Source organism: Thermobia domestica, chromosome 4 (assembly GCF_964235325.1).
Source record: "Thermobia domestica chromosome 4, izTheDome1.hap1.1, whole genome shotgun sequence".
Lineage (NCBI taxonomy): Eukaryota > Metazoa > Arthropoda > Insecta > Zygentoma > Lepismatidae > Thermobia > Thermobia domestica.
This window is the reverse complement of record NC_137457.1, coordinates 284,678,981-284,814,263: the sequence shown is the minus strand read 5'-3', so window position 1 is coordinate 284,814,263 and position 135,283 is coordinate 284,678,981. Positions and strand designations below refer to the sequence as shown.

Sequence of the window (135,283 nt, the reverse complement as noted above, 5' to 3'; positions counted from 1 at the left end):
GCGTATACACAACACATTTCTGCTATTCATATACCAACTGATGGGAAACTAACCCTTACGCAGCGTAAAGAGCTTTGACTGAATTCACTAAAGTAGCGTACTCCTTGTTTCGTCTTGTTATCAGCGGAGGGAGGGAAAGGCCAGTAAAGCAAGCCATGGAAGGAGTAAGAATCGAGTCCGGCAGAAACAGTAAGATAAGAAGTATGGAAGCAACAAATGTGGCACAGCGAATTGCAACATGCTTCTGTGCATATGATGCGCATTTTTTTTTTTAATATAGCGTAGGCCTAGAATGTTTGTTTATTCACATTGGAGAGCCATGATTTATTACCCAAGTTTGTCCGATTCAATTGAAGAGAATTTTAATCGAGGAAGGAAATATTTCATAACAGAATAAAGGAAGATTTTAGCAAAATATAAATAATATCTTTCTGATTGAGGTAAATGACAACGTTCGTCATATTTCTTTAACATCTCTGTGACCAATTACGCATTCACCCAGCCGAAACGCCCCGTACCTAACAAGATGTTATTAGCTTAGAAATATTTTTACATAGGATAACAATACGCCTCTCCCCAGCAGATAAGTGTAATGTCATTACAATAAGTGAAAATGCTATGCCTGTAACTCGCATAAATTTGTATCCTACTTTAAACAATGATTTCCATATCAGCTTGGGTTGCGAAAAAGCGCATTAAAATTAAACCAATCGATCAATCAATGAATATCGGGAAGAATGAAGTAATTACCTATAGGCCTACACGAAAAATAGAATCGAATTAAATTACGATATCAGCTCAGTTTCCCTGTAACGTATTGCAATGTAGACAATTTAATTATAACTAATCATTCTTACATTTAACCAACACAGAATAAACTATGATTCATAAATGAACTCTACTCGTAATCGATTATTATTATTATTATTATTATTATTATTATTATTATTATTATTATTATTATTATTATTATTATTATTATTATTAAGTTTAACATTCTGCGAGCATGAACCGAGGCTAAGATACGGTAATAATGAGATGGATAATAATAAAATAATAATGGTTGAATGACAAAAGTGGGTGGAAACAAGAGAACCCCAATAAAAACCCCACACAGTGTTTATCCACCACAAAGCCCACTTCTTCTTTTAGCACACAAGTGCAATTTTGATCGCAGCTGTAGTTATTTCTAGTTCCCTGCATCTTTCTTTATAATTATAGGCAACTGTATAGCAATCTGATAGCATTTGTGGCAGTTTCGGATCTAGAAGGTAAAAACGGGGGGTGGGGGCTACTAGGTCTCAGACTATGATAGGTATGCTATGAGTTTACTATAAACTTTCAATGTATATAAATAATAGCTTAAATTATTTTTGTCACTTAGAAAACTGGGGGGCTAGGCTCCCCGACCCCAGACTAGATCCACCACTGATTTGTGGTAGGATTTGCAGTACCTACCACAAATGCTGCATGCGTAATTCAACTCTGGATTTACTACATATCTCATAATTCCTATGGTTCATTATTATTATTGTGAGTGTATTGTAACTAGTGAATTGTAAGTAATGAGTCCAGAGGCTTTTCTAGAAATTAAAAACTTGTGGGGGGCCAGCCAGACTTCAGACTATGATATGTATATCATGAGTTTACTATACACTTTCAAAAATACATAAAAAATAGCTTAAATTATTTTTGTCACTCAAAAACTGGGGGACCGAGGGCCCTGGCCTCGGGCTACAACCGCCACTGAATTTGTCGAAAAACAAGAAACGACACTGAATCGTTGTACTGACTAGCGACGTATATAGGAATTTATTTTGAGGGGGTCCAAAGTTTTTCCGGGTGCATTCAAATTCAATATGAGAATAAATTATATTAAAATTTGTAAAATTACCCCTAAAATTATATTAAATTTACAGACAGATCGAGATTTCGGGGAGGGGAACCGAACCCCAAGAACCCACCCTGCGTACGTCCTTGGTACTGACCACATATCATTCTGTTGAACGTTATTATCTGGCGGGATAAAAACATTCATAGGATGAAGGCTATAATAATTATAGCAAATGTATGTGTTAAAATACGCGTATGGAACACCTGTAATTTAGAAATTGTAATTATCTTGTATATTGGTGCCATTGATGGTGTTAATGTTGTCCCTTTATTCAAGTCTGACTGAGCAGTAACGAACAAATAGGCTGATAAAGCATCTGCTTTCCTGTACTTCCACTCCGAGCACAGCTGGTCTCGATTCTGCTTGTGCTCACTTTTCACAAACCGAGTCCAGGACATCTGAATCCAGAATCGATTCTGTTTGTGCTCGGAATTGTTTTCTCATAAATGAGTTCTGAGCTCCGTACTCGATTCCCTACGCTTGCTCTGATTGGCTGGAATTGATTCCGAATTCCTTTGAACAGCATGCACCGTAGAGTGAACAGCCTGCACCAGAACTCCACCCACTCGCTTGACGACATTTGGCTTATGGTAAAGAGTGAGAGTGAACTTCAGTTAGCCTCATGTGCTTGCGGGTTACAAAGTGTGGGATTCAGTGTACAGAAACAACGGGAATGCAAATAAATGTGAAAAGGAGGGTAAACAATGAAATATATAGGTATGCATAAAATAGAGGGTGAGCAATATAAAAAGATTCTTCTAATTCGTGTTGCTAATCGTGATGTACTTTATTAACTAAAATCCTACCAAATATATATATATAGATATAGATAGATAGATAGATAGATAGATAGATAGATAGATAGATAGATAGATAGATAGATATAGATATATTACAATGCCAACTACTTAAAATTGTTATTACTTAACGTTAAATATAAATTGTTTGCCACTTAAGTACCGTTAGATCGCAAGAGCGCGCTGGGGGGGGGGATAGAAATGAAGAAAACCGATTCCGATCCGAGTCCAGAATCGATTCTCTCCCTGCAGAATCGAGTACGTACTCGATTCTCAAAAGTACTCGATTCTGCCCATCTCTAACGTGAACAGGGAGACCAATTATAATTGTTATATACTTGTAGTCTTGTTCCCAGACACTATACATTAAAAAAAAAACTTGATTACATTCTTATTTTACTTCCTTCTCTTCGGAAAGGGCAATAAAGCTGAATGCCAAGTGCCAACTGCTGCGTGATAGCTATGCAATTTTTGCAATCGATCTGCAACAAACGTTGTTAACATTTTTTTTTATTGTTTAATGGCATGAGTCGTAAGATTTTGCGATCTTGAAGCAAAATTTGCTGTCGTATTGAAGGTTTGAATCCGAATTTTAGAACAAAATTTATGAATATAAAATGTCATCTGCCTTGTGATAATTGTTTACAGCGGGAATGCAGGTTCATCGCACAGTGGTCGGAAACTGGAAAAAAGTGGACAAAAATAGTTTATTCCGAAACAATGGAAATTGATGAATGTCTGTCTATCGTTCTATACGTTATTATCCTTTCTAAATCGATTTCAACTACTGTGATAGTGATTTGATGAATCCCTGATTCAATACGTGCAGTTATATGTACAGGGTGATCCAAAATGTGAAAAACCTCGCATAAATATCAAGTACTGCAAAGTATAACCAAAATAAGAATGTAGGGGAGAATAGAGGTGAGGAGAAATTGGGGAGGACAGAGAACAATGAAAGCCGCTATCTTGACCACCATCGTGAATCATATATACAGTTTATAAATTGAAAACATAATATGTTGACGCCTTATGTGAATTAAACATCGCTAGGCAGTACGAAATTATGACAGGTGATAGTATGCATCCAAGAAGCGCTGACAGATTCAATATACTCTCCCTCTAATTGTATATGCAGCTAATAAAAAGACGTTGTAAAACAAATTTGTGTTTGGCCTTAGGATACAAAATGAAAGTTTGCGGTTTTGCACTCACACTAATATCATCTTCGAAGAAACACTAATACTTATTGGAATGTAATTTAGTTTAAGATTACGTTGTTTCACTAAGATTAAAAGATTCAGTATAGAATCGTCTTTGCACTGACTTGTAATGATGGGCGGCGATTAGGGGGGGCAAGAGGGGGCAGTTGCCCCCCCACTTTTTTGAAGTGACGACCAATTTATATAGTTTCATTTGGAAATGTAAACAGGGTGTTCACACAATTTGGAGAATAGATCTCTGACTTTCCCTGACTTTCCATGATGAAAGTTCCAGATTTCCCTGACCCCTGAATAACTTAAAAATATAGAAGAAAAAAGAAACCCCAGCCTTTACACTCCCCATAGTTGGCCTTGTTCTCTTCCGCTTCTGTTTTTTTCTTTTTTCAATTTTCTTTCCAAAGGAATGTAAACTTACAAACATGTGCATTACTCCGATAGTGATTAGGCCTACATATTACACAAAATGTAAAGTTACAAACGAAAGTGTCCAGTATACAGAGTACTTAAGATATGAAAAAATATACATTATATGTTTACACATTGTAATACCAATTACACAGCATTATAATATTGCCTATAATAATAAACAGTTCATACATGATTTTACTGATTATTAAAAAAAAGCGCACACACACATTACTTTTGCTTTTACAGTTGTTAAATGCAACCCATTTAGAAATGTTTTTCACCCTTTCTCGCATAGTTTTCTTCTCATTGATCTGAATATCCTTCTTGTTGTCTCTGCTGTTTAATTTTCTTCTCTTCTTCCTCCAGCTCCTTTAGTTATTACTGAATCTTCCGTTTCTCTCTCCTCTTCTCGTCTCCAGCATTTATTTCTCTTTTCTTCTCCAAATACACCTGATATTGTTTCATTGAACTTCTCACTGAATTTATCATACCTCTTGTAACTATTAATCCTGATGATCCACCTATTCTCATCACAGAATCATATATGATTCGTTGAGCCACCAGAGATAATTCTTGTAAGTTCTCAACAATGAGAATTTTATTTGTGAGACCACTTTCAAAAAATGCGTTTCTGTGAAAGAAGATAAAACACAATTTCATAACTGAATAAGTCAACGAAGTTCTTCCCATTTCCTAAGACTAAGTAAAAAACTCATCAAGTCCAATACCATCTCTGTCATTGTCTATGAATTCATTCTAGTGTTCCTTAAATTCTTCAGTCTGAGCTTTCACTATGAGCTGTAGATACTATTTCTTTGCGTTCTCAGCCACTTGTCCAGATATCCTCTTGGCATCATGCAATTCTTTTAGAACAGCGTCTACCCTTTTGAGAAAATATGCCAGGATGCAGTTAGATGTGTTTCTCGCAGAAAATTAGTTTCAACAACTATATCAGAGAACACTGACTCCCTCAATATCATCATTGAGAACACCACATTTTGCATCCAGTAACAATAAAGAAATCAACCCTATTTCATAAATTCAGTAATTGAACAATGGACCTAAATCGATTTTTCCTGACTTTCCCTGACCAATCTGCAATTTCCCTGACTTCACCTGATAAATTTTTACTTCCCTGACCTTTCCCTGACTTCAACTTATTTTCCAGAATGTGGACAGTCTGACAAAGATTTTGTATGTATTACTGTTTCATAGAAAAAAATGGTGCCATATGATATTTACCGTTGCGTGAGTAGGTATTGGTTATTTGTTTTCCCTGGAGTTAAGAAAGCTACAGGAATTGCGTTTTAATTGCAGTTCAAAGCAATTAATATTGGGATTGCATATTTCTTTAAATGTCATAGCATATGCTTGCAGTACTTACTGTATTTCATTTTCTAAGAGAAAAAACATTCATTTAATGGCATGTGTGGAATTAAAAGTATAAGTTGTTCATTAATTCTCAGTTTCAATATAACTTCTGCAAAACAAGCGTCATTATTCATTACTATGATTAATATTATCCCTTCTATTTATTTGTTTCGCAAATTTATTAAATAATCTGATCACACAATTTTCCAGACAGAATTTTAAGATGTTCATGAGCAAGAACTCAAATCTCTTCTTACACTTTCGTTGTTTAAGAGTATAAAGGACTAATACCTACCTGTATTGCTCTTATGAATTTACTTAATAAAATAGAAATGTGATATGCGGTATTTTAAGTGAAAAAAGATAGTATCCTATTAGTATACAACCTTTCATGAAACAGTGTTAGAAACAACCAGAAAATCTAACATTGATATACAATTGTTCAGATCATGTCTTGCCCCCCCACTTTTAACGTCCAACCGCCGCCACTGCTTGTAATATACAGCAGCTCCACATGACTGATACTTTATCACTGCAATATGTATGAGGCTTTCACTACAACTTTGATTCAGAGACGAAGGAGAATCCAGATTATGTACAAGACAATATGTCTTTTCCCTTTGTAAGGCTCAGATAGCAGATCTCGATTACGATCACAACACCACTACTCATCATCACAGGCGTGCGCAACGTGGGTGCCATGGGTGCCTTGGCACCCTCATTAGACAAACTTTTTTATGTAGAATTATTACCAACTGAGAAGAGAATGCTCTACATTTTGCTTCAGAAAATCACATTTAACTTCCGCGTGCCAAATATGAAATGTTAATTTTATAATAGTTAACAGTACAATTATTTTTTTGTGAATTAAAAAAGATAGAGTGTGAGAAGGAAATGCTGACTCCCTCCCCCAAACTGTTCTTGAATGGATCCATTGGCTGGCACAGTTTCAAAGAAGATCAACTTACGGAAACTTTGGTAAAATAATATGTACGTTTGCAACATATCCAGTAACTAGTTGTATTAGTGAAAGAAGCTTTTCCAAACTGAGTATTGTTAAATGTAAGCCTAGGTCCACAATGCGCCAGGAACGGCTGAAGCACCTACTGATCCCGTTTGTAGAACAAAATCTGGCAGCAAATGTAAACACAGATGCCATAATTGATGAATTTAAGAATGTTGTCCCTGTTAATAGGCGAATGTCACTCTAAACTTTTTTTCATGATGGTAAAACGTTTAGTTACTTACTCTTTACATGTACTTCATGCTACAAATAATACAAATCAGCTAAATTAGATTCATATTTAGATTAAGAATAATATTTTCGAAAAATGTTTTATTATGATAGTTAAAATTGTAATTCATAATTTGAAAATAATATAGAAGAAGTGTATTCTTTAAATTCCATTACATTTGTAATAAGCTAATATTCTGAATTGTAGTGAAGTTAATTTACACGTACCAAGGGTGACTAGGGATGCATTCGAGTCGAGTCGAGTCGAGATTTAAGCCTGTCTCGACTCGTCTCGAGAAAATGTTGTCTCGACTCGAAAATATGTTTCTGTCTCGACTCGTGTCTCGACTCGACAGTCTCTGTCTCGACTCGACTCGAATTCGAGTCGAGACGTCTCGAAATTCGAGTCGAGACAAAATGTACGAGTTAAAATTTACGCACACATCAGCCAGACCATCATGACTACCTACCTAATTGTCAGTATGTCGACTTTTGGCATAGATAAAAACGACGACACGTCTTGGCATACACGCAATGATCCTTGATAGGTCGCTGGAGAGAGCTGGCACCACATGTGCTCACTCAGGTCACCTAATTCCCGTAAATTCCAGGAAGGGTGGCGATGTGCTCTGACGTCACGTTCAATCACATCCCACAAGGGACATCACTCAAATGTCCGGCTCCAATTTCAATGAAACTTTTTTTTTGCTGATAGAAGGCATGTATGCATCATTACTTGTGATGACAAATTTTTGCCATGGTGCATGTTTTCTATTTTTTTTTAAATAACTTTTAAGAGTTGTGATGTGGTTATTAGAGATTACTACAGAAGTACTTTACTACCCTTTGTAAACGGAGCGTTAATAAAGAAAAGTGAAGAAAAACCATGTGGATACATATAAGTCCTGGGGGGAAGTCGTATGGTAGATATGACCTTGATGGCAGCCATCTTGAAATCCACCATTTTGAATTAAGGTCAAGTTTTCAAAATGGGAATAGGGTAATATGATACATAATTTCGGGCTAGAATTTAATTAGAAAAATAATGGTGAGGTTAGTTTTAAGATACACTCATTTGGGGGAAAATTACAGGCATATTAATTGTTTTCACTTACTGTGTGCGTAAGTCCCTTCTTACTTTCGTCTCAAGACCTGTAAATCGATCGCAACGGCAGAGCCCGGTTTCTCACTAGTGTTTAGAAATCTTTAAACTCACTTGAGGCAATATTTGTGGATTATTGTATTGTATTTTGCCTTTAATTAAATTTGAACCCACTTCATGATCTTGTGTAAAGTATCACTAAAAGAGAATTTCTGTTTTTATGGAGAACGTAAGCATGGCAATTATAAAAGGTGAGTAAGGTACGTATTTATTTATAAAAAAGTTTTTTTACGAGTCTTTTGTGGTTCCGCCAACTAATTCTTTAGTTGTTGTTTTTTTTTTTTTTTCAAAATACTCATATCTCATAAATAAAAGAGCTATTATAAAATCTCTTACCACTATACTTTAATACTTATAAAATTTTATTTATTGAAAAAGCACTGGCGAGATATTTCTTATCGCCCACTAAAATTATGGTGGAGCTCCTTCGTGGCTAACGGTTAGCATACTTGCCTTTGGCGTGGGAAACCTGGGCTTGATTCCCGGTGGGAGTTCATGTGGTTCGGATTCCACGTTAATCAGTAGGTCCACGTCTCACATAGCCTCGCTGCTGAACGGGACGTTAAACTCAGAATCAATTCAACTCAAAATTATGGTTTTGACTTTATTATGATGTCATTAGTTTAAACGCCCAACTGTCCAGTAATTATCAACATTGACTACATTATTAAATTGTAATTTGTGACGACTAAAATATCAGAAATTAAAGATTATTCTTTGGGTTTTGGAACATTTTGAAAAACGTAAAAAACTGGTACTGCACCGATACAACACACCTTTTGGATTTGTCATAACATGTCTTACATAGCTTTGGTTCGATTCTCAACACGGACTGCAACTACCCGTTAAACTGTGCATCCGAAAGGCACTCTTTGTTAAACCTCGCTTATCACCGCTCATCTTAATAATATATATAACTTCACCGCGAAGCAAATGTTGCATTTCTCCCTTTCATCCTAACATAAAACAAAACTAATCACAGCTGTGACACGAAGGAGCTATTTCGAAAAGAAACAAGCTGTGCTTCATAGAGATGTGTACCAAATGATAGAAGTATAAAGTATTGTTTTCTTTCCTGTTTATTGATATCAGTTGGTGTTCTTAATGAGTTTACTCATTAATTTAGAAAGAGTATATATGGAATTTGGACATATGTTGTACGTATTCTCCTGAGAAATTGATGAGACCAGAAAAGTTATGACAGATGGAATAGGTTTAAGCGCATCTACGTGACTTTATCAAATATTTATTCTCCATAATGGTACCACGCGGAAAACTTGGTATAGGCCTACTTTTATCTTTGCCTCCCTCTGTTAGCTGTTTCGTATCATATATATCGGATGATTTTGATATTTCTTCTGATCATTAAAACAACAATGCGTACAGAAATGCAAAAGCACAAGGTAACTTCCTATTTGTTTTGGAAACAACAAACCCATTTCACGTGTGCGAGAGAAATTGAGCACAGCGAGATCGGGTGTTTACTCACGGTCAGTTCGCAGCAGGAGTCCATGGTACAAGATTTGGCTATCTCGAAAACACTCGCAAAACCTTACAAATACAAAAGACTGCGCTTCAAAGAAAGTTTAGACACAGATGTTTCAATTATCTTTTAGCATCTTTCTTCAGCAAAAGAGTCGGTTCATTGTATTCGAAAAAGGGAAGGGAGAAAGGGTGAATTTATATTTTATGTGGGGGGTAACGTTGTAAGTAGTATAAATAATACATACAGCTTCCGACTCTGTACTGAAGCACTTCCTTTAGCGGTATATCACTAGATCTATCCTGACCCTCATCCCACCTCAAGTTGTAAAGTAGAAAGGGACAGAAGTATTCAACATGACTGCGCACTTGAGTTTCAGTTCACAATACGAAAACCAGTGAGCAAGTAAACAGTCTTTTGTATTAGGATCGTGTTTTACTTCTTGAATTTATTTTTGAACATTTCTGTGAATTCAACAACAGAACGCAGTAGAAATACGGACTAGTTTTTACTCCAACCATTACTTTCGCTCCAACACAGGGATGCCACATTTATGATTTCGTACTAGATTTAGTGATTTTACTATTGAACTAGTTATCTAGTACGTACTTTGGGTAAATAGGCACATTCTAGTGATTTTTTTGCATTTTTTTCTGATGCAGACAAATGAGAAGGAAATGGTTCTTAAAATAAAAGGAAGAAGTATATTGCAGTTCAAAACAAATGTAGAAACCTTAAGTTATTTTTTCTTTTCCCTCTGACTGAATGAAACCCCTGCTGTGTAACGACCTTAGGTAAACAACGGCTATCTTTGGTCCGCTACCTCCTTTTGTTAGCCGACATGAGATGGGTTACTTTTTTTTCTGGAAGAAAGTGAAGAAATAATTATCCAGTACATTTACGTTTTGTCAGGCACACAGGCGCAGTCTGTACTTGTTTCCTAACGAATTTTAGCAACATAACATTAATGAAACATATGTACCAGAAAATAGAGGCAGTACAAACGGAAATTTTCATCTGTGACACATTTGATGAGAAATATAGTTAGATGTCACGTGCAAGCACTCTAAACATGCCCTATCCTGTAATTCTATTCGTATGTTTATGTAGGTGAGACGAGAAATCAAGAAACAATAATAACTGGTTTTCTTCCAGGGGAAAAATCTAAATGTGAAGGGGTGTTACACTGGGACTTTAATTGCGTCCTTTGTACAAGATTAACAAGTAATAGCAATTTTTTAATTTATTTTAGTTCTTGGGGAGAGGAAGATGGAAGCGAACCCTCGTAAGGACCTCTGCAAGGAAACATGAATACTATCCGCCACTGTTTGTTACATTACACAAAATAGTTATATATATATATATATATATATATATATATATATATATATATATATATATATATATATATATTGAATTTTAGTCAGGGTTTTCATTCTGCAGGAGAGGGGAGGATAGTAATACCTGACGAACATTTTCTATTCTCAGAGTGTTTCAATGATAGCATTTCCTCCATTATAACTTGGCCAAGCTAGTTGCATTATATGTAAGGATTAAGTTAGCCTAAAAAGCTTAAATTTCTATGGCTGTTCTACTCTGTACCCATGTTTCTCATTTTCGGTCTACGGGACTCTGTGTCCGGAAATTTTTGATGGCTTCCAAGTCGGAAAATAAGTATATCAAAGGCATATATATTATATCTATGGTTATATGAGGCATGGATCTGCAGTTTAAAGTGGGATACCGGTAACAACTTCATGAGCTTCCACCGTAAATCGAACCAGAGTCTCCCGCGATCAAGGCTTATGTGTTAACCATACAGCCACGAGGAAATTCACATAAGCACACACACATATATATTGTTGAGTTAATTTTGACTTTACCGTCTCTTTCAGCAGCGAGGATATATGAAATGTAGACCTACTGATTAACGTGGAATCCGAACTACATGAGCTCGCGCCGGGAATTGAACCCGAGTCTTCCACGACAAAGACGCGTACACTAGCCGCGGAGTTCACACGCACACACAGAATTAGAGTCCTCACACACCAAGGGTGAGAGCTGTGCCACTGAGTCACAGCGGCCACGGGGCTAGGTCGAGTCCACTTTACGTTCATAGTTTCTTAGTACATAAATATTACGATTATGAAATAGATTTTCCTTAATGAGCTGCATAAAAACAAAAGCTTTCGAAATGCATTAAACAATTAGCTCGATTTGAGTGTGAACTTAAAGTTATATCAGAGTGTAAATACGGATACGCACCAAAGCTCGAAAACTTAATACACTATTTCTTTTATATAGTCAGCATGTATCAAGCAATCGTTCAGCTTCATTTGAGAGGATGGAAATCGAAGGCCCCTGAACAACTATGTTACTAATGTGCGGAATGTATTTATCTTACAGTGAACTGCTTTGATGCCAAGTAGCCTAACTCCAAAATTGAAATTTTCCAGGAGTGAAAGTTGAAGTTCAATATCTCATGAACAATCCATATTTCTTTTATGTTGGGAACCAAAACCATAACTACTGTATGTAGTTCATTGTTTTATAACTTAGTGTTTACAAAAATCCTTTTAAAAAATACCTATTCATAGAAGTGAATGGTACTTATCTGTACTAGTTCTTGGCATCCAAGCAGTCCATTTATTGTAATACTAGCTTAATATACCCATTCTTCGCATGGAGGCTGTATTTGGAAGTCAACACCTGTGGAAGTATCACCATTCATTTCAGTGACCGCGAAAACTATGGATTTGACACTAGTATCAATCAATATGGGCTATTTATACATGTCTCGGTATTCCTCACCCGGCCCGCATACAGTAGTAGCTGAATTTGCAAGTCATCGCTGATGGAAGTGTCACCATTGATCTCAGCGACCGTGAAAACTATGGATTTGACACTAATGTCGATCAATTTGGATTACTTTTACTACATGTCTCGCTAAACGCCCCCCTGAGATCCCCTGGTTCCAATTTTGACAAAAACGCTTCGCCTTAGACTGGGACCTGGACCAAGGTATCCGTGACCAAAATTTGGTAACTCTCGGTCAACTTGTCTGGTCCCCAGGTCGGTCCCAGTAAACGCCCCCACCCCCCCGAGACCCCCCTGGTTCGAAATTATAAAAAAAACGCTTCGTCTTGATCTGGGGCCTGGACTAAGGTACCCGTGACCAAATTTTGGGAACTCTCGGTCCACTCGTCTGGTCTCCAGGTCGCACACAGACAGACAGACAAACAAACACACAAACAAACTCTTTATTTTATTTATTTTAGATAAGATATACTATGTAAAATAGTCTCGTATCATAATATGTGATTTACAACAAATGTTACATTATATATTATCCGTAGCTCGTGATATGCTGCAACATATTAAAGCCTCAGAATAGTTGGGCAAGCGAATAATCCAGAAGTTACGTAACCCTATTGCGTTCATGGGAACGAAAACACAATAATTATAACTATGCTAAATTACTATAGACTACCAACTGCTCATTCAGACAATTTATGAAGTTCACTTTATCGCAATAGTTTTATACAAACTAGACTTAGACTACGGATAATAGTTTTATACAAACTAGATAATCAATTATTATTATTATTATTATCATTATATTTGCAGTACAACCAAATACAACGACATTAACTATTAGTTCTAATTAACTGAATTGAGCTGAAAATTAAATCTTGATCTTTAAAGATTAACTATTAATTTTATGCGTTCTGTACCTTTCTGAAGGAATAAAAGCTGGAATTGGTTTCAAGGCTGTTTCTGAGTGAATACTTTCTTCAAAATAATATTAAAAATTATAGAAAGATTTTCGAGACATTCGAGTCGAGTCGAGATTTTTAAGAGCCGTCTCGACTCGACTCGTGTCTCGACTCGAAAATTCGAGTCGAGAAATACGTTTGTCTCGATTCGTCTCGAATTTTACAAAGTGTGTCTCGACTCGAATTCGAGTCGAGTCGAGTCGAGATTCGAGACATGTCTCGACTCGAGCGCATCCCTAAGGGTGACCACTTTATGCAAACTAACTCTATATGCTGATAAAGTAACTCTATATGTTAATGTGATACAAACAATACAAATCATTTAAAATAGGAACATTTTTTATTGTAATAACAGTTATGATTGCAATAAATAATTTGAAAGTAATATAGAAAAAGTGCATTACATTTGTAATAAGCTAATTATTTTAAGTATAGTCAAGTTACTTTACTTAGTTGTGTTTCATTACAAGTGTCACCTCTTACAGTTACCTTCAAACAAATAAGTAGTTTAATAATTGTGAAGAAGAAATGTTTACAAAATAATTACGTGTAAATTATTTCACGTCTGCGTGTGTGCCGTGCGTCGCCGAAGCAGCGTCGGGTGCAATGACGCTATCTTTTCTTAGGGGAAAGGGGGGTGGGCGGACGACATTCCATGTGGTGGTACTTTAGATTCCCAATGTCCTGCGCACGCTAGTGCTCATCATGAATTTTCAGTTAGAGAAGGCTGAGTCCTCCAGCTGCCCTTGGCTGCAGTTACTTCCAATGCTCAACCTTTGTACTACTAATGATCAACTCAATTAACCCTATTTTGCAGGTAAGCAAGAATAAGCTTAGACTGCAGAGCTACTGACATAAGCATATATGTAAATTTTCGGTAACACTAACAAATCTATCATATAAGTGATATGATAATGAATAGCAAATAAAAATCTTCACTAAACACTCAGTATTTGAATCCAATGTATTTTTCAACCGCTTTCACCGACCTCAGAAACGAAATATATCATATTTTGGGTTCATTTTTTACTGATTTTTTTTTAGCATTTTTATTTGTTCATGTTTACATGTATTTTATGGACAGCAAAAATATTCCTATGGCCTGAAACTCCGGGTTTGGAAGCAGGAAAGATACTTATAATCAAATATCAATACCGATTTCATAGGCGGCGAAATTGACAAAATCGATTTTTGACCGCTTTTTCTCAGTTTCCGACCACTGTTCATCGGTGCGAGTGAGTATTTAATATCATATCTACCATTATTTATATAATTTACACAGCACTTATTCTACTCTCGTCCTCACTTTCCACAATACCAGAAAAGTTCACCTAAAATTTCATTCCTCGAAATTAAAGCTGTCTTGAACATATTCATTATACATATTGTGGAAGTACTCGATTTTCGAGGATAATAAGTTGTATATTTTGATTTTATTTTTATGTTTAGGTCGCGGAATTGTTAATAAGGTTATGGGAATTTAATGTTGTAAATGTGAAGTAAATGCAAGCTGCACAGTCTGGTTAACGTTTGTGTCAGCAATTTATTGTAAACACTTGTGTATAAGAATGTCATCGTTAAGAGTCTGGCAATGTAGGAAGGAAATGTTGACAATGTGTCTTTCCTCACATTAGCCAGATTCTAGAAATTGTATAAACTGAATCTGTAGGATTTTATGAATTTCATGAGATTACGGATGTACGGAGAATTGCTTAGAACCGGGAAATCAGAGCGTGTCGAGGATTGCAATTTTGAGTTTTGACACATGGAAGGAATTTGTCTCTCCATGTGAAAACGGTGTTACACGTGCCGCAGCAGACGAAAAAGCAGACGATGGTAGTTGGACCCCGCCAAACAAAACCGGAGGACGAGAAGGTTTTGGGAGGAGTTCTGAGGAGTTCTTGGATCAGTTCTGAGGAGTTCTTGGATCAGTTTTTGACAGTTCACGAACAGTTCTTGGATGAGTTCTTGGAGAGTTAGCCGAGTTACGACAGCGAATAATTCTTAGAAGTCCATGATCAATTTACCGTGATCATTCTTGGGATCGATTTTGGAGAATCGAGTTTCATTTGAATATCAGCCAGATGACAAGAGAAGATAGTACGTTGTACTTCAACATAGTCTAACGACGCAGAACTTAGGCAGAGATTTGCATTGAGAGGAGCCATTTCTCAATGCCCATTTTCGTCGTCCACCAACAAGGAGTTTCAACTTAAGGAGCAGAGTTCAACACCAGAACGACGAGGGAATACACCAGTTCAATCCAGGTATGTGTGGCACCGAGTCAGAATTCAAAGCTCAATACTTGATCGTTCTGTACCTGTCTGGCAAATGAATCCGAATATCCGTTATAGCTAACATTCATAGATCTTATAGTTCATTCATAAGATTATCGAAATACAGTGTTTTATTTTAAATGAAGTGGACGTATCTTTATTTGTCTAATCCCCAAATGAAAACCTCTCGCAAGTTAATTTTATAGTTTGTCCCACTCATTTTAGATGGTGAGTGGTAGGCGCCTAGTAGCACTCAATTTGCATCCCCAATTAGGCACTGAGTGGCTAGGTTGTCATGGTGGTGAGATGCTGGTCTTAAGATCGTTTAGATCAAAGGTACGATTCCAGCTGTGTTTCGATTCTAGCTTTGTGAATAATTAAAATTTAAAGAAGTTTAAATGATTTTATATTACGTAACGAAAACCCACCCTTCCCACCCTCTCTACGATGAAGTGTAATTTTAAGTATTGTGATCGTATTTTCTCGAATTAGGTTAAGGTATTAAGTTATGATGTGTAATTGATATAGTGAATTTAAGGTTTGCAATAAAGAAAAGTTATCCGATTCTTCCGACAAGTGGATTAAGTAGCTCGAATATACGTATTATAAGAATAAATAAGTTTAAATAAGTTATAAGTAAATGAGTAACGAAAGTATTCGTACAAGAGCACAAAAAGCGGCAAAAGGAGTGCAGGTCGGTAGCTTGTTTAATATTGCAAGTTCAAGTAAGAAAAAGCAAGAAAGTCCGAAACCAAATTTGAAATTAGGACCCGTCGAGAATTTTCCGTCCAGTCCTGTACCAAAATCGTATACGGAAGAGTTTACATCAATCTTTCCATTTGAAAGTAACGTAATTAGTAATAAGCAGTCGAGTAGTACAAAAGAAGATAAAATGGCGACAGGAGTAACATTTTATTCCGATATAAACAAACTTCCCAAGTTTGACTTGAAGACAGATAGCGATATAATAGGTTTCTTTGATGAGTTTGACGACGCGTGTCAAATGGCAGGCGTGAGTGAGGAAAAGAGAAAAGAGCTATTACCTAGTGTATTCAAAGGTAATGGTAGACAGTGGATGAAGGTATTTTTAAAGAGAAGGAATGTAAGTGAAACCAGTTATAAGCAACTACAGAAAAGCATAATCGAGGAGTTCACACGTACTAATGTGACATTAGATATAGAGGATCGTATAAGAGAAAGGTTGCATCTCGAGGATGAGCCTATAATAAATTATGTGTATGATATGCTTGTTTTGTGCGAAAGATTAGACGCCAACATGAATGACAAAAAGAAAATAGGAATAATTTTAGGTGGTCTTCAACCGTATTTCATGGAACGTGTAGGTACAAATTCATATTCGACAATTGATAAATTTGTAGAGGATCTTCAAAAAGTAGAGAAGAATAAGTGCAAAGTAGAGAAGCGCGTTAAACGGGAAAACGGAAAGGTTACTGTTAAAGACCTGTTAAAGAAGATGAGAGAGCAAGTAGAAGAGGAAGATAGCGATGTAGAAATTGATAAGTTGTTGTTAAAGAAAGAGATTAAAAGTAAGGAAGACGTGAAAGTTAAGCAGGAACCAACGAGTATTACTCAATTGAGTGAGCTAGAAAAGAAAATAGAGAATTTACAGTTGACATTAGCTGCGAATTTTCAAGACCGAAATAGTAGAGAAGATAAAAATGGTAGTGATTCGAAGCAATACAGGAACAATAGTAATAATTTTAGAGGAAATAGAAGTTTTCGGAATGGAGGACGAAATTTTTACAAGAATAATGGAAATAGGAATGGGAATAGGAATAGTAATAATAATTATATTAGGAATAGAGGTTCTAACGGATATAATAATGGAAGAGGATTTCGAAATAATTGGCGTAATAATAGAGGCGGAAGGAAGACAAGTTTTTGGCAACAGAGAGGAAATAGTTGTTGTGCGAATGGTGTTAATAGGCCAACATGGTGCCAAAATCATAGCCAAATAAATAGTCCCGTACAGTATGTTCCGGTAGTACCGAACCAGATAAATGGTACAACTTATTACCAGGCTACAACTTCAAATAATTTAAACTAGGTCAAACTGTAAATGACAGAGGCACATTTACAGGTAGTAAATTAAAAGTTAGAGAAATAGTAGCCTCTACGATAACTGATAATAATATGCTCTATGTTCCGATAGAAGTAGATGGTAGAAATCATAAGGCTTTAATTGATACAGGATCACAGATATCCATTGTAAACGAAAAGCTAGTCCCACCTAGTGCGAAAGTAATCCCTAGACCAACGAGGATTCGGGGAATAACACAGAATGTGTTAGTAGTGAACAAGATCGCTGTGATTAGATTTAAAATGGCCGGACAGACATTTCATTTGGAATTTCGCGTAGTAAAGGATTTTCCGTATCAAGTTTTGATCGGGAATGATTTTCTACAGAGTCAAAATTGCCAAATAAATTACGGTCAGAATAAATTGACATTGCAGAGATTTGGAAAGCCAAGATTAAGGAAAAGGGAAGAACAGGAATCTGTAACTGTGTCTGATAATGCGGCGTTAGGAATAAAACATTGTATTCGACCAAGATGGGTATTAGGTCATAAGGTACGGTTGTTACCTAGGTCTAAGACTACGGTAGAAGTGAATTTGGTTAATTCCTGGAATAACAGGGAATATTTGTTGGAACCAGATAGGAAGATAGAAGCCCAATACAATGTGTTGATTCCGCGTGTACTTTTATCGGCTGAAAATAACAAGATAGAGATTATTAATCCATCTAATAGAGCAATTTTATTGAGACCGAATATAACATTAGGAAAAGCTGAAGAATGTGTGGATGAAGAACAATTGAAGAATGAAGGATTATCAACCGAAGATATTGATAGCATTTTAAGATCTCGTAGAAATTTTGATAAATCTAGATTGAAATTCGGGAAGGAAACGAAACCGGAAATTAGGGATAGAATTGAGAGTTTGTGCTATGATTTTGCGGATGTTTTTGCGTGGCAGGATGACGAATTAGGCCAAGTAAAACATTTTGAGCATCACATTGAGTTAGAAACAAAGGTACCATTTAGACGTCACCAATATCCGATTCCCATAGCGTTAAGAGATAAGGTTAAGGAACAAGTTAACATTTTGTTGAGACAAGGAATAATTGAAGAAAGTTCAAGTGCTTACAACTCTCCGATGTTGTTTATACAGAAACCGTCAGGGGGTATTCGTGCAGTTTTGGACTGCCGGTTTTTGAACAAATGCGTCAAACTGCATAGCATTGCGCTGCCCCCGATCCATCAAATTTTAACTTGTATGGGAGGACACAAATATTTTAGTATTTTGGACGTAAAATCGGCTTATCATCAAGTGCCTATTTCTGATGAGTCACGGGAGTATACTTCATTCAATATACCAGGCGTAGGAGCTTATCAGTATCGTGTTCTTCCTATGGGATACTTACAATCGCCCGCCATATATACCAAGATAATGGCAATGACCCTGGCAAATGTAAATCCAGAGTCAGTTTCCTATTATATGGATGACGTATTTCTATATACGAATAATCAGGAGAAAATGGTAGATGTACTTCAGTCTGTTTTCAAAAGATTGAGACATTATGGACTCAAACTATCTGTTGAAAAATGTCAATTCATAGAAAGGAAAATTATGGCTCTGGGACATATTGTAAGTGATGCGGGATACGAGGTTAGCCCGAAGATAATCCAGGCGATAAAAGCATGTAAGGCCCCGAATAATGTAAAGCAGTTAAAATCTTTTCTTGGTTTAACTAATTATGTTCGAAAATTCTGTAAGGACTATGCCAAAATCACATCAGCGTTTCAACCAATTTTGAAAAAGGGTCATAAGTTCGAATGGAATGAATCATACCAGCAGGCGTTCGATCAATTAAAATCTGCACTAATGAATGCACCATTACTAGCTCCATTTAGGGAAGACTTAGACACGAGAGTGTACACAGACGCATCGACTAGTTCGATTGGTGGAGTATTAATGCAAAAACAGGCTAATGGTGAATGGACACCAGTAGCGTATTACAGTCGCGTGTTACGTCCACAAGAGAAGACCAGACACATAGTGGAATTAGAGATATTAGCAGTGATAAGTTCTTTAAGAGCATTTAATTATTACTTGTTCAATAAAGAATTTGAGCTGTACAACGATTGTAAGGCATTGAAGTATTTGCAAACGTCACCTAAATTAGCTCCGAAATTAGTAAGATGGAGTTTGGACTTAGCCCAATATAAGTACACACCGGTGCATTGTCCTGGAGAAAAGAATCCTAGTGATATTTTGTCCAGGAACACAGACATTGAACCAACGGTAGATGATGTTGAGTTGGAAACGTTGAAGGTGAATTCCGAAGATCTCCAAGTTAATTTGACTTTTGATAATGATATTGACGTTGGCGACTTACAGAGAAAAGACTCATTTTTCGGACCGATCATGCATGCAATAGAACACCCAGAGGATGCTGATGTAAAAGCTGAGAAGCAGGCCCGATGGTATACAGTAAAGGACGATAGGCTTTATAGAACACAAAGAATGGCAGGTGGTACAAAATTATTATTATGTATTCCTTATGCGTTAAGAGAACAAGTATTCAAGAATCTACATTGTTCAGTATACGGTGGCGGACATTTTTCGTACACGAAATGCTATAGACGTGCTTTAAAATTAATATACTTTCCAAACATGAAGAAATTCTTCATGGAGAAGATAGGAGAATGCATAAGTTGCCAGATACAAAAAAGGAAGACAGGAAGAGTACCATTTCATGCGCAGACGTACCCCTCTTATGCTCCATTTCAGTCAGTTGTGATGGATGAGGTTGGACCTTTTAAATTGTCTCGTAACAATAGAAATAAGTACATTCTAGTGTTTGTTGATAATGCAACTAGATTTGTTATCGCTAGAGCGGTACCCGCAGTAACGGCAGAGATCGTTGCGCAGGTAATTTTCGAAGATGTGATTACGAAACATGGAGTTCCATCTCAGCTCCATCTGGACAGGCTATCATCTCATCGTAGCCGAATAGTGGAGGAAATGGCTGAGAAATTTGGTATGCAATTGCATTTTGCGAATACTAGCGCCCATTATTCTATAGGAAGTGCGGAAAGGGCCATTGGCTCATTACAACAAGTAATGAAGCATTACATTGACAAGGATTTTTCAAACTGGGACGAGATCTTGCCAAGTTTGATATTTACTATTAATACGCAAGTGCATGATGGTACTGGTTTTTCACAATACTATCTTTTGCATGGAGTCGAACCAAGAACGTTTCTTGAGCAGGACCTAGACATTCCTTGCGAATACGTCGACAATGAGGTGAGACTTCAGAGCATAAAAGAGGCACGCCAGCTAGCGTACAAAAATTTGCAGAGAAGATTTAGATCTCAGAAGAAGCAAATAGAGAAAAAGTTTGATCAACCGAGTTTTGAAATTGGTCAGAAAGTGTTAATAAGGGAAATGCCGAGAGCAGGTTTGCCCGCATGTTTTGGTAACCGTTACAATACTAAAGGGGTAATAGTGGACAAAATAAACAATAATTCATACAAGGTACAGTATGAAACGAAAAATGGTGAAAATAAGAGTGATACTATAGACTTAAGACGTTTAAAATTATTTGTAGAAAGTAAAAATGGTGAAAGGTATGGTGAGACAGAGCAAACATCAGATGGTGATGAATAAAATTTCGATTTGGTGAAAAAAAAGAATTTAACATAGGGTCTAATGTAACTATGGTACAAATTGGGTCTACCGATGAAGTGTCAGAAAGGGGGCACTTTCTCAACCAAACCCTAATCCCGAGATTGGAGGAAATGCTAATCTCCATCAGGAAATTTCCCGAATCGATAGACACTTTTTGAATTATAGTTACTAGAATTGTGAATAAATAATAAATGTATGGAATGTAAAATTAAAAGTATTGATTAAAATCAGTTGATACCTAAAAAAAAAATAATAATAAAATAAAGATAAAATACATAGGAATAAATAAATTGTTGATAGTAGGCTAAAATACTAATAAATAAATAAATAATCAGTAATAGGAAATTAATATTAGGTTTTACTAATTCCAGAATTTTATTCAAGACTGAAAAAGAAACATTAGAATATGGAAACAACAATGTGGGTGATCTATATAAAATTGATAGTTATGGTTCATGTTGCGAAGTCAGATGATCATCATCAAGTAACTATGAAGGACGTAGGGATAGCCCTAACACAAGATTCATTGGCAGTTCATGCATCAAATATGGTATATACAACAATTCGATTACATGTTAACTTTCACGAAGCTGTGCCAATGCACAAAGTGTGTAGCGAATCATATGATATTCTGGATGAATACGCAGAAAGGGAAAGACAATTTAGACTTAATATAATAAATTCAATACCATGTCAGTTCGTATTCATAAATGGTAGTTCTAAATGTATGGAATCAGCAAGGACTAAACGTTCAATTTGGTCTATGCTATTAGGATTTGGGTCTATAGGATTGTCAACCTATAACCTAATACACACACAACAGTTGTCGACCTCAATTCAAAAATTGTCCGAACACGAAAATGTATTGGCTGAGGAGATTCATAAATTAAAATTATCGCATAATGAAGAAATTTCAATAATGCATGGTGTGGTAGTTAAGGTACATCATGTTCTTCAGAATGTAAGGAGTAAACTGCAAGAGATGTATTGCTACTTGCAGCAAGCTCAAAGGAAAATTTTGACTAATCTATTTTCTCATTTAGATAGAGAAAGAGTGACTAAAATATTCAACGACATACTTAGCAACCAATTATCTTATCATATTTTGTCAAACTTAGATGTGAATAAATTTATAAATAGTCATGATATTTTGAAGTATTCAATTTATCGTTCTGATATAGGAATGTTTTATCGAGTATCGTCGATTTATTTAATGAAATATGACTATAATGAAAACAACATCGACTTATTATTAAAAACGCCAATTGTTTACGAAAATACAGTTTCGAAGATGTTTAATGTAATTTCTATGGGTTATCTGACTAACAACTTTAGAACGTACTATAAGTTACCGGAAGTGGTATACTTGGCCAATGGAATATATCACACACTTGATCGATCGAAATGTGAATTCAAGAGTTTCTTGTATTTTTGCGAGCAGATATCATTGGATGATGCTGCTAAATGCTTGAATAATATTGTGTTCAATGGGTCGTTAAGTGGTTGCGAACAACAAACAGAGAAATACCTAGGCAAGGTAGTGTACAGATATACTCATGCTGGAGTATTATACTCGTCATTGGTAAAAGGATATGTCACTAAGCTAGGTAAACATCATGAAGTAACATCGACGAAGGTGGATTATGGGAACAATTGCTCATACTTCATTGAATACGATTCATTTGATAACCTAATTTTTGGAGAATTGGCGATTCCAACTAGAAAAGTAATAAGTGTAAACAATAAGCATTTAAGTTTGATAGGGAATTGGACGCTAAAGCAACTAAATTTTAGTATACACCATGAGGAACTCAACAATCTAGCTGAAAATTTATTAAAACTGAAAGTGGATACCACTGTACCACTACTAATAATTAGGACGAATTACATAATGTACGTAATAGCAGGAATTATAATTGTATTAATTATTTCAGTCATAGCATTCATAACGTTGTATTGCAGACTGTATAAATCGATAAGAAAATATAAAGTAGAAAATAGTGAACCATAATAATCATAATAATAATAATAATAACAATAATAATAATAATATTATTATTTAGGATCATATTGTATAAAATTGTTTGTAGTCCATGAACTACTGTGAAAAAAAAAGTCTAGAAAAAGTTGTAAACCAGATCGTAAACGTTGGAATTAATTATTGGTAATTTTGGAAATTTTGAAAAAAAAAATAGGAAATTGAATGTAAACAAACATGGAGATATGTCAAAGTGTATTCAGATCATGCATTCCATACTCACCAAACAGCCATCACCAATAGTAAACACCATCACCATATGAAGGTATAAAGTTATGTAAACAAAGTCTATAGTCTATGATAGTCCATAATAGTCATACTACCCAAACCGGATAGGTTGTATTGTAATACGGTGTACCAAACGATGTCCCATTTCCGTATAAAGTGTGAACAAAATGAAGAAAATTGTGAAATAAGGATAGAAATAGATGAGAAATAGGTTACCTAGATGAATCTAGGATAGTGACATCATTCATCAATAGATAAAGTCTAAAAAACATTCAAACATTCAAGAAGGGATAAGGAAAATAAATGTAGAAAGTAATAATATTAGTAATAACAACTCTAAAAATAGTTAATAATAGATCTAATAGACGAACTAGTAATAGGTTACTATTATAGTAATAGTAGATAGTATATATGTATAAATATTACAAGTAGTTTTAGAAAATAGTGAATAATGAATTTTATATTGTAAGAAAATGGTGAATTAAAAGGTTAAAAGAAGCAAATAAGCATAGATAAAGCTAGAAATAATTCACAAATAGTGTTAAAGAATGTTTAGTGTATGTAGTAATAACGTATTTATTCATTATTTTTAAAGTCCGAAAGTTTTTGTAAGTTTTAGAAAAGAAAAGAAAAGAAAATAATGTATTTTATTAGAATTAGTAATAATCAATCAATATTGATTGAAAAGAATCATTAAAAGCATTAATTTGATTGTGGAACGTAATTGGTAAACGATATGAGCAAGGCTCACATGTTATTTTGTATGGGTTTGCGTTAAACAACAGTAATACTCTGAGCAGCTGGAGGAGAGAATGAGAAATGAGACCTGCGCGAGAGAGTAACTCCGCGCGAGGCTACGCTAATCTCCACTCCAGGCCCCGAGCACATGGTAATCTCGAATAGTTCCGAGTGAACTCGAGTGGACACGAACGGGATTCGCTTCGTTCAGCCCCGTTGAAGCGCCCGCAGCTTCAATTTCCATCCTACTTCAAGCGTAAAATCATATAATATACTTTTAGAAATTCAAGAAAAATTAGTATTTAATAAAATTATTCATATTTAACCACGGAAATGATTAAAATAAGGTTTAAACTACATATATACGTACGAAATAAGTAATAAAAGCTTAAATATAGAGAGATATAGCGAGTATAATTTAATGCTATATTTATGATAGAAAAGAGTAAAAACATGAGTTTTTAAGTGTGAAATATAGTCTCCAAGTTATGGTTTGACAGACTTCACACATAGCTAAAGTTTCAATGGTCATGCACAAAGATTACTAGGAAAGTAACACGGGTGCTCGACACAGAAAGAACAAAATAAGACTGCTTCAAAAATACGCGATTTTAGAACGCAATAAGTGAAGGCAGACACAAGATAGATGTTTTAATAAGTTAATTAACTATAATAAATGTACTTTTCTACGAATTTTAAGTAGGCCTATCCCGACTTTATCTATTTCTCGTCTATTTCAGATAATATCCGAAAGCGAAGGAAATGGACATCAATACAATATTATTATTAATATCAGCGTTAGTTTTAGGAAGTGTATTAGTAGTAATAGTAATTATAACATGTTATATTATGTTAAAATTAAATAGGATAGAGAGAAAATACGAAAATAGTGTAAGAAATAGTAGAAATAATGTAAGATCAAGCATAGATGTAGAAGTAAATGGTAGAGATGAGTCTGAGACTTACGCAGTTTCCCACGCATCACCAATTTATGCCACTATTTTTAATAAGAGCAAATCTACACTAAAAACTATTCCACAAAGCACTGAAATCACTATTTTTAAGAATTTGCCAGATGGTAGTATAGTAGATTTTAGTAAGAGCACTGAAACTGAACGGAAACACACACAATTACACCACATCACCACAGAAGATGAGAAAGACACTAATACATCAATGGGACACTGTAAATTCACGAAAACCGACGTTTTCAACGATGATTCCGACAAACACGGGAAAACTGAGTGCCCGGAAAAGATGAAAAGTGAATTCTTTTGTCCGTGTGACATAGTGGTTTTGTAAAATAAAGTGTTTTAAAACTAATAATGTAATAAGTGCGACGAAATATTAACACTCGATGTTATCCAGTCAACGGTGACGCGTGAATAGAAGGCAGGAAGTTGAATTAACCTTGACAAAGCTTGATTGAAAAACTGTTGAGCTTGCAGTAACTATGCTGGAGGTACATTCAGGATTTCCAATGCCCTGCGTTAGGATTTTCTTTCTGTTCAGATTAAAATCTCAGTGAATAAAATTTTTATGAAAATAAAACATTAATATGTTCAAGTTTTTACAGTGCGATTGTGAATATGTTAATTAACTATGTTCTAAAAAGTTTTTGTTTTAGATTTCCATTCACAGAGAGGTGGAAATAAATGAAGTTAAAACATTACTGATACGGCCAATAAATTTATTGGTTGGCACGTATGGACAGTCAGAGTAATGGAAGTTTTTGGTAATACGACACTGTAAAAGCGTTGTCGCTAAGAGGAGATAACTCAAGAGTACTTGCAAACTAATATATATGTATTCATGCACAATCACTCTTGACAAAACGTGATGTGCAAGTATTTCAGCAAAAACTCGCTAGATGTCGCGAGGATATACTTTGCTACATTACATTTCAAATATTCTATTTTATAATTTTAGGAAGTAAGAGAAAATTAAATTAAAAATTCATATATTATGAATACATGTTAGGTGAAGGAATATCGATTACTATTTATATAATTTATTTTGCATAACAATACATATTTTATTTTATTTCAAGTTTATATTTATCTTTACTATGGTGTTAGTATATATCATGTACAGGGTGTTTATAGAAAATCGCCCTCTTACGATGTCGAATTTGGTTTGCGGAGCAACCAATTTTTTAAGGGGGGACATGTGGAAGTACTCGATTTTCGAGGATAATAAGTTGTATATTTTGATTTTATTTTTATGTTTAGGTCGCGGAATTGTTAATAAGGTTATGGGAATTTAATGTTGTAAATGTGAAGTAAATGCAAGCTGCACAGTCTGGTTAACGTTTGTGTCAGCAATTTATTGTAAACACTTGTGTATAAGAATGTCATCGTTAAGAGTCTGGCAATGTAGGAAGGAAATGTTGACAATGTGTCTTTCCTCACATTAGCCAGATTCTAGAAATTGTATAAACTGAATCTGTAGGATTTTATGAATTTCATGAGATTACGGATGTACGGAGAATTGCTTAGAACCGGGAAATCAGAGCGTGTCGAGGATTGCAATTTTGAGTTTTGACACATGGAAGGAATTTGTCTCTCCATGTGAAAACGGTGTTACACGTGCCGCAGCAGACGAAAAAGCAGACGATGGTAGTTGGACCCCGCCAAACAAAACCGGAGGACGAGAAGGTTTTGGGAGGAGTTCTGAGGAGTTCTTGGATCAGTTCTGAGGAGTTCTTGGATCAGTTTTTGACAGTTCACGAACAGTTCTTGGATGAGTTCTTGGAGAGTTAGCCGAGTTACGACAGCGAATAATTCTTAGAAGTCCATGATCAATTTACCGTGATCATTCTTGGGATCGATTTTGGAGAATCGAGTTTCATTTGAATATCAGCCAGATGACAAGAGAAGATAGTACGTTGTACTTCAACATAGTCTAACGACGCAGAACTTAGGCAGAGATTTGCATTGAGAGGAGCCATTCCTCAATGCCCATTTTCGTCGTCCACCAACAAGGAGTTTCAACTTAAGGAGCAGAGTTCAACACCAGAACGACGAGGGAATACACCAGTTCAATCCAGGTATGTGTGGCACCGAGTCAGAATTCAAAGCTCAATACTTGATCGTTCTGTACCTGTCTGGCAAATGAATCCGAATATCCGTTATAGCTAACATTCATAGATCTTATAGTTCATTCATAAGATTATCGAAATACAGTGTTTTATTTTAAATGAAGTGGACGTATCTTTATTTGTCTAATCCCCAAATGAAAACCTCTCGCAAGTTAATTTTATAATTTGTCCCACTCATTTTAGATGGTGAGTGGTAGGCGCCTAGTAGCACTCAATTTGCATCCCCAATTAGGCACTGAGTGGCTAGGTTGTCAATATTGTATATGGTAACCAAATAGTTCTTACAGTTCTAGAGTAGTAATAAACAAAGAGCAATATATTGGACGGTACGCATTTTTAGGTTTCCAAGTAATCTTCATCAGCATTCAACAATTTTCGTCAATGTCCTTGCAGCTTCACAATACCTTTGTGTTAAAACTCGACAGTCGTTAATGCAAAGAAGTCCGTTGAAGCGTTCTGCTGGTCTCCCTTATATGTGAAGAATATCCCACGGAGCAGTGGTTGACGGAATGAAACAGGTGGTAATCTGTTGATGCAAGGTTCAGTAAATATGGTGCACGGGGCAGTGTCTCCCATCCAAGTTGCTGAAGGGTCTTCCGTGTCCTCTTAGCTACATGTAGGTTGGCATTATCGTGAAGAAACAGCACACTTTCGCGATTCACCAATGTTGGCTGCTTCTGCCGCAATGCACGTAGGCCCGTGCTGGGATACTAAGGAGGGCGGTGAACAAATCTACCAAAAGGGGCCCATACAAACGTGAATACGTATATATAATATATATAGTCGTGGCCACTGATAAACGTCGCTTACCCATACTCTTCGTATGAAAGAGCCCCTTCCGCAAGCATAACAACAAGTGACCCCAAAAGTCTTTTCCGCACGTGCTGGGGGCAAGGTTGTCACTTTTTTTTTTTTTTTAAATGTCTGGACACCATATGTTCTCTTCTAGAGAAAGCCATAGAGAAAACCGTAGTAGAAAAGTATTGACGCGTGAATTGTGTAATAAAAAATGATCTAAGAAAAATGTTAAATGATCCATTGCCAACAACATAATTCAAATCGGGCGAAAATATCAAAACTCAACATGAATCAGTCTTTTTTCTTTTTAAAAAAAAGACATACACTATTATATAAAAAAGATTAAAATGATTTACTCATCAATAACTAAGTCAAACTATTATAGATAGAAACATGAACTTGTAAGTATGTTTCTTTGTCACAAAATTAAGGACTAAGAATAGATTGTTTAGAAGTATGTCTTATGGGGGAGTAAAAGAGGGTTGCTGAGAAGGGGAAGTAGAGTCATTTTCTATAATATTATACCTATAATTTTAGTTTTATTGAGGAAAAAGTCCCAGGTAATTTAAAAAAAAAAAAAAAAAACATTAGTGCAAAATATCAGAAAATTGCAATTTGATTAGCACTTGGTTGATAAAGCCGTCAGTAAACTAAACTTAAAATAAAATTTAAAGCAGGCTATTGTGAAAGTGGTGACTTGTATGTAAATGCTTTCCTATTGTATTGAAATCAATATAATTTAGTTGCTTGCAAATGTCTTACATGAAACTGTATCCTAAGGTTAGTGGCTTCGGCTGGGTTTATGGTTCTTATCATTGAAGCCAATAAATAGGCGATATTAAAGAAATGTTGTTTAGATTTATTGTATATTATCCCAATCGGGACGCGCGGAAACGATTTAACTCGATCTTGACTAGCGTTGCCTATGAGAAGAGACGTCTTGTTAAGTTTGAAGAAGTCTTGTCTCGATTCTCAAAGAATTCTCTTTCACCTCATCTCAAAAAAAAAAAAAAAAAATGTTCAGTAATTTTATATCCTTGACTTTTAAAAGTAATCTTGGTAAATTTTTTTTCATTTAGCAATAAGAAATTTAAATACTTTATAGGGATAGGTGCTAAATAATTAGCATTGATTGAAGATACATATTGCTCAGGTTTCTTAACCAATGTTCATATCGAAATCAGATCTGGGGGCGCGGTGGCTCAGTGGTAGAGCGTTCACCTCTGGTGCTTGGGGTCCCGGGTTCGATCCCAGCCCCCGCCAAGTGAACTTTGTGGTGGACAAACACCGTGCTCGTGGGTTTTCTCGGGGTTCTCCCGTTTCCTCCCACTTTCTTCATTCCACCATTTCACTCATATCTCATAATCACCGTCTCCTTTAGCCTAACCGGCATAACCGTGGGACGTAAAACTTAAAGATTTCATTTTTCGAAATCAGATCTGTAGCTAGGTTTAGTTCGTCTTCAACCACTTTCAGCCTTCCTGAAATTTTCACTTTTTTGTTGGTTGTATACGTATCAGATAACTTTACTTCTATCTTATTTTCGGTGTTCGGATAATTACCAGTGGTAATAAAATAAAACTGTCACGTATTACTCTAACTGTATGTGAATTCTTCTACAAAAGCATGCGTTATCATATTACAAAATAAATACTTGTAATAAAATACATCAATATTTTAATAAACGCGAAAATAAATGAGGAAATTATTTTTAAATAGGAAATTCTGTTTAAACGTGCAATTATATTTTCACCCATTCGTGAATACAAATATTTTGAACAAGAAAAAAATTAATTGAACAGTAACCAACCACAAATTTTATAAGATGCATGATCTACGAAAATAAGAGAATATTAAAAACTATGGAGTACTGTCTTCCCTGGGAAAGTGCTACTCCTGATCTAAGTCAGAATCGTCTGTTTACGAATCTATTATTTCCACTAAAACTCTGCTTGAGTTGACTGAAGATTTCTGTAACTGTCTTCAATATCTTCCACGTGTCTTATGTAATTTCTCCAATTGTCAACTCTAATTCTATTTAATAAAGACACCAGTTTTGGCAGGGATTCGTCTTTCACCTTTTGGGATGCTACCGTCCGTTTTAATTGTGACCACACCATTTCAATTGGGTTAAGTACGCAATGATATGGACGTAATCTTAAAACAACATGCCCGTATGATGCTGCTAGTTCGTCTAATTGCGTACCTTTCTCTTTTTCCATTCACAGGCAGTTGTTCACCAATAATTTCGAGAACAGGTATTATCGGGACCGGACTAAATATGGCACTATTGTGGATTCGCATATAATTAAGAATAGTTTCTTTTCTCCACGAAGTATTAGGCTTCGGAAGGCTATGGAAGGAGCATTATACAAATATATAGAAGATACCTCCTCAACCGTTTTAGTATGGAGTTTCCAAACCAATGCTCAAAAATTTCTGCGTTTATTGTCCCATGATAATCGACAGGAGAGCATCATACATTTTCTTCACAAAAGCAAATCGACCACCAAAGTGCATAATAACGATCCTTTCCTCTTTTTTGTCCGAAGTTGCAACTGTGAAATTGTCAAGAGTCGTCGGACCAATTTTTCATTTGGCACGTCTTACTATCGTACCAAGTTTCGTCTAAGTATACGTCACAGTATCCCGCGGAACGGTAAGCTTTAATTTCTTCGAGATAATGGTATCTCTAAGCAATAACTTCATTGGATTCACATTTCGCGCTTTTTCTTGGCACTGATTTATACGAAAACCCCCATACTATGTAACAGACGACGTAATGTTTTGATGGAATAAGGAAACTCATATTCAAATTCATATTCATATTCAAATTCATATAGTCAGTCTCGGGTGTCTTCAAAAATCATCATGTTTCTCCCCCCCCCCAAAAAAAAAAAGACATTTCAAATCGGATTATTGGAAGGGACAGTCCACCAGTTGGAAGATTGGGGGGACATGTCCCCCTCATACGTCCGAGATTTACGCCAGTGAACTATTGTTGGCTATAAACAATAAATTGAATCTGTCTATATAAGGAACTAAGATTATTGAGAAAGCATTTTAAGCTAAGATTTTTCCCTTCTTTCTATTCGTTTCCTTAATTTTCAAAACAGTAGAAAAAACTGTTTTTTAACTTCTTTATATGTGTTACTGCTCATTCATGGATGAAGAAGACCTAAGTCAAACTGTCTTTCGTCTCCCCCTCCCTTATATATAAATTTCAACAAAATCATGTTTAAATTTTTAAGGATATGATTCATTTTATTATGGTTTGCAAAATTCGGAAAACTATAAAACTCAAGAGGAAAAAAGGAAAATAACACTACTACCTATATAAGTTGTATATTGTAGCACCAAAAGTAAGACTATTGCAGGAATTGAGAATGAATATTTACCCTTTTAGAGGCATTTATACTCCGCTTTTTTTTTATGTCATTCTGAAGGAAAGAGGATCCTTTTAAAAAATTAAACCTTCGTTAGTTCAGTTTAGAAATCTAGCAGCATTGTCTCCTTCACGAACCCCAGTGAAGTTTGCGGTTGCTAAGCCACACGGGGTAGAGGAAAGTTTTTCCTCTTCCAGGAAAAATAGTCGTTTATCCATGGCTTCGAAATTATATATAATGCTATGATCACCCGAAAACTTTCGGAAAATGTAAAACAGCCATTCTCGAGAACAAAATGTCGAATCGAAATCGGGCAAAAGGGAATGCCCATTATTTTTAGTCGTAGATTCCATTAGTGTACAATACAATCGGATATAGTGCAGTGGCGGTGAAAGGGTGACTCCCAAAGAAACTGGAGTATTCCTTCGAGTACCGTATTTTATCGAACGTTGAATGAGGGAAATGAACAACAATGTCACTCCTAGATGGCAGCATAATAAACAGCTGTTAGTCTCATCCCGTGTACTGTTTACTTGAGTCACTATAGATTTTTGTGAGTTTTCTAATTTTTTTTTTTTTTTTTTTTTTTTTTTTGCAAGATATATTTAATCTTAACAGGTGGGTATAAAATGATCACCCTTGGTAATCCGCGTTACTAAAAATACTTAGGTAGTGCGAGGGTTAATACCCAGGGTCTTAATTAAGGTTGCCAAAGGCATGAGGTGACATTACTCTACAACGATCGCCATTTGTTGGGCAATGGATGGTATAGGTTTCCCATGAGTTGCGGTATGACACCCTTCCTTACCCACTGTTTTCCTGATATATCTCTCTCACTGAGTAGCGCTTCTTCCTTTGGCCAGAATCAAAAAGAGGTTTCTCAGAAAATGTAGCTAATTAATTTCTGTTTCACCATAATAGGGATCCCAATCTCCGGCTGGGGCAGCCATCCCAAACTAGATGGAGTAGAGATGAAGAAGAATGTTTCAAGCGTCATTGTTCGACTTGAAGAGTTGAACTTTAGGTATGAGAGAAACACATAGGTACCATCAGGAAACATGGACTTTGGTAAAGACACACGGTGAGCACCAATTGTTTCAAAATAGTGTTTGTTGCCCACCAGGCTCGTTCAGTGCTATTGCTGGACTGAGTCTCATTTTTCGTCTCTGAAATTGTCCCGCCAACCTAACGAATTTTTCTTTTTCTTGTCTACATCATTAGTTTATCGATAGTTTACGTTAATTTTGCTAAAACTATCGTTAGTTTCGCAAAAATAACGATTTTATTCTAGAAATAAAGTTTCCCGCCAACTGTCAATTAGCCCACCCATATTGAATTCTTCCATTTTTAGAAATTCTTCCGGAGCTGCCTGTTTCTTGTTCTAACTTCGCGATGAACACTGTATGTAGATACCTTCTTTGCAATATAACACAGAATAAAATCATCGAATCCACATGATTCTTGCACGCAATGTAGAGTGATTTTTCCTACTGGAACATGTGAAAATCTCAAATTCGCTAAAAAAAAAATGACGTACCTGCTTCTTGCATCCACCCCTTCAGTTATTGAAAATTTTAGGTTTGTAACAAACTAGGCTTTTTGATAATTGAGGAAATATCGCAATTTTTTGAATAAAAATTCATTTTATCAATTATGTGCAAATTCTCGTTGCTTATCATTAATTAACCTAAAACACACCTGTTGAAGTAATTTTATGACAACAGTGTTGCCAGGGACCGCGTTTGTCAAAAAACGCTCATTTTACGGACTTGCATTAAATAGCCTTGTCATATGGCAACACTGTATCAACCTTGTCACATTTTTACACCAATGGATAAATGTTGATGCATACTGTACATATACACAGGAATTCAGTTTTCTGCAACTGAATATTAATTTTCTTCATTTTGCACATTTTTTATTTTACACTTACGGTAATTTCTTTCGTTACACAAAAACGTTACAAGTTCCAGCATTGGTCATGATCTGGAAAATATCTACATAGAATATGCTTACATTTGTTTCAAGTCTCATGTTTTTATCATTCTTAGATCAAAAGATATACGCAATCAAACTTTGGGTTGGGCAACTTTACGGACACACTGTAGAAGAACGCTGTATAAGCTCTGATAGGAAAAATATTATATGTAACACAGTATGGAATTCATGGAAGTTAAGCAAATTTCCTTTCTTGACATAAATTCAATACTGTCTTCTTATCATATTAGTTAAAATGGGGAAAGCGTACTAGTGACAAGAACCAGTTGGTTAGAAACCACCGATTCCGTAGAAGAAATTGTAACAGAAAACTTCGTACTTTTAACGTGGAGCGTAAGTATATTGAACGAAAACACTAACAAGTATATTGCTGTTTTTGCTACAGTTTTCTCTACGGTATTGGTAATCTTTCAGGGGCAAAATAGTCCCGAGGTTTGGATTTCATGGCTACAAGTTTCCATTTAAAACAAACCTTTCTTCTCTCTCCTAAAGGTATATAGTAGATGACAATTTTTAGTTACGAGATTCCAACCTCAAACGCTTAATCAGCTGATTCTTAAGCGTGAATACTTGTAATAATACGCATTCCAATGTGACACCAAATTGTCTGTGTCCTTTGTACAGAAATGTTGCTCCAGGTTCATTAACAAGGTAACCCCAGTCTGTTGTGCTTCTTGCAGTGTATCGAAACACCTCTTACGGAAGTGTTTCTTTACTGGTTCAAAGGAATGGTAGTCAGAAGGCATGAACAATATAATTAATCCTCACTCTTCCGCTTTCACGAATAATCTCATCGACACCATACACATTCCTGTCGGTAATGAACATTGCTGGTTTATCATTTGTCATAATCATCGTACCACTTGGGAATACTTTGCACCACACATACACTTGTTTCTGCAACACAATTCTCGATTAATTCAGATGGAAAGAAGTCTCTTGGCCCATAAATAATAATACCGCGTGCCTCCTCTTTGGAGCAACGTTGAAGTCGATGCGTCATTTTGGTCGCTTAGAAGGCTGTAATTGCCGTCAAATTTACCTCATCTTGGTATCTGCAGCGTTAAAAATTAACTACGCATAAAATTGCGTTTAGAGACAAGTCCACCTTCTTATTATACATTTTTAAATCTTAAATCAACTATTTTTTCCAACATTTTCCCTTTCAGTTCATCTTTCATTTTACCGAGAACCTTCTTATTAATCTTTGGTATATTGTATTTTTTAAACATCTGGAAATATTTAGCAGAAAAATTTAATTTCTATATAGAAGGCTGCGTGTCTGAATATTTACAAGGTGCGGTGGGTAAGCAAGAATGTTTACAAACTCTAAAAGTAATATTTAAAAATTACTCTACTGTGGGAAAAGATTGTCTACTGTGGTAAATTTATTCCGTTAACATTCACAACAAATTTCTTTGCCAAATTTCACCAAAGCAATTGCAATTGTTTCACAACTGCAATTAAGTGTTTTACAATTAATTCAATTGCAAATAATCTTCACATCAATTACTTTCAATTGCTTGATTAATTGTAATTGGTTTTCATCTACTAATAACATACGCTGTAGTTGTGTATTAGAATAGCTACATTGCACAGCTATTTTCAAATACAGTATATCTATAAATGAAATGTAAAACTGTTTGATGGTTAATCCTTCCTATACCGCTAGACCGATTTCATTGATTTTTGGCACACCTCTTTAAAACAATGTAGAATCCCTTTCCAGAGACTGAGTCCAAAAAAGTGAGCCTAGATCCATCAAAATTCCCATATATATATATATATATATATATATATATATATATATATATATATATATTGCGTGAATCGTATTTTTCCTCCATTCTTTACCTAGACACTAGCAACAGGAAGTACTTGTGCCGACGGTAGCTGAGCTTGGTAAGGCATTAAGCCTTCCTAAAGAACTTATGAAACTTGAAGATCGTGGGTTCGAAACTCGGTCTTAGATATTTTTTGTTTTAAACATGAAGATGTGATGAAATAATTAAAAGTGTAATACTTGTTATACATATAAATTTCAAATTTAATGCTTTTGTGTTAGAATTGTTGTTTGTTGCCTATATTGCATTTTGTGTTACTTTTAGTTCCAAAACAACTATTTGTAAGATTTCTTGGTTTAAAATCTTTAGAATAATCAGTGACAGTTGGATGGATAGACCGAAAGAAATTCAAATAAGCATTAATTAGACATTTATCATTAATTTTACACCTAATAAAAACACATTTATACTGCGAATATATTTGGGAACCAAATAATCCTACAATACTGACAAATTCAAAAATATATTTTTAAATAGTATACTCACTACAATGAAGGTACTGTAGCTTTATTTTCTTTACTATCATAAATATAAATATCCACCACTTACTAGAAAGCGAAGAGTTGTGCTGCTATCTTTATGAAGAATTTCCATATCTTTTTTTGCCTTTACGTAAATAATCCTCCGATATGATTTATTGGAAATTTTCTAATGAAAAAAAGGGGTACGAAATTTCCACACGTAAGAAACAATAGATCTCTGCTATGATGTATGGTGTGAATGAAAAGTTTGAGCTGGCCGTTAAGAATATAAACTGATCATCCGACATTCAGTAATTATCTGCTGCTTTCTTTTCGAAAAGAACGGCTGCCAGAAAAATGTATCCCAGGTCTTTTACATTGATATTCTGAACTTTCACTCACTCTCTTTTGAACAGAGGTTCAGGAAATTGAGAAATTTAAGAAAATTAAGTAGGACATATATATTATTAAATCATTCTAATAAACAACCTTATAGAATCAAAATATAACTTGTCTGGGGTGGTTATGTGTTAACAAATAGAACAATAAATTTCCCTTTTTCGTAAGTTATAAATATTGTATGATAACCACGAGTCATGCAGTCCCGTTTTGACATAGCTTGTTTTGGGGCAGGACGAGAGCTAAAAGTGGAAACACGCCCCACACCAAACATGTCCTTTTTCTATTGTAAATGCAATTATCATTAATGAAATAAAAGGTAAATAGGCCTATCCACATGAACGGTTATCACAACATATTTAATAAATGCCAACTCTGGAAAAAGTGGCTATAAGAATGGGCTCTCAATCTTCCATCCAGTGTAATAATGTAGAGCTGGACAGTTATACTCACATTACTATACCTTCACACATGTTTTTACTACAATTATAATTATATCCAGGGTTCGAGATGTATATATGAAAAAGGATGGAAAATCAAATGGAAAGAGAAGAAATAAAGTTCTGAGAAGAGAGAATGAAGAAAGAAAAAATGGAAGTTAAAAGAAAAAAGGAAAAGAAATTGGTTATGGCACTTTCTAAAGATAAATTCCCTTATAAAAGTTTTTTTTTTTTTTTTTTTTTTTTTTTGAAGGATTAGTTACTAGAAGGAGAAAGAGAGGAAGAAAAGGGTGTCAGCTCCTGGACGATATGAAGATCGAACATTCTGATGCCTTAACGAAAAAAAAAACTAAGACTGAGAATAGAAATAAATTGGTTTGCTGTAAGGATATGTCAATGCAGCAGAACACTAAAGATTAGAGACCGGATGTTAGGCAAAATCCCTATTCTTTAGTATTAAAGATATCATCAAAAATAACATTTTAAAGTTTAACTGGGAGTTATAGTTTCAATTTAAGCCAATTTTATTCTGCCTATTTTGCCTATTTCACCCATTTCTGCCTAAATGATTGCTTTAGTGCCTAATGTTCCCTATTCTATGCATTTTCTTCAAAATAAGACTTTATTGGGGAAAATATATAATTTAGTATTTCAAGAAAGGACTCTGCCTCTTCCGAGAAATATGTGTTGTTTGTAGTGGTAAGATGTAAAAGTTTGGACTGCTATGTGTACTGATAAAGTGCTGTAGAAAATGTATTTACCAAATATACACGGAATACATGTCAAGCTTCGTTTTTATATATACAGTAAAACAAGATATCAACGAACAGGTATGTTTCTATATTCTTTGAACATTATTTATGACTTGGATTTATTTTTCAATTGTATTGAGTATTTATCTTCATTATTTCGAGTTACATTTTAGTGCCTATTTTTTTAAATTTTAAATTCCTAATAATTGAACCTGCGCTCTCTACACAACGCATCATTCACATATGAGCATGAATCTATCATTCCTCACATCTGCATCCCTTTACAGACACAAGTGAAGGACGTCTTGATAAATATCGGCAAGGGGTGCCATAAAGGGGAGATTTTTTCGATTGTTTTTTTTCAATATCTAGCACCGTTTTCAAGATTTGAGCCTACTTCCGGTTGGAGTTTCTAATCCATGTATATTTCAGTGTTTCCCTAGAGGAAATTGCACTTCGGAATATCGAAAACCCAATAGAATTTTTAGAATAGTTACATCAAAATTTGAAACTATATTTGAAATGTCGCTTATGCTTGCTCCCCCTTGGAAACCACAACATGAGCGCCCTTGTATACAGTTATTATTTTTAAATAAACTTGCTTTGCTCAGCGATTTGTATTTCTAGTTTGTTATTTAAGATAGCAAAGCTAGTATTAACCAGTTAGTTCACTTAGATTTAATGGGCCTTATGCAGAGTCGTTTTGACGCGTTATTAGTGCCATACTAAAGAGTTCAACTAACATAAGTTTCCTGCAGTTGTCAGATTTTTAGTATGACGCTAATCTTACGTCAAAACGACTCTGCATAAGGTGGAATCACTCTTATGTCAATAATTCACGCTAATGAGGCTTCAAAATAACCCATTTTTGTTTAAGCTTATTCCAATTTTAATTTTTACATTATTTTTTGACGTTTTAAACGAACTAAAATTAGGGACATTTATTCTCTCTTGAATTATTTTTCTTTTTAATGACTGAAAAATCTTGTAACGAAGAGTTGGTCTTTCCTTCAAAACACTGTTGAGGTCCATACAAGAAATTACGGTGTAACTGCGAGTCATAAATGGGACGTTTTTTTTAAATTAAAAATGGACCATTTGACGTCCTGTTTGCGAATTTCCTGGGACATTGGACGACTTTCTGAAAGAAAAAAAAACTACACTCCTGTTAGAAACGGGACATCTGGCCACCCTGCTCTACTATTTATGATTCTAAACGCTCGCTCCTACGTCATACTTCAGCCAGTTAGAAATGAGTACACTATAACCTCTGTGTTGCCTGGTCAGGAAACAGCGTGAGTAGCATAGTGGTTCATAGGTACCGGTATCTTAAGCCAAAGATCGGAGTCGATTCTCGGTCTGCTCGAATATATTTCATTATCTGATTTTCATTAAATTCGTACTTATAAAAGAAATTCTGAATGACTGATTGATCAACACCCAGGCCAAACAGCTTAAGCTAGAAACTTGAAATTCGGAATTCTAAAGGAAACATAAAAAAATTCTTAAACACATCTTTAATTATTATGTATTAAAAGCCTAAACACAAAATTTCATGCCTCTAAACAATTCCCAGATATGATCATCTTATTTTAACGATTTCAACCCGGTACTTTTTTTTTCCTGCCCGCTAAAACATATCTATTCTAAATGAAAAACCTAAAAACAAATTTCATGTCTCTAACCATAGGAATTTCCACTTATAAGAATTATAATTCTATTTTTCTTTTTTCTCTCCTTTTTTCCTTCCCATCTAGAGTATATATATCTCTAGAGGAGAGAAAAAAGGAAAATAGAATTATAATTCTTATAAGTGGAAATTACTATGGTTAGAGACATGAAATTTGTTTTTAGGTTTTTCATTTAGAATAGATATGTTTTAGCGGACAGAAAAAAAAAAGTACCGGGTTGAAATCGTTAAAATAAGATGATCATATCTGGAAATTGTTTAGAGGCAAGAAATTTTGTGTTTAGGCTTTTAATACATAATAATTAAAGATGTGTTTAAGCTTTTTTTTTTTTATGTTTCCTTTAGAAGGAAACAAAAAAAAAAAAGGTTGGGTTGTAATTCCTCAAATAAAATGGGCATATCTCGAAATCACTTAAGTGTAGAGACATGTTAATTAAAGGACGTATTCCAGCATTGTTTGATGTTTGCACTAGAAGAGAAGAAAAACGGGTGGGGGTTGCAATTGTTATAATGAGATACCCATGTCTCGAAATCCAAGATTATAGATAGCCTATGTTAAAGATATGAGGGGTGCGAGGAAAAAGGAAAAAATCAGCTTATTATAACATGTACAATATTAAAGATTTGACTACATTTCATTAAAGGTGTTCCGAGTAATAAGAGCGAACTCAACTACAGGCTTGTTTCCTGAAAATGTACTCTGACCGGTCAGAATTATTGTTCATTTATTGGGATCACGCTACCAGGTCTTATACAATTGTGATATTAGTACGCCTGTTACTCCACGAAACCTATTTTTTTTTCAAATATATATATATATCTGTTTTCTGTAATAGTTAGCTACATAGATTGCCTCGGCCGAGCTCGTTAACGTAGTCAATACGTGAACATCTTCAGGGATAGCCTGACTTTAACAGGGTTATCCATATCCTATCTTCTACAGAAACAAAAGCTGTACGTATAATCACTGATCACTCTGATGCACAACTCCGTATATACCCAATTAAAATGCAAATCTTTCCCACAATGCAACGAAAATGAAATCAGCAATATTGCCAACTAGAGTCGTTACTAACTGCATTGTCTGCTACTGACAGTAGCTAATTCGATGGTTAAGATTCAAAGGGGCGTAACCAGAGCTGCAGTCGAGGGTACACGGCGGTACACACCGTATACCTACTGCTTAATCCTAGTCATTAGAGTGTATCTTCTGCTTCAAAGCATATATTTTTCCACTTTCGTTTCATTTATATTTATTTAATCGGGCCATTATTAAAGTGCTTGTATCACCTTTCAACGAACTTAAAAAGCTCATTACTGAATTCTCTGTATATGTCTGTCTGTGTTATTTGCAAAGTTTTCAATTTTGAGCCCTCTATTGGATAGAGCATCAAAAACTCTCTGAGAAAGTAATGGAATTTTTCGCGTCACTTTTGCTGTTCCCGAGATATTGGCCAAAAAAGTGCCGCTTCCGGGAGACTTTAGGAACCATATCTCAGGAACCAAGTCATAGAGAGATGATATTAGCGTTGATCAATACTTAACAGGATGATGATCATTTTGGTACCAAATAGTAACCGGTGGCCACTGGCCAACTGACCACCGTTCCTCAGATATTGGCCAAAAAAGTTCCGATTTCAGGAAATTTAAGAAACCATTTCTCGGGAACGGAAAGTCATAGAGAGATTACGTTGGTGTTGATCAATACCTAAGAGGATAATGATCATTTTGGTACTTTCTTTTCAAAGATAGATGTGGAGAGCCGGACATGCTCGTCGTGACGCGGAAGGATCTGTACGAGGTGTTGTGTTATAAACCATGAAACGAAATACTTTATAATTATGTTACGAACAAATGTGGAATGGAAAGCCTTTCTCTGGATGTTCTTCGCAGTGTGAAAGTGGCTTCAAAGGTGATTTAGAGAATTGTTGGAAGCTGTGTAATAGAATGACTGACAGATTTTTATCCAAATATAATGATTGATTGGAAGGACATATTAAGTTCTCTGATAAACTGGTTAGATACTGCTTTGAAAACGCTCTCTCGAAGCCAAGAGCATAGGCCTTCGACAAGCAAATGAGACAGACCTAGTAAACCCTTCGAAGATGCGGAAATGAAGTAGTTGTAAAAACCTTGTAAAACCACTCGTTACATGCATTCTGAGCAATAGTTGGTATTGGCTACCCAAAGGTCATTAAGAGCTGCTGGAAAAAGAGATGTCGCAGTTGTATTAGGAGAAATCACTCAGACGACACCTAAGAGAGCAACGAAACACAAGAAGGCTTGTCATTCGCCAAAACTCTATCCGAATACTTATTCTCCGGATGAAGCCGTGGCACTTATTGTAGATGACAATTTATCTAAAAGACAGTATACCAATTTGAGACTAGGCGCAAAGGCAAAAAATTGTGACATATACCCTTTTGTATAATGTGGTGCGGGAAGCAAAATTAAAGTGTTACCCCAGAGAAGAAAGTGTTATAGTAACGTGTCAGCCGAAGTTAATTTACAAGAAATAATAGATCAGACAATTGAGCGCATCGTGACTTTACAGGAAGATGTTATATTAAACAGCGTGTCAGAGATGGAGACAAAGTAGTGTGTAAGTGGGGCTGCGATGGAAGCAGTTGTCATACTGTATATTAGCAGAAAGTTCAAACAGAAGATGAATCGAACAGTGTATATAGTGACTCTGATATGTTTGCTATCTCCTTCGTTCCCTTACAGTTGTATTCAACATCACGTGAGAAGGTTGATAAAGCAATTTTGTGGCAAAATCCCAGATCATCGCCGCCTAGATTTTGTCCACCCATTAAGCAATTGTACCAGAAAGAGACAACTGAACTGTTGAGAAAGGAGGTACGTTTAATGGAAACGCAAATACATCATTTGAAGCCTACTAATGTACTAATTCAGGAGATGGAAGTAAATGTTATCCCTAAACTTGTATTCACACTGGTGGATAGGAAGATGTGCAACTCTGTTACAAAAACTTCCCCTCAAACTTGCTATATATGTGGATCTACTCCTAAAAATATGAACAATATTGAATTACTAACAAAAGCAATAGATAGTAGCAGATATGGATTTGAAATCTCTCCCTTATATGCTTGGAACCGATTTTTTGAATGCCTAACTCACATAACTTATCGATTGGACCTGCACGGAAGGAGCAAATTATTCGAGAGTTCTGAACGAAAATGGGATTAATTGTACATCAGCCTAAACCTGGAGGAGTAGGAAATTCTCACGGCACGGCATTTCTTCCAAGATCCATCGTAATCCAATGAGATTGCAGGAATTAAATGAAGAAGTGATTCGGCGATTTGGTATTATATTGCGAACTGTATCATGTGGTTTTCCAATTAATGTAGAAAGATTTGATGCATTCACATTAGAAACTACCGAACTGCATCTTAGTCTATATCCATCGTTCTTCATGCTGGTTTCTGTTCATAAAATTCTAATTCATGGAGGAAGAATTATTGAGGCAGCCATCTTGCCTATCTGAATGGTCTCCGAGGAAGCTCAAGAAGCAACACATAAGCACATGAGAGCAGATAAGGCAGCGAGTACAAGGAACACTTTTCGCAAAGAAAACATTCGCGATGTATTGCACACGCTCCTCCTCAGGTCCGATCCTATCATGTCAAGTTAATCTTCTTTCCGAAACAAAAACAAAACTCATTTTACCCTTATGTCAAGAAATTACTTACAGAACCTGCTATTAAATGTGCAGCATCTCAGGAAGGTGAAGTAGGCCATGGCCAAGATCGCGATAGTGATAACTATGATGATGATATTTTCATAACTATGCAGACGGCGACAACGAAGACTAGTGGTGAGTTCTAGGCCTCTGAAAGATTAGATGCTTTCTCTCTCCAATTTTTGCAGGTAAAGCACATTATTGTTCTCTATTTGGCTAATTTATTTTTTTCGTTTCTTTTATCTCACAGCTTTTAGCTGATTATTTCTCTCGTACGCATCGTTTCTGTTGAATATATTGCTGTCACTTATGGCACCGAGTACTAATTTTACTGGTATAGTGATTATTTATTGCATGTATAGGCGGAGTACTAATTTTTTTCAGTCAGATTCTGCATCTGGTCCACTGTGCCTCGGTTGGGAGCGCCTTGCCCATCCGCCGTACAGTCCCGATCTCGCGCCCAACAACTTCCGTATTTAAGAAAGCATTCAGCGGAAGGCACTCTGGAAACAATGATTGAAGTGAAGAAGACAACCAGGGAGTTTTTGTGTCTGCAGATATATATATATATAAAGCGCTATGGCTAGAGGCACGAGTTTTTCGCAATGCGCTATAAAACGAAATGCATCAGAATAAAGTAATTTTCAGTTTCTTGACGTTTTATGAAATTCTGTGTATATTTTCATTGGTTTCCGTTGCGCGATAAAACGTGAAATTGGCAGTATTGCGCGAAATAATGCGAAATTTTAGAAGTATGTTATCATAATTTAAAAACGCCAGTTTTTTGCTGACGGAAACGGTATAACATGGCATGAACGGTGTATTTCAGGTGATTTGAACATCGGTATAAAGAGCGTGTTACGTATTACCTATCACAATCTCAGCTGGATGAGGAGGAGCCTTTTTAATTAGCTAGCCAATGGCATCATTGCAGACACCTTCTGTCTTTTGTTACTCAAGATCAAGCGCATAAAACACGTTGCATAAAACAGAAAACAGCAAAACTTTCCTACTCGTAGTAAATTTAGTTACTGATTTTCATTGTTTGATTTTAAAAAACTACATAATTTTCTCTAAGTGAAATTTACAATGTCAAGTAACATACTGTGTTAAAGATGTTAGGGAATATCTTTTTTCCACAAGGGCTACAAAATGCGAAACTTCACTTGGAAAATGCGACAAAAAGCAAAATATTAAAAACGAAACGCGATATTTTCAAATTCTTAGTGCAAAAAAACTCGTGCCCCTAACTATGGCAAATGTATCAACGTCAATGTTCTTATATGGAGAAATAAAGTAAACCTTGTTCTTTATTTTAGCAGTACATTATTTGTGATGCATAAGTACCTCTGTCCATGTCAGCCAGAGGAATTTATTTTCGGAATTACGCCCATAAGACTAACAACATACAAAAAAGGTACAAGTTGAAAATTTTCACATCTCTACATCGGATTGAACCTACCAATATCAACCAATGAAATAACAGCATAGACTAGATGAATAATTGGGTTGTATCGATTACGCTCTACAAAACTTCCTACAACTAAGACTTTCTTTTGGAATACCCTTATGTAATAGAAACAAGTGGTCATACAATGTACTTCCCTTTTATTTCATAAAATACAAATGGAATGACAGTAATATACACAATTCTTAATATCAAATAGTGGGCATTTGGAAATCGAATAATAAAAAGTACTACAAGGAGTTTATTATTATATATATTTTTTTCAAAGACTTTTTTTTAACAATCTGGTTCGGTAAGAAAGTTGGCACGACCCCTGTAGAGCAACAAGTGCAAGGAAAAAAGTTCTTTATGTACAAAGTTCTTTCTTAAAATCTTTGATACGATATAGTTTTCTTTTTAATAGAGTTCATCAATAGTTTACATAATGGAAAAAACTCCATACTGAATCTATTTCACAATTAATAGCGAAAGTTTTGTCTTGTAAGAATAAATAAAAAAAAAAACAGCTCCACTCAAGCGAAAACTCGTAGTTTTTTTAATAATAATAATATCATTATTATTATCTTAATATATACTTCTATTACATGCAGATATAAGCCAGATATAAACATTATTTTTTTCAGGATTTAACCGTTTTTCTTCCATTTATTAATTATATATTTATATATATATTATATAATACGTAGTGGCAACAAAATTCATTACACTTTGTAGATACTTCTAATTAATATATATACTATGACACTGCAAATATTTACAAGAAAATGTCTCAAAACGTTCTTTTCTTAATAATAATAATAATAATGATAATTTTAATACAAATAATGAAGATGATTGATTTTTAAGGCATAAAAATAGGATACATTTGATGCTTTATTTTTTTAATAATAGCTTGTAAGAAACAATGGTAAATATACACATTCATGTCAAAAGTCTTGTAATTGCGATTTCACATAATGGTCGTTGACAAAACATCCCTTTTTCTTTGCACAGGATGTTAAGTGTAATGGGGGAGGGGGAATATTATTTTGAATTACCAATACACGCACGCACACACATATTGTACATTCATGAACGAAAAAAAAATCCGAAATAGGATTCCGTCAGTCTTACAAATGCTTTTTTTTTTTTTTTTTTTGTTTCTTAGCTTCGCAAACATAGCTAGCAGTAATAATAATAGTAGTAGTACCACCTGGAGTGTCATAATAAGTATACAAAGTCAAAAAAAGTTCTGCTTCTAATATAATACAGCGTAATTATTTTATTTATTTATTCATTTTAAACGTCTAAACTAGTGTCCAAAAACAAAACAAAAAACAAACAAACAAAAAAAAAAAAGCTGAATTCTCTACATAATCTGCAGTCACAATGATATCTTCTGTACATATGAAGCATATTTCAACACAGATGAAAACAAAATTATCTTTGAAATCCAGCTTTCAAAAAAAAAAAGTATATGTGTATAATAAAAAACCTGGCAACCACACAAGAAAAAAAATTGAATTAACTACTCTCGCCCGTCAAATATACATTTTTAATCTCACAAAGTTAATTATAACCCTCACTTGTATGTTAAATCTTTACATAATAATATGTGTGCTGTGGGTATGTATCACAGTTTCGTCTGCCGAGGACATGTCTGGACTTGAATCCTCGCAAGATAATACATTACCTTCTGTTTTTTATATCTTTTTCAAAAAAAATATTTCCTGCTACAACCAACGGAAATATCTATATATGTATATAAATATCTATTATTATTTATATAAATGACATAACAGAGTTCTGAGATCTGTTATTTGCTCTGCTTCAGCCAAGCAATCAACATTGAGAGCGTCTAAGTATCTGTAGGTCTAGAAACGGAATCAGTCTTTGTTTAGTGTTATTGACAAAAAGAGAGAGAGAGAAGGGGGGGGAGGGGAGGAAAGAAGCCGCTTTTTATCCGTAAACAGAGAAGAAAATTCTTCACAAAATCCCGTTGGTGAGATACTGGAACCCATCATAGAGCTTCGTGGTTAAAGAGTGGATGCTGGACTACCAAATTGTCTACCAACAACTGGAGTTGCTCTTCTGTCAAATTCATGTGGAAACGATTCTTCAATGCTTGAACAGTCGCCGCGCCAGATTTGAAGCAGGGGAGCTGAGAAGCTGAAAAAGTAATAAACACCATATTGTAGAATTATGCAAACAATACACGAAGCAGTATGAACATCACTGTTAACAGAACTCAAACAATAATTGGTATGATCTACTATAATACGTAGTGTATATATATATATATATATATATATATATATATATATATATATATATACAGCAGGTGTTCAACAATTACTGTTCCTGATAATAGGAGTCCAACAAAACTAATGTGATTGTAATATGTTGCACTTTAAAGCTTTAGGAGCACAGGGTTTGTTCGTAAAGTAATGAGACTGGCCACTGCGCGGCGTGGTGATTTGTGGTGTGAGGTCCAAGCTATGCAACGCATTGGGCGGCAGTCACTTCCGAGTTCTGACGCTGTGAGGATCACAAGTGGTGCACAAGCTGTTTTTGAGTTTTTGTGACGGCAGAGAACGTGAGAAATGAAGCTTTCGCTGGAGCAGTGCTACGCGATTAAATTTTGCTTTCACTTGGGCAAAACCACTGCCGAGACGCTTTCCTTGGTTAAAGAGGCTTACAAAGACGAAGCTCTGTCAAGGGCCCACGTTTTCCAGAGGTTCAGTGAATTCAAGAACGGACCGGAGACCGTTGAAGACATGGAGCAAATGACAGTCTTAGTCCAGGAGACTTTTCACTGTGGCCACATTTTTGTTCAAACTACTCGCTGAAGTGCGTCCAGATGTCTTAAACGGTATCCGTTCTTGAATTCGCTGAACCACCGGTAAACCTGGGATCTTGACAGGACGTAGTCTCGGAAACTGTTTTGCCCAGGTAAATGCCGAATGTAATCGCGTAGCACTCAATGCTCCAGCTAATACTCCATTTTTCCGCTCTCTGCCCTGACAAAAACTCGAAAACAGCTTTTGCGCGACGCGTGATCCTCACTGTCAGAGCTCGGGCGCGACTACCGCACGATGCGTTGCTTAGCTTAGCTTACACCCATAAATCCCCCCGCCAGGGAGGAAGCTGCTGGCCACTGGAGCGCCGCAAGGCAGACAGCCTCATTACTTTATGGACAAACCTGGTATGTGCGCCAAAACAAGGGCAAAATCATTGACACTGGTTGTGTTCTCTATGTTTTGCAGGTAGTAAGTGCATTCGGATCGTAAAAATGGAGAAAATTGAAATGCACGCCGTGATCAAATACTTCCAGATGAAAGTCCTATCACCGACGGAGATGCGTGCAGATATAGTTAGTATGAGTGATAGTGGCCCATCCTATCAAGTGATAGAGGCCCATCCTATCAAGTGATAAAACTCGTGAATATGCAAAACACAGAGAACACAACCAGTATCAATTTCATTGCTCTGTATGCACTCAAACACAACATTTTTGTTCAACTCTTTCTACATCAGGGACAATAATTGTCGAACACCTCTCGTACTAGTAGTTCATATAACAGGAGTTGCCAACTTTTTTTTTTTTTTTTTTTTTTTTTTTTTTTTTTTTTTTTTTTGCTCAGGAATACCTTTCATTTCAAAAATCACTGGCGGTCTACCTACATTAATATACACTCTATAATAAAATGTCTATATTAGTCGGCATGCTTTACTGGCGTCCTCGGAAAGCAAATTTAACTTTGCTGATTTTATGCATTTTTCAAGGCAAAAATACTTTTTAATATTTACGATAAATGTTCTCGTTGTTATTCTTCTTCCCAGTCACTATGATAGGGGTATTTTTTCTCTCTATCTCGGATCTCTCTCCACGCTTCCTAAAAGACTCATTGCAACTAAAAGCTGTTGTGAATTTTACTGCCCAAAATACTAACGCACGGAAGAGAGGAATGCATTCTAAAATTTATACACATTAGCGAAGTCAGCTAGACTGTTTGTGGGCTATTTAACATACATGTCACTTTCCGCTAATATTTATACTGTAATATCCCGCATAGTTGTGTTTACAAATTCCCGACATGTGCTTCTATTCACAAATATCAACAATATACGTCTTACTACGGACTACTATAGTCCAACGGAGACACGTGCAACACCACCACTGGTCATGTAATGACGGAGGAACAACAGCACCACCGCCTCACTGGAGCACCTATATAACCGAGGATTTCAATGACAAGCATCAGTTTCGACTGGTCAAATCTTTCTTGGCTTCCTTTTCCTCCTAGCTTGCAATGGAGCACTGGGAGATCTCTTATCACAACACCGACCTAGCTTGCAGTGGAGCTTTGCCGGTATTCTAACTCTTCTCTGCTTGCAGTAGAGAATTGTGTGTCCTACTCCCCCTCACGTTGTTTGCTTAATGACGATTTCCTCCCGAGACCGTCAAGGTCGAAGGGACACTTACTTTTACTTAAACATCAGAGAATTTGTATCTATTTTCAGGGTGTCTACTAAAATTCCAAATTGAAATTTCGTGACCTTTTCTTTACCAAATCATAAAATTTCTTAACATTTTCAAGAGCGAATTTGCGTGCGAATTAGGCCGAATTTTCATCCATGCGATAGAAACATACTTTGCTTGCGATTTGGTAGCGTCTAAAGCCGGCCAAAGACATTTTTGCTGGTGAATTTTGACGTTTCATAGAACAAAAGTTTCCAATCTGTACTTACGTTTGTACAGTTAAAAAAAAAAATCGTGACCCAAAAGCTAAATTTTGTGACTTTTTCGTGACTTTCATGACCATTTTCTGATTTCGTGATTTTTTCGTGACATTCGTGACTTTCGTGATCGATAGACACCCTGATTTTGTATTACAGTAGAATGTTGCAATAAAATCTAGTAGTGGAAGAAAACTATTCCGGACTGTAATTTGTTCTAACAATGCTCTACCACAACCTCAAGAAGAAATTTACACGGTAGAGGTGCTGGGTATCGATCCTAGTAACTCTCGCACGACTTATCGGTCAATGCGTTAGCCATCCCTGTCATTCATATTGCAGGGTTCCCACAAAAATGTGAAGATCGATTTCCCTGACATAAATTCTTGAATATAAATGCGAAGATATCGAGTAAGTTCTATCATACACTTTTTTTTATAGCCTCCTTCATCCCCATAGCTGTCCAACACACACCTTTAATTACCATTTAATATATGTTATGATGAATATGAGTAATTGTTATTTACAAAAAAATTAATATGTATGATACAGTACCACATACCTTGATATTTGCAAATTATACTTTTTTTTTTGCTTGAAAAAAAGAGTAAAAAGCAGTCAAGAATATATTGCCAACTCTCCCTGAGCCTAATACTATTAGTCCTAATATTACAAACTTTGAGATATGTCAATGCTCTCATTTACATTTTTAAACTGAGTGAAGCATTCTTCGATGAATAGAAACACATTCCACACCTCCATAGTACATAACTGCATGATGCACCCGCCTCTGTGCTCTTTGTACTAGAGAATCTTCAATTTGGTTTTCTACAATAAGTGTCTTATTGACTGAGAACCCACTCTCCACTGAGGCATTGCCTTGAAATAAAATTAAACATATTTTCACAGCATGCCACAAATCGGAATATTCTTGTTTCTTGGACATTAGCTTTGCAAAGAAGTTATCTAACCTGATGCTGGACATCTGCTCTTCGTATTCTCTGAAGTCAACTGCAAGAGACAAAGGGATTTCAGTGCAGAAAGAAAACACTTTGATTTCTCAGTTACAGAATCAGATGTTCTGTTATGCTCATACAGAGTTTGTAGGATACGTTTCATCCTAGCCTGAGCAAGTTCTGCATTGTTCTTTTGTAGCCCGGGGTCCAAAGCTGACAGAACACGTACTAGTTTGTACTTAAGAGGCTCCTTTCCACGATCTTCTTGATTGTGCCCAGCAAAAACTTTCGACAGTCAAGCCCGAAAGTTAGTTTATCTTTATTTGATACTTTCAGTTTTTTCAGTAGTTTTTCTGTCTTAAAACCAATGTCCACCTTTTTTACTTCTAGTAAATTTTCATTTGCAGTCAAATCCAAAGAAAGAAGCTTCACTGCACTGTCAGCAAGTTTCATAATGTTTTATTTGACACAACGACTTATTAGATTCCTTAAGTGAGATAAAAGTTCTGAGACAGGAAACAAACAAATGGCTCGACTCTGGAGTTTCCTTTAAAATGGTTCACACTCTGCTGAGACAGTTTTGAAGAACCATGTGTGTGAGTGTGGTGGGGACAACACTTGTTTTCATCTCGTATCAGCTTATCTAAAATGAACCACTATAGTTAGCAGTGTCCCTAATCTTATGTAGTTTAATAATTACGTATGTTCAAATAAATGTAAACTCTCTATGTCGACACATTCCAGTTCGACAAGTTTTTTTTTTTTTTTTTCGCTCTTGTTTCTACCCCTCTAATCCCCCCAACCCACCTCTGAATAACGGACCGATGGGGCATAATTATTTATTCGTAAATGAGAGAGCCCATGATTTAGATTACACACACGTCATGCACTAATTGTATTGTAATCCATACTAAAATTATGGAAAAGAATGGAAAATAGTACGTAAAACAATAGTACATACTGTACATAAAATCATTCCTCACCTGATCTCATAATTTCCACTAGCGTCAGTATTTTATCCATATGCTTTCTTGCCGCTACCAACCCCTGAAGAATCAGGATCTTGAAGTATTCGAACATATCAGAACCCAACCCTCCCATCACTTCCACAAACTCCGGAGTCAATTTGAACGGGGAGCTTTCAAAGCCCAAATTGCGAGGTGACGTTGAAAGTATAAAACCAAAATCTATGTGGATTAGGTGGCCATAGTTATCAAGTAGAATGTTACCATTATGCCTGCAAAACAAAAGAATACATTGTTAGTATGAGCACAACTCCAGAGATGTATTATAGAGGAAAAAACGGAATTTACACTCCGCTTCTAGGATCTTATTAACTTATCTTGCTAGTTTTACCATGGACATTCAGAACAACGTATTAATGGGATAAAATATAGATAATCTAGGAATATTTTTTGATATCAATTTCCTAAAAATGTCAACACAGTGAAAACAGATAAAACTATATTGCGTGGTAGAAAAAAGTATGTTACCAGCTAACTGTGTGGTCTGTGCATGCATAAAAAACGAAGCTTTGAATACGTTAGCGGCAAAAGAATACAATGACTGTAGAGAAAACTGATATCACGGTATGATAAATGCTTGAATGCGTATGTTGAATATGTTAATTATAGTATGCAGTTTCCATTCCATATACGTATCTCTTACATACATCATTCGTCGTTTGTGTTTTCCCACCAAAATGTTCCCTTTTTAGGAATTTATTTTTTTTTTTTAATAAGCCCTTGTATAAAACCTATAACTTTCAAGGAGTTTGCTTTACCACAACTCTCATTTATTATCCTGTCTGTCCATCTGGAAGGCAATAAACCCCTCAAGAACTACTTGATGGATCACCTTCAATCCTGACCAGGTTATAAAGCGTCACAAGTTGGGACAGGATTCCTACTGATATGAAGAAATTTATTTCCCTGACTTTCCGTAACCTTTGGTAGGAAGTTCCCTGACTTTTATGACAGGTGTAGGATAACGTTGACATATAAATAAGGAATAAATAATTGTGAATATTTATATGAGAACATTTATTCTATAGAGACAAATAGTAATCTATTGCTCATACGTATATTCTACTTATCTTCCATAAAAATCTGAACAACGTCCATTGTAATGGTTGGCTAAGCTGAAATTGGTATACAATTAATGTTAGAAAACATATAATTTTATAAAATTTTCCTGACTTCCCCTGATTTCTAGTCTTTTTCCCTGAACTTCCCTGACTTGTATCATTTTCCCTGATTTCCCTGACCAGTAGGAACCCTGCAGGAACAAGTTCGCCGATGGACCTAATATTCAAACCGGATCGGACCGGAAGTAGTATATATCATCCATTTCCGGTTTTAACATTGATCACTATAGAGCAGTAATAGATGGCAAGAAGCCGTTTTGCGCAATCAATTAAGCGTTCCCAGAATATATTTCATCTCCACTCTAAGATTAGAAATAGTACAAATCTACTATCACTTCCGGTTTCAGTATTGAGAAAATATCACACCATACAAACTAAACTCTTTCACGTAGTGCACACCTGACACTGTTACTTGTTCCTTCAAATAACGTAAACTATCGTATGTAGTGCTGAGGACAAACAAATTTACTGATATATTACTGACAAAAAACGTAAAATCCCACGTAACAGCTTTACACAAAAAACTATGTACACAATATTGTAACAGATATTTTATAATTACTGGTGGTTGATGTGGAACTTAAGTGTCCCACTTAGCACCAAGTTTATATGAGACGTGGACCTACAGCTTAACGTGGAATCGAACTCGGGTCTTCCGCGCCGAAGACGCGTACGCTAACCATACAACTACAAAGAACGTCGTCTAGATGTTTTGATACGCTACCGAAATCTTACCAGGAATAAAACCATCCTATTAGGATTCGCAGGCCACATAATGGATCAAAACTTCACTTGTAATCATAAAACACTACCACCACTATATTCATTAAAAGTACTTAACCAAAAGCACCTGGAATTATCTAACTATGAATGTTTCGGCAAAAGGTTATTACCTTCCTCAGCACATAAATCCTTTCAGAAAACTAATGTCTGTGAAACTACATCCCGCTGGTTATCTCCTACTGAATATCGTAACTAGGGATACCGTAGTGTAGTGGTCAGTGTTGGACTCAGGTCCATATGGTCCCGTGTTCAATTCCGGCCAGTGCATCCACCCAGCGTCGTGAGGCAAACTGGGGAATCACATGAATAAAAGACGTGACGGCCACTATGTCTAGAAAACTCCTGATGAGCCTGTTAAGAGACAGGGCGATGCAGCGCGCTGATCACGTGTCCGTCATTAGGCGTCGCTTAGATGGCGTTGGAGTGGCTGAGGCCCACAAAAAGGGATGTTACGCCAGGTGGTTTGGAATATCATAACTCCAAGTTCAGTAGTCTTCCATACACTTTCTCTTGTACCTATAAACTCTTCATGAGCACCATTCTGTATCTTACGTAGTTGACTAATAATTTAAGAAATATTGCTTCGAAGTCTCATTTGTTTCACCTAGGTTTCATTTCACTTCACTAATAAACAGAACTAGACGAAAAAAAAAGTACCATAATTGTAACTATACTTAGAAAATCTTATCTTCTGGCCTGCATATTTGAAATCTATGCCCTTCCTCCAGTGGTTACCATACTTAGATTGAGAACACTTAAAAACTGTACCTTGAAAGGTCTTACGTAATCAGCCAAGAAATTTTTATCTATAACTTTAATTTACTATGTATTAGACACCTGCACGGGCCGAATTTTTCGGCCCGAGCCCAGTCCGGCCCGAACGTACCTAGGCCCGGCCCAGCCCAGCCCAGGCCCGAAAAATTTGAGATTTTCGGCCCGGTAAGTTTTTTTTTTAAATTCTTGGCCCAAGCCCGGCTCGGGCCCGATAAATTTTAAAAGTTTTTGGCCCGACCCCGGCCCGATAAATTTTTTAAAAAATTAGCTCGAGCCCCAATCTTTCTCAAAATTTAGTACTAAATTTGACCTAACCCTCATAAACATTTTCTAAACTCTGGTTGACAACCTGACGCTTGCCTCCCGAATGGTACCATTGCCTCCTAGAACTTTGCCTGTCATCGAGAGAACAAAAACTCCATTTCCTGTAACAAAAATCTAACTTAATTGATTTTTAGCATAAAGTGAAGATGGGAATATTGTCTAGCGACAGGCAAAACATTCCCAACCCTTCTTGTTATATTTTGAGTTCAGTGAAGGTCAATATCAGAGCTCAATTTACCGCATAATGCCTGCAATCCTCTATAGTGAAAGTGGAGCCGCTAAGCAACGCAAACTGTAAATAGCTATTGTATTCTTTGTAACATTTTTCACGGACACACTTCTTCAACGTTTGGCTTTATTCCAATTATTGTTTAACGAAAGTCAATAATTATTAAAGAATTGCAATTGATCGGCCCTAGCCCGGCCCGACCTGAAGAGAAATCAGAGCTCAGCCCAAAGAAATAGCAGAGTCGGCCCGCCCAAGCCCGGCCCGTGCAGGTCTCTACTATGTATATGCAGCTGACCAATAATAAATAAACACTGCTTCGAAGTCTCACTTGTTTCACCTATGTTTCATTTCACTTTACCACTGTATAAATTACGTCCTTTTTATCTGCTTCTTTAAAAAAAAAAAAAAAAAAAGTAGGCTCTTCGTAAGTAACGAACGCGTAAAAGGGAGTTTATAGATACAAAAGGAAATTTTCTGAAAGACTGCTAAAATTAAAAGTTATGATATTCAGAAGATAACAAAAAATTAAACGAAATGAAATATTTTAGTTTAACGTTCCACGATTACACCCTTCAGGCTAACAGGGACGATGATTAAGGAAGTGAATGATGATGAAAGAATTGTGTATGTGGATACTTTTCGGGTAAGTAGTTTTTTAGGTTACCACCAGCACTATAAAAAATATTATATATATATAGAGCTTATAGCCCTGTACTTTATTCTAGAATTTCAGTACAAAATATAGATTTTAAAGAACGAAAAAAATAATAACTTACCTGTCTTTAACTTGAATCAAATAGCAAACTAAACAATAGGCAGCACAACTTTCAACAAAATTCCTTTGAGCAGAGAGAAATGCTTCTGTCGTTTGAGAACCAAATTCCCTTTCGAAGTACTCGCGAAGGGACAACTGGCAGTGTTTCTTGATCTGATGTAACGACACAGAGTTCAAGATGGGTTCAATTAAGCCGCTGTCGTTCGATAAACATAATATTCTGAAATAAAACAATAATATCAAAGTTGATCTTAGTTTTATGTCAAATATTTACAATTATAAGCTGAAAAAAGCATGGTAGAGAAGTTTCTACAAGCATCCTAACTAAAAAGCTACGGAACCTAGCTTTGGTTGTAACCATTTTGCAGAAAAACAGACTTTAAATTAGGCATTTCTTGGAGAGAATCATTATCCGTTTGGGCACGTTAATGATTATTTCCTTCCCCTTTCAAACAGAATTTTGCCCCTGTAACAATAAAAATATCCACCGAAACCAATTTTATTACAAACATTTAAAACCTAATAATAAACTATTCACATATTTAAAACCACTGAAACGAAAACAGCGTTATTCTTAGCTTGACTCTTTGCAGACGGCCCTTAAAATACCGTGTTTTTCCCAGCAGACGGAGGTTTTATTTAAAAATTCGTAGAAAAAAAATTCAAAGATAACTTTGAAAAATACAAAGCTTACTATCTCAAGAGATATACGGTCATCCCATAAGTAATGCCGTATTTTGTACTGTAAGGAAAAGAACGATAATTTACCTAGAACTCTATTGTTACTTAGGAAAACAGTATCCATCCACAACACACTGCCACATGTCAACCAGTTGAATCCCCCACTGAAAGAAGTCATTAATTTTGGAGGCAAAGAACTGAGTCACTATTCGCCACACGTCACCTTCATATTGCAATGTTTTCCCAGAAAAGTAGTTTTACAGGTTGCGAAAAAGACAATACTCTGTTAATGCTAGATCTGATCAAAACGTTAATGGGAAATTTTATCGAAACCACATTGCTGGATCTTAGCCCAGGTGTCGTATGTGGGAGCGTGTTATCACTGTCGACGAGCATACCCGTGGAGCAATCAGAGCAGCACGTTCCTCCAACAATGCCATACGTAAACGTTCAAGCCGCTGACAGTAGACATCTGCATTGACTGTCTGATTATGTGGCAAAAGCTCAAAATGGATTATATCATGAATATTCCACCAAACACTCAATCTTACTTTGCACGGGTGAAGGTTCTGTTTTGACACAGTTCCTGCTCTCCTTCCCCTGCCCTTTAGGTACCCACTGACGTGTGTGTAATGTTATGATAGAAAACCAATTTTTCATTCCCTGTCGCTATTTTGTCAAGAACTGACTCACGTCTGTGACAGGTGAGCAGGGAACTGAAGATGTCCACTCATTGCTGCTGCTTCTAAGGCGTTAACACATTTGCCGAGTTTCAACACCTAGGCCTTGAAAGATGACTACGAACGGTTGTATAGGAGACACTGAGTTCGCTGCCAACGGTTTGCACTGGATTTGCCTCCACTGCTGTTCAAAAAGCATCGCTGTCCAGCTGCCCAGATCTTATTTCTAGGGGCTTATCGGTGAGGCTGTTATCACTAGAGCGAAATCTCAGGAACCACTTCTAGCGCTTCCGCACATCCACAGCACTTTGACCATATACGGCACTGACGTTTAGTGGCGCTGCGCTGGTTAAATGTTCCTGGTGAAATTCATACAGCATGACATGCCTTATGCGGTCCTCCGACATTGCCATGATCAAACACAAACCAAAATTCCAGAAGTGCCCTGTATAACAAATATGGCATGTCCTATCTACTTCACTATTCGCTCGTCAGACTGTCATTGCAGCCGTTATCGAAAACGACATTACTTGCGAGATGAGCTGATATAATTGCTCCTACATTTGGATTTTTTTTATATTAAGTACGACGGACTGAGCACGTAGCCTACCAGTTCGGAATATGTTTAATTAGAACAGATTTTCAAGTTGAAACTATAAGGTCTATAAGTATTGGTGGTAGTTAATTAGGTTACATTTTCTGACAATTACCATTATTATTCTTGCAATTTCTCAATTAACGACAGAATCTAATAGCGAAATTACTTAATGACGTAAAAATATGCATATCAAAATAACTGAAACCAAAGTTTAGTACTTACTAAAGCACCCGAACAAAAATCAATGCAAACGTTTCAACAATGAGTTGCCATCATCTTCAAGTGCATATTCCTTGAGAAATCTACTTGGCTTGAAGAACTACATATTTTCATCAGTTTCCTCCACAACGTAGTTGTGAGGGCCGCGGTGGCTCAGTGGTAGAGCGTTTACCTCTGGTGCACGAGGTCCCGGGTTCAAACTCTGCTCCCGCCAAGTGAACTGTGGTGGACAAACACCGTATGCGTGGGTTTGTTTCCTCGAAGTTCTCTCGTTTCCTCCCACTTTCTTCATTCCTCATCATCACCGTCTCGTTTAGCCTAGCCGGCATAATCGTGGGACGTAAAGCTCAAAAATTTCATTTAATTTTCATTTCAACGTAGTTGTACCCAGATATATATATAACTTACCGGAATCCGTTTAACTACAATTTTAAATACTCTCATGGAGGGGGGGGGGGGGGGAGAGTTAAAAATCCAAGAAACTTGAAACCAATGATTTAACGTTCACCATTAATTATCTATATGTACTGTTCTGATGTTTCTTGCTTACATTCCTGGTAAAGATAATGAGAATATGGCACAGGTGTAAACAAGAAAACAAGAAAATTTATCAGTAATAATTTAAGGATCAGAAACATTAATCCTACAATTGTAATAGTTTCATTTTACGTTATTGTGATATTTTATTTCTGGTGAACTTCGATTATTGAGGAAAAAAAAACTGCTGTGTTTTTCTTACTCTTTATTCATATACAACAGCGCATTGTTCTTAATTGTCTCTAAACTCGTGGAAGCGAGTTGATAGTGAGTATCTCAGGAGTATGCTGTGACGGAATAGCCAATGGAAGTAGAAACTTTAAATATTTAAGGGTGTTGAAAATACAGTTTTCAACGAAAAGCGCCCTGGGGTGAGCTTAATGTAACACGCTGGTAGGCGCGTATAAACCAGAAACTCAAGTGTGCGGCTAGCCGGCTGATATATCATCTTACGTTCACCCGTCTCAGTTTTTACGCAATGACGGTTTCTACTAATTTAATAGTGCCGTTTCAATTGTATACCTGGGTCGTATTATTAGTGATGATATGAAGTATGACGGTGAAATAAAAGTAAGGATATGAATGGCGAATGAAGCCTTTAGAAGGAAGAAAATACTATTTTATAGGACCTTGAATAAAGAGTTGAGAAAAAGACTCATAAAATGCTTCAAGTATTGTACTGTGTGGGTCAGAAACATGGATACTACACAAAAATGATTAAAAACGACAGGAAGTTTTTCAAGTGTGGGTGTGGAGAAGCATGGAGGGTCGAGAGGAAAATGAATGAGAGCATGTTAGAAATAATGAGAGAGAGAGAAAAAAAACAACTTTAGATATTATTAAGAATACGAAGGTACACTGGTTGGGACATTGGTTAAGAAAAAACTATCATGAAGGACGTGGTAGAGGGTACGGTGGCTGGAAAGAGAGGGAGGAGGCGAAGGAGACTACAATTAATGGACGATATCAAAACAAAAATCGTACTTGAAGACGAAGAGACTAGCGGAAGACCGTGGAGCATGGAAGGTTCTCAGTTGCGGCAAGTGACCTACCAATAATGGGAGACTACCTATCATGATGATGATGATGATGTTAATTCTTGTATAATGTGTTAGTAAAGCGGTTTATAAAACCTGCTCCTTTGTAAATATGCATAGGTTTTAGTGAAACCAAATTAAATACATTTATGTTAAATGTAAGTTACATGATTTTTTTTTTTTTTTTTTCATTTCTATTTGGTGCTCGAATTGGTGTCCGTGCCTTCGAAAACCGTTCATATCAAGATTTCTACACAATGGGGGAAAATGATCAAAATATGCAGTTCGTTAAGCAATGTACATTTCTCAAATATGCACTGATGATGATGATAATTTATAGTTAAAACATTTGCACTGATTTGCTATTCGGGTGGTTTGGTAAGTACTTAAATTTTGTTTTGATTATCTAACAGCAGTATTTTTGTTTGTTTGTTTCTGGGACAATAAGCCCCTGGTTTCTCAACCCATGAGGATAGTTAACAAAAATTAGCAACTTTGGTTGTGTGTAACTGACGGTAACATGCACATACCTGTAAGGACGAACCCATAAAGGAACTCTCTCCATCTGCCAAATCCTCTGCAACATTGTCAATAACTGAGATGCCAACAATTCCTGCCGCAGATCATCTCCACACTTAACGATCACCGAAAGCAATCGCCAGTTGGACAGATGACCATATGGTGACGTATCCCTCACACGACGTTCCTTCTCTTCCCAAGGCTCCTTCAGCGCAGCTGCAGACGGGTCTTCGGGATCTCGTTGGAAAGTAGCAGGGTCATGTAGCGATTCGGACAACCGTCGCCTGATGTCTCCTGCAGCTATAAATACAGGCTCCCGAGAGTCGCTACTTTCTTGGCTCATCTGGGAAATCGTGTCACGGTCGCTAGGCTTTCTCAGTTGCATGTACTGAAGAGATAAGTACACAAAAATGTTAACAATGCTCCGAAATAGAAATTATTACTACTACTACTACGAACATTTTACACATCGTATACTTATACATTAATTAAAAAGAGAGAAAAACTTAACCTAAGAGGGCAAATATACTGAATAATAATGATGATGGAAGAGATAGGATTAATAAATAGTTGATTTTAGCTACGTTCACAGCTACGGGTGAGCAAGACATGATTTTTCTTCTTCTTAACCATATAATCTGTTTAATTCATAATCTGTCAAGATATAGCTTTTTTATACGGGGTGCATCTAGAAAGTAAGTTCCGGAAGCGCTCCAAGATGGCACGTGTGGTCAGTCACACTTTAACAGGAATCGAGGAGGACCTGGCCTGAGCGCAGTTCTGTGGAGTCGGTGAAAAGAGAATGGCTGCGCGTATACAGTCTCCCACCGAGTGCGAGGTACGCGCAAGAGCCGTAGTACGAGGTTTTTCCACACTAAGAAGCTGTCGGAGTCAGAGATCAACCAGAAATTGCGTGAAGTATATGGACCGGATGTCAATGAGTGAAAGTATTGTAAACAGATGATGTAGATAATTCATGGCAGGCCACGTCAATGCGCATGACGAACACCACACAGGCCGACCATTCATGGTTACGCCTGAATTGGTGGAAAGTTTACAGCAAGCAATTCTGTACAACCAGTGGTTCACAATGTCTGAACTCTCATGTCAGTTTCTGCAGGCTTCTCGTTCCTGTTGAATGAGAGCACCCAGCGACTTCAGTTGCACAAACTGTGTGCACGCTGCACAAGAAGCGGTGCACAAGAAGATGCTTCTAGCGATCCGCTTTGACCTCCTTGTTGCGTTACCACTCGGAAGATGACCAGTCCTCGATAACATCGTCACCAAGGACGAAACATAGGTATCCTATGTGATGCCAGCAATAAAGCAGCAGCCCGAAAATTGTAGTGCACAGTCTGCTGAGGACAGACAATGTGTCCTCATCCTGTTCTTACCTAGGCACAATTTTTAGACACAGGCATACAAAAGTTGCTGCTGCGTTGCGACAAATCCCTCAACAAGCATGGTGCCTATGTTCAAAAGTAGGTTATATACTGCTAACTCCACAGTAATAAAATCGTTTTCTTCTGATGTTCGTGTTTCATTCTATAATCTATTGGAACTTAACTTTCTGGATGAATCTTGTATTGCAAGTCAAAGTCTTTATATTGAAGGAGTATTACATGATGTGTGCGACTAAACTGACTGCGCAATTATATGACACGAGCATGACTCATAACTATTCAATCAGGCCTTGTTTCCACATTATCAAATTAAACACAACACACTGAACAAAGCTATGTGATAATATATTATATATTACATTACTAGCAGCGTTCACCCCGCTTCGCTGCGGTCACCCCGGAACGCAATAAACTTTGTTACTTAGATAATTTTTACTTTTTCGCTTTCAAATTGCAGTAAATGTTATTATAGCGCCTGTCATTTATGTTAACCCGCCGAGTGACACGGTCATGCGGGTTGCATATAAATACGTTTATTTTTATACCTATGATGAACTAACAAAGGATTTGTACGTTATGGACACTTGAATGGTCAATTATCTCAAGACACTGGTAATTAAAAATTAAAGTGATATGATAAAAACCATCTAGGGTCCAAATCCTAATAACCCCCCAAAAATGAAAGAAATTGGTTCAGCCGTATTAGCGTGATGAGCTAACAAAGGATTTGTGCGTTCTCTTTTATATAATAGATATATATCACACATAGCCTTGCTCAGAGTATGACTCAGTACTTGTAATACAATGGAACTTGGAATAACGGACACGGATGAAACGTAATAAAATTTCCGTAAATGAGAGCTGTTCATTACAGAGAGGTTGCACAAAGTTTGATTATTCACAGGTCATCCAATAATTATATGCAGCATACAGTGAATACGATTACATAATCATAAATGTAAATATAGGCAAATACCGAAATACTCAGGTTCGAATTACTGGGAGCATATTCGAAATAGTAAGGGGAAATATTCCTTATTGAAATTTTACGGTAAAGTAAATGATTTTGTTCCTTTATTTTTGAAGTTGTAGAGGAAGATGCAAGCCCCAAGTGAAAGAGCTGCCCCAAGTTAAAGGGAAGTATTAGATATGCCAGGGAAGAGAAGTACCGCATAGAATTCATGGCCATACGACAGTCCCTCCATTATTGATTTTTCATCTTTGAAAGTTTTCTAGATTCTCCGTCGGAAGGCAACGTATTGTTGACGAGAAAATACTAATTTTAGGTCCAGCTTGCAATTGTTCTGTGTGGTGGTTCACCAGGTTACTCACCTTACTTTCATCACTTGGGAAAGGAACTTTATTTCATTTCATTTTATTTATTTATTTTTTCGCTGTATCACAGACTTATTATGGCATTAAATAAGGTAATGCGCTAAGTAAATATAAACTGAGAATTGTTCCTCTCTGTTGTGAAGAGGTTACTAAAATGTTGGGTCAAAATAATACTGTACGAATCTGTTAAAAAGTTGTTTTATCCCATAGTAATAAATATACTTTTGCACAGACAAAAAAATCTATCCCTATTACGGAGGTGTCCGTTAAGGTAGGTTTTATGTACTACTACTAACAAAATAAAACTTACCTGCTGGGAGATTTCATCATCTTCTTGTGACCAACAATCTCCATTTTCGTCATCCAAGTTCCCATATACACTGAAGGTGCTTGATGAGGTGTTTTCTGTCAAATTGGTAACCTCCACGATGTTCTCCTCGGATTTCGTGTGACGCAATGTGTTGAGGATTTTGGCAGGGACGGGCGAAGTATGGATATCATCTACTTCCAATACTTCAACGTAGATAATGTACGGTGCCTACAAATAAATTTTAAAATATAAATATATAGAAAATGTACTGAGGCAATAAGAAAAGGCATTTCTTTAACATTGATACAACCTGGGGCACTTTTTTACGATTAACTAACATTCATCTATTATGTACCCTGAGAATCCTTCAGTGGATGATTCCTAGTATGCTTCTGGCAAACAATTCCGCTGTCTTCGACAGTTAGACACAAATGAACAACTGGTTTACAAATTTTTACATGTTATATAACTTTTTTTTAAGGGAAGAAGTTTGAAAGGAAAATAGACAATTGGAGGAAGTCTTTGCAAGATAATCATCATAGGTATTCTGTTATTATTGGCAGGTCACTTGCCGCAACTGAGAAGCTTCTAGGTCCAAGGTTTTCAGCTAACCTCTTCGTCTTCACGTACGATTTTTCTGTTTTAATATCGTCCATCAATTCTACCTTCCTTCACTCCCTCCCTCTCTTCCCTACTACCATACCATCTAGCACGTCCCTCATCATACAGTTCCTTCTTAACCAATGTCCCAATCTGTTTCTCTTAGTCTTCTCAATAATATCTAAAATTGTTCTGTTCTCCCTCACCATTTCTAACACCCTCACTAGTTTTCTACTCGACCCAGCTAATACTCTCCATTCTTCTCCACACCCACATTTCAAATGCTTCCAATTGTTTTTAACCACTTTTGAGTAATGCCGATGTTTCTGCCCATACGGTACAATACTCCACAAGCATTTTATGGGTCTTTTTCTGAACTATTTATTCAAGGTCCCACAAAATAGTCTTTTCTTCCTCTTAAAGGCTTCCTTTGTCATTCCTATCCTTGCTTTTGTTTCAGGTCCGCACTTTACATCATCACTAATAATACTTCCAGTATATTACAACTAGTCACCTGTACTATTTTCTCCTCTCCTACTTCTATATTGGACACCGACCGCTTCGTTCCAATGGCTGTTGCAACGTAAGAGGCCTAAACATTAGTAGAAAAAAACGAAATATCCCGAGTTTAACGGAGAAAGAAATTAAGAAATAAAGACACAAGAAGAAAGACTGAATGTGTTATCAAGAATGGGAATTTGGATATGAAAATCACACACACAATGCAAAAAAGATGGCGAAATTGGAAGAAAGTATGTGGCGTGCTGTGTGACCGCAGAATCACGGTAAAGAATAAATGGATGATTTACAAAACAATGGGTCGGGCAGCAATGATTTACGGAGCATTAACACGGTCAAACTAATACAATAGCAAACACTTAATAAAAAAAAAAAAAAAAAAAAAGTCGCCGAAATAAGAATGCTACGCTGGATGTGTGGGATAACAAGAAGAGACAGAGTGAAGAATGAGAGTAAGGGGAACAACCAAGCTTGCAGAAATATCTAAGAAGATCCAAAAAAGAAAACTGCAGTGATATGGCCATTTAATGAGAAAAACAAACGACTATGTGGTTAGAAGAGTGATGGCAATGGAAGTGGTTGGGAAGAGAAGTAAAGGAAAATCAAGAAGGAAACGGACCAGCATGGTTAAGAATGACTTCAGGAAAGAAGGACTGACAGGGAAAGACTTCTGGCACAGGGTTTTATGGAGAAGATTCTTCAGAAACGTCGACATCACATAACTAGGAAAATTAGTAATTAAAAAATCATTTTAGAAATAGTGTGTGTAGTGAACACCAATAACTTATAACTTGATGATACCACTATAAAAAATTAAGTTACTACTATTTACACACGCTTTATACAATATACACTATTTTATTTCACTTTAGTTGTTTTTATATTGCCACCACCAACGTTGCGACTTAGTGTATCTAGTGAACACCATTTAAAAAGTTATTTCTGATTTTAATCAGGGTGTCTACTAAAATTCTAAAAATGAAATTTCGTGACTTTTTCGTGACCTTTTCTTTACCAAGCCATAAAATTTCGTAACATTCTCAAGAGCAAATCTGGGTGCGAATTAGACCGAATTTTCATACTTGCGATAGAATGCTTGCGATTTGGAAGCGTCTGAAACCAACCATAGACATTTTTGGTGGTGAATTTTGACGTTTTATAGAACAAAATTTTTGAGTCTGTACTTATATTTGTACAGATAAAATAAATAAATAAATAAATCGTGACCCAAAAGCTAAACTTCGTGACTTTCGTTAATGTTTTCTGCGAAAAACAAATTAAGTGAAATAACATGTTAAAAATATTTGTGAAGCCGAGGCTCTTTCTTTAGTGTCTGGCTGTCGATAGCACCATGATTATTTGCCGAGAATCTACTACGAATATAAGCATCTGATTATGATTCCCACCGCTTCTACAATATTAACACACATTCTATGTTTAACGAGCAGTTCAGTTATAGCATATATAATTTCGCATGTTATGTGAGGAAGATAACGTTACGTTATTGAAACTGTTATGACATTTTTATTTTAATAAAGAAGTAATACTCTGGTCAGAAAAAATATTAATTATTTAATTAATAATTTCAGAGTTACAATGAATGTACTTTTTCGTGTGCCCAGTTGAAAAATGATGAGGTTAAAACCCGTGTTAATGTAAATTCTTGTACTCGAATAACTTCTTTTGAACGATCTACTACTGCAAATACATCTTTTAACAGGGGAAAAAAAAATGCAAAGTGGAATTCTGAGAAGTGAAAAAAAAAATCCATGTCAGTTTTCCACAGCTACTGTCGAAGGCAACAGAAACTGCAATTAAAGTGCATTTGGATGCAATAATTTGTTAGACACCTTCAACAAATTATGTAAATATACCGCAAATCATTTCTCCGCTACTAAGAGAAAATGCAAAATATTTATCTAATACACCCAATAAAAAGACCTCAAAGAGAAAGCTTACCTTGTCTTTGGAGTTGAGTACAGCCGAAGCTTGCGGAGGGATTCTAACTATATGATGAGGAATATAGCTGTGAATGGGTAGCCACACGCGTGCTGGCAAATTTAAATTGAGTAAGCTTAGTTCAGCTAGAAGTCGCGACGTTTTTGCTTCCTTCGTAGGAATAGTGCTCAATAATTTCCCAATCGATATTAAAGCCTTAATAAATTCGAGTTCAGGAACAAGTCGAGGGGCCTGAAAGAAATGAAAATTAAAAAAATGCATGACAATCGTATTTGTATTCTCGCAGTTCAGAAAATTTTCCAAATCATAAATGTCACATTACCAGTTCACCTTTATATCTGTTTCTGTTATATGCTACATACACTTTAAGATCGTATTATATACACAGTGACCCGAAATAACCTCCCACATTTGAAAGGCGAATAAAACAAAAAGTACTGCAGATAGAACTTTGTTTCCTGAAAAATATAAAATGGTATTGAAAACAGTTTGTAATTAGTTTGTTCTGATTTGTCCTGTTCTTACACTCTCCCTAGGAAGCCCAACAGCTAAAGCATGCTTCCTTTCAAAACGTTCTGGGGACTGCAAAACAAGGCTGTCTCATAGCCTCGGTATTCCAATGGTGAAGCTGTTGTTCGGAAGTTCTCGACCCAGTGTAAGATAGTCTTCCGATCAGGAACGTTTTCACTACGTAGAATAGCAAACTTTAAGCGAAAAACTCTTTGTATTGTAATCACAGATTTGCTGTTTCTGAAAAACATTTCGACTGCATACGCACAATGAACTTCTGGTCAAATCATAATGACAACTACAAATGGCAGGACAGTTGAGCGGGAGCGCATTCCTCTTGCCTCTCCACTGAAAGCGCTACACCCAAGGATTTTACAGATTCCAGGCTGCTTCCTTCCCTTTCTTCGGGTAGTATGACCGCTGAGGGACATCATCCCTCATATGTGACGGGCTAACACGATCATAGATACCAAAAGTCCAGAAATCTAGGATTAGGAATTAGATTTCTGGGCTGTCGGCACCTATGGCCATTTTGCCCATCACATATGAGGAATGACATCCCTCGGCGATTACACTATCCGAGGAAAGGAAAGGAAGAGAGGAAGCGGCCTGGGACCTATATGATAGGTACCATCCAGGTATTTGCCTGGTGTGAAGGAGGGAAACTCAGGAGAAACCTCACTCAAGATGGCTGGCCTGAAAAAGCTGTTAATTTTTTTTCGACCGCGTGGCCCAGAAATCTAATTACTAATCCTATTTATTTTAAATATACAAAAGGTTGTATAAAATGTTAAAATGCAAAAGCAAAGATAAATTATAATACCTGAATAGCACATGAAAGCTAATAACAGTAGTTATGTTTATCTACTTACTGTTAGAAAAGAAAATATCCTATAAAACATTAAAAATATAAAAGTAAAATGTAAAATGTAAAACGTTAAATGATATTACTACTCATAATTACTCAGATTAACTGCTTCCAAACTTGCTTCAATGGGCTCCCATGTTTGACTTAAAAAAAAAAAAAAAAAAAAAAAACCCTAACAATAATTCCGATTTTCCCTCCTTTCCAACTTAATTAACATATGCTCTTGACTACTTTATTATAATTTCGATTTCCTTGACTTTTTCAAGATTTCACTGATTTCCAAATTTGTCAGAACCCTGAGATAAGTGGCTCCCTAGCAGCTAAATGATCAGGCACATGTCATTGCCATGACTAAAATGTGAATAAGATATTCTCACACTACACGATGTGGACACTATAATATTAATTTTTAATTCAGAATTAATTAAGGTAAAATTACAATAAGTAGAGTAAAATTAAGCAGAATGTATTAAGATATTCAAAAATTACTTACGCTACAAGTACAATCGATTCGTTTCCCACGTAAGTCATTGACAACACCTTGACAAGTGTCGAAACATTTACAACCGTTATCAAATGCTCTCCCAGAACCAAGATCTCCTAAACACACTTTGTTGCTTCCTAAAATGAAACGATTTCAGCATCTATTACAAGTGGTTCTTACCAACTAATCTCAGCATGTATTACAAGTGTATCTTATAAACTAATTTCAGCATTTATTACAAGTGGAATTCAAGCTCCGAAGATCATATTGTATCAGGATCTCAATGTGAAAAATGTGTATTTTTTTCATATCTTATTGAAAAAGAAAAGTTAAAACCAGGAATCTCCCTCTCTTCTGCATACATCATTGAGTCCTGCATTAAATTATAAATACAAAGGCCGCTCAAAAAGTTATGCACAATAGAATCTTTTTTTATGGTTAGCACTAGGATTATAATATTTTTTGTTCATGTACTTGGGTACTTTATGTCGAAGTTGTATAAGAAATTTTCTTTCTCTATTCACAGATATGCCCATAATAAAAAAGTTGACAGCCGCATTCGCTAACGGTCAATCATTTATTTTCCTGTACAAGACCGGCGATCACTCAGCCATATCCATTCGACGCAAATTGCTTCCTGTGTATGGCAATGAGATATTGGACCGCAGCAATAGCCAGCAATAGATCCAAAGGTTCTAATGTGGTTTCTGTCTGTTGAACCAATCACGGGCCGGCAAACCATCAACTGCAATGAACGACGTTAATGAAGACCCTACTGATCAATTCATCAAACATTATGTGTAACCACACGACAACTTGTTGAAGCGACTGGGTTATTTGTTGGCTATATTGTCACTGGCAAACCTGCGACGTGCTTTAAAGTCAAAGAAACCAGAACTCTAAAATAATCAAACTACACCAAGATAATGCGAGGCCCCACTCTCCCAATTACACACTGCAGAAAATCAGAAGAATGAAATGGAAGTGGCTCCTTAGTGCTCCTATAGTTCGGACTCTGCCTCATCCGATTTCTTTCTGTTTGGCCGTCTCAACGCCCATATTCGTGATAGGCAGTTTGCCAGCGACCAAAAATTCATTTGCGTGTGTGTGTGTGAGTGTTCGGCGTTTTACCGAAGTACATTTTACGGCATGAAAAGAACGATAGGCTAAATGTGTCACACCGAACGGAGGATACACTGAGTAACATGTGTATGTACGCAAAGGACACAAACACATACAAAATTTCACAGTCCTAATGCAACTATCAAAAAAAATATGACCCATTGTGCAAAACTTTTTGAGTGTCGTCTGTAGATATGCTAACACTGAATTTTCTCCCACCATATCACAAATATCTTCTACAAAGTTATGTTTAAAAGTTATCAAACTGCACAGACGTGTAATTATTACCCTACAGGAAAAAATTACAACTACATTTGATATAGAAAATACGCAATGGTAATGCGTCAAAATACAAAACCGTACTCACCTTTTTATATTCTTATATGGACTTATGTCAATTACAACATTTCAGATGCTTCTAATGAGTATTCATTTTCAAGGACCAAAAGCAGCTCAAATCATAGTAAGCAATGTTTTTCACATGCTTTATTCATCAACATCAGCGGACTTTTTAAATTTATATAAATTTGGTGTACCAATGAGACGTTATTATTATTATTATTATTATTATTATTATTATTATTATTATTATTATTATTATTATTATTATTATTATTAAGAAGCTATCAAATATATTGGAGTCATCACACTCCCACATGCCTCATCACAATAATGTACACTCATGTCCAAAATTATTGTCGCATGTCTATGAATATGTTGGTGTAGGAATATAATTCGATAACGAATTCGCCCGGTACTTCTTATAATGCTAGTATGTGTATAATCGGCAAAGACATGTATGTGGCAAATTTCATGTCAAAAGAGCAGTAAATAACAACAACAAAACGAAAATGAAACTTTCTTGTCCATTTAGCAACATTTTGTTTTACTCATTCTAATTTTTGTATTTATAATTCTTTTCCTATGGAATTTACCACAAATATACATTTTCCGATTATACACATAGTATCAGTATTAAAAGTACCCTGCAAAATCATCATCAAATTATATTCTTACAAGAAAACAGTTATAAATATGCGACATTTTGGATATGAGTGTACCTATGTAAATATGATAAAAGCACATCACAAATTAGTTATTACCCTTATAATTACATGGGCGCATGTGGGGATATTCAAAATTAACAAAAAATTGGCTACTTACCAATGAATCCTCCCTTGAAAAATTTTTTAAAGGTTTTGACGTTTCGGAACTCTAAGCTGGTTCCTTCCTCAGTGGCAAGGAACCAGCTGAGAGTTCCGAAACGTCAAAACCTTTAAAAAAATTTTCAAGGGAGGATTCATTGGTAAGTAGCCAATTTTTTGTTAGTTATTACCCGGTTTTTACTTATATCTTGCTGGTATTTAAGAATACTAGCTTCTTCTGTGAAGTTCGGTACAATTTTGTATCTTGTTATCTTTTGTATTCCATATGTTCTATTAGTATCTTTGATAGTGCTTTAAACTGGCTAGTTTACCATCATATAATATTTTGTGCTGGGTATTTTTACTCGTACTATTCCATTAAAATCTTAAAAACAGGGAGTCATACGATATTCAGCTGATAAGAGTATTTCTTTTTTGTTTTTCCTACAGAAATATTAATATTACTTTGTGTCCCTTTGCAAATTAATCCTAGAAGCCCTGTCTGCTACGTGTATTACCACGGGAAAGACAAATCTTCATTCGCTATTTTCAAGTGATTGTTACAACGTATCTAGTGAATTTAAATTAACATTTTAAACTAAACTAGCAACAGAAACCATCCAAGTAGTTCTATTTTACATTTATCCTAAATGGTTATATCATTCAAGGACGAAATTAATAGTATCACTAACACTAGAAAATGCTCTTGTAAGTTTCATTGTTCATTTAAGAGGAGAAATAACACTTAAGAAACATACAATGTATGTTATGAACCAAAAAGAAAAATGGCAAAATCAAAGACGAGTAATAATACCTAGTACCAAGGAGGAGGAAGGGATGTCAAATGAGCTTGCACCCAATGGATTTTTTATGACAATGAAATAGGTATAATAATATAAAACTGCCCAAAGTGAAGAACACATTCAAATGAACAATGTAAAAAAATCAAGAGCTCTTAAAGAACACTTTATCTGTATTTAAAAAGAGAGAAAAAAAAATGCGCAGACAAAATTGATACCTCACCTTGGTATTTCTAGGGTTAAGTTTTGTAAATTCTTCAATGTTTTTCTATATTTGTACGAGTCTCGTACTTCGTTTACATGTTATGTTCATACTATATGTACTACACAATTGTTTGACGAGAACACAACGATTCGGTACTTTCTTTATAGATGAATGGTTAAAATTAAAAGAACTTGCTTTACTTTTAGGAATGAACGGATGCTTACCCTGAGACAATACTCTCCTGTGTCCCTGAAAGAGTCCCGTGGCATCAGATCTTGACCGTTGATGGGTCTTCTTCCCTGGTGAAGTGACTGGAGATAGCGTAGCAACACAAAACGACTGAGGCATAACGACGGAAGCACCACTGGTTGGGGACGTTGCTTCTTTCAGCTTTGATGGATCAGGAGCCGCACTGCTGGTACTTAGCTTCACCCGTCGTGGACACTCCGATCCGTTCTCCTTTGGTCTGTACCAGAATATAGATAATATTCACAATTAAAACTAGCAGCAAAAAACATACCTGTTCTTATCTTCTATTACTTTTATGTATCTTAGTCTAAACAATAACAACCTACTCTTGTGATAAAGGATTCCATTATACAAAATGCATTATTTCAATAATTATGACCTAAAGAGATCTTTAATTCTATATTATAGAGTGTGTTCAAATATTAGTAATGTTATACTGATATGGAAGAATTGCATACTTTGTACAAAGATTCTCCTTTCATATACTAGATTTAAAAAGTATCTCACAGTGTACACCACATGAAAGAGTTTGGTTTTGTTTTATTTTTGATTTAAAAAAAAAAAACTCCTTGGCAAGCTAATTTTTACCAACTCTAGGCTTTAATAATCATTCTTCCTGAAATTAAATTTAAGTACAACATATACATAAAGAATGAAATAAGTGAATATCACTCGACCGAGACTTGAACCCAGGATCTTTGGCATGTCGTGCCGATGCGTTAACCACAATGCTATCCACTTCGCTTCTCAGAACAGCTAGTCTTTACTTTCTCACTCTTTGTGTGTTATTAAATTCGCACCTACAAAGGACCAAGTATGTATAAAAAAAAAAAAAAAAAAAAAAAAATGACTGTTTCTTCCTTTTATTAATACATAAAATTAAGTATAATTTAAGATAGTGGTTCTTAACTGGTGTCCCGCAGTTCCCTACGGCGTATCGCAAAATTTTAAAATTTAAAAAGCATGAAGCACTTACTAATTAGGGTAAAAAATAAATTTTGAGAAAGACTTTACCAACCAACGCCCCCCATCCAGAGAAGGCGACAATGTTCAGTACTACACAGTCACTACTTTACAGAAACCTACACTTTTATACTATTATAGTGTTATAAATTAAACAAGTGTGTCGCGATGTCGCAGGCGCTCAGTGTGTCGTCAATCAAAAAAGATTGGGATCCAGATAAACGAATATTTGAAAACAAAGAATATATAAGTCTTTAGAAGTTTGTCGAGCAGAAAGTCATTTCGTTTCACTTTAGCGCTGTATTCCACTGACAGTTTAGTATTTTGTATCCTGAACATTATACGAACCCGCTATATTAACATCTCTGCGGGTGGTTTATCAAAAAGAAAGATATCCATAATTATTCCCATAGGAATACATGGGAAACCAATTTTTCGTTGTCCATATCTTGGGATCAACTAGCTGGATCACTTCCATTAAGAAATTTGATTCCTAATTTTTGATCCTCTGCATTCTCGTCAAATTGATGGCATCCATCAAGTGGTTCTTCAGATTTTCTCTCTCCTGGGCAGGCAGAATAATAGGTAGAGTTTCTGACAATACCAAACTCTTTCAAAACTGGCCTCCTATATGTACAACGGTGTTATTTCATAGGTCAATAGGTGTTCTTCAATAAATTATTTAAAAAATGTTTGTTGTTATGTTAAATTATTACTATGTACAATATATATCTCACCAAAAATAAAAATAGTAAATAAAAATAATCTGCTGTATCTAAGTTAAGGGCGAGCAATGACTACATTAGCTTTAACAAAATAAGTTAAACTGGAGCCCAAAATAGCACTATTACTTTCTTCGAAACTCTGCCATAAACAGGGTTCCCACAAAAACTGAAGATTGATTTCCCTGACACAAATCCTTGTTTTACTTGACATAAATTCTTGAATATAAATGGGAAGATATAGAGTAAGTTCTATCATACACTTTTTTAACAACCTCCTTCATCTCCATAACTGTCCAACACACACCTTTAATTACCATTTACATATTTGTTATGTTCAATATGAGTAATTGTTATTTATACAAAATTTAACATGTAAGTATATAATAACGGTAACACATACCTTGACATTGCAAACTTTTTTTTTTGCTTAAAAAAACAATAAAAAGCAGTCAAGAATATATTGTCAACTCTCCCTGAGTCTAATAGTATTAGTCCTAATATTACCAACTCTGAGATGTTAAACCTCACATTTAGATTTTTTAAACAGAATTTTGTTTTGCTTTCAGTTCTTGAATTTGTTCTGCGAGCGTGTTTGTAATATAATTCCATTTGTTTCTTCTTTGCTTCCAAATTTCTTAACTTCAGCCTTAGTTTTCTTTTTTTTACCTTTGATTTTACTTTCCTCTGCACTTTAGATTCGTTTGTTTCATGTATTCGTCTTAACATTTCGGAGCTAAACGAACTGAGAAAAGCATTATTCGATCAACAGGAACAGATTCCATACCTCCATAGTACATAACTGCATCATACACCCGCCTCTATGCTCTTTGTACTAGAGAATCTTCGATTTGGTTTTCTACAATAAATGTCTTATTGACTGAGAACTCGCCCTCCACTGAGGCACTCCCATCAGAATATTCTTGTTTGTTGGACATTACCGACAGTCAAGCCTGAAAGCTTGTTTATCTTTATCTGATGCTCAGTTCTTTCGGTAGTTTTTCTGTCTTAAAATCAATCTCTCAGCACGAAATAGCAACACTATATCACTATCATCATTGAGAATGCTGTATCATTGTGGTCCTCTTCACATGTCGATCTGTACAACTGGTACTGACTTTCCATATTTTATGCACAACGCATAATCTCCCTGACTTTCCCTGATTTTGTTTTCATTTCCCTGATATTCCAGAATGTCGGAATCTTGTAGTATAAGGAGAATCAATCTCAGAGGAGAAATATCGATTAACGACAAATCGAACACGTATTTCAGTGAACTACGTTTTATAATTGTAAGGTTACATGTATTGCTCAGCTGCTTCCAGTATTTTTAGGCACCACTTGCTATTATTTATTGGGCACTGTATTGTGGAAGGAATCTCTTGGAAAATACAATATATATAAAATAATCTAATAATATGCATATATTAATACTTTACCTAAGCTCATCTGAGAGAATGAGATTTTTTAATTTTGTTCCATGAGACTTCTTCTTGGAAGGTAAGTGAGCATCTGAGCTGTACGCGTCCAGCAACCAGGCACATTTCAACGAAAAATCAGCTGAGTTTCTGCACCTACAAAAAAACATACAATTAGTATATTCTTCTTCCATATTCAGTCTTAAATAAATATAATGATATGCATGACTGCCCCGAAAATCGAATTGAGATCTCTAGCCTACTGTACCACTACACCACCCAGTCAGCTTCTTCAACAGCCATACATTCTATCACTCTTGAAGTCAATGCTCAATCACTCTGACAACATGGACTATACAAGGGATGGCCAAAAGTTTTCGGAATCAGAAACTTCACTTTCTGAATTCAGTTTTTTTCCGAAATCCGAAATTTTCTAAATTTCCGGAAGTTTTCCGAATTCCGGAATTGGTCATCCCTAGACTGTACCACACAGAGACCCGGTCCAGTCATGCTTCTTTTTTTATATATATGACTGAATCCGTACGTATTGAGCAGTCATTTCCAACTAAATGCTCTGTGACGTCACAGTTTGAATCTCGCTTTCTCAGTTTGACGGCACGAGGCTGGTAGGCAACCTGATGTTCATAAGAGACAGTGTTGACGGGTAAACATCATCGGTAGTTTTGCAAGTATACTACTCGTGGATTCATGACTAGTGCATTCACTGGCAACACTTGCTCTTCTACATCATCTCCTTCCCCCATTGTGTTTCTCTCTGCTTTTCTCTAATTGTGAAAACTACGCTTCTGTATCATACACAAGCCAGTTGGAAATGACTGCTATAGAGGAACTCATTTGATAAAAAATCAGTTTGCATTTATCATATATAATAAATAAATACAGCATTATTTATTGAAGCTATTTATACTCTTAAAAGCTGGAATGGGATACATTTCGTACAATGTGTCTACTAAATTTAAAGACTGGCAACACTGTACGATAACGAGTCGCCAAGCTGTTATTTTGTGTAGCTTTTAGTACAGAGTGTGTTGTGCATTGTGCGAAGAATTCACGAATGTATGTTCCGAATTTTGAGAGTTACAGTGATTTCAGTGAACTGTGCTTTCTTCGTTCATCATGGATAGTAAAGTGAAGCGGAGAGTAGCCATCAAGTTTTGTGTAAAACTTGGTAACACAGCCACGGAGACCTTGAGCATGATTCAAACAGCTTACAACAATGATGCTCTTTCTCAAGCGAACATTTTTATGTGGCATCGTTGATTTCGTAATGGTCGGGAGGGGGTCACGGACGATCTTGGACCTGGTCGTCCGGTAACCGTTCGAACTGATGAAATGTTGAAAAATTGGTGGGGAGGAAGCCGGCTGAAAATCGTTGTCAGTCTGCGGAGGACTTGAACGTTGTTAAGGATATTGTTTGGAAGATCATGGAACAAGATCTACAGGAGAGGAAGATTGTTTCAGATTTGCGCCCCAGTCTGACAGCAGAGCTAAAAGAAGACCGAGTGTTGTTGTGGGCCCAACTGGCCGAAAATTATCCAGATTACTTTAAGAAAATCATAATTGGTGATGTATAACTCTTCTACGTTGAAAGGAAGACATTTTGACTGAATGTTGGACATCCAAAGGGCTGTGACGACAAAACTCAACACTGTCGGAGAAGTGGACTTCCAGAAATGAATTCAGAAACTATACAGCTGTGCAACTGTTTGTATACAACAAGAAGGGTCATATATTTATTGAAGATTAGCAGCCAATGAACATAATTCTATTCTGCATTATTTTCTGATACTGCCAGTCTTAAAATTTAGTAGGCATAGTGTGTAAGTAGACCTTAACATAAATTATTGAACAAAAATCAAAAGTGTAACAAATACCATGTACTGAATTCAATGGTGAGAATTTTTATTTGGAGACTTTCGCGTTGAATCATAAGCGATCTAAAACGTAATTTTAGACTCATAATACACTGAAAATTTCAGCTTACCAGAAAGAGTGGGGAGGGGGAAGAATTGGAACAACAGAATAAAACGTTCTAAATGTCATCGGTGAGGTAAGATGATTTTGGTTTTCTCTCTCTTTTAGCAGCGAGGCTATATGAGACGTGCACCTACTGATTAAGGTGGAATCCGAACCATATGAACTCCCGCCGGGAATAGAATCCGGGTCACTAACGCCAAAGGTGCGTATGCTAACTATTTAGCCACGAAAGAGCTCCTAGGTGTCATCGGATAGAATTCTTTATGACCTCTTCAGAACTACTCTCAATTTCACCCTGTTCGAATCCATTTCAAAGTTACATATATCGAATCTTCTGGTTAATCTTATTTTCCGTATTCCTTCCCAATAAAGACATTTTTAGCAACGGCAACTAATCGACAATATGTGGCGAAAGATACGCCATCGTTTGGGGTACAAAGCAAACCAAAAGTAGTTCGCAATACACTAAATAATTTACACTAAGATCGAATCAGTAAAATTACTCAAATTATTACACTTAATTTATGAATATTAATATCGAAAACGAGTTCCAAGTTTTATTTTGATGTAGTTATCATAAATTTAGTCAGTAATAAACAGTATTTTACTCTATCAGCTACTTTAAACACTATTTATTAGCTACTTCTAAATACTCTTTAGAATGTTTCCCCACCAGACATAAAAGTGGACATTTCAATCGCACCAATATTAAATATTAAATAGTATATTATTAAATATTAAATAGTATATTATTAAATATTAAATACTCATTAAATAGTATATCACTCTATAAAGTCAACGTCTAACAATATACTTAATTTTTCATCATTAAAAACAAGATACAGTATCGAAGAGTTCTTGAGAAACTGTTATGTAGTTCGCCGAATCAGTGACGAGCGCACTACGCTTGTGCAACTGTACACACGTAAAAGAAAGTATTCTTCAGTTGACAAATTTTCTTTTTCCCCCATTAACTCGGGAACAAATGAATTAATCTGGATCTTTTTGTCGTTATCTTTAGAATAGTTATAATTTGATAACTTGCCAAAATCGGTACTCTAGTAGATTAATTTATTCTGGAGTTATTAGGAAAAGAAATTTTGTCAACTGAAGAATACTTTCTTTCGTGACTGTACAGACACGCCCTTGTCAGCAGTAGTACGAACTCTCAGATTACAATACCACCTTATATGAAAATAGTACTTAGAAAATACTAACAAGACGTTGAACATGGTCGGAGATATGCTCCCAGGAAAATTTCTTAACTTTTGGAAGTGATACAATTTTCTCCCCGGGCCACCCCTTGAAATCATCACTAGTTTACGCAACTTTAAAAATATTAAACATGGAACCTAATATCGCAATATGACCTGAAGTATTCCTAACTGCTTTCCAAGTCTACGTGCTCTACCGGGGACTGAACCAGGGATTACGTGTATTGGCAGTACGTGTTAACCATTCTGTTGTAAAAAGGGAACTTGCTTGTTTAAACAAAGCTATAGAAGATTTTAAAGTGTGTTCTTTGAAACAAGAGAATCTATTGCATTTTTCAAAACATACGCGTGTATTGAAAGCTGAAATCGTCCGAAGATGAAAGCTGTTCTTTCGATGCTGAATCCGTATACCAAAACGTCATTTCTTGCTAAACCGGAAAACACTGATTTCTACAGCAATTTATGTAGAAGACTGTGTTTGCTTTTTAGTCCTTGAAAATGCTTCTCCCATTGAAAATAAGGAGTTAAAATATGGGAAGCCCTACAACATAAGAAAGAGCTGTGACAATTCCGGTATTCCCTTGGGCGCTTTTGAAATGTCAACAAACGATACTTAATATTACTCCTATGCAAATTCGAGATTATATCTTACTTTCAATATACCAGGGCGGATCAATAAATAAAGCAAAACAATTTATGTAGAGTGTACTATGTAACATATAGAGTCAAGGCTCATATTAAAGCTACTTTTTAACATTGCAGCCAAGTTTCTCAACATATTTCTCTCATCGCGGCACAAATCTCAAAATATCCTGTTCATAGAAGTTCGTGTTTTTGGAGTATAGCCATTTCGCAACATATGAGATTGTCATGCACCACATTATACACTGTACCGCACGAATTGTTGTGCATGTCTTAAGTTGGATTAGCCGGGCATTACGAATGTTTTCTTCAATGGCTAGGACATTTTGTTCTGTTGATGCTACCGTTGTTATTAGACGCCCGGCACGTAGCAAATTCGTAAGGTTCATACGACAGAGACGTTGATATGGATCATACGTCTTTCTCATACACCCACACCATTTCCCTGTGAATTTCACTAGGGTTTTGTCCTTTTACCCACATTAAACGAACTATATCTCTCTGCTCTTTACATGATGATCATTTTAACACACACGCCATCTTTGCTCAGTAGTTCACCTTCTGTTGCTAGAGGTATACCTAATCGAACAACAGCCGACTACAGTGTGAACTTCAAAAGTACTTCTCCTTTAATTTTAAAGTGATACATCAGTATAATATCACAAAAAATAAAATAAAATAAAAAAAATGCTGTGCTATTCTTATTGACCCGCCATATAATCAGTTTACATATATAATCTCGCAATAAATAAATAAATAAAAGGTACATACCTGTGGATTAAGTAAGGATGAATGACCTCTGCAACATCATGCATCTGAATATACATACTAACTAGTTGTGGTAGATAGAAATCAACTTCCCGGTCGGGAAAACTAAAAATTTTGTTACCTATAAACAAATAAAATCTCATTAAGAAAATTTTCGAAAGCAAGTTAAAATTTTGAAACTATTTTAAGACAGCTGTGAAATCTTTATTTAAGAAGTTTAACTGGTTTCTGGAAACTAGCTATTCACCAAGTAGTACATCATCAATAACTATACATAATTAGAGTAAAGCTGTTGTTTACATGTGTTTTCTGTTCAAACTTTAAAATAACTTTTACCCACATGTTCCACTGTAATTTATGGAATCTCAAATATTAAAAGAAACAATATACGTTACAATACAAAAATTATATTTGCTAAATACTGGATTAAGGAAAAACTTCTACAGTAGTAAAGGTTTATTTTTCCGTAATATTTTCAGAGGGAAGGTGTGGGAGTTAAAACGCGAATACACCATCGTGCACGACACTGGGCATACCATTTTATAAAGAAAATAAAAGTTCGTACGATTGTCAGGAAAATTACAGTGAGTCAGACTAGGGAGGAACCCTTCTATTTTTAAAACTGTTCCAGGGCTCTTAATTTTAAAAAATGCCAATGTGTAAAGAATCTACCTAGTAGGGAGAGAATAAACATTAACTTTCAAGTAACCAAAATTGGTTACTTACCAATAAGTCCTCCCGTATGAAAACTAAATATTCTTCAAACGTATCGGAACAACAAACTAGTTCCGTATTCAGTGGTTAGGTGACAAGGATAAAAATGGATGAGAATTATGGTGTGGAAAAAGGAATACATACCAACAAACAAATACAATGTGAGATATGGATACTGAAAACCACAAGCAGAGCACAGTGGACGAAAGATAGAATGAGCTGGATTGAACGAAGCGCGGTGTCCATGCTACGTCACTATTGCTAGATCCAAAATACAGGGGAAGGCGTTGTACCTGTGAACACTTTTAGTCTTCGAAATTTAGGTGCTAATATTCAGCACTATTTCATCAATTTTTGTTGTACATTTGAAGTATCATCTCTTTGCTATCAGATAGGATGATTTTTAAACGTGTTACCTTAGCTTTTATAGAATATAACAAGAGCATATCCATTTTGTTCACAGGTACATTATGGTCGTGTACCATTGAACAGACCCTCTTGTACCTTTGAACAAAGTCATAATTACAACGTTTCTGAGGCAATAATATAAAAAGAAGCCGTAAATATTAACAGTTATAAATTGCAATAAAAGGTTTAGCTATAGAAAGTTCCCCAGAATTGAAATTTTATTAATTAAATTAAAAATTGAAGAGAAGTTCTAACAAAAACTTGTGAACAATAAAGTTGACATATACAACTCTTAACATTATGTTATACAATAAGCGAATATATAGAAACTACTTAAAATCATAATTAGTAACTTTATATCCTAACCTAATCTATATAAAATATATCAATTGTTTTAACTACTTACATTACGTAGCTTTAAACAGTATTATTTATCGTTCAAAGGTACACGATGCATTAATGTTCATAGGTACAAGAGGGTCGCCATTACGAAAAAAAAGTTCTCCACTAGCTTAAATATTGAACACATGTTAAAACTAAAAATATTACTGTATTCACCAATGATTCTACCCCAAGTTTGGACAAATAAATATCAAGTGCGAAAACAGAAGAGCACAAAACTCAATAGGTAACTACAAAAAATGGTTTGGGGGGTGAAAAATTAAAAGGAACGTTACTCGGCATAACACTCAGTAAACAACAGCCAAACGCGTTTGTAGTGCTTTTTATCATTTAATCTTTCAAACGAATTTTAATCACTGCACCTAGGTAGCTCTGAATTCGAGAAAGGCACAGGTGTTCAAAGGTACATTGTTTCAAAGGTACAACGCCTTCCCCTACATAAAGATAAGTAGCCAGATTTTATCAGTATTGCCAGAATCCAGATTTAGAGCCTGTTTTATTTATGAATAAAGAATGATTCTTCAATCTCCCGTTGTTTTTGGTTTTTCCTGGACATGTCACATTAAACTGTTTCTTTTTTTTTTATTATTGCGTGTGTGTTGTTTTATGTGAAGTGACAATCCCGACATACCCTATTCGTGTGACTTTTTTAATTGTCTAATGTATTCTTTAACTTCGGTGTTAATATTACGTTTGGTTTGACCTATATATGAAGCGTCACACTCACACTGAGCCCAGTAAATACCTGACCTATTTAGTGGATCAGCAAAGTAACTTTTAAAGCCGGTGAGATCCTTTCCTAAACTTTTCGGGGGGATACTGGAAGCAGGTATGTTACATTTTGCAAGATTTTGGGAAAAATTGGTTTTAGGGACTTGCACCCACCTACGTGTTCGATTAAACCATTTTTGTAAAGTACGCAAACTTCTAACCGTTTCTTGCCCTATTTGATATAAAAGCTGTATTTCATCATTGAGATCGCTTGGATGATCACAAATTGGTAATGGCCTATGAAAGAATTTGGCAATAGTGACGTAGCACAGACACCGCGTTTCTTTCAACTTGGCTCGTTCCTTTTTTCATCCACTGTACTCTGCTCGTTGTTTCTAGTATCCATCTTTCATGTTGTATTTATTTGGTGGAATATATTTCTCCATTTTTAATCTTGTTACCTTACCATTGAAGACGGAACTAGCTTGTTGTTCCGATATGTTTGGAGAATATTTGTTTTTCCCCATGGGAGGACAGATTGGTAAGTAACTACTTTTTTTGTTTGTTTTGTTTTTGTTTAATTTGAATCATCCTCTCATGCGCCTACATAATTTTAACCATTCCCTTTGTTTTATTTATAGCATATGCGGCTCTTCAGACGCCATCTTCCCTTCACTGCACAACAACACACTGCAATTATTACTATTATTGTTTTGAGAAATCAAGAGACTACAGATTAATCAACGGGGATTACAAGATGAAATATATTACACACAACATTGACAGTACAACAAACTAACAAGAACAAAGTGACAAAATACTTGCAACATAAAAGAAATACGACGTAAATCGAACTGAACTGAACTGAACCTCTGATTACAATATTGACTAACTGACTAAAACGATAGCTAAGTGTAAGGCTAGGAAGTCTACGCTCCGCACTCGCAACTTTAAAATGTTAATACCTGACAACAATATTGAACAGGTAAAAGCAAGCCAAATAAATTGTTTGCAAAGAGTGACTGACTGGACCGGGATTCGAATTCGGGACCTCCGGCATACCGTGTCGATGCGTTAACCACTACGCCACCCAGTCCACTTCCCCGAACAGCTACTCACTCACTCACTCAATCTCGAGATCTATGCTTTTATCTCGGGCCACGTGGGTTGTACCACAGATCCATGCTGTGATTGGACAACCGTATGTCCATATACCGAGCACTATACTAATGAAATAGTACTAATGAGCACAATCATCGTAAGATGCTCGGTACATGGACACAGGATTGTCCATCATAGCACGGGTCTGTGGTACAACTCACGTAATCCGAGATGAGAGCACCGACCTCGAGAGTGATGGGCTGTTCTGGGTGGTGTAGTGGTTTGCGTTAGAATTCACACCTATAGAGTATTTGGCGTGCAAAATAAAAAAAAAATCGGTTGTTGCCTTCTTTCATTAGTAAAAATGTTTGCAATTAATTACTAATACTAACAATTATTAATACTTAATAAATTATTTCCATTTAGGTAGACAGCTTTCTCAACATTAAATGTAAAAGTAAAACGAGCATAAATCACAACTGTAATTACACACTGTTACTGACTGCAAGTAGTACGTTCCATTAAAATTATTGCTCTTATTTTTGTTTACCAAAAAAAAAAAAAATCTATATTAATAAATCTGAATGTAATGTTGCTTGTGATCGCATCACGGCTGACGGCTGAACCAACTGCATGTTTAAATAGTATCTACCTCGAATTAAGTTTTTATTCATGTTACTTTTATTTAAATGCATATAGTAGGTGGGTAGTGCGAGTTCAAAATTTATGCCAAAAACAGAATATTTCACTCTACAACAATCGATTCGTTAATTATTACATTTAAATATTATCAGTTTTTCATTATTAAACATCATTTCTATTCTTTCTAACGTGGTCATTAAACATAACCCACACAATGCCAAAGAAGAAACTAACAAACTTAGAGAGGAACACCAGTGGTATGGCCCAACGACAGACTAGAACAGCAGAAGAAACGAGAATTACACGAAAGCAGTTAGACAACGAGGTAAATGAGTAAACATACTTAAAACTTGGGGCGAGCCAGGTTCTCATCATTCCATTTCGATTGAATTACGCATCCTGAGGGGAGAAAGGGGGTTCGTATACATCTTCCAGATATTTCCCATATACCTATTTCTCCGTGCGAACACATTCATCTACTTATAACATATTAAATGAACAACACAGTGGTAGTGTAACAATAAAATCAGAAACCACTATTGGAGCCGATTCACATATTGCAGACACTAATCATTTCGTACTAGAAGAGAATGTGCAGCCACACTCAAGTCTTCGTTCGAAGATGAAACAAACTTATTTTAGATAATACAACTTCAATGGCAACAACAGAGTTTCAATGGTTGAAAATTGTTTTTAAAAAATTCTGAGTATAGCATTATATTTATCCAGTAATTTTTTTAACTCTTCTCTAAATTTGATTTATGCTGTTAACCTAAATCAATATTTACACATTGTCCTCTAAGTTTCATTTCTAGCATCTAATAAAGTTATGTTTAAGTGTTTAGATAGACCAGATACTGGATTTTGTGTACTGGATATATGTTCTTTGATTCTGGTTGTCATATATTTTTGAAATATGCTTTTAGTATTAATCTGCTATACACACGATTTTTTTTTCATCTCGATTCGTCCAATAGTTACTAATTAAAGATTTTTCTTAATTAAATCCAATTTAAGTACTACTTAGGATCTTAATATAATAATTATAATTATTATTATCTGAAAAAAAAATATTTATAAACAAAGATATCGTCGTTTTTCTAGCAGAAGTTATAGCTCCCTGGATTTGAAAAAAAAAATAAATAAATCTTGCAGTTTAACACCCCACGATTATGAACTTTAGGCTAAGGGAGAAGATGCTTAAAGCAAGTAAATGATAATGGAAGAACTGGCGGAATGAGAAAGTGGGAGGAAACGGCAGTACGCCGAGAAAACACACGGACATGATGATGTCCACCACAAATTTATTTGGCCGGAAATCGAATCAAGAACCCCACGCACCAGAGGTAAGCGTTCTAGCACTGAGCCACCGTGCCTCCCCCCTCCCTCCCTAGATTTGAGTTTATGAAGTTAATACATAAAATTGAAGAGCGCAAGAACGGTAAAATTATTTGTAGGATTAAGATCATAATATAAAACTAGATAGAACATAAAACACATATATTGACTTTTATTAATATTGCCAAACCGATTTCAGCGCTAGTTTCAAACTTCAAAACAGTTAGATCTCAAAAATAATATTCTGGAATTACCTCTACTACAACGACGATAATATGATAATCAAATTACAGGAATGCGCATTATACTCTGCACAACGCTTTTTTTTTTTTTTTTAAATAATAATTATTACACATAATTACGACCTGGCAATACATTTAGAGGGGCTGATTGTGACACTGATCACTACCTGGTAGCAGCGATAATACGGGAGAGATTATCGTTGAATAAAGGTAATACTCAATGTCCGAAAACGGAGAGATTTAATTTAAAGAAATTAGAAGAGAGCCAGGTAAGAGAGGAATACCAGATTGAAGTTTCGAATAGATTCTCGGTTTTAGAAGACTCGGAGTGCACTAGTGTTGAGGATACTTGGATTGAAATTAGAGATAGCATTAAAAGTTCAGCAATAGAAAAACTGGGACACGCGGAAATACGTAGGAACAAACCATGGTTCGACCAAGAATGCATTAAACTAGTAGAGAAGAGAAAACAGGCAAAATTACAGTGGCTACAAAATCCGAATGAAATAACTACACAAAATTTCGCAGATATCAGGCGGGAAACTTCCAAAACTTTTAGAACAAAGAAACGGGATTTTTTGAAAGCTAAAATTAAGGAACTTGAAGATAATAGTAAAAATAAAAATATTCGGGACATGTATAAGGGGATCAGCGAATTTAAGAAAGGCTATCAACCTCGTGCTTATATATTAAAGAAAGCTGACGGAACAGTTCTCACTGATACGGATAGCCTCTTAAATAGATGGAAAGATTTCTTTGACGATTTGCTGAACACGCAGCCAAAAACTAATGTGCGTGGAGAAAAGGAGATACACACCGCAGAACCGTATATTCCAGAACCCAATCGAATAGAAGTGGAAGCCGCTATAAAGAAATCAAAGAAACACAAATCTCCGGGTGTAGATGAAATTCCGGCTGAGTTAATTTTAGATGGAGGCGAAAAATTGTGGAACAAGATACACAAACTCATTCTCCTTATCTGGAACAAGGAAGAATTGCCACAAGAGTGGAAAGAGTCAATCACTGTTCCAATTCACAAGAAAGGCGACAAAACTGACTGTAATAATTATCGAGGCATTTCTCTTCTGTCAACATCCTATAAAATCCTTTCAAATATTCTGTTAGCAAGATTGACCCCATACGCAGATGAAATTATTGGAGATTATCAGTGCGGATTTAGACGAAATCGATCAACTATCGACCAAATATTTACCATTCGCCAAATACTCGAAAAGAAGTGGGAATACAATACCCCGGTACATCAACTATTTATTGATTTTAGAAAGGCTTACGACTCGGTTAGGAGAGAAACATTATACAACGTTCTTACAGAGCTTGGAATACCGAGAAAGCTAATTAGATTAATTAAGATATGTTTAAATGAATCCCAAAGTAAAGTCCGGGTAGGAAAATTTTTGTCCACGAGCTTCCACGTCGAAAATGGCCTGAAACAAGGAGATGCGTTGTCGCCATTATTATTTAACTTTGTGCTGGAATACGCCATAAGGAAAATCAAAGATAGTAACCAGGGCCTAGAGTTGAACGGCATTCACCAGGTTATGGCATATGCTGATGATGTAAATTTAATAGGGGATGATAGGAGAACAGTAGAAATAAATGCAGAGATATTATTAAACGCTTGCAGGGACATGGGTTTAGAAGTAAATGCAGAGAAAACTAAATACATGGAAGTGCGTCGGGACCGTAATACGGCAAATTGTGGAGGCGTTAAAATATTAAATAATGCTTTTGATAAAGTGGATACTTTCAAATATTTAGGATCAATATTAACAGACGAAAATCATATTCACGAAGAAATTAAATGTCGACTAAAAGCAGGGAATTCGTGTTACTATTCGGTTCAAAATCTCTTGTCGTCGCGAATTCTGTCGAGGAATTTGAAGCTTAAAATATATAAAACGATAATCATGCCTGTTGTTCTGTATGGTTGCGAAACATGGTCGCTTACTCTGAGGGAAGAACATAGACTGAAAGTATTTGAGAACAGGATCCTGAGAAGAATATTCGGACCCAAGAGGAACGAGAATGGGGAATGGCGGAAGCTTCATAACGAGGAACTACATAGTTTATACGGTTTACCCAACATTGTTAGGGTCGTCAAGTCTAGGAGGCTTAGGTGGGCAGGTCATGTAGCTAGAATGGAAGAAAGTAGAAACGCTTTCAAAGTCTTGACTGGTAGACCCATAGGAAAACGACCATTAGGAAGACCTAGGCGCAGATGGGAGGATAATATTAAGATGGATCTCGCAGAGATAGGAATACAAAGTAGAAACTGGATCCAATTAGCTAAGGATAGAAGTCAGTGGAGAGTTTTTGTGAACGCGGCACTGAACCTCCGGGTTCCATAGGCCATAGAGTTAGTTAGTTAGTTAGTGTCTTCGATAAATAGTAGTGAAGAAATGGACGTCTTTGTAAACCCTTACGAAAACGCTTTAAATAGCGCCGTAAAAGGGGGCTGCGACATTTAAATCCCTCAGTAGTTTAAAGGTTAATCGTGGGACGTAAAACTGAAAGATTCGATTTTCATCTAGACCTACAATCTTTTCTTTAACAACTTTTGCATGTTTAAAAGATTTTTTTATGTTATTTAGTTTTTTTTTTTCTCTCGAATAGATTGAATTTAAAAATCATTGTAAATAGATCTGAACGGATGATATTTTATACAGCGCAGACGTTCCTTAGAATTAATTTTTACCGCGTGATGTAAGATACTCCTATAATGTACCTTAAATTTATTTAAATATTAACCTAGTATAAACATTTTCATAAGACTGAAGATTCTACACATTTCTCAATCAAATTCAAAATAATCTTACACTTGGTACTTCTTTACCTGTTGACTGCTGCACTACACATATCGTACCGTATCAAAGAAAGTTAAGAAAACCTGAAGTCGATTCCAAATCGATGTCTTATTTTTTACACATTCTTCAGCAGTTAGCTTACACTAACGGTCATTAATGTTTAACAACACTAATTAGAAAAAAATCTAACGAATCCAGTTGCTAAAAAGTAAATAATACTAAAAGTCCAGCAAGCCTCCATCAGCTATAAAAAATAAAAAATAAAAGCTGAAAGCACAACTTCAGAAACAAACAAAAATAAATAAATAAATAAATAAATAAATAAATAAATAAATAAACATAAAATAAAATAAAAGTAACCAATCTATAACCAGTTTGTGCTCAAAGTCTGTGATAATTTCCTATATTTAACTTGTCATTCAATCCTTCCCTCAGCGTTCTTTGTAACACACATATTCACACACTCGGATACAGAATGTCACAATATTTTGTTAATAGATTCCTCACACCAAAATAAGAAAGAAAAAAGTTCATATGGACCTGTGGTCGGAAGTGCAGTTTCGTAGCTATAGCGTGCCAAAAACATGAAAAATAAACATTAAAGGTCATAGTTTCACTACTGTAAGACCGATCGTAGTCGGATCAAGACATCACTAGGAACTAGTATGTGAACTATCCAAATATCCATCTCTCAAAACCTCTGGTACTTGCACAATCATTTTTAGAGAAGCTGTTTGGAAGTACTTGATCACTCCACCTACAAGTACTGGAACATCAGGGTGTCTACTAAAATTCCAAAATGAAATTTCGTGACCTTTTCTTTACCAAATCATAAAATTTCTAACATTTTCAAGAGCGAATTTGCGTGCGAATTAGGCCGAATTTTCATCCATGCGATAGAAACGTACTTTGCTTGCGATTTGGTAGCGTATAAAATCGGCCATAGAAATTTTTGGTGGTGAATTTTGACGTTTCACAGAACAAAATTTTCCAATCTGTACTTACATTTGTAAAGTTTAAAAAAAAAAAAAAAAAAAAAAAAAAAAAAAAAAAGTGACCCAAAAGCTAAATTTCGTGACTTTCATGACCGTTTTCTGATTTCGTGACTTTTTCGTGACTTTCATGGCCGATAGACACCCTGAACATTCTTAAGTATGGATATTTAGATAGATCACACACCAGTTCTTCGGTGATGTCTTGACCTGACTACGATACGTCCCATAGTAGTGGAGCTATGAATTTTTAAAATTCACTTGTTTCACGTTTGCGACACCGTATAACTCCGAAATTATCCACTTTTCAGTACAGGTTCAGTACAAAACTTTTTTTTTATTATTATTATTTTGATGTGAGGAACCTATTCCCAAAATAATGTGACAAATTTTTATAACACCCTGTATAACATACATTACATGTCAAATTAAAACTTTGTTTCTAAATTTAATCACTTGCAGATATACTGCTAATAAATAACGTTACCAACATTAAGATAATAACTGCAGACTCCATTCGTTGTATGATCTCTGAGATTATATTAAGCACCACTGAGAAGTACCACAGGGGACGTCTTACTTATGGTACCTATACAACTCTATACTCCGGGTTCTTTCGAGTTAAATAAAAAGTAATTGCCATAAACAAATCGAACAGTTTGCACTTAAATAAGTCTTTAACAGTGAAAGATACATTACACTTACCTATATAACTCTGTACTCCAGGTTCCTTGGAGTTAAATAAATAAGTAATAGCCATAGACAAGTCAAAGAGTTTGCACTCAAAAAGTCTTAACAGTAACCCCTTCCCCCGCTCACAGTCTTTGTCCTTTTTACAGCTACTGTTGTCACAAATGTCACTAGCACCATTTTCAATAGGAGAGGTCACAGTCACTTTGGAAGGCTCCGCATCTAAAGGAATGCTATTTTGCACTTCAGTCATGTTCATCGGAATATCACTAATGATCTCAACTGTCGGAGTTTCCACTGTTTCATCTGAATTCCCACTTTCCACCTCCATGGCTTCACACACTTCACTGTCTTCCCCACCCGCACGGCTAGATTTCGCAGAGTCCAGACTCTCTCTGCTTTGATTCATTTGAAGTCTTTCTACGCTTGACTCACGAGTATCACCATCAGAGCCACAGATCCCAGAGTCATCGGATCCAAGGCTGGTCAGATCTTCACGATCCCGCACGTGAGGGCCCTTCACAGCTTTTCCCTCAACACCACCACCATTACACTGATTGTTCACTGGAGGTTGTTGTTTGCCACATGGCGACACAAGGCTCTTGTCCACAACAGGACTCAACTTGAGTGGATTACTATCAGACAATGCGAGATTGCTTTTTACTCCCGGGACTCGGAGATCGCCTTCACACTCAGGACTTGGAGTGATGTCGACCTCAGGGATGCGCTGCAGCGCCGAGTCCAAGCTACGATTTCGATGATGAGTAGTTGTAATTTGGGACACTGGAGGTAACAGGATACCCATGGACCTACAAGAAAGCGAGAGGTTTTCAAAATCTACACATAACTGACATACTTCAACATTATGTTATACACGATAAATTCAGTAAATTAAATTTTAAAAAAAATCACACTCACTTCCACGTTCCCTGAGAACGAATAATGTGCATATAGATCTGTAACATACCAAAACTACTCGTTTCTTGGATGATTTCGTTTTTAATAAAATTAAAGAAAAAGACCTATGAACAACGATACTACAAAATGGTTTAACAAAAAGTTTTGTAAAATATAGTACGTGTTTAAATGTAAAAGGAGGTGAGTTATTTAGATACACCTAAAGAGGGAAAAAGTGTTAAAATTCAAGTGAAAAACTAAGTACGTGTTAATATTTAGTAACCTCAAATTATCTTTTAAATTATGCATCTGTGAGTACATTTCACAAAAGATACACACATCTAATAAATCTCAACAATGAAATGTACAAGAAATAAACATATGAAAAAAGTTACTGCAACTGCAACAACAAGTGCTTTCGAAAAACTGAGTGAACAAATCAGTTACTCAAGTTCAAACTTTTACTGAAAATCTGTAAGATGTAATAAGGTAATAAAGTAATAAATAATCTTGGTTTAAAAAAAATAAAAAAATTTCTACACGTTTATTGTCATAATTATCAGTCAACTTATATAAAGGAATATGGTTTACTGGAAGTTATAGATTTCCATTGCAATATTCAGGAACATTTTATGGGTTACTAAAAAAAACAACAAGAACGAATACTGCACATGCAAGGATGTATGAAGCTGTATATCATGTGAAAACTATTACATGGGTTTGACCAAGAGGAATACTGACACCAGGATCAAGAAACATAAAGATTAAGATTCGGTGGTTTCAGGTTTTTCCAAACATGTATGGATGTCCAACCATGGTGTTAAGGAGATTAAAACAATTTTAAAAAATTACACTACATATTGAAGGGAATATGTTTGAATCTCTCTCTCTATATATATATATATATATAAAAAATGTAAGTTCTGTATATTCACTGATGTTTATACTTGAAGCGAACGACTATAAGAGTAGTAGCACCCTTCGAAATGATCTTCGGTGGGACAAATATATTGACATTGTGCGGGTAATCATCATATCACTTACAAATAAATATTTTATTTGTGTTCTGCTTAATGACGTATGAAGAATTGTGGAAAACACTTACGAACTTGTCAATTTAATGAAATTGGCTACGGAACTACGGAAGTTTCAGATTGCCTAGTGAGAGATGCAAATATCAAATACTCTGAAAAAATCTATTACAATTTCCAGATTGTTGAACACCATCAACGACACTTGACTGCGAAGAAAATGGTGCTAAGAATATGCAGAGTGAACTGTCGACGATCAGAAAAATGTAATATGGTCCGATGAATACTGTTTCCCTTATTTCTAACAATAGGAAGTGTTATTGTATGATGGACACCAAAGAAGCGTATGCTTCGAAACGTTTCCTCCCTACCGTGAAACATGGTGGTAGCTCTGTGATTGTGTATGTGACCCAATTTTTGGTATGCTGTGGGTCCTGCGAGACCAGGATGTCCACGTGTATTTTATGCTCCAGGAGATGTTTCATAAACATTGGAATAAACTACACCTCCCTTATCCCTTCCAATCCTCAGTCTCAACATTATGGAGCTCCCATAGTCAGATATGGAGGAAATATCCTTCTCCATCCTCGCTGATTGAACTCAATACTGCACTTCATAAGGAATAGTAATGTTCCTCTGAAAACCAATCATAACTTCCAAAGAGGAATCATAGATTTTGTGTAAGGTAGCAATGTAATTACATTATACAAAATCCAGAAAGGTGAAGTGATCCGCATTTAGCCTAAGCTCATCACGAATCAAAATCTATCCAAAAATAAATTTCTAGCGACATTATTCCTATCAAAGCTAGGAACAGCTAATTTTTGTTTTCCCACGATTACGACCTTTAGGCTAAAGAAGACAAGTTATTAATAAAAATGAAATTAAATGTTTTGAACTCTCCCAGCGGGAATCGAATCCAGAACTATACGTACCAAAGTCACTATAGATCAGCGAGGAAGGCATAGATAACTTATGTCAAATTCAAAAATCATAACTGGATATTTTATTCAGGATTTTACACATTTCGAAAATATATTTTAATTATTTATTAAAGAACAATGAATTACATACCGGAAATCTAAACTGAGATTCCTTTGGTGATTGCTGAGCCTAGGTCTGCCATTCACACAAGGAGAAGGTTGTCCATGGACTGGCGGTACGTTGTTATAAGACAGCTTTTGACGCTTGCTGATCAGAGTCACATCTAACGATCGGTCACCAGCCAACTGCAGTGGCAACTTGATCGGGTCCGCCATGATTCGCCTCTGCTTCAATCTCACTTAAAATACATTTCGGCCGCTTCTCATCAGTGTTAGGCCATCTGAAAATAAAACAAGACAAAAGCAGTCAATATTATGATTCAACATAACCATAAATATAGTACGATCTGTTCTATACTTTATCACAAGTTAGAACACATAAAGATATATTACTGTAGAGATGGTGGTTCTAAAATTTTCTCCAAAGCACTAACTAAATCAGAATTACTTCTGAAGAAACACACGTGTTAGCAAAGCTTTCAATTCAATTTTCGTGCACGAGATTGTTGGTTCAAGCTCTGCTGGAGGCACATCTTCTCGTATAGAAACCTGGGTAATAGTTTGGATCCTACTATACAATTCCCATCCTGTATAGCGTTAATCTTCCATAAAAAACGTAAAGAAAAAATCATACAGAAAAGTGTCCCTAACTTCAGTTTCACCATATCTCCTAATAATAAAGAAAATTAAGTATTACTTTAACTACTACAGTTATCATTCCCACTAAACTAATTCGACATGCTCAAATATTTATTACTGGCAAACGAGGATATGATGCCAATTTCGATAGATCAAGTGTAACTTCTTTACTGTAGAAACCTTTGCCAAACTATCAATCTAACAATGTATACATGTGTGTGCAAACTCGCAGCATTGGGGAGGGGGGGATTTTACTCCCTTATTCTTGATGGATTGCAACTTTAAAAAACAGTTATTTTGTGCGCGTGGAATCAAGGCACATAACTGGGTAACCATACTATATTTTTAGGCAGAGGAACACGTGTTTGCAAGTACTCAATCCACTTCAAACAATGTTCTATGTTACATTAAGTAAACAAACGAAAAATTTCCAAATAAATAGGCAGTTACTTTATTACTTACATACGTGCTAAGAGTCACAGCACAGAAATAATCTATACTATAGAAGAAATTTCTACGATGTTGACGTTTTATGAATCTCATGAAAGAAACGTAGTAGCAACTTAACGAAGCAAGTATCGACATGGAACGGGAACATACTTATCCCGCTAATAAAAAATAAGTGCTGACATGGGCAAAGTTGAGGTCTCATTTTACCCCGATTTACCACATGAAAAATAAGCTTTTAGTACTACAGAAATTTCTTCTAGGGTAAACATAAACAAAACTTCGGTCTCATGTTGCTCTGCTTTGGCTCAAGAAAGGTGAACTTTCAGTACAACGAAATTTCTCCCGCAGTATCGTCAGTTTAATTTCCTGGTGTAAACATGAGCAAAGCTCGAGTCTCAATGTTATCTTGCTTTGTCAACCAATATACTCAGCCTACTGGTGTAAACATCGACGAAGCTAGAGTCGCGAGTTACCTTGTTTTGTCACACACGTACCAAAGAAATTTCTCTCGCAGCATAAGTGAATTTCTCAAATGGAATGCGTCAACTATCAACATCTTACATTTCAATAATTCATGAGATACAGTGATCGGAATTCAGGAAAGATAACGCTATAATGCACAGAGTGCTTGTAGACATCTAGTCAAGACTGCTTTTGTCGTTTGGTAAGGTTGGTAGTTGTTTGTTTTCTGCATTGTAAGGATGTGTAAACAGTCACCTGACCAAACAAGAAAACTAATTTATCGATCTTCGTATTAAACATAAATATGATACATAAAAAAATCATAAAATCATAAGATATTCTCTACGTTTCAAAGTCTGCGATACCAGCAGAAACAAGAGCACTGACCAGTTTCTATAAATTACAGAATTAAGATTTAAATTATTTATGAGAGACAGCATTATCTACTTCACTAACTCAACACACTAATGTTGCAGTCCATGAACTGATGTGGTCGGCCAGATAACGCACGTCCAAGTGCGTGACGCATGGTCAAAGCAGTCTCCCAAACTAATTATTTCTTGCTTTCTAGACTGGAGTTCTATAGTTTTTAGTTCGTAATTCTAGTATCAACTGGCTCAAAATGCTAGATTAGGGTCCAAAACTATGTGCTCTATCCCTTTACCGGTAACAGAAACTGAATTATTTCTTGCTTTCTAGACCAGAGTTCCATAGTTTTTAGTTTTTAATTCTATTTTAACAAAAGAGACACTGACCAAAGCTTAAGAACCACTTTATTTTAAATTATAATTTGTAACTGTTTCGGATATCTCGCATATCCTTCTTCAGACACTATCGAAAATAAATGAAAATACAGACATATATATAAATATTGTTATGACAAAGTTTAAATTCTTTAACTTAAGCTTTGGTCAGTGTCTCTCTTGTTAAAACAATCAATCTAAATCCATGAATAGTCTTACTACCTTAATTCTAGTGAGGTACCTTAATTCTTAATTGTCAACTGTCTCACGATGCTAGATTAGGGTCCAAAACTGTGTGCTCTATCCCTTTACCGGGAACGGAAACTGAGACCAAGACTAGTATATATCAGGCTACATGGTAACATTCCATAGAAGACAATTTGTACACTCATGTCCAAAATTATTGTCGCATCTTTAAATATGTTGCTATAGGAATATAATTTGATAACGAATTCGCCCGGTATTTCTTATAATGTTAGTATGTGTATAATCGGCAAAGACATGTATATGGCAAATTTCATGTCAAAAGAGCAGTAAATAAGAACAATAAAACGAAAATAAAACTCTCTTGTCCATTTAGCAACATTTTATTTTACTCATTATAATTTTTGTATTTATAATTCTTTTCCTATGAAATTTACTACAAATATACATTTCCCGATTATACGCATAGTATCAGTATTAAAAGTACCCTGCAAAATCATAATCAAATTATATTCTTACAAGAAGACAGTTATAGATATGGGACAGTAATTTTGGACATGAGTGTACATTATCAGAACTTCTCTACGTTTATTATCAATTTCAAAAAATGTAAAGATCATTTTTACTTTTGTTTGTCACGTAAATGTTTACATTTTGAATGTCTTAATGAACGTCAATACGTACAAAAGTAGCACCGATGTTTCATGAAACTTTGCTAACTTAATTTTGATTGAATGTGTACCTGAGTAACAAGAAGGTTAGAGAGTCTAATATTTTCAAGGTCTCCTAGTATATGCTAGCAAGATTTTTTTTTTTTTTTTTTATAAATTACGGAAAGTGAGTTACTAATGAAATAATCATCTATTAGTGCTTTTTCTTTTTTCTCTTCTTTTTCAAAAAGATAACAGAGAAACCAGTTATTAAGTCTCACATCCTCAATGGCCCGGACAATCGAAACTGTTGTTTTTGAAATATAGGCAACGAAGAATTAAAAACTTCTTGCTTCTTTGGAGCACACTAGTAAGTGCGAAGGCAATTTTTAATAGCACTTTCATCTTAATAGGTCGCATGATTGTCATACAGCATTAATTTTTCTGTTTACATATTTTTTTTTCGAAAATGACGCATAAGGATTTATTTATTGAACAAATTCCCAGATACAGGAAAATTTTGCCATTTTATACAGGGAAATGTTAACAAGCAGAAAAAGAAAAAAAAAAGAAGAAAAACGACACAAAATAAAAATTAATATCAACAACAATAACATTAGTGTAAACAAAGAGTGCAAAAGTAATATTATTTGGCCAGTATGCGTTTAACAGGGTTCCCACTCTCCCGAAAAAATTTCCAGGACAGATCACAAATTTTCCAGGACTTCGACACAGGAAGGTATAACAGGATTACAACTGTAGGTTCAAAACTCACAACAGTGAAATGAAAAGTACAGTAGCTTATACAGTGAATATTAATGCAAGTATAGTATTAATACACAATAATTAAATAGTACAAAAAGCGAAACGAAAGATTTTTTTTTTCAACTCCTCTTATAACTACCCGATCCACCCTCATCAGCACATATATTTTCATTCTTTCTACATGACATTTTAATTGCGCACCGAACAAATTTACAAACAATACAAATCTATTTTTCGTACATGGCATCTTCATTGCGTGACAGTGTGACAGATATAATTAGGGGTAAAAAAAAAAAAAAAAAAAAAAAAAAAAAAAAAAAAATTATCTTATATTACAAGTTTTTCAAATGAGTATAGAGTTGTGTGATTTCCTCATCTATAGACAACCTCTTTCTTCTTTAGCGAAGCTGCTCTACAGATAGCATTTGACTTTGTCAATCAAGTACAGCAAGACTTTGTCACAAATAGCGTTCATATGAAATTTTACTGAAGAGTAAGTACTGTTGCGAAAATAGACTGATTATGGAGGATTCATACTGGTACAAAGCACAGTTTCTGGATGATCGTGCTAGTGAAGACAGCACCCAAGAATGAGTTGACAGACTAGTGGATGAAAGAAGAAGAGAGAAGTTCACCCAGCCAACCACTCTGTTGGGAGAAAGAAAGTCCACCAACCATCCACACATACAAGATCATGACAAAATATTATTCAGCACAAAAACAGGTATAGCAATCAATTAAAATCTTCATTATAATTATGAAAAATTCTGACATTCAGTATTTCTGTAAATTTCAAGGACAGAAATACATTTTTAAGGATATTTCCAGGGCAAGATCAATTCAAGGACATTTCCAGGACGAGTGGGAACTCTGGTTTAATTGATCTGTCAAACACACGGTAACTCAGAAAATGTCTAGATCAGTTGCTAGGTGATTATAATAGTTCGGTATTCTGTGAAAAAGAGACCTCTGTATAATTGTCAACCTAGGGCGTGAAAAATGAAATAATTGGGTATCCCGGGTTTTGTGGGAAGCAACGTGTAATGATACTGGTGAAATAGGGTTTTTGATCTTAGTTTCCCATTAACTATCTTATGAAGAAATTTCAGATCAGGGTTATTTCTGCGTACTCCAGGCGGATGGATATTAAGATGTCGCAAAAGTTCCTCCTTAGGTAAGTGCGGGAATACGAAAGCGTACTATTGCAACAAAGAAATTGAGAACAGATTCAAGTATAGAGATATGTGTAGGTGCGGCCATGGCCCATATGGAAGAGCAGTATTCGATCTTGGGCGCTATTCGAGTTTTATAGAATGTTGCTAATGATGCCACAGTGCGTAGTTCAGTGAATCGGTGAAGCCGCCCCAACATACGCATTGATTTCTTAACTATTGAGATGTGGTCGTAGAACGAGAGTTTCGAATCAGAGATGACACCAAGATCATTATGACTAGCAGAATATGTTATAGGGGAATTGTTAATATGGTATTTGGACAGAACAGAAGACTTTTTCAGAGTAATTTTAATACTCATATAATTTTGTTCACGTAACTAAGATCTAATGATTCGTATGTGTCTCATTTTGGGATAGTTTCTTCCCGTTAAACGCTAATAATCCTGTTGAACATTTATGAAAATGACATTAGTGCATTTTAACTATACGACCAAAAATTTCAACTTACCGAAATAGCTTTAAAAGGACACTATATACATATATACATAGTCCTAAACCACACCAACACTCATTCAACGAACTCAACAACTTTTGAAAATTAGCACAAATTAAAACTATCGATGGAATTTCCTTTCACGCTCCAAATTACGTACATTAAACAAAAGATAAGGGGGAGAAAAGGTCAGTACGCAATCCATCATATATATATATATATATAAAGCTATGATATGACTTCAAACAACTACAACAGCAAACGAAATCAAATTTCAACGGTCAAAGTCTAGTCACAAGATTTATCTTTAACAATCTGCCCTAGAATTTTTTTCTTAATTCCCATTATCAACTCGATAACGAGAACACATCATTTAAAAGATATCTGGTTCTGTTTCATGCTGAACTCGAATTCCTTGTACATACAGATAATTACTAAGCATAAATTAGCACCTATAATAATGCAATAACTCCTTTACGCATTTCGTATGTAATTTACATTTTTATTATAAATATTCTACGTACCTATATACCCACGATTTTGAACTGTACATAAATTATATTACTTATCCTATGAAATAAAAAATGGAGCCATGTATGTCTCTGTAGATGTTAAGTACATTGTACAGTCGACAGCAGAAGTGCATGTCTCCTACATAATTACTAATTAATACGGTGGGATGCACATCTATTAACAGTAAGTAAAATTCTCATACCTTCAAACAATGATAGACAAATGGCTGCCCGGAAGTAAGTTTCATCCAGTTCCTGACTTAAAACTTTATGATTTGTTTCCTTTTTTAACTCAGTACGTAACAGGAAGTGTGTAGTTAGCCATTATAATACACCTGAATTGACTTTCAACTGTGAACGTATTTTTTTTAAACCTTCTGGTTACAAAGAACATTTTACAAGGTAAGGCTGTTACTATGGGGCCAACTTTTTAGAAAAGTGCAATTTCGTGTAGTTAACTTACATGCATGAACTAATAAAATATTTAAAAAAATAAAGCAGGATATGCAGACGCACATTCAGAGAACCATCGCCTCAAAGTGGACTGGGGTAGAATGAAACAAAATTAAAATGAAAATGAAAGCATGTTTGTTATTTTGTCCTGGTCCGCAGCGTTATAAACTGGCCATCACTGCCTTAAAACATCCAATCTGCGAACGGTTTAGATACACTCCTCACCTTTTCCTCAGCGCATTTAAACAAAAAATTTAGTTTGATAATCATTCCTGTAAGATTCTCTTCTCTTCTTAATTTATGGATAATGAAAAGTACTTCTATGCAAGATCTTAAGTAATAAATACTCAATTGATGATCCTGAAGTAGTATTTTAAAAACATCGATGTATATTATCATCAGTTTATAGAGTGAATCGCAGTTCAAGAGCGTTACTTCAATGTTACTTCAAGATGATCACCTGAAATGTTTATTATTTGTGATATTATACAGAGGTACACACTAAGAACTTCGATTAGATCGGAGGTTTCTGTGCAATTCAGATTATTTTGATTGAAGGATATACTTATGAATTAGGAACAAAAGGAAATTTTACTACCGAAAAAAAAAAAATAATTGCTTTTATACTACAGCATGGACAAGCAGAATTTTACACCATCATATATTTTATGAACCTACATACAGTTTTCCTTAGAGGTGCTGAGAAAGAAGTAAAATGGCTCGAAACCGTTTGCAGATTTAAAATTTTACTCAACACTCTATTTCGTACAAGTTCTATTGTAATTTCGGAAGGAACAGAACAATTTGACTATGGTTTTCTTTCATGTAGATAGTACTTAATTTTCGGAATGTACTGTAACAGATTTATTTATCTCCAAGTTCATCAAAGCGATAGATATGCACTTTTGCCAGAAACGCTACTAACAACAATTATATGAGATATTTCTACTACATTCTGCGTAAAGCTCTCTATTTAATGTATCTGAAGCAAATAAAGTACGATGTAGATCAGCGATGATACTGGAAGGAATTATTAGGGGCTTGCTTTAAAGATGGCCAGAATCTCGGAGTGTTAGATAAGAGGAACTCCTCATACACCTTTAGGGTGGTCAATTAATGCATAACTCAAGCTTGTTTAACATTTATCACATACGTAATGACATTTACATCATGGTTGAATTGATATGAAAAAGTTACGGCAAAACTTGACAAACTCGAAACTATTACTTTAAATTTATATGTTACCTCCCAATTACTTAAAAAAGATCACTTTTTCAAGACAATATACACTATGCAGCTCGAAGAATAACAGAGATAACGTAACAATTCCTCCCATTTAACAGTAAGAATAATACTGATTTTATCGCAAAATAACATACAGCAAGTAAACAAAACCGCTTATCCATAATACCAATACACTTCTGTATATTTTGAGAAGGCGGGATTCATAAAGAAACTCTTATTTTCTTTATTATTTGTTTGGATTAGAAAGATTCCTCGAACGCTGGCGGCGTCGGGCCGTTTGACATATGGAATGGACATTGGACTGGCAAACATTTGAACCACCCACACCAAGGTGACCAGAATTTTCACTTGCGAAAACGGGACGCATACGAATCGGCTACGGGGGGAGGGGGGGGGGGGGATATGTGAGTTGGGACTCAGCAGTGTTCTCAATTGACAAAATACACAAGTAAAAGTGATAACACACCGTTTCTAACTTTACGTGTATCACACAACAAATAATGGTTCCCGATTGCAAGTTCTACCCACCAATTCCTTTAACTAGTTGAACACTCAGAATTCTCACTCAATTCCCACTTGAACCACGAACACTCAATTCCCATTTAAAATTTCAGAAGTACTAGACACGGTTGAACCTTGGCAACGAGTGTTGGTACGGAAGAGAGTAGAATTTACATTGACGATTTATATTTTGAATAATAATTACGGGACAACTAGGTGATTTTTACTTAAAAACGGGACAATTAGCCGTGCCGTTTGAGAATCAGAAAAAAAAACTAGACAACGGTTGGAAAAAAGGGACTGTCCCGGCTAAACCGGGACGTCTGGTCACCTTGACCCACACCTTCAGCCTGCTGGGACCAGAGTTTTGCCACGGCTTTTTATGAGATACGAACAATTTGTCACCAGACTTAAGAACTAACGTTTGTTTACGTTTAGCTCCCATTTTCACCACCAAGGCTATATAAGACGTAAGACCTACAGTTTTAAGGTGGAATCCATAATGTGTTCAAATTTTAATGCTTCCCCACCGGAAATCGAACCTATGGATCAAAGGCGCGTGCGCGCGCTAGCCATCAGTAAAGGGTGGCTGAAAACTGATTTTCGTAATTTATTTGTACATAGAAAACAATAGAACGCAAAAAATTGAACGGAACACCTTTGGCGACTACTCTCGACAAGCCCAAGATACGGACAAAATTTTAAAACATTGACTATAGTCGACATTCGTACGTTAGGGATTTTTTTTTTTTTTTTTTTTTTTTTCGTCGACAAAACGCAGTGAAACTTGGGAAAATGAAATGAAATCTTTAACATCCCAGTGATTGAATTCTAATGTGATCAATGAGAGCGAGAGAAGGTAGCTCAAATCATTTAGCTCTATTGCTGTAACGGACATTAATGTGTTAAATAAATATTAAATGAATACTGTTATTGGAAGTGTTGTCTAGCAGACTTACGTACACTCAGTAGCAAAGGTCATTGAAAAAATAAACGAAGCAGACATATCTACACGGTGTCATCTCCATCTATCTCATGGGTGTATAATGCCGTAAAAAAATACTACAAAACACGTATTTTTATACATAAATATTTGAGTCGGATGGTGTGTAATTTTCACATAATAATTTGGTGGAGGATGATTAACAGCGTCCCCCTATAAAATTAGTGTGAGGGGTTTAACTGCCCTTGGACATACCTCTGAAATGAATCTCTGATTATGCCTTTAAACTCGGATGATTAATCGAAGTTATTGGTGGAATGATAATGTGGAACGAAAAAGGGAACTCTGGGGAAAAAATCCAAGGATCCCTTACACGACTTAGGATCAAACAAGGAATCTATAGCACTGGGGATAAGCGCTCTATCATCACTGAGCCAGTGTTTTCAGGAGGACTGGAAAACAGATCTTCCGGCACGCAAGACGGTCCAATAATTATATAAATTAAATCTTATACAAGTGGGCAGCAATCATCCTCACTGGATTGGATTTTTTTTCTTAACTATCCTTTTAATTTTTTAGAGTAAATGTGAGTAATATTCCACATCGTTTTTCTCTTATTTATGATGATCTCTGACGTTTTCTTTAGCACTGATAACCCTAAACAATATTTTTTTCTTTTATATACATTTCAAGAAATTCCGATTAGATGTGTTGTATGAAGGTATAAAATCATTTAAACCATTTATATGTGGGTGAGAGGGAAAAAGAAAACATCTAGGTCAAGAGGAGTTATCTTAAAATTAAGCATCAAGTGCTTGTGTCCTACATGTTTCGGTGCCATACAGACATTTAAATGATATAATAATACTTGGAGAAGTATTAAGACTTCCAACATTCTGGTACACAATATACCTGTATTTATTATAGTACAATGAAAGCAAATTAACAAAGTAAAGCCCCTTTTACTATCATTTATATACGATAACCAGTAAGCTTATGTGAGGGAAGTTACGATTTAAAAGCTAAAATACTAGCTCCAACCCCTGCTGAGTCCTGTTTACTTATAATAGTTGTTAAGTACAACAAAAACAGTCTGGTATTGCCACCCAAAATTAGGATGGGGTAGGATCACCATACATACAGCTCTTGCCAGACATGTCCGGCATGTATTTAAATTATTTTTGAATTGTCCGGTATTTAATCAAATTCATATTTGTTTTGCATTTCGTCTTTAAGAAACTATAATAAAATTATGGATAGTCTAAAATGGTCTGCATTATGTGAGTAATTGAGTTTTTTATGACTTTACTCTTACTGTGACCATGATTTGGTATCCATCGCATACGAGCTGTCGACTTCCACAAATTGTTCACTCTTAACATGCATGTTTTCGTAACAACATTTCTGCTGTAGAAGAAGAAAAGAATACCTGTTGCAGATGTCAGCAACCTGTTAGTTTCGACATTGAATAGTATTAAAAGACGAGTTAGAAAATAAATTTATCCCGCTAAAATTAAAACTACTTTTGGGAAAGGATTTGGGAAGAAAGTATAGAATATTCTGACATCTTCAGAAAAGATAGAGTTTATGACGTGAATTTTCACAAATACTTGTTACAAGGACATGATGGATTTTTTTGGCAAATGCGAGGGCTGCGAACAAGCATCATTTTTGTTCCTGTAACCTAGGGATTCTCAATCTGGGAGTGAGGGCCCATAGAGAGTTCACGAGAGCAATATGGAGGTCGCAAAGGCAGGTAAAGAATAAAAGATCCGCAAATATTAAAGATTTTGAATTTCTTATTTTGTCGTATTTTTACTTCTATACTTATTGTTCAATAGACCAAAGAATATCAGACAGAATTTTAAACAAATAAAGAATCGTTTTAAAACAACTGGAACAAAAGAGCAATAAAACTGGGGAAAAAACTAGATATAGAAGTACAAGAAAAATACAACGAAAGTTGTATATTGAAATACAGTACAATTCAAAATGAAGGCTAGTGTAAAACCTCAGTCTGATGAGATTTAATTGGCATCATAAGCGCTAAGAAGAAATAATCAAAAAGCCTATTACATACTATCAGTGCTGTAGTCCTTAAAATTTTCAGAGGGTATACGCTGTTTTGTGATCATCTATGATTGTTATAAAGAATATAGAAGTCATTTTTAATGAACAATGTACAACTCATGAATTAATTAATTGAATTAAATATAAAGATTACTATTATACAATCTAAAAGCATTTTATGTTATTTTCTTGATGACTTTCCTTACTTAAATCACGCCATTAATGCCATACGTAAATGGGTGTAGATATGGAGAGGGAGCCAAGTCATGCGGAGTAGGAAAAGAGAAAATCGCGTCCGACGTGCCAGGAGTAAGAAAATTATGTCCAAATGTAACTATAAAATCATTAGTACATGATTTTTTTTCAATTAATAGGTTCTGTATTGCTCAAAGTTACGTATTAGCATGATATTGAAAATATTCATAGCTTAGTTTAAAAATATCGAACAAGTCTGGTTCTCTTCAGCAGAGAACAAGCGAAATATCAGAACCATCGACTTTCAAAACGGTAGGATATCGTCTCAGAACAAAAATACGCCACTTTGCATCGATCTATCCCCATAGCCTAAAACTAACAATTTTGTGGTTTGGTCTGATGATATAGTCACTTTATCACTAGAATGTTGCCCTGTTTAAATAAATAAATTAATTAATATAAATGAAACAAAAGTAGAAAGTATTATAGCTTTGAAGCGGAAAGTACACTCGAATGACTAAGATTAAGCAGAGGGTATACGGAAATTCAGATAACATTTCGCAAGAAAAGAAGTCCTTCACAAGTTATTCTTTAATTGCACAAAAATCAACAGTTCCTAAAATGTATTTTGTTCTTTCTAATAATAAGGAATATTTTGATTTGATTTTTTTTTTTTTCAGTTTAACATCCTGTTCAGCAGCGAAGTTATGTGAGACGTGGACTTACTGATCAACGTGGAGTCCGAGCCACGTGAGCTCCTCCCGGGGAATCGAGCCCGGGTCTCCCACGTCAAAGGCGTGTACGCTAATCGCTTAGCACGAAGGAGCTCAGTAAGAAATACTAATTTTGCAGTGTAATATAGGAGTTTAGGGGTGTACATATAGTTTTGTATATACAATTAAATTTATTAAATTTAGCATAATTCTAGGTTTTAGGATTATTTTGAATAACTGAAATGTGGAGTGACTAAGTATTGCTGAATTTTGATATATTCCAAGAAAGTTAAAACTGTACTTAATGGCAGCGAACATGTTTCGGGAAGCTGCAAAAGTATTTCTTCAATTATTCTTTTCTTTAATTTAATTCTTTTTGTTATTAAATATGCCCCTAATCTGATCACACAATTTTCCACACAGATATTCATGAGCAAGGAATCAAATCTCTTCTTACACCTTCGTTGTTTAAGAGTACAAAGGGCTAGTGTCTACTTGCGTTTCTCTTGTCAATTTACTTAACAAAATATGAAATACGATACGGTATTGTAACTGAAAAAGATAGTACCCTATTAGTTATACAACTTTCGTCAAACAAAGTGTTACAAGCAACCAGGAAAACTAACATTGATATCAAATATTCAGATCATGTCTTGTCCCCCCACTTTTAACGTCCAACCGCCGCCACTGCCTATAACCAATAAAATTTAAACACCGTCAACACAATTACGAAGTGCTAAGTTGCTGAGAGTGAAATGAAATCTTTCAGTTTAACCTTTAACGTCCCACAGTTCTGACCGTTGATTACCTTGAGAAAACCAACGAACACGATGATCAGATTACGAACGTACCTGGCTGGGGATCGAACTAGGGATCACACGTACCACAGGTAAACGCTCTACCCCCTCCCAACACAAAATAAGTTGTTTTCAAAATTATACCAGGAACTTACGACCGGAAACCCTACTTCAAGAACTATCCCTTCCCGCATAACCTGGAAGATCTCTTTTTCACAGAATACTAAACTTTTACAATCATCTAACAACTGATGTAGACATTTATTTTCGAGCTACCCGGTGTCTGATAGAGTAATTAAACGTCCGCGGCCTTTGTTGACACTGTTGTTATTGTTGCTATGTTATTTTTATCCTTTCTAATTTTTTTCCTATCAACATTTCTCTGTGTAAAATAGCAAAATTATGCTGTATCTGGGAGTTTGTTCAATAAAATAATAAAAAAAAAAAAACAATAAAAACTAAGTCCGGCTTGTCTTGCATTCGACAATTTAGATGTGGTAATCCTAGACGGGGGCTAGATAGCTGAGTGGCAGAGCGCTCACTTCTGGTGCTAGCTGTCCGTGGTTAGATCCCACGACAGTGAATTTGTAGTGGACAACTCGGGATTATCCTGTTTCCTCTCACATTCTCATGTCACCATTTTTTGAACCATTCAATTTCATTAATCATCCATCTCTTCTAGGCTTCAAGGCATAATTCAAAATAAAGATTTCCCTATAGAAAGAAAAAAGCTTGATCATGAATACTATATCGTTAATGTTTACAAAAATCCAAAACTAATAAGAACTTACCACACAAATTCTGCTTTGTATATGAATATACCTCACACGTATAAACTTAATATAAATCACATGGCACCAATATTTTAACAATGAAAATACGAAGATATTCTTCACTACACTGACGGAACCGAACTTCAACAATAATATTTAAAAAAAAAAAATATCACACTTAAGTAACTTCCTTGCATTGGCTACCAATCACACAGTAAAGACAACATAAGCACAAACGAATTTTATTGCTTGAGTCAATGTGAAGGCGGTTTACCTCGTCCGCCTTTCAGAACGAGTTATCACTGTGACGTCATGACGTCATCTCTCCGTTAGCTTATTTGTTCTACAATCAGCATCATGACATCATACCAACATGACATCACATCTGAAAGTTCAATTGGCAGGAACTGTATGTAATATATATGAAATGCAACTAAAACCAGATTCCATTCACTGATGCTCAAATTCTTCGAATTCTCTGAATACCAGAAAGTTCTCACAAAATGCTGTAGTCATCCACAAAAAATATCACTCACCACTCAAGTTCAAACGTACCGGTACATCATTCTAAGCTGCTTCTCTTGCCTTAATTCTTTCTTTCAGTTTCATTAACATACTCTTTTCTACCTCCTAGAAAAGTATAAAAATCCTCGGCATGAAAATTCAGCCTAATGGAATCAATAGTGCTCAGTGAGATAGATAACAGCGATTCTCAACTTATGAGTCGTCAATTCATCAACAAGCTGGGTCCTAAGCTGACAAGGAACGGACATAAACCTGTCATCCGGATATCCGAATCAAACCTAGTCCATTCGATAATCATAACAAAGAAATGTTCATACACAATAATATAGGTGCCATGGACAACGGAGTAAGTCCCTGGGTCCCATTAATCATGTTAGTATAAAGAAAATCGTAGACTCACAGTGAAAAAGCTACTGTATCAACACTGTTCATTGGAAAGTCATGGTTCATTTTCTTCAGCATGAAACAAGCTTTCCAGAAGTGCTATGTATTGGGGCCCACAAACGGGCCTGGCTGGAGATCGAACCAGGAAACCCACGCACCAAAGGTAAGAGCTCTACCACTGAGCCACCGTGCCCTCCAGTTACCGAAAATGAAATGAAGTCTTTTATTTTAACGTCCCACGATTATCTCCTTTAGGCTAAGAGAAACAGAGGGTTAAGGCAAGTGAGTGATGGAATTGGTAGAATAAGAATGTGGGAAACTGAAAATTGAGAGAATGTCAGGAAAATTTCCTCCAAAGATCTCTCCCATCAACTTTGGACCCCTCTGAAGTGGCCCCGGGTAAAAGCACACAATCCAAATGTATCTCTAAAATTACTACAGAGGTTAGGAAATCACTGTATCAAGTTTTGTATTGATAGACGGAATAGATACGAGGGGAAAATATGTATTGTTATAAACTTTTTCCTCATAATTTCCATCAAGGAATTCGATTCCTACCTTCTGACTCGCTACATCACGGCCATATTTGCTATTTAAGCAATAACACAGCTGATATGAACAATAACAGGTCAAATAAATTTTGTTGAAACTAAAGAGGTGCCCAAATGAACTTCAGCACTCTCTAATATTAAGAAATAGGTATTTTGCCTAACAATCGGGCTCCAGTGATCAGTATTTTGCCTCCCATCGCATTTCTAGCTTTCTACACTAGAGTACATTACTTCTTAACCACCAAACTTTTTCCCATAACACTACCTTAACTCTGAAAATAATTTACCCCAGTGCATATCAAACCAAGAACTAGAAAAAAAGAAATGAAATCTTTAAGTTTTACATCCCACGGTTATGCCAGCTAGGCTAAAGGAGACGGTGATGATGAGTAATGAATGAAATGGTGGAATGAAGAAAGTGGGAGGAAACGGGAGAACCCCGAGAAAACCCACGCACACGGTGTTTGTCCACCACAAAGTTCACTTGGCAGGAGCTGGGATCGAACCCGGGACCCCAAGCACCAGAGGTGAACGCTCTACTACTGACAAGCGAGCCATATTTTCTCGTTGAATAGACATATTCTGCAGTCTTATGTAATTACAGAATATCCAGTCGCAATCCGGCAGAAAAATTAAAGTCATGGCATGGTTGATGTAGAACCACGCGTATTTCCTTAACTTTTGTACCGTACTTTCACAGAAATGTCCAAAGGGACCACACATTTTTTTCCTAGCCCCGGGCATGCAGTAGGGTTAATCCGGCCTGCTTCATTATATTTGGTCTAGGAATTAATTCGTGCGGGTGGACAAGAGATGGGGTAACGAACGGAGCGTCCCACAGTTCCGTGTATCCACACATGTGTTGCAAACCCCTGTTATCGCGTATCGTTCGTAGTATAGGGCAGCGGATTAAAGCGTCAACAACACCAGTTTGTAGTTAAGTGAACATGGCGCAATTTGTGCCTGATAAAGTGTTTTTGCGGGGTGTCCTGCTGCATTACTTTAACATGCAGAAAAGTGCGACTGAAAGTCATCGTATTTTGGTGGAAGTGTATGGTGACCATGCTCTAGCTGAGCGAACGTGTCAGAAGTGGTTTGCACAGTTTAGAAGTGGTGATTTCGGCTTGGCAGACCAAGAGCGAGCTGGACAGCCAAAAAAATTTCAAGACGAAGAATTGACAGCATTGCTCGAGCAGGATTCGTGTCAAACGCAGGAACAACTTGCAGCAGCATTAGGCGTTGATCAAACAACAGTCTCCAAACGCTTGAAAGCCATGGGAATGATTCAAAAGATGTCACATTGGGTTCCACATGAATTGAAAGACAGAGACGTTGAAAGACGAAAAACCATTTGCGAATTGCTGCTTCAACGACAGAGCAGAAAGGGGTTTCTGCATCGAATTATTACGGGTGATGAGAAGTGGATCCATTACGAGAACCCTAAACGAAAAAAGGCCTGGGTGAAACCAGGTGAACCAGGTCCATCACAACCAAAACGAGATATTCACTGTGCAAAGGTCATGCTGTGCATATGGTGGGATATGAAAGGTGTGGTGTACTATGAGCTGCTGCAACCGGGTGAAACTATGAATGGAGAACGTTATCGACGACAATTAATGCGTTTGAAGCAAGCTCTGGCCAGAACACGACCAGAATGGGAGAACAGACATGATAAACTTATTGTTCAACATGATAACGCTCGCCCACATGTCGCAAAACCGGTCAAAACCTATTTAGAAAATGTCGGATGGGAAGTTTTACCCCACCCGCCGTATTCACCAGACGTTGCTCCTTCGGACTACTACTTGTTCGATTGCATGAACAACGATTTGATTGGACAGCGGTTTACTTCTTCAGAAGATATCGAAACATGGGTCTCTGACTGGATCGCTTCCAAGGATGAGGACTTCTTTCGCCACGGAATCCGTACATTGCCTGACAGATGGGCGAAAGTGGTGGCTAGCGATGGACAATATTTTTCTTAAGGTATTTATGTATTTTGTGTTTGTACTACAGCTTCAATGTGTGCGTACCAACCGCACGAATTAATTCCTAGACCAAATATTTAATTTATTCAGTAAAATTTAAAAGCGTAAGAGTGAGCTTGAACCAACATTTATCAGCTTGTGCAAATAATATAAGCAAAAATCTTACTACTAGTCGCTTTCTTTACAAGTGGTGTTTCAAGGTCACTCCCCGTAGCACCCTTATCTCCTCTTGCTTATTATCTTTGATGTTCTGGTCTTATCTACCTAGCATATTAGAGCTTGTTTTGCATGTCTTAATGATGTATTCACATATACGCACATATATATGTGCGTATGTCTGCATTTTTTTTTATTTTCACGTAAAGCCTAAAGAGATCAAATGACTTTGATGAGTGAAATATTGATAGATCCGTTGCAATTTCAGAAAAGCCTTTGAATAGATATGGTGTCAGGTAAAATCCAATATGGAAGACGATAAGCGCCATATTGTTGAATCTGCTACCGATTTTTTCTTTTTCGGCCACTGTTATGCCCTTTCAGCTGAAGGAGATGGATAATTAATGGAAGAGAATGATTGTCAAATTATTTTGTGCTCTCCCACCCCTAATCGAACCCGAGACCACGTGCATCAAAAGCATACGCGCCAGCCACTAGACTAGAGAGAAAAACTGGTAGAAATTGATGAATCAGCTACCAATATTATATCATTGTTATTCTGCCTTGATGAATCAGTGTTATTATCCCAGTTATTTAGCCCTGATAAAATTTGATAACTTGAGTTGATTTTAACGTCCCTTTCAGCAGCGAGGCTATATGAGACGGGACCTACTGATTAACGTGGAATCCAAACCACATGAGCTCCCGCCGGGAATCCAACGCGGGTCTCCCACCCCAAATGTGCGTATGCTCATTCTTAGCCATGAAGGAGCTCTACTATTTGATAAATTAGCTATCAGTATTATCAGTTACTCTGCCTTGACTGAATTTGATGAAGCACTTATCGACATTATAGTTATTCTGCCTTGATAGAAAGTGATGAATAAGCTACATTATCTACATTATCCAAGTAGATCTCCCTTAATAAAAATATACGAATTAGCTATTAATATTGTTTTAGTTATTCTGCCTACAGAATTTGATGAATCTGATATCGACATTATCACAGTTATTCTTGCTTGAGAAAAATTTAATGAACTAGCTATCATCAATTTCTCTCTCAGTTATTTCTGCCATCAGTCATTTGCCAGGTCACTTGCCGCAAACTGAACATCCATGTATTAAGTTCCTCAGTTAACGTCTTCGCCCTAACGCTATAATTATCAGTTTTAATATCGTCCATATTTTGTAGTCTCCTTCGCTCTCCCTTTTCCCTTCCACCGTACGGTTTTATTCAAGATCTTTAAGACACTGTATGCTCTCAGGAAATGCCCCAATCAGTTGTCAATAACATCCAGTACTGTTCTTTCAATTCTACTATCCAGCACTACTTCTTAATCACTGGATTTCCAGACAGATTTGTCAATTTCATGAGTAATAATGGCTACGTAATGTGGACCTACGAAAAAAAGAAAAATAGCTTTGGATCAAACAACGGGCAATTTATACCAAGAGTGAACTGAGTCGCCATATTTCCTTAAGACTACCAAAGAAAATACACTTAAAACTATCGCAGTTGACTACTTGTGCAAACTTTATTTTTCAGCTCACTGATTTCTGTGGTGAATTATTTTTCTATTTTCTTTGAAAGGAATTTCTATGATTTAATGATTTAAGTTTACTGATTGCTTCTTGAAATCTCTTTAAATATCGCTTATTTCCTGATATTATATAAATATAAAATCATGTGCTACTATAAATAGTACATTCGTCTTCAAAAGGCTATATTTTCAAAAGTATTACACGTACAGTCCGCAGCAAAAAAACTGCAACATGAGCATGTAAGTTTACTGTGAAACGACGAAGTCTTTTGCTCCAAAATAAATGTGCGGAGGAGGACGCCAAGGTTTCGCCTGGCGTGATTCGTGCCACTTAGACGTTATGTTGATTCCCTGCGCTGTTAGGCGTAGTTTCACAATAAACTTACATGCTCGTTACAGTTCTTTTTTTTTTTCTGTGGACTGTGCAAACACGAGAGATACATGAAAATAACCACAAACTCGAAGTTTTCTACAGCTTTTACGTATATTCTATATGTGCCCCTTTGGTCATACGCAAATACAGCCAACACAGATATTACAAAAAACTTCAATGAAATCTTTCAGTTAACGTCTCACATTTATACCCCTTAGGCTAAGGGAGACGAATAATTGAGGCAAGTAAATTTTTATGTAAAATTGATGGAATAAGAATGTGGGAGGAAACACAAGTACCCCGAGGAAACTCACGGACATGATGCATAGGTATTACAGATACGCATACAAATTCTAACATACAAAAACTCTTTTCTTGCCTTACCTCCATTTTGGCCAGTTACTAAACTCGTGCTGCCATCTGTAATATATACTACAAAGTTAGTGAGTTTGTGGTTATTTTCATATACACTATATCTCATTTTTGTACGTGTAATATCTCATTTTTGTGCCTTTTGAAAATGAATGAATCATTTACAGTAGCCCTGTATAACACAAATTCATTTTGAAAAAGTAAAAGCACATTTAACTTGACTTGAATTAAGAGTATCATTAAAATAATAATATTAATTCTCCATATAAATAACTGGGCTAAAAAAATGAATTAGGTACCAAAAACATCAAGAAAAAAAGCGCCAATAAACGTCATCCCCTTCAAAATAAACATTACAATGGAAAAACCGCAAAACAGTCATAAATTGTATACTATTTTTGCTAGTTCTGCATATCACAAATTTTTTGAACAAATGCTGAAATATATTCAAGTACATACGTTTTCAACCAGTCAGTACTGGCTTATATAACTGGAATAAAGAGGAAAAAGTCTTCGTGGCCATTGTGTTCTCAGGTCATTTCCGTTTTACTTGAACTAGACTTTGAACACTTAAAAAAAATATACCTAAAAAATGTGTGAAGCGTCAACGAACGTTATCTCCTACATAGAGTTCAAGGAAGAGATTTTTTTTCTATCTATTCCTAACATTATTTTCACATTAATTCTCGCATTAACTCAAACACAATATAACGTGCAGTGGTTCATATCAAGCATGTATGGCAGATAGACCGCAGTTCATCATAATGTGCTCAAATATACGTGGTACACAGAATGATATTAATACTAGATACAGAAAGCTTGGTTTTAATTGAATGTCTGTCTGTCTGTCGAAGTTTAACATTCCTTTTGAGCACTGAGGCTATATGAGAGATGGACCTAAATTCAGGTAATTCGCCAACTACACTAATGCGATCAATGCTCTCCAACCAGGAACTGCCAAGGGATGTTTTTAATGTGAATATATTGTTACCTTCTACAGATTGTATCTTGAGGTAAACGTTGACATCACCTGTTAAGCTCTGTATGCCGAAAAAAGAAAGAAAAAAAGGTAAAAAGGATAGTCATCTGAGTGTTTGATTGATATGTTTGAACTATATATTAAAATTCTCTGTCAAAACTTTAAAAGCGTTTCTACTTTCTTCCATTTTAACTACATGACCTTCCCACCTGATGACTCTAACAATGTTCAGTAAACCGAATAAATTATGAAGTTCCTCGTTATGAAATTTCTGTCATTCCCGTTTTTCTTGGGTCGGAATATTCAAATCCTATGTCTATAAAAATTGCCCAACTTCGTTGAAAACATTGTATATTATTTCTTCAAATTTACCAATAATATTTATTGTTTGCGACCCAAATCAGCACAAGAAATAACAAATGATTAACCTTTACTGGCACTGTGGCTATTTGTCCCCGTCACAAAAAGACCAATTACCGTCACATACATTTCATAAAAGAACATGACCAATACAAAAACAATGATGAGGTGCTTAACTTACGATATAGTCAAAAGACGACATATAGCAAGACGAAAAACAAATCAGACAAAATAACATAAAAGTCTTAGTCAATGTTAACTATTTCAATCTCGCGTACAAATTCGAGAAGGCAGTCATTAAAAACAAGGTTATCCCCCAAAACCTGACTAATACTATTTAATTTGGTCTAAACGTTCTGTAACAGGGTGTCTACTAAAATCCCAAAGTGAAATTTCGTGATGTTTTCTTTACCAAATCATAAAATTTCCCAAAATTTTCAAGAGCGAATTTGGGTGCGAATTAGGCCGCATTTTCTTCTATGCGATAGAAACGTACTTTGCTTGCGATTCGGTAGCGTCTAAAGCTGATTATAGACATTTTTGGTGGTGAACTTTGACGTTTTATAGAACAAAATTTTCCAATCTGTACTTACATTTGAACAGTTAAAAAAATATCGTAACCCAAACGCTAAATTTCGTGACTTTTTCGCGACTTTCATGACCATTTTCTGATTTCGTGACTTTTTCATGACATTCGTGACCGATAGACACCCTGTGTAAGGTCTGAGTATCCTGAACATTGTGCAAGATATTTCAGTTTAACGTCCCACGTTGACCTGGTTTAGGGAGACGATTATTAATGCAAGTGAATGATGATGGAAGGACAGGTGAATGAGAAAATGAGAGTATCCCACAAAAACTCACGAACACGATGCTATCTACCATAAACTTACTTGGCCGGGGATCGAACTAGACCCCCTACGCACCAGAGGTAAGCGCTCTACCACTGAGCCACCATTTCCCAGATACAGAATAAAGACATTCAAATATAGTATATTTGTACAGCGACACAACAAATGTTATTTTATAAATAGAAATCCACGACAAGATGAAGAAAAACTCCTATGAGATGAATTGTCTTGGTTATATTTCTAAGGTATTGGTTACGATTTTATGGTAGAAGTTTATCACAACCAACAGGGTTGGCATAAACCATGGTTTTTATTTAAAAAACCAAAAAACCCGGTTTTTTTGGTTTAAACCAGGTTTTTTTGGTTTAAACCAGGTTTTTTTGGTTCAAATCAGGTTTTTATGGTTTAAATAATTTGCTGTATATATTCATATCATATATGGACAGAAGTAAGTTTGTTTCGCCTTGATGTTATTATGCAACAACCGGGTTATGCTGGAAGGAGTCACATAAGCTTAAAGCGGAATAAAAACCGCTTCTCGAGTTACATCCGAGAGAAATTGTCCTTCATTTGAACTCGGAACCAGGACTAATTGGCCAGAAATGCGATACGTCTGCCGACCTGATAAAAATACGTTGTACTGATCTTTACATGCTTCTTAATATAACTGTCAAGAGTCATTTCAGAAGGACAAAAAGATAAACAGTTGCACAAGTGAAACCATTACACAGAATTACATATGAACAATTTCAAAGTACTACGGAGTACAGAAGAACTAATTTAGTTCAAGTTAGTTAACAACGACTTTTATTGGTCCAAATTAAAGAAATACACCGACTTAATCTGCATATCAATAACAAAAGTGAATAAAGATACGAATTATTTGAGTCCACTTTGGCTCAGACTCATTTATACATAAATAGATACCAAAGATACTTATTTCACTAAATGCCTCTCGTGGGGTCTGTATGACCCCCCCCACACACACACACAAAAGTACGGCATTTTCGATGTATTTTATCAATAGTAAACATTGAAACGAAACAATATTTAGAATTTTTCTTCGATTGCAATTACATAACAATAACAACTACAAAAAATCACAAAATAAACATTTATAAACTTTTTTTTTTTTTTTTAAAAAAAGTTGCTTTTGTAGTATAATCTTTCTGAGTAATGAATAGGGAATTTAGATCTGAATATAATATGAATAATATACGGGAGTGAAACGTGATAACCCACAAATGTGTGTTCATCAAGATTTTACAAACACTTACACTTTTGCGAACATTTTTTGTTTTTTGGTTTAAACCAGTTGGTTTTTTTTTTAAAAAAAAACAGCTGGTTTAAACCATGGTTTAAACCACCTTGGTTTAAACCAGCCAACCCTGACAACCAACTTAAGAAACAAAAATAAGACGTTATAATCTTAATTTATTCGTGATACCTTATTTCACTGAGTCACAAAATAACTGCTGCTCTAATGTTATACGAGTTTGACGGCCCTTCTTTTCATTACATCTCAGTTTCGCAACGGGCTTATATCCGGCAAGATTTAGTAGAAACACAAAGTTAACGAAGTCAAGAGCAGAAAGAACTCGTAGCATTGCTGTGAGTAGCGTAGAAAGAGAGAGAAAAGTAGAACGATTGAAATCTGACAACAACAACACTTGCCAAAACTAAACAAGCAAATGTTACAGTCATGCAGTCACTAAAATGGCTCAGAAAACAAAAAGAAAAAACGGCGTGTAAATTGGTCAGTATTTACATAAAAAAGTTATTTAGTGAGAAACTGCCAACCATTGAGAATCCAAAAGAATTTTCGACGCATTCAGACGCTAAAGTATAATTATCAGTAATATTTATTACTAATTATTCAGTAATAGATCTAGATCCATCATAAATATGAAATTCCCACTATCATAAATATTGTGTAAGAAGAAAAGCGATTCTCAAATTTCAAATTTTCAAACGATTACATCTTTATGCGAAGTTCACGGCAGCCAACGAAGTAAACATTATGAATTACTGAAGTTATAAGAAAAGAAATGAAAAAAATGAAATCTTTAAGTTTTACGTCCCACAGTTAGGCCGGTTAGGCAAAAGGAGACGACGATGATGAGAAATGAGTGAAATGGTGGAATGAAGAAAGTGGGAGGAAACGGGAGAATCCCGAGAAAACCCACGAGCACGGTGTTGGTCCACACAGCGCGAGCTGCGATCGAACCAGGCACCCCAAGCACCGGAGGTGAACGCTCTACCACAGAACCACCGCGCCCCCAAGTTATAAGAAAAGATACTTACACAATGGTTTAATGTTTTTCTATGAAACTGCCACGAGGAGGATTGATATTGTAGGTCTATTAATAAAGTTGTTTCTTCGGATTCCATGTTCAAAATCCAGAACTGTATTAGTTAGGAAATATTCTTTTGTAAAAGACAGACAGAGGAACTGATGCACTCCAGAAACCTCCCACTTGGAAAATATATGCTTCTTTACAACTTCCGCAAACTAAACCAGTCATTTGATGAAATAATAGAAACAGCTGGAACATTTCACTTAACTGAAGGATATGGCTAATCTTACAATGCCCATTTGTTTATCTCAACGAAATAATTTCGAGAGATGCTTATGCGCTCAGTCTTGGTCGCACCAAGTGCGAAAATAGATAAATTCACTAAATTTACACATTTATTTGTTCATAACTAACATTACATAAAGCGTAAATTATGGTATCTTGGCAAATAAACAATCCTGCCACCCACACGAACCGTAAAGATATCACAAACACTACCAAACTTGTTCACAGAACACAACCCATGTGGATTATACTATTTTGTAATCTCATGACCAACTGTTTCATTATCATGCCCCTCAGGTTACGCATAATGTGAATTAATACGCAAGTCTGTGTCGTTCGTCTAGAAATATTTATGTCTAAGTTGCTAGTGGATCGAATAATGGAGATGATTTATATATAAGCGGCATCACTTCCACATTTATACTGTACTGTTCCACTTCCCCAATCTATACCTATATTATCCTGCCTTTAATTTTCTACAATTAATATGGTTCTATTCTTACATAATATATATCAATGCATGGTTATATTTCGATGTACACTCATGTCCAAAATTATTGTCGCATGTCTATAAATATGTTGTTGTAGGAATATAATTTGATAACGAATTTGCACGGTATTTCTTATAATGTTAGTATGTGAATAATCGGCAAAGACATGTATGTGGCAAATTTCATGTCAAAAGAGCAGTAAATAAGAACAATAAAACGAAAATAAAACATTCTTGTCCATTTAGCAACATTTTGTTTTACTCATTCTGATTTCCATATTTATAATTCTTTTTCTATGAAATTTACCACAAATATACATTTCCCGATTATACACATAGTATCAGTATTAAAAGTAACCTGGAAAATCATTATCAAATTATATTCTTACAAGAAGACAGTTATAGATATGCGACAATCATTTTGGACATGAGTGTACTTGGTATTATTTCATACAATCTGCTACCATGGTTAAATGACGTAAATCACCTGATTACACAGTTGACTGTGACTGGTTCTTCCCGAAACTAAGGATCGAATCGAGTGATCAAGTAATCTAACACGTTACTTGACTCGAATTATGGTACGTGTAAACATCTTTATTATTTTTTTATTATATACTTTGTTACTGTATTAAATTACTGGTACTATAAGTGGTTTCTACACGCTGTGAGTATGTAACTCTAGTTCTTAAGAATACTACAATTGTTTTTGGAAATAAGAAAAGGTTAGAAGGTCCTTTTCAAAAAAAATTTTTTGACTGATACCCTATTTTTCGAAAAAGTATTTAAGGGCAGAAAAAAGTTCTAACATGTTGAATTAAATACCGTCAATTGTTATTCAGAAATTTTCTAATGTGTATTCTAGTCTGCTGTCTATTCATGCGACATACGTGTACATGTCTTTGCCGATTATACGCATACTAACATTGTAAGAAATACCGGGCGAATTCGTTAACAAAATTATATTTCTACAACATAATATTTATAGACATGCGACAATAATTTTAGATATGAGCGTACATTATTCTCAACAAAATAAAACTCGATTATAGTATTCGTCAAATATGATTAGCCTTACGTTGTATTCCGAAAATAGTAGAGCTACATACAATTTCGGTGTGCGTTGACACCTTCATCGATGACTTCTGACAAGTAAACCTTACGTTTGGGTGAATCGAGTTGCTGACTGAGACACATATGAGACAGTAGTACTAAATGTGATCAGTATTTCAGTGAAGTTTTAGGTGCGAAGCTCCAGGGGTTTAGGAGATAGAGCTACCAGAACATCACATGGAAGTACAGAATAGTCTTCATACAGTTGAAGGTAAAAGCTCTGTAAGACCTCTTGTAACGACAAAAGGTGAATAACAAATATATGGGTACATATTAGGACTAGGGGAAGTCATATAGTAGGGATATACCTGACGGGGGCCATCTTGAAATCTGCCATTTTGAATTAAGATTAAGTTTTTAAAATAGGAATAGGGTCATGTGTTACATGATTTAAGGCGCAAATTTAATCAGAAGAACAATGGTGACATTAATTTTGATTTATGCGCAATTGGTAAAAAGTTAAAGGGTAATTAAATATTGTTGCAGCATATGTATTAGTTCTTTACCTCACCTTGTAAATTTTGTGTTAATGATAATAATTAAATAAAAAGCAGGTGGATAAATATTAGGCCTATGGTAAGAGTTGCCTTGATGGCGGCCATGTTCAAATCCGCCATTTTGAATCAGACAAAAGTTTGAAACAAAACGTATAACATTGACACCTTATTAATAGCAAATTTTACCATAAATCCAACGGTATAACCATTTTTGATTTATCATTAACATGGCCGCCATCAAGGCAACTCTTACCATAGACCTAATATTTATCCACCTGCTTTTTATTTAATTATTATCATTAACACAAAATTTACAAGGTAAGGTAAAGGACTAATGCATATGCTGCAACAATATTTAATTTCCCTGTAACTTTTTACCAATTGCGCGTAAATCAGAATTAACGTCACCATTGTTCTTCTGATTAAATTTGCGTCTTAAATCGTGTATCACATGACCCTATTCCTATTTTAAAAACTTAACCTTAATTCAAAATGGCGGATTTCAAGATGGCTGCCGTCAGGTATTCCCTTACTATATGACTTCCCCCTAGTCCTAATATGTACCCATATATTTGTTATTCACCTTTTGTCGTTACAAGAGGTCTTACAGAGCCTTTACCTCCAACTGTATGAAGACTATTCTGTACTTAGATTTGATGTTCTGGTAGCTGTATCTCCTAAACCCCTGGAGCTTCGCACCTACAACTTCACTGAAATACTGACCACATTTAGTACTACTGTCTCATATGTGTCTCAGTCAGCAACTCGATTCACCCAAACGTAAGGTTTACTTGTGAGTATTGCTAAACTGAAATCATAAGTGAAAGTTCTTGCCTTTCTGTGGACCTTCTTGGGGAGAAAAAATAAACAACCTCGCTTATCAATTGAAACAATCTACCACCAAACTGTCCACTGACTGAATTCCAGGGAAAAGTGGTGCACCGTGCTTGCAGTTGATTCAATCGATTTTCTCATTTTACTATCGAAATTCCCATGGCAACATTATCACTTTAACTTCGAAAATAGAATTCCTATACAGATTTCATGCATGTCACATTGTTTTACCTAACCAATCATCTCATATAGTTATAATCAGAGGACGAAACTGCACGTCTAAATTCAGTAGTATCAGATCAGAGTGTTTGGTCGCCATCTTCAACACGTATAATTAATTATACATTAAAACGCCTATTGCTACATTAAAATATGTGATCGCCAATGACAAATAATAATAATAATAATAATAATAATAATAATAATAATAATAATAATAATAATAATAATAATAATAATATAATCATCATCATCATCATCAAAGAAGAAGAAATCACGGAAATAAAACTGGAGAAATCACAGAACAAAGTTCTGTACTACGTGAAAAATTGAGAATATTATACATAAAGATAAAACATTGAAAGGGTGAGCCATTTATCTTGATACGCCCTTGTAACTTTTAAGGTAATGGACAAAAAAGGTTGAGATTTTTCTACCAAGTAAATATAGGCAGGGGAACACTGACATACTCTCCGATACAACCAGGTTAATACTGTTGCCAACCCAAGATAAAGTGATATTTTCACAAATAGTACAGGCAATTGCACATTTCAAATCAATATATTAAAAGTAATATCCAAGAGAGCGTAGCCAACAAAATGTAAGATATTCCGGTAGTAACCTTGCACCACAGCTACTAAGACTAGAAACAACGCCCTCATCACTATGTAGCTGCCCAGGGAGACTATTTGAAGGGGATAACCTTGATTTGGAAAAATAATAAAACTCATTGTTAAAAGAATATCAGTCTCATTACTTTTCTAACACACTTCTTAAATATAAAATAAGGCAGAAGGTTTGGTTGTGAATAACTAAATAATAATGACAAAAAATGATCAAAGAAAATACAAACATGTACTGTCTGAACACAAAGGAAGAAAAAGCAATACCAGGCGACTCAAATACATGTCTGCGCCACGATAAAATTCCTTTTTCTAAGTAGAAGAAAATGGAATGGAATCTCCAAATCCAGGTTATTTTCCTTAAAAGCAATAATACTAAAAGTTTTGACGTGAAAAAGGCAGACACAGGACTACAATGACAGTTTTTCTGTGTGCTCAAGTGTAGGCTGAGTTGCGCGTAACTAGCCTAATGAAATTCCTCAAATTGTTGGGCCTATTTCTAGCCACATAGAGTTTATTTTTTCTCTTCAACAATGAGGTAACATGAAATATGAACCTACAGCATGAAATTCCAACTTGTACTATAGCCGAGAAACGAACCCACGGTAGTCACAGAGTTTATGCACTTTTTTTATTTTTTATTACTTTTCTCAAAACACCTCAAAATTTCTCTTCTATAAAAAATATAATTAAAAAAATACATGGTTTAATTCTTTTTACTACCAGCATATGCTGATATAAGAAACTAATGAAAACCCAACTAATGTAGTATTCTGTGATGGAGGCAAAACATTGTTTATATACACACCAAAGATTATAATAGCAGGTCTCTAACTGCTGATAAATAGACGCCATATAAAACGTGATGAATAACTGAAATACACAGTCTTACCTTATATCACGAAGTAGTTGTTTTTAACCAAATAGTTATAGTGTGAGAGTTGACATCTTTGTCGACGACTTCTAAAAAATTGTTAAATTGGGCATCTGCGAAATTTTTCTGAAACAAAATAAAATAACCCCACATCTCAACAAAATAGTTACGAACTAGGAGGATGGACGGTGGTCCAGTGCCCCATAGCAGAACATGCAACGATCTGCCGGGCCTGTGCAGAAAAATTAGCAGAGGATAAAAAAAAAAAAAAAAAGCCAACAGAAAGTATAAAAATATGACTTGATAACCAGCTCAAGTGAAGGAGTTTTTTGAATTGAAAACTCTTTTTAAAGTTCAGTAACAGATTTCAGAGACAAATACTCTGTTGCAGTAAAGCTAATGATGTTTTGTTTGAATATATCATTGTCTGAGGCAATATGTGAAAGTGGTTACTAATATGATGGAGAAAAGGCCAGCAGCAAAGGAAGGACTTAGTGATGATATTGGAACATTAGATCAACTTACATACATTATCTAAATGGATCCCATCAGGATATATATAAGAAAATTCCTTAAAGCTGCTTTCATTACAAAAGACGGTGTATCGTATCAGAAATACTTTAATCTGCTTCTTTTAGCAAAACTCTTTCAGAAAACGTGACTTCACAGGTTGTAACTCGAACTAGGGATACCGCTGAAAATTGTTTACCATGCTTCATGTAACGTTGTAATAAAAACATGATAGTATACCTTGATTTTTTGTTTTGAAATTCCTGCAGAAAATTTTTGACACAAAAGCTCATCGCAGAAAGACAAAGAAAGTTCTGCTATCGGGGTCCATGGTAGAGTGTTCATTCTGGTGCGAGGAGCTCTTGGTTCTATCCCAGGCAATTTGAGTTTTTGGTGGACAACATCGTGTCCACAGGTTCTCCGTTTCCTCCTGAATTTTCATTCTACCAATTAGTTCATACCCACTCAGTTTCTTGAATTACCAAACTCCTTTAGCCTCAAAGCATAAGTAGAACTATAAATTACATTTCTTCATAGAACATAAGTACGCTACATACAATAAGTACGATCCACAATTTAGAGTTTTATCAAGGCAAGGTTCTAGAACAGATCCCCCTTCAGGTTCACGACCCAGAGGCCAAGTTAGGTGAATTACAACAAAGTAAACTATTTCAAACTATTAACTAACCAAAATACCACTTGCATAAAAGATTTCTTCTAATTATCTACATTATAAAATAACAGTGGGGGAGGCAAAGCGCCCCCCCCCACACACATACACCCCAAAGTATATTATTTTAGAATATATGTTATTAAAAGAAATCCTTCAATGTACGTGGAATTTTGGTTAATTAATAATTTGGAATAATTTATTTTGTCGTACTTCACCCAAATTGTCCTAAAAAAAACGAAACTAACCAGGAACATCAATAACCTCAGACTGCAAAACAATATACCCATTGCGAACAAATGAATTTCAAAGAACACCCCACTGTATGCTACAAAAAAACATTTTATAAACCGACAAAACCCAAACACACAAACAAACACAATAGAATCAAGAAATGAAACACTAAAACAAACTATAAAATGTACACAGAACACACGAGGTGTGAAGCAACATATTGCCATATATAAATACTTCGACACATTCACACATACCACGCCTACTATCAATGAACAATTCAACATCGACTTCGAATACGAAAACAAAACTGAATGGAATTTCAAATAAAACAAAAAGCAAACTAAAATAAAATGTATGCACATAAAAATCAAAGAAATAACAAAAACTTTATTTATCTAAAATTATAGTTAGTTAAAACATTATTATTACTTTATGTATAAAACAGTAGACCCACATATGACTAATGTAGTTAAGTAAACAAACATGGTAATGGACTGTTCAAAGATTGAAGTACAGTATTCTTAATTTGGGTAATAATATATTTCAACGAAAAAAAAAAGAAAAAAGAAAAAAAAACCTGGAAGAAAAGAATGCAGAAAAGAACGAGGAACGAAAACGAATCAAAACAAGGTAGCCTAAGTAAAATAAATCTCATCAGTTTTATAAGGAGGGACCTGTGTTCTAGAACTTTCCTTTTTATCAATGATGTTAATCAGTTGCCCCTCCCAGAATGAAATAAGGATTAAGTTCCTGATAATATTTATTCACCTATTCAGATAATTCAAAACTATATTGAACTCAGTTACTATACTGTGCTCTTGGAAACATAATTCAAAACTCGAAATATTACCTTCTACCCCTGACTCCTGTTTAGGACATTATTGAAGAATAAATATCACTTACCCCATTGTGCTCCTTGCTCCCCAAAATGTCAACTGAGTCCCATTTTTATGTTTGAAAACTTCTATGTACACATTCACACTTGACCTTTTACACCTTTGTCCCTATAAATAACCAGTTTTACCTCCCAGTTGATTTGAACTTTACTCTCTTGTCTTATCGTTTTAATTTTGTGTATCTTGCTTTTTAATAGTTGTACTAATTACAATTTTCTTTGCTTTTATTCTACTGAGTACACAATGGCGTAAGTGATATTTAGTCTACAACTCTGTAAGCCCTTAAACAGGTTTACGCAACTGACAGCGGTTGGACAGTAGTATTATGCTGCCAATATGTCTTGAGCCGTGGCAAAAATGCGAACTAAAGCTCACACCCTCGACACACCCACGCGTTGAGCCAATAAGGGTTGAGCTGTTGCTGAGCGAGAGAACCTTGCAGTCGTCTACGCTATTGCCAGATTTAAAATCAAGAAACTATCGTATAGAATTCGCACGTTCTGTACTGACCGCAAGATTCGCGTTCCGAAGTGCGGCAACATTGCTCTACGGATGACGAAAGAGAGTGGAATTCCTTCAGCCGATAGCAGCGCTTGGAAAGGAAGACTAAGTATCAAGACAATGTGGCATCTCTATTGTAGTTAAAGAAAATAAGTCAACACTTTTGTCTGCATAAAAACTTATTGTATAGAATTGGCAAGAGTGCATCACAGAATACCTGGTGCCTATTTTTATACACAATGTAGAGTGATATAATACTAATATAGTCATAAATAGACTCCAGTTTGCGTCATACCTGCACTTGAAAATGGTTCTGGAAAATATTAAATAAAATGTCATGAAGTAGAATGGTGTTCTAAACAGGAGCGGCAGTTAGGGGTACCACGTAAGATTGAACTCGGCTTATGGGAAGCAAAACCAATCCTGTTCGATTAAAATACAACTACTTTGTAATACAAGGTAAGGCAGTAGATTTGCGATAATAGTTTTCTTCATACTAATTCTTGACTCACTGCTCTCCTTGCAACAATTAAGTCTCCTTCCCCCGGGATTACAGAAACGGTCGATAAAAAAGATAAACGCGAGTGGGGAGGGGTAAGCTTGTAAAAACGCGCAACTCGAATCCATTGACTAGACTTTTTTCACGACAGTGCCATCACTATTCTATTTACATCAATATGAAAAACAAATGACCTGATATCCTTTGAGTTACGAACCAGACTACAAGTCTTGAGCACAGTCTATTAGACTGATACCCATCTGTATAGTATGCGATAGGCACTGACGAAAATAAATCAGTAGAAACAAAATTGCTATTGCTAATGAGGAATAACTTATTAATTGAACGTGCGAAATACTTACAAGTAATCTCTCGTTTTGTCTGAAAGAAAATTTCATTAAAAACGTAGGATTTATTCCCAGGTTATAAGAATAGGTTAGGATACGGTTATTTTAGCTTTTTAAAAAGTCGGATAAGTTGTGGAACAAAATAATAATTACATAAGCAATTTTCTTGTCGTGGTCTTGAATGCACAAACACTGTGTTAAGATCAGGTACGTCAAAAGAGGCCTATCTGACCCACTTTTTTATTAGAATCACGGTACTGGGATTTATAAGATTGTCATGTTAGTATTATGTACGCTCGATACTTTAAACAATAACTGTTAAGCGAAGTTTTGAATTTTGTTTCTTGCAATAGATAATGAGATCGATTAACATCTTAACGGGTAATGATAAGCACTCCAAATCAGAGATGTGCGTCTACGCGTAAAAACCAATAGTTTACGTTTACGTGTCAACTATGCGTAGACAGTGTAAACAACGTAGACTATGTAGAATATGTCAACAACACGTAATTTAATATGGCATCGTGGACAATAAAGGAGCTTTATATTTTATCGTTACCTTGCGAAATTGCGTACAAAATAAAATGCCTAGACCAGCGAATAGTAATTTTCGAATACTTAGTTTCGTCTTGATGAAGGACAATGAAAAATATTATACATTTTGTAAAATATGCAAGAAAAAATTGGCAAATACAGCTGATTCAGGACTGAAAGCCCACAGGTGAGAATTAGTTTTGTAAATTTCATTATAAAAGCAGTGCTCGAAGTGGAAAATCTGAGGAAGTGGTATGTGCAGAGAAGAGTAAACATACAGATTAGATAATTCCCTCTACTTTTTATATGTTAGTCGTTTCCCTAATCTTTCGCTGCACCGAAGCAAAACAATTGAATGAGGAAATATGAACAAACGAGCAACGAAATTGTTCCTTACATTTGATAGTGGTTGTCTACATAGTCTACACGGGAAAAGGTGTAATGTAGATTACAGTAGACAATCGCGTAGACGTAAAATTATAGTTTACGGCACATCACTGCTCCAAATCCTGTTTAAAATATGTACCACTCCCTAGCTTTTATGCAACCTGCACAGTAGCAAACAAATATTGCTTGCTTATAATAAAAGAATGTGGCAAACGTTTTGTTATAGGATCACATACGTCAAAAGAGGCCTATATGACCCACTCTATTAGACTCACGCCAGTGGGATGTATAAGATTGTAACGTTGGTTTTATGTACGTCCAATATCCTAAAACTCTTGATCATAAGCGAATTGTTGAATTCTCACGCTACTGTGCAATCCTCTAAATAAGTTATTGGGTCGGACTGCATAAACAGCTAGGCGAAAATAAGCGTTTATTCTGGGTTCACTCGAGCAGACGGTTCTACCAAATAGAAAATTTATAAAGTAAAATATGATGTGAAACATTTTTCGTGAGGGAACGAGTGTGTGAATATAAGTAATTTCTGTCAGTGCACGGTATATTGAGATGAAATTTGAACAGCAGTGAAAGTATTGTAACTTACCTAACCTAAGAATTATTACCAGTATTTTAGAAGTTCTAAACCTAACCTGAAAATGTAAGAAATCTAAAAATTTGGTACAACCGTCTGCTTGAGTAATGCCTTTATTCTTACATAACATGTGCCCTACATACACATGTTCAACTTAAAACTACCATTATCGTTATAACGGTTATGGAATTGTCACTCTTAATACATAGTAATGGACAGTCTGTCAAAAGGTTCTAAAATGCTGGCCCGCAAATATAGGTGAAGATGGGTTAGTAGCCAGGTTGGTTCCTTTTTTTTATCAAAGCTCAATACTTAATCCACATAATAATGCCGAGCGAGTGACAATGAGCGAAGGCGGGTTAGTAGTGGTTAGTTGATTACTTTCTATTTACTTACGACTCAATGGGGACGCAGGTCAGTGTTCTGGAACCCTGCCTTAAGACAGCTGAAAGTTGATAATCAAACTTTCTTTTTTTTTTCAATCAGTTTGATCAATATTCGAGTAAACTTTACAACACACGCTCCAGCTGTGCATCGATACGTAGGAGTGCTTTAAAAGGGTATAGCAAAGCAGGGTAGGGTAGATTTGGGTTAGGGAAATTTGTGATTAATCGAGTATATAAGTTCTCGTATCTGAAAAAGGATACTAACTAGAGCGGGCAATGTATAGTTCACTTCAATATTCACCCTAAATTCGCAGTGAAAAAAAAAAACTTTCTATAAAAGTAAAATACTTTACCACTATTTTGTCTTAGTCCTTGTATTAGGCTTGTAGGCTAATGGACGCTTTAGCAAACAATGCAGGAATCATATAAGAGATTATGCACTCCAAAGACAAAATATTCTTGCGATCCAATTACTCAGAAGTTACTACTCATCATTACTTTTACTCTAATATAAAGTTCTAAGTTTTAAATTAAGAACTTACTGCATAATTATTTATATTTGTCCTATGAATCTATTAACCTTTTTATTTGGCTACGTGGTCAAAAATATCCATACACAAATATAAAGTTATTAAAATTGATACTAGCGTCAATAAATTGTCTGTGTCGATACGACAGCTTTCCAGTGTCACTACAAAAACTTTCTCAACGTAACCATGTAATTTTAAATAAAGAAATATTTATAGCTCACCCTAACCAGTTTTGAATGAAATTTTTTGACATAGGTCGTAAGCCACAAAACTAGGTCTACTCATACCGATATTTGTCATCGCCTTGAGAAATTATGTGATTACATTAACATACATTCTAATGAGAAAAATGTACTTGCTTTCACCATGGTACAGTGACGGTCGCGGCACTCACTTTCTCCAAACACGATCAATTAGTAAATAACTTACCGTCAAATAATGCATTCATTCTCATCAATATAATTTTTGAAATCGTGAAAAACTGGTATGCATAGACCAAACATTTTTTTTAAATAAACATTTTTTTTTTTTTTTTTTTATGGTTTCAAAACCTAGACAGAATCTTATATTTTCCGATAGCCGATCTATTGTTAGAAATAGAATGACTCGCACGTAACAGTTGTGATGGCAAACTTTCTCACCTTTCTTTCACATTTCCGAAGTAAATGAATACACAAAATGTTCCAATATCAGTTGACTCGCGAAGTACACAACCAGATTTACATAACAAAACCAGGTTAGATTATGACTCCTAGGGTGTGACCCAGTGCAGTCCCACCACCGCTGTCACTTACGGTCGTACGAATCAAGATGCACTTTTTTCTCTACATTAAAACGTACAAATTGATTGTCTTAGTAAATATTTCACTGTTATCAACATTCTTGCACTTCAATATTCACACAAACAACCACTTCCGTGTTTATTAAACTTTCTTTTCATATAGAAACGTTGAAATAATAGCATCTGCTGTCAGATGCTATTTTAACTAAATTCTCATGATATATTTAAAAGTTGAATTGTTTCACATTCAAATCAACACTATAATAATGTCCAGATATTATGACGTTATATAAAATACCCTCACCTTTCACATCCAAGCTCTCAAATTAAATAAACTCGGCACTAACACGGACAACTTGCCAACACCACGGTAGCCATATTTACTTGATAACTCAGTGTTACCAACCGAATGGGACGAAAGTGTCTCAACCATTCAGAAACTCTTTCCCTCCAACGGCCTTCAGCAATTTCCCCCGAGTGGACGCTAATGTAAACAAAACATTTAATCTTGACTAGAAAACATGCAATATATTTATCTGTTTGTTTTGCTTTATTTATTTTATGATTAAATGTCAAAACCAGAATAAAAAATAAAAAACAAGCAGTAAATTTATATATGACTTATTCGTGAGATAAGAAAGCTTAGCAAAAAAACAGAGAGGGGGAGAGAGAAAAGCCTTACTGATTGTCTAATTGTACACTTCTGCTTGAAACGGCTAGACTTGATTGGAGTATCATCGAAATAATAGAAACTGTATTTATTTCCCGTTCAGTGGTTGTAATTAGTCTTGCAAAGTAGTTTTGAATGGAATTACTGTTATTTATACAGCATACAATAGCTATTATTGTTAATATTTTAATTGTTAAAATGTTAACACATCAAAACTTATGTAATCAATCCGTTGTTTATATACTGTACATACCTTAACTAGCTGATGTGTCCGTTTTTCGCACGGGAAGAATAGGTTTATGGGAAATGTTTGAAGGCTTGTGTATAGCCCGCTCCCCCCAGTTCTTTGTCACCGGAACTGGAAGAGTCACTACTACTACTTATATCGAGAACAGAACCCAACCAACCCCTGCGGGGCTTCTAACCCATTCCTACTACTACTACTACTACTACTATTGCTACTAACTACCACTACTACTACTACTATTGCTACTAACTACCACTACTACTGCTACTACTACTACTACTACCGCTACTACTACTACTACTACTACTACTACTACTACTCATACTAAAACTTCCTTACCACAAGATTTACATCTTAAATCTTTATAACATGCGATTCCGATTCATTATGAACAAGTATGAATCGTTAGAATCACTATGATTCGTTAAAAATCACTGGGGGGAGCGGGCTATACTCAATCCTGTTTGAATCCCCTACCCCCTAAGAATATTTGTTTCAAGGAAAGAAACATAAGATATTCTATTGAAACGTGCTACATTCACAGAACACGCCTGTAGTCAAATTGATATGCTTAAAATTCAAACTTGAAGTAGATACTATTATCTTCCAAAAGTCATTTCAAACGAGTCGGCCGTTTTCCCGACAGCAAAGAACTATGAATTCGACACAAATCTCAGTCATTTTTGACATTTTATTTTTCACCTCTTCTTGACTCTCTACCGATGAGGATGAACTTTGATTTAAGCGCTATTGGAAGCGTCACGAGTCATTTCAGCGACTCCGAAAGCTATGAATTGCACTCTAACGTCAGTCATTTTGCGTTATTTTCACATATCGCTCCTTCCAACTCCCACTCCTTGAGGTGTCTTACTCCAACAGCATTTTTTTTTTTTTTTTCAGATTAAAAGCCACATGTCTACCAAATTTGGTTAAAATTGCTCCAGACGTTCCGGAGTTACGTTGAAATATACATTCATACACATACAGTACATTCAAATATAACCATATAGAAGTATGAACAACGCCTCCGACGTTGCCTGTGTAAATTTCCAATCCAGCTGATGTGCTAATTCATGCGTAAACTTAGTATTGAAGCAGGGACGGATCCAGGACGGACTTCTGGGGGGGGGGGTTGTAATACTGTTCTTAGAGCTACTTTTAAAAAAAATACATTTTTCTGGAACGTTTTACGTTACACGGTTTCATTTTTTCCATTAAACGATTTAGTTTTTTTTATGAGTAAACGAAATAGTTATGGACACTAGAAATATCTTATTAAATAGTTATATTAAATTAAATGTATTAAATAATATACGTATGAGCGGTTCGGGGGAAAACAATGATGTGTCACATTTTTCTAACTTTCGAATAAACTGGAAAAAAAGTTCAACATTCCCATATAATTCAATGCAATGGAACATACCAAACAAGTTTTCCCTGTCATCCGCAGCTACATTTCCGAAATTGAACTACCTACATACTGTTCTGTGGTTCGATCACAACTCATTCCACCTAATAATTCAATTTCGCCGAAGTATAAGTATGGATTGAGAATTAGAAATAAAATGAAATTTGTAGATTTAAGTCGCACATTTATGTTCTGAAGGCCAGGATTGTCAACCTAGAATTTGGGATCCTTAGAGGGACTCCCGAGAGGAATACCATGTGCGTCGAGAAAAGAGGTGAAAAACCAATATAATTAGGATGCATTAGTGGAAAAAATATTCTTAAAAGATTATTTTTCAATTTCTAAATTTGATATAAGCCTACATATTCTTATGTATATTCATTCTTATTGCCAATTATAGCAAAGAATATACTGTATATACAAAAATAAGCATAGAATCTTGAAACAATTGGAGTAGAAGAAGAAGAATGAAATTGGTAAAAGACTCCCTATTGAAATACAAGGAAATTATAAATGCAACTGTAAGCAACAGACAAATAATCAAAAAAAATATTACTAATTAAACTAAAAATTACTAATGGAGGTCGTTGGCAAGGGGATCTGATTTTAAAAAAAGGATCATGATATTACATAGATTGAGAAATCCTGATGTAGGTTCAAGGAGACAACTGACTAATGATTTTGAAAAAACTGAGTATCATCTATCATATGCAAAAACTGAGTAATTAAAGATTGATCACTTGCATATAGCAGTTAACATATTTTTTTTCAATACAAGAAACTTTGCACACACCAGATTCTTCAAATGCAATCTATAGTACTAATCGCTATAAAAGCTTCATACTATTTCCATTTAGAAAATAGTCTTTTATTGATCATTAATTTTTAAGAAGTTTGGTTAATGAACCAAGGCTCCTTTATATACTTAGGCTGTCTATTATTTAGTGATTGTTAATTTTTAAGAAGTTTGGTTAATGAACCAAAGCTCCTTTATATACTTAGGCTGTCTATTATTTAGTGATTGTTAATTTTTAAGAAGTTTGGTTAACGAACCAAAGCTCCTTTATATACTTAGGCTGTCTATTATTTAGTGATTGTTAATTTTTAAGGAGTTTGGTTAACGAACCAAAGCTCCTTTATATACTGAGGTTGTCTATTATTTAGTGATTGTTAGTTTTTAAGAAGTTTGGTTAATGAACCAAAGCTCCTTTATATACTTAGGCTGTCTATTATTTAGTGATTGTTAATTTTTAAGAAGTTTGGTTAATGAACCAAAGCTCCTTTATATACTTAGGCTGTCTATTATTTAGTGATTGTTAATTTTTAAGGAGCTTGGTTAACGAACCAAAGCTCCTTTATATACTTAAGTTGTCTATTATTTAGTGATTGTTAATTTTTAAGAAGTTTGGTTAATGAACCAAAGCTCCTTTATATACTTAAGTTGTCTATTATTTAGTGATTGTTAGACCTAATTTTTAAGAAGTTTGGTTAATGAACCAAATCTCCTTTATATATTTAAGTTGTCTATTATTTAGTGATTGTTAATTTTTAAGAAGTTTGGTTAATGAACCAAAGCTCCTTTATATACTTAAGTTGTCTATTATTTAGTGATTGTTAATTTTTAAGAAGTTTGGTTAATGAACCAAAGCTCCTTTATATACTTAGGCTGTCTATTATTTATTGATTATTAATTTTTAAGAAGTTTGGTTAACGAACCAAAGCTCCTTTATATACTTAGGTTGTCTATTATTTAGTGATTGTTAATTTTTAAGGAGCTTGGTTAACGAACCAAAGTTCCTTTATATACTTAGGCTGTCTATTATTTATTGATTATTAATTTTTAAGAAGTTTGGTTAATGAACCAAAGCTCCTTTATATACTTAAGTTGTCTATTATTTATTGATTATTAATTTTTAAGAAGTTTGGTTAATGAACCAAAGCTCCTTTATATACTTAGGCTGTCTATTATTTATTGATTATTAATTTTTAAGAAGTTTGGTTAATGAACCAAAGCTCCTTTATATACTTAGGCTGTCTATTATTTATTGATTATTAATTTTTAAGAAGTTTGGTTAATGAACCAAAGCTCCTTTATATACTTAGGCTGTCTATTATTTATTGATTATTAATTTTTAAGAAGTTTGGTTAATGAACCAAAGCTCCTTTATATACTTAAGTTGTCTATTATTTAGTGATTGTTAGACCTAATTTTTAAGAAGTTTGGTTAATGAACCAAATCTCCTTTATATACTTAAGTTGTCTATTATTTAGTGATTGTTAATTTTTAAGGAGCTTGGTTAACGAACCAAAGCTCCTTTATATACTTAAGTTGTCTATTATTTAGTGATTGTTAATTTTTAAGAAGTTTGGTTAATGAACCAAAGCTCCTTTATATACTTAAGTTGTCTATTATTTAGTGATTGTTAATTTTTAAGAAGTTTGGTTAATGAACCAAAGCTCCTTTATATACTTAAGTTGTCTATTATTTAGTGATTGTTAATTTTTAAGAAGTTTGGTTAATGAACCAAAGCTCCTTTATATACTTAAGTTGTCTATTATTTAGTGATTGTTATTTTTTAAGAAGTTTGGTTAATGAACCAAAGCTCCTTTATATTCTTAAGTTGTCTATTATTTAGTGATTGTTAATTTTTAAGAAGTTTGGTTAATGAACCAAAGCTCCTTTATATACTTAGGCTGTCTATTATTTATTGATTATTAATTTTTAAGAAGTTTGGTTAACGAACCAAAGCTCCTTTATATACTTAGGTTGTCTATTATTTAGTGATTGTTAATTTTTAAGGAGCTTGGTTAACGAACCAAAGTTCCTTTATATACTTAGGCTGTCTATTATTTATTGATTATTAATTTTTAAGAAGTTTGGTTAATGAACCAAAGCTCCTTTATATACTTAAGTTGTCTATTATTTATTGATTATTAATTTTTAAGAAGTTTGGTTAATGAACCAAAGCTCCTTTATATACTTAGGCTGTCTATTATTTATTGATTATTAATTTTTAAGAAGTTTGGTTAATGAACCAAAGCTCCTTTATATACTTAGGCTGTCTATTATTTATTGATTATTAATTTTTAAGAAGTTTGGTTAATGAACCAAAGCTCCTTTATATACTTAGGCTGTCTATTATTTATTGATTATTAATTTTTAAGAAGTTTGGTTAATGAACCAAAGCTCCTTTATATACTTAGGCTGTCTATTATTTATTGATTATTAATTTTTAAGAAGTTTGGTTAATGAACCAAAGCTCCTTTATATACTTAAGTTGTCTATTACTTAGTGATTGTTAGACCTAATTTTTAAGAAGTTTGGTTAATGAACCAAATCTCCTTTATATACTTAAGTTGTCTATTATTTAGTGATTGTTAATTTTTAAGGAGCTTGGTTAACGAACCAAAGCTCCTTTATATACTTAAGTTGTCTATTATTTAGTGATTGTTAATTTTTAAGAAGTTTGGTTAATGAACCAAAGCTCCTTTATATACTTAGGTTGTCTATTATTTATTGATTATTAATTTTTAAGAAGTTTGGTTAACGAACCAAAGCTCCTTTATATACTTAAGTTGTCTATTATTTAGTGATTGTTAATTTTTAAGAAGTTTGGTTAATGAACCAAAGCTCCTTTATATACTTAGGTTGTCTATTATTTAGTGATTGTTAATTTTTAGGGAGCTTGGTTAACGAACCAAAGCTCCTTTATATACTTAAGTTGTCTATTATTTAGTGATTGTTAATTTTTAAGAAGTTTGGTTAATGAACCAAAGCTCCTTTATATACTTAGGTTGTCTATTATTTATTGATTATAAATTTTTAAGAAGTTTGGTTAACGAACCAAAGCTCCTTTATATACTTAGGCTGTCTATTATTTAGTGATTGTTAATTTTTAAGGAGTTTGGTTAACGAACCAAAGCTCCTTTATATACTTAGGTTGTGTATTATTTATTGATTGTTAATTTTTAAGAAGTTTGGTTAACGAACCAAAGCTCCTTTATATACTTAGGTTGTCTATTATTTATTGATTGTTAATTTCTAAGAAGTTTGGTTAACGAACCAAAGCTCCTTTATATACTTAGGTTGTCTATTATTTAGTGATTGTTAATTTTTAAGAAGTTTGGTTAACGAACCAAAGCTCCTTTATATACTTAGGTTGTCTATTATTTATTGATTATTAATTTTTAAGAAGTTTGGTTAACGAACCAAAGCTCCTTTATATACTTAGGTTGTCTATTATTTAGTGATTGTTAATTTTTAAGGAGCTTGGTTAACGAACCAAAGCTCCTTTATATACTTAAGTTGTCTATTATTTAGTGATTGTTAATTTTTAAGAAGTTTGGTTAACGAACCAAAGCTCCTTTATATACTTAGGTTGTCTATTATTTAGTGATTGTTAATTTTTAAGAAGTTTGGTTAACGAACCAAAGCTCCTTTATATACTTAGGTTGTCTATTATTTATTGATTATTAATTTTTAAGAAGTTTGGTTAACGAACCAAAGCTCCTTTATATACTTAGGTTGTCTATTATTTAGTGATTGTTAATTTTTAAGGAGCTTGGTTAACGAACCAAAGCTCCTTTATATACTTAAGTTGTCTATTATTTAGTGATTGTTAATTTTTAAGAAGTTTGGTTAATGAACCAAAGCTCCTTTATATACTTAGGTTGTCTATTATTTATTGATTATTAATTTTTAAGAAGTTTGGTTAACGAACCAAAGCTCCTTTATATACTTAGGTTGTCTATTATTTAGTGATTGTTAATTTTTAAGGAGCTTGGTTAACGAACCAAAGCTCCTTTATATACTTAAGTTGTCTATTATTTAGTGATTGTTAATTTTTAAGAAGTTTGGTTAATGAACCAAAGCTCCTTTATATACTTAGGTTGTCTATTATTTATTGATTATTAATTTTTAAGAAGTTTGGTTAACGAACCAAAGCTCCTTTGTATACTTAGGCTGTCTATTATTTAGTGATTGTTAATTTTTAAGGAGTTTGGTTAACGAACCAAAGCTCCTTTATATACTTAGGTTGTCTATTATTTATTGATTGTTAATTTTTAAGAAGTTTGGTTAACGAACCAAAGCTCCTTTATATACTTAGGTTGTCTATTATTTACTGATTGTTAATTTTTAAGAAGTTTGGTTAACGAACCAAAGCTCCTTTATATACTTAGGTTGTCTATTATTTAGTGATTGTTAATTTTTAAGAAGTTTGGTTAACGAACCAAAGCTCCTTTATATACTTAGGTTGTCTATTATTTAGTGATTGTTAATTTTTAAGAAGTTTGGTTAACGAACCAAAGCTCCTTTATATACTTAGGTTGTCTATTATTTAGTGATTGTTAATTTTTA

At 35.3% G+C, this 135,283-nt stretch overlaps 1 protein-coding gene across 1 annotated transcript; it reads right to left on the bottom strand.

Moving 5' to 3' along the window:
- Positions 1 to 44,511: 44,511 nt before the first annotated feature.
- Positions 44,512 to 128,045, bottom strand: fwd (phosphatidylinositol 4-kinase beta fwd). Its single transcript, XM_081756048.1, has 13 exons — positions 127,460 to 128,045; positions 91,667 to 91,916; positions 88,680 to 89,473; positions 78,603 to 78,720; positions 73,999 to 74,133; positions 70,850 to 71,091; positions 67,363 to 67,490; positions 65,492 to 65,722; positions 62,414 to 62,641; positions 59,377 to 59,753; positions 55,096 to 55,314; positions 51,047 to 51,300; positions 44,512 to 46,536 (listed from the first exon to the last, which is right to left on the bottom strand). The coding sequence occupies exons 2-13, from the start codon at positions 91,849 to 91,851 to the stop codon at positions 46,388 to 46,390; spliced, it is 3,060 nt and encodes a 1,019-aa protein (XP_081612174.1). The 5' UTR covers positions 91,852 to 91,916; positions 127,460 to 128,045; the 3' UTR covers positions 44,512 to 46,387.
- Positions 128,046 to 135,283: the final 7,238 nt, after the last annotated feature.

What these genes read in the sequence shown, in the direction of transcription:
- fwd (XM_081756048.1), bottom strand. Translation starts at nt 91,851, where the DNA reads ATGGCGGACCCGATCAAGTTGCCACTGCAGTTGGCTGGTGACCGATCG. An exon ending in CAGGAGAGTATTGTCTCAGG is followed by an intron (nt 67,491 to 70,849) that starts GTAAGCATCCGT and finishes GTTTCATTTTAG; the next exon opens with GAAGCAACAAAGTGTGTTTA. An exon ending in GAATCGATTGTACTTGTAGC is followed by an intron (nt 65,723 to 67,362) that starts GTAAGTAATTTT and finishes CATTTCTTTCAG; the next exon opens with GCCCCTCGACTTGTTCCTGA.